Here is a 114,585-nt window from a genome sequence, read left to right as displayed (position 1 = left end):
TTCTGAAACAAAATGCACGAAATCTAATTTAGTCATGTAAATAGAGGTCGGTTTGGCGACATGGTGAAGCGTCACTAATGGAAGAAAGAGATGGATGCCTTATGATAATGAGGGGAAAATAAAGCAGATCCATGACCTTGTAGCGCAATATGAACCCACCGACACAACGCATTCAAGTAGCTCTCTCTAAACAATACTTCCCAACAGAAAATATTTAATAATCTTTTTTACCCTGTGTGAAAAATTTGCAGGGTCTGATGTTTGAAATATATAATAAATAACACGCCACGGGCCTACATCAGACCATTTCTTTAATCAGTTGACAGATCCACTGGATTGTTTGTGGTACTGCTGTATTAACAGCTAAAATTGTTTCCGAATCACAGCAGTCAGGAAAGGGACTTTAACTGATGATAATTCAAGTGCCTCTTGTGAATTCAGTCAATATGTCGAATTCTAGCACATGGAAAAAACACAAGAAGTCCTCCACCAACACACGCAGTCATCATATCTATATTGGGGTTTTAAAAAAAGATAGATATATATATATATATTTTTTTTTTTTCCCCTCCACCTCCTTCATGCATTTAGGTTCATGCGCGCGCTGAGATGTGAGTGGTGACCCCCCTCTACACCACCTCCTCCTCCTCCATTCTCCCCTTGGTCCCATTTCCCTTTCTTCTCCTCCACCACCGTCTCTGTAGCAGTATCTGCCTCTGTTTTATGGCCGCTCATTTGCATCCCAGGAGGGGCTAAAAGGCGTCCCCAGAGACGCGCAGATAAGGGTCACGGGAGATCCCCTCGAGGCAGCATGTTTGCCACGCACCCTCCACGCAGACACGACACGTGCCGTCGACCTCCCTCTCGACACTCACACACACACACACAGAGATCCTCGCAGGCTACTTCTATCTTTGTACACAGTTCTTTTACACAGACCCCGCACTTTCATCCCAAAGAGCAAAAGGATGCTCGCCCGTTGTCGCCTCATATTTTCCTCTCAGGCCTCTCTCTGTTACATTGTGTACTTGTCGTTATGTTGTCCACCACCATCAGTTCCTTACAGCTTTCCAGGCAGTGTGCAAGAAAGAGGAATTGAACTGAAGCAACGACCCCTTCCTTTAAATAAAAGCGTTATGAGGTATATTCTTTTGACAGACTATGGAATCTATATGAAGTCAGTTATGAATGTAACGTGTCGTGTATGGCTGCAAATAAAGAAGTAGTAATAGAGTTTCGCAATTACAGCATACCACATTTTCAGTGTTTGTAAGACTGATGTAAAGCCGCATAAGCTCTAAAAATATTGAACGGCTCTTTGGACGCGTTTTGCATTAAAAACTGACGACTTTCTTTTGCAGTGGTCACATTATCTGTGCAGAAATAGGCTAAATTGTTTAATTTTATCTGCCAGCTTTTCAATTTTAAAGATACATTTGAAATTTTGTAGACTACATATCATCTTTATCCAGCTGTTGGCAGCGTTTAAGGTCTCACAAAAACATAAAATATGAGCACGTGCCATTTCTATTGTCAGTAGCTTTTGGAGGAATTAAAAAAAAAAAAAAAAAAAAAAACTGTCCGGAAGAATAAAACCAACGAACCTATTTCAGAGCAAATAAAGTCGCAGCAGGCCCTGATGCTGAGAGCAGTTTCAGAACGCCATCGAGTCCAGGCTGAAAATCTTCGTCCTTGATCATGTTGAAGCATCAGTAAATAGTCCTGTGTCGCCCTCTTGTGTCTGCTCTGTTCAGTGCAAGCAGCAAAGGAGAGAAAATGGCGGACTGTACGCTAAACAGCTGCACATCACATTTCCTCAACTCTACTTCCGTCATATCAAAAGGTATGAGGAACCAGTTTTTCCGGTTCTTTGCTCACTTTGAATCGAATCGAAACTAAAGATGATCAGGCTCATTTTACAATGAGCTGCAAATCATGTGTTGTGCACTGTACACCTGCAGTCTTTTATGGCAGTAGACCATACAAGTGGTGTCTGGCCCAGCCACAGATGAAACAAAACACTAAAAACAATCTTACTGTGCATCCCAAATGGCATTCGTGCCTGCTATCAGCACAAAGACAATGCAGACAGACAAGTCTGTATAAACAACCTGCGTATCACTAAGTGGGGGGGAAAAGCAAAGCCCAATGAGAAACCACACATGACTTTGTGGAGCATCTTTATTATGCCACAAATAAAAGCCAGTAGTTCTGAAAGAGGACCTTGCGCTTTTTACTCACCAACAATGACATTCTGAAAATGGTCGAAGCTGATTGTGATATAGTATGTATGGTTGGCTGAGCAGAAACGGGAATCCGGGAGTGTGTAGCACAAAGGCGGGTTTGGAAAGTAGAGGTAAGAAATGCAGGGCAGCACAGTGTGGATCGAAGCTTGGATAAAAAGGGGAGGGGGTGTTGGAGGATGAAGAATGGCAGGAAGAAACATTCAGATACTCATATGAGAGGGGGGAGGGGAAAATAAACAAAACAAAAAAACAAAACAAAAAGAAAAGCACAGACATGCTGCATGACAAAACTGCTTTCCAAACAAGGGGAATGCACACCATTCTGCTTAATATACCACATTTATTACTTTTGAACTGATTAATAGAAAGAGTGGGTCAAGGCCACTCGCATCACTGTCTTTAGAAAACGGAGGAAGGAGAGAAACAAAACAAAAAAGCAGCCCATAGCAACAACTAATCAATTTGTCCAAGAGAAAGAAGGAAGGGGGAGGGGGGAAAAAAAAAAAAAAAGGGGGGGGGGGGGGTAAATTAGGTCCAAAGACTGTCAACAGAGGGCCCCATTTTTTTTAAGACCTTAAAAATTATACAGTGGGCAAGGTTTTATTAACTTAACATTTCTTTTCCTTTCAAACTCTTAAACCTCTTCCCTCCCCTTCTACATCCTCCCTACCCCACCACCCCACACACTCCATCCAACACACAGGGAAAACAAAATGAAGGGCCTTCAGAACATTTGCAGTCCTCTCAAACAAAAACATGGCAAGCGTGTAGAGAGATTCTGGAGTGAGCGTAGCTGGCATACGCCTACGATGAAAATCCACAGAGGAGGAAACTCTGCTGGGTCCCGGTTGAACATTTGAGCATCCTCAAAAGACAGATTGGGGTGGGGTGGTGGTGGGGTTACAAAGAAAATGAGACAAACTGCCCATTTTTCCACTTTGGGACACTATTATTAGTCAACACTACAATTTCTATTTGATTTGTGTTTGAGTGAGAATTACAGATCTGCTCTTGGACCATTAAAAAAAAAACCCAAACAAACAAAAAAAAAAAACCAGAAGCTGATCCTTTCATTTCAAAAAGGAAAAAAGCAGCATACAAGGGGAGAAAGCATATGTAGTGGAATGGGGGAGGGCAAAAAAAAGTCACCTAAGGATGCTATGCATTTAGTTGTAGTCCTATGAATAATTGTTTCCTTTTCTTTTTACTACAAGTTCAAAGTAAGTCTTTAAAGTCAAAAGAAATCAAAGTCTTCATTTAGTTTCTGTCCTTTGTTAATTCTTCACCCCTATTAGAATTTCTTTAAGAGATCTGGATGTAATGACGTAATGGGGTAGAGAGGGCTTTAAGGAGGCCATTGCAGTCTTTGACCAAAGCACCAACTGTTACTTGACTCGTCCTTGGCGCTCCTAGAACATGAAAGGACAGCGTGTTACACACAAAGCAGAAATTACATCATACAAAAATATAGGCACATTGCAATAGATCCTTCCAGTTTATCTTGTTAAATGTGAGCATCCACTTAATACACATTTTAATAGTTTCATAAAACCACGGCTCTTGTTTGCAAACGACAACCTAAACAGATGTGGGTTTCAAGGAGGAAAAGCTCGATAACTTAGCAGCGTTACAGGTACATCTAATACAGAAAGTATTAGATGTACCAAAATATCAACTACCTAATGTGAAAAATATCCAAGTGGCACAGACTCAAAGTATGAAAATAGGCTAAATTTCTTCAGAATACAGTTACCTGAAGCCTGTAATGACTTCTGTTGTTTGGGTTGCTGGGATATGGCTCACTGCCTTGGACCTCCACCTGTCACAAAAGAAGCAAAAACTGAGCATAACTGAAGCACTTCTGATTGAAAGAGCCAGGTCTTTGTAGTAAGATCATTCAGTAATTTGACCCAAAGGATTACTTAGAAACAGAGCAGATTCTGAGTGGCCTAGCTCAACAGCTAAATATCGATAACTCTATATACAGATAACAGATTAAAATAGATAAAACCAAATGTTGTCCATCTCATTCTCAAACTGACATATATAAGACAAGGTACCCTAGATGAATCTTCTTCAAATGTGCATTTATCATTTTTTATTTTTCAGTAAGCAATTAATTCAGGTTTACTGTCCTCAATTAAGTAAATTGTCAGTTAGTCAAGTCTGGGTGTAAACATAACTCAAAATGAACAAATCACCACAGACTAAAATGCTTTTTTTAAGATTTTGAACACCTGGGACAAAATTTAAAAGGTTTTCCCTTTCTTACAGAAACCACAAAAGAGCAGTTATGCTCTCAGTTCATTTTTGAACAGATGTATTGCTTGCCATCAAGCGAGGAAGGAGAAAGCCAAAATACCCAATAAAGTTTATATTAAACTACATACTGCAAATTCACCTCCACCAATAGTCGAGCTTACGTATCCGAGCATAAACATTGTGTAGACAAAGATATTTATGAAAAATTGAAGTTTTTGCTTTTTTCCTCTTGTTATTTTAGTTATATTTAAATCTATCCAAGCTCATAGATACTAAGTGGTAACCTCCAGGCAGCACATTTGGGTTTTTAGCAAGCTACACGTGTTTTTCAATCACAGCAGTTCTGAAAAATAAAACGCAAAATCATGTCAAGAGATGCATCTATACAATGCCAGTGCACACCATTAAAAAATAAATAAATTAATTAAGAGGCTAATTTAAATTAGGCTCCAGCTCAACACTGCTATGTGGGTGCTTTGTGGCCCCACAATGGTGACAGATGTTAAGCATTGTGGATCTTTGTTACCAGTATCCGCTTGCCTTTTTGCCATTCATTATTCTTCTGATATACTCTGTCTGAATAATCCACTCACCAGCCAACTGATGGAGAATCCCAAAAGCAACAACCAGTTCAGTATATTTAATTGAAGGCAAACTTAAAGATGACACTGAATAAAACAACTGTCCCTAGATTCGCCCAACAAATAGAAAATCGACAAGCATTTGGAGACGGGTGGGTGTAATTTCCAATACCGAGTATGCTTATGTAAATTTAAATACTGTCTCCACCTTGATACGTCCATATTTTGGATGTAATCCATTTGCCAAAGAGGAAACACACACATAAGATGAAATAAGGGCTGGCAGTATGGAGTCATTTCTTGCTTACTACACCAACAAGTTTTGTGTGCTTGCACCAGTCTGTGGCTTAGCTGTGATCCAGATGAGACTGGTCAAACGAGTTGACATGAGTTGTACCCAACGTGAGTAACATTTTCCTTCACCCGTTTTCTCAACTCGATGCGTGAGGATGGGCTCACAGGAAGAGAAACTAACAGGGGAGGCAAAATAATTATGATTAAAAATGACAAAACACATGTCTCATCTGACGGACATGAAAGCATGCAAATACTTTAAGCACTCATTTCCCTCCTCCCCACCTTTTTATTTTTAGTGGGAGAGGGCAGAGGTCCCATTGACATTTATCCTTCCAATAACGGACAACTGAGTAAATTTTAATCGATACATATTTTACTTTTCATTTAGCTAGAAAAGCAATGTTATGTCATACCTGGTGCTCTTCATAACAGGGCTTATTAAATTAATGCAGGTATTGGATTTAGTAATTGACTAAAGACAAGGTCTCTATTTTGGCATCAAGACTAAGTAACTGATCAATGCACCTGTAGTCCAAAAAAAAAAAAAAAAGTGTAAAACACGAAAGGAAGAAGAAAAACAGAACACACCACTTGCTTGAAAAAGAAAGAAACCCTAGAAAAAACAAACAAACCAAACAAACAAAAAAAACCCCAAACAAACCATTGAAGATCCCAGTATAAACTTAAAAACAAATTTCCCTTTTCGGTTTGACATTTTTCCATTTTTGCTCTGCTACCTTCATGCTCAAATAAGCTAAAGAGATTATCAATATCATAAAGCAGTAAAGGGGACAACATCTCTCATAGTTTTAGCAGCACAGCAGCTTCAGCTGTGAACAAGATAACACTGATAAAGTTGCTATAATTACACAACTATACACCATGCATGTTATCCATTTTATCTTTGTAAATGTTTTCTCTTGCTGTCCACTCTTTAAGCAGAACATTACATGTGACTGATAACAGGTAGAACATAACAAAAGCTAAAGGAAAAAAGAAAAAAGATGACAAATTGTTCTAATCCATATAAGCACATCAAAATCAGCTCTCAGCCCATCTGTAAATGGTTGTATTGTACCGTTTCTTTGTAATGCATAACATCAATGTTGTACAAACACACATACACAGGCTTCAAACACTCCACCTTTTTTGAAGATCACACTTGTTTTTCATTCATTTGTTATGTCATTCACTTTATTCAACAGTGACTTTGTTACCTTTTTCACACACTCTTCTTCTTCCTGACGCTTCTCGTAGTGAGAAAAGTCATCGAAGATGGAAGTGGTGTGTTTATATCCAGCGATGATCTTTAGCACCTGCCTGGCCTTGTCCAGTGGCACCTCCTGTGTGTCCCGAGAGTTGGTCACTGGCTTATTTTCGTTGTTCTCCAGTCGAATGTGCCTCAGTTGACTGTTGGGAACGTCCTTAACAAAGATCCAGCGCACATCAAAACGACCCTTCCACTTGTCCTGCGACCACACGCCAGCAGACGTGTTGTAGTCCACGGGTGAGCGCATTTCTGCTACACCACAGAAGTGACCGCTCCCATTGACACTGAACAGAAGATAAAGTGGTCCTTTACCACCCAGTGAACGGTAAGCTGCATCAAGCCTCTTGTTGCCATGCTCCGTGCTGCACCAGATGTTATACTTGATGGAGCGGTGGATGTCATCCTCGGAGTAGCTCTTGATGATAAACACCCTGCCCTGCTTGGGATTCCAGTCAAAGTCCTTCGGGTTATAGTTGTTGACCATACGCAACTTCTCTAAAACTGGGTGAGGCTCCGAAGGGACCCCTGGAACCACACCCACTCCTGAAGAAGAGGGAGGTGACTGGCCTGTACCACTCCCACTCGTATCCCCAAATCCATTGGCCCTATTCCGTGGTGGGACCCAGCGGGTAGGTTGAGATGGTTGCTGCTGTTGGCTTGGTGGAGGAGGACCACCCTGGGAGAGAGGAGGCTGGGGCATCTGACCCATACCTGGCTGCCCAGTGGGTGGAAGCTGATGCTGACCCATCTGGGAAACAGGCGGAACCAGTTGTCCATTGCTCAGGGGCATTTGTGGATTTCCCACAGCAGTACTTCCAGGCTGCGGGGAAGCCTGATTGGGCGGCTGCCCGTTGCTGGGAATAGGGGGCACCTGCTGAGGAGTGGTGGCTTTAGGCATGGTGCCCTTGTTGTCCCAAGTGCCAATGTCCATGTTGTGTTTAATGGGCGGAGGAGGCAAATTAGCACCAGCCATGCCACCCTTAGTTTTAAGCTTGGGCTGGGGTTTGGCTGGTTTGCTGGCAATATCAGCCCAGGAGGCAGGCTTGGCAGGGGCAATTGAGACAGGAGGCATGCTGGGAGGTCCAACAGATGATACAGGGCCTAGTGGACCCCCACCAGGTAATCCAGAGCCAACTACCTTAGGCGCCAAGTCCCCGGTACCACCAGGAGCAGCACCACCTATCTTAAGTCCCGCCATGCCCTGGTCCAGGCTGTTCATACCAGGTGCCTTGTTAAGGGGCTCGTTGGCAGCAGGTGCAAATGGGGACTGTCCATCAATCATGGCACCTCCAAGTGAGCTGGGAGCATAGGCGTAGCTGCTGCTGTAGCCAGAGCTCTGCGGTGTCCCCGACTGTCCCTGAGAGCTGTTGTTGCCCCATGCTGAGAAGTCGATGCCACTGGGGAAAAAGTTGAAGCCATGCTGACCTAGGAATGGGTTGCTCCCCAGGGGGCCTGGTTGGCCAAACATAGCGTCCGGGAGGTAGTGGGGTTCCCCATTGCTCAGCTGTCCATAGGAGGCCAGGTAAGGCATAGGAGGATCCCCACCTGTGGACCATGCTGCCTCATTCAGGGAGTAGGAAAATCCTATGGAGGGGCTGTAGTAGCTGGGCATGTACGAGTCCGACATGGCCGTATAGGCATTGCTCTAAATGGAATAGAAAAATGTGATTTAGTGACAACATGGGGAAGAAAAAAAAGAATTGTGGAAAAGCACCCTAGCATTTAATTATTAAAGCAACATATTTTGTAACATTAACAGCTGTAAACTCCTCTTAACATGAGCGCAACTTGTTCTTCATCCAGGGAGTGAAACCACAGTAAAAATAAGTAAAGTAATTGAACTGTCACTGCTCACCACGGATTGTGACAACAATGTAAACAATCCTCTCACTATTCCTCCTTTAAACTCATCTATAAATAAACAGAACTAAACAATGAACTGTTCCCCCACCACCATTTAGAGTGTCTTGGAAGAAGATAAGGACAGCTATTCTTCTGAGTGGACCAAAAGACAGGCTCTATTATTTTCCTCTACAGCCCAATTCACAGTGCATGTGTACATGTGTTAGTTACTGCACAGGGAACAACCACATTTAACAAAAATTAAAGCAATAAAATCCAAGGTGAATAAAGAGATGCACATTAATATTCTTCGTAATCAAAACACAAGAATGTGCAAAGTAAACCTTTTTTATAGGTTTACTTACAATTAATAATATGGCTGAAATTGGGTTTAACAGATGTGCTAAGATTCCAGTAACTAGTATATATTCATTCTGATATGCACGGTCATGAAACTTGTCGTGGATGCAAGCTAGAGAATATCAGCTGATCTCTACATCCCCATTTTAACTCCCTTAAACCAGAATTTCAGTTAACCCTAATCAGATTTATCTGAATTTTAGTGCAATAAAACAAATAAAAGATTTGTGTTCAACTAAGAACATTTAAGGATAAGCCAGTAACGGACTGCTTAAAAAAGGAAAAGATTCAGATTTTAAAAAATAAATTGAAAAAACCCCAACAAAAACAACAAAACCTCGCACACTGGGAAAACATTTACCTGTCTGGCCTGAGTATTCAGGTAAGGCTCAAATTCATCGTCATTCAAAGTATCCTTTTGGGTCACAGCTCCGTTTTGCACTGTAAATGAAACAATACTTGTGTTAACAGGCCTGTGCAACCCCAGAGGTACAATGGGTTAGACATTATCAGGCAATTAACATCAGCACCAACGCCACTCGTTACATAACAAAACCACTCCCTGAAATTAGAAAAAGGAAAAAAAAGAAGCAATAATTGCTCAGTATGCTTCAGATTACACAGTATGCTCAATGATTTGAATCAGGCCCAGGGAAAATTAAACGAACTTGGAAGTAGTCAATACTGGCATAAAAGAGCACTAAAGAAATTTAGATTCCCACAGCAATAGACATTAAAATAATAGATAAAACCAATACTGACATCACTTCGAGAGAAAAAAAAAATGCATGTTAAAATGCAGGTAGATGAGTAGTGCGTGTGAGCAAGCACCCCCCCAGTGAGTTAAAGAGCGCTCTCTGTTACAGGTGATGTTCATGTGCTGGAAAACACGAGATTGTCGTAGCTTTTCGGAGAAAGGGACAAAAAGAATTAAATATAAATTTGTTCAATGTGTTTATTCAACATTATAGACTGACAGCATAATGATAATGGGAAAGCGCGAGGGCCTTTCTGACACAGGAAAAGCATGTCGGAAGACGTGTCATTTTGGTTAACCTAGCAACCAGCTAACATTAGCACGCTAGCGTCTCCATGTTAACGAGCGCCAAGAGTCCTTTCAACTTGACGGAGTTGGCTAACATTAGCCAGGTCGCCAGCGTGCTATAGGGTGGCACCTGTAGCCCTAATATTGCAAAAGAAAATTCATAATGTCTGATAATTAAAGACACTGAGCAGTAAGGTGTTTTCCACGCAACTATGGGTGATAAAAGGCATTAAAAGTAGAACCAGGAAAAGGATGCTCATGTGTATCATGTTGCCATTTAAAGTTAGCCACTCTGGAGACAGCTAGCCTGAAGCTACCTGTGGGAACCTGTGCGATTTCTGGGATGTAAAGGACACTCAAAATTGCTTTGTTTAAAGCCTGAAAAATCCCAACCTGAAACACAGTATCATTAAGCGTTTCACTCAAGTGATAAATTATATGAAAACCTTTAAATCGTGTACACAGAGGCCCATTCTACCCGAGCAGCTAGGAAGCCAGCTATCGCGTTCGCGCACGCAAGATTTTCTAAAGCGAAAGGTACATAAAAAGATTCGCACTCTCTCAAACCCAAGTCGACAATGTTAGATAATATTTGTTCTTACCTTTATTAGCTTGGCCTTTCGGTCTCTGGATTGGGTCCAGGTGATTCATGAAGGTTTGATTTATGAGAAGAGAGGAAGGGGAAAAAATAGATGAAGAGATATATTTTCAGCAGTCAGTTCCTTTAGCAGGTGGTCAGGCCTACTGCACTACTGAGCCGCTGCCTCTGAGCTAAGCTATCCTCGCTAGCCCGTCGCGATGCTGAGAAATTTGGCCCCCGTAAATGTTCAGAAAATACCTCTCTTTACCTGTTCAAGAAGACTGCTGGCTGACATGTCTTTCCCCCCCGGAGCCTGTGTAACTGTATTTACTCCTAAATAAAAGCGGCAGGGTGAAATAATTATCAAGCTATTGAAGCGTTTCAGCCAAGCACCCTTATCTCTCTACAGAGCCTGGTTCTACACAATGGCGGGCTGCAGTTTGCTTGACAGACTCCTCAACATGGCTGGGCGGCCCTCGTCAACCCACGATGGTATTTATTTACAAAAAACGTGCGCCCCCCATTGGTGTGGAGGAGCCAGGGTGATGTTAGAGGCTATTATTTTCATTATAAAACATCAACATCTGAAAGATATTTGAGATATAAATTTCTTATAAAACCACTGTAGGATGTAGAATACAACATAACAATATACAATATAACATAAATATGTTATTTATGTTTCATATATATGTGCTTGATGGTTGCTGAATGTGTGCTGCTATGACAACAATTTTCCTCTGGGATTGATAAAGTCTCTCTGATTCTGATTCTGATAAACAAAACCACATCAGGAAATCAGGATTTCTAATCTAAAAATCCTAAAAACGAATCTGTTATATAACTATTACTTACACAGGAATTTATTTTCAAAATTCACTGCTGAAACAGTTGCACCTTTAAATCATTTTCATGCTGTTTTTGCACTGCTTTGCAAATCAGTAGAGCATAAGGGTGCCCCAGAGTGAATGTTGTGTGTTGCAAAATTACGTGTTTCTTCAGAGAACCCCCCAGCCTGCCCCAGGGGAGCTGCTGTGTGAGCTACAAGCTTGTGAAGTCTGTGATTGTACGGGTTGGAGGTATGAATGAATGCAGTGCCAATTCTAGAGTCTATAGTGGCCTTAGGCAAAAATTCACACATTCAACCACCATTCATTAGAATTATGGTTTAAAATATCTGACATCATCAAAAGAAATTGTGCACTCACTGTCACAGCCACCACAGCTGGACGCCCCTGGCTGCTCTGCTAGCTTAGTTAAATAATATTAAATGTCAAAGAGCTCAAAATAAATACTGTGAGTGGGTAGCAAGTATTTCTCACCCAAAAGTTAAGGCTAATCTGGCAGCAGTTTAGTTATTTAATATTGTACAGTACCAATCAAAAGTTTAAGACCACTTAAAAAACTTTTTGGTTGGGTTGTTGAACTGCTTAAACAGGATCTCTCGCCGTGCGCCATTGCTGCTGAGGTGGGACGCAGTAAGACATTTGGAATTTCTTAAATGATCCTGAGAGTTATGGAACAAAAACGTCAAGTGGAAGACCCCCAAAAATTTCACCAACACTCAGCCGGAGGATCCAGTTGCCTGTCTGTCAAGACACTGGACGATCCTCGACCCAAATCAAGGTTGTTACTGGTGCTGACTGCAGCTCCATAACCATCAGACATCAGAGACTGAAGAGCTTCAAAAACAAAAAATGTCTTCAAAGGCCTCATCTCCTTGAAAGCCACAAAACTGACCGTTTGGACTTTGCAAGAGAACACCAGACATGTGACATTGAAAGGTGGAAGAAAGTTTTATTCTCTGATGAGAAAAATTTAATCTTGATGGTTTCCAACGTTACTGCCATGACAAGCAGATCCCACCTGAGATGTTTTCTACGCGCCACAGTGGAGAGGGTGCCATAATGGCCTGGGATGCTTTTTCCTTCAGTGGAACAATGGAGCTTCAGGAGGTGCAGGGGTGTCAAACGGCTGCTGGCTATGTCCAGATGTTGCAGAGAGCATCCCTCATGACTGAGGACCCTCGTCTGTGTGGTAACGACTGGGTTTTTCAACTGGACAATGCTACAGTACACAATGCCATTTTGCCATTTTTCAAGTGATTTTAAACTTTGGATCGGGACTATGTAATTTTTGCTATCTGCTGCACTCACTGCTGTTTTTCTTTCGTCGCTACAAAACTACACTGCTGTTTTGTTGATTTGTGGTAATCTGAATCACACAGGCTACTTGGAACAGAGTGAGTGGAGTCAAGTGTAGCTCCACTATTGTCATTGCAAACTTTGCATACTGCTACTACTGTATTTTAAAGTTTGTTGGTCCTTGGGGACTTCCACAGAACCCTGGGCACCTAGCGATTGCCTAGTTTGCCTGGTTGTAAGCTGAGCCTCTGAATGAATGAATGTACTTTGTGAGTACTGAGTACTGTGTGAATGTACTGTGTGGGGCATGCAAAGACAGCTGAAACTCTTTGGAACTTCCCTAAATAAACCAAAACTTTGATTTCCTCTGACAAAAACCAAATCATCCAGTTGTCCATTGCAGACACTATTTAGTTTTCTAGGTCTTTATCACCCACTAGTGTTGTTTCACAGGATAATACTCCAACACTAGTACTTGCTATTTCATGCTCTTGCCACAAGATGGACACCTAGACACAATCCTGAATTTTCATTTTAACTTGGGCACTAAAATCAAGTTGTTGTTGTTTTTTTTTTCGTGTGTGTGGCAAGGCCAAGAAATCCAATTATCACAAATGATCAGTACCATTCCTCCATTTCTTTTCCCATGAGTTCCATTATAAAGGAACTCTGCTCACTTACACGAGTATAAAAAGCATTTCACAAGAAGATCCTTTTCTTGAAGTTAACTTTTTCTTTATGTGCTTATCATGTGTTTGATTTTGAACATGCAAGACTCAGTGACACTAATTACAAATGTGTCTATATTGATATTGCCTCAGCTTGTAAGTCATCCTTTATAAACTAATTAAGAATATACCCACTCATTCAAAGACCCAGAGTCATTTTCATCTCAAGACCAACTTTTAATAAATTTTTACAAACTGTAATCTTCCAAAACATGTGGTATTACCTACAGTCATTTATGTCACCAGCTTCTAGCCTCTGTAATATTTAGTTTGTAATAGTTAACATCATGCAGGGCACTTGAGTGAAATGGTGACCCCATCCACCCCAATCTACTGTACGTGGCATGTGACTAAATTGCACCTAAGAAGGCACGACACAGGGCCAGGAATAACCCCATCTTTGCAGCTCAGACAACGTCAGCGATGGTCCAAGAGCTATCGTAAAAGCCATTACTCCAGAGATGAAGTAATGCAGATAAGTGTTGAAGAATGGGAAATATAGCAGACTTAACGAAGAACAAATGCAAATAGGGATGACAAACCAGTAGCAATGACAAGACATTTGACTTGTGAAACATGCCTAGGACAGTAGCATGGCATGCATGTATCATATTCCACCTTTCATCTCTCAATCATTTTTGGGTGCTTGACTTTTTTTTCCCTGGGGCTTGTTGACTGCTGTGGATTGGACAGGTGGCATAGCATGGCAAAGAGCTGGCTGCTTACCAGCCAATAAAAATAGCTGTGGTCTCCATGATGTCACCGGTGAGTAAATCATAGCTCCTGAGAGTAGGAAGAGAGAGACATAAAATGATTAAATAACTGCTAATCTCTGTTTTGCATGTTTGCACGAGAATTTTTTTTCCAAGAATTTCTCTTGAAAGTTTGTCTTGTTGTTTTTTGACCTAATTTGTCTAAGTTTGTGTCAGTCTCTGCATGTACTCTTTATGATTTTGTCACGTCTGCATGTTCAGATTCACGTGTAAACACTGAAAACGATGTTAAACCGAGCACAAGGAAAGACTGTTGCATTACTCAAGCCTACCATCCGAAACACTGCCATCTTGAGCCAGTCATACTGGCTGCAGTTGCCAGAAAGGGTGTACAAACTAAAGCCGGAGTCTGATCTCACTCCCATACCTGTCATTCTAAAGCCACAACACTATGCTGCTGATGAGGAACCTGATCTGTCGTAAATCTTCCCTGTTTGACCATGTGACACGACAAATTTCTGATTCTGCCCTCTGTCCACCCTCCGCATCTCTTTCCCCCCACCCCCTTGCCACCAGCATTGCCCTTCTAACTGCAGGCCTTGCTGGCACCCTGAAGCAGGAATGTCAGGCAGTAAGGTGACAATCCCACATGCTCAGATGAGAGGTCCTGTGTGCATCTTTCTTGTGTCTGTATGTTTTCTTTTGGCCTTACTGTATATCTGTGTGTGCTTTTCAACGAGTTTGTAATTTTGTGTGCCTCATTCCGGTGACCAATGCAGTTATGTGGCGGCAAAATTGTCTCAGCAATAGGATGTTAGGAATGTAGCACTTGTCAGGCTCTCTGAGGATGCTGTTAATTCACATTCTACCCATTTAATAAGGTTAGCCTCCAATACAGTGGGAATTGAGTATATTTAGCTAGGGAGCACATTGCATGTTGTATGATTGACTCCCCAGCAATAGTGAAATTTTATTTTCTGTCAGTGTATTACAGATCTGTTTAATAAGTATATTCTAAAAAAGCCTTTTATATCTGTCTGTCTACTTCTAAATAACCAGCGATTTTGCATATTTAAGAGCATTGATTCTAAAAATAAACCAAAACATTATTGCTGACTTCTTTGCAAATCAAACCTTGGTTTTAAATTTGTGAAAGCGTTTTTCCCAGCCCTCAACAGTACTGGTATTATTGCATGGTTGCTTGCTCAAGAAGGTAATTCTTGTAAATTAGTGCTGGAAGGAGCAACAGCTCCCTGATTGTGTTATTACCTGAAAATGGATATCATGAAATACTCATTTGGGGCGTGGCAGTTGTCAGAATTCAGAATAATATGATGATGATTATCTAAGGTACCTTCTAAATTATTTCTTAAATATTTCAAGAAATACAGAAAATTTGCTGTAAACATTGAATTGCAATGTACAACTTAAGACCAAAATTTTTTTGACAGACTGAGATGCATTTAGGCGACAGAATTGATTTTTTTTTTTTTAACTTGTAGGCTCCTGAACCCATAGACTTCCTCAAATAAAATACATTCTATATTCACTGTAAAGACTGCTGTGGAAAATGGCGATTAATGCAAAATGCATGTGATTTCTACTGAAACGGTAAATTTGTGCATGTTTCTTAACTTTCTTTAACTAACTTGTAGATTCAAACTCTGGAAACTTGGGCCTCGGTGGTCTGCGGAGACAAAGCGGAGGTTGTTTGACGAAGAAAATAGCTGCACACATGCACATTCTATCACAGAGGATTTATCACCAACATTTGTGTAGAAGGTTGAATGAGCCAGACCTGTCCATATGTGGCCCTTTGTATGTATGCATGTGTGAGTGTGTGTGTGTGCCTGGGTGTCTGTGTTTCTGATGACACTTGGTGATGATTTTGAACAGCTGAGATGAGTTTGTGAACTGGACAACGGGGCAGCTGTACATCTCTGTCTTGGACATATACACACACACATACACACACGTACGCGCACACACGGGCACACATACTCACTGAAGCATATAAACAACAGTGGAATCCTGAGGGGCCGACCCCCTCGGGACCAAGCCACTCTGAGACCTTAATAAAGGACTTGTTGTTTCAGGAGGTAGGTTATATGGTTTCAGGTTCATATTGCAAGCCCCACTTTACAGACCATCACCATATGCTTACTGATCACATTTTCCTCAGTGGCATTTACATCTTAATAAACTTTATATTCCTTTTGACAGTTTAACTTCAGTGATCTTTGAAAAGACAGTGGTACACGAAGCATTCACAATTATTTCTTTAATGTTCTCAGGTATTTCTAGCACAGAGTATAAACTATTAATGGTGGTGTTGCAATTTGAATAGTGGTCTAAATAAAACCTGGTTGCCATTACTACCTCAGCCGGCCCGCAAATCTCAGCCAATGAAAGACTTTGCCTGGTCAGACCTCTTTTAAGAGAGGCGGGGCTTAAATGTGCTGAGGGGTCACAAGGAGTGATGTAACCTGTGTTTATTTTCAGCCTATACACGTAAATGTAGACACCGCCAAACACATTTCCCCTCAGAAACACACACAAGATAAATTAAAGATGTGTGCACACTGTTCGTCCCATGCATAGAGTTTGGCATACACTATTAAATATCACTGACAAAAACAAATAAAGCAGCTGACTAAATTTTGGACTTTGGGACCAATGCCATGTTCTTGCAGGCTGACTGTCTCTCTCGCTGTCTTCCTAGTTTGGTCACTTGATGACAAATGTGGCCACATGTATGTGTGCACACACACTCAGCAGCACTCTCTTATACACGCAATCGCAAATGTGCACAGGGGTTGGCTATGGCTGGGGAAGACAGGGTGATTAAATAGAGATAAGGTGTGTGTATCACTAGGGAAGACAAGTGGTAATGGGGGGGGGGGGGGGGGGGGGGCAGAGACAGAAAGAGTTACAGAGACAGAGAAATTTAGTCATGGCCATTAATACTAATAGTGGCCTCCCTTCCCTTCCGTCAGCTGCAGCTGTTGATCACGCTGGTGTAACAGTGAGCTTTCTAGCATTGCATCACTCTCTTTCTCCTTGACTCCTGTGCCGTCCTGCATTACATTACCCTGCATGCACATGGATCTGGTAACCCCTATTCCACAACTTACTGCAAGGGCAATGCACTGGAAGCAGGGAAGCAGGGCTAATGCCCAAATAAGGTTATTAAAATACTTACGTGGCTTAGAAAGTGAGATTCTGTTGCTGTCTTGGGATTATATACAATGCTGTGCCGCGCATTATAGAGAATTGTATCACACAGCTTTGAAATAATAATGATTAAAAGCTAATAGAAAAAGAGAAAACTTACATATTTAAGCATATCCACTGCTATTTGAGAGCATGCTTGATTAACTAACATGCCAATAACCTGCTACCAGTTATTCACAGTATGTATGATGTATGCATAGCAAGATGTTGGTCATGTTCTGCATCTAGAGAACGCAGCAAAGGAACGATGTAACTTCCAGAGGAGCTCGTCCACTAGCATACATCAGAGACATTCCACCTCATCTGACACTCATCCATGGAATTCTGCGAACTTTCCACACTATTCTCCCAGGCATTCTGAAGTGCCTGTCAAAAAGACTGGCATGCCTAAACATCAGGCACCTGTAAACACTTAAAACAAGCAAAAGAGGCTGCACTATTGGAAGAAGTGTTCTTCACATTGAATGATTGTTGTTTTGAATTCCGTGTTTCTGTGGTCCTTGTGATTGTCACTGTTTGTGTTAGTGTGTGTGAAAATATCTTTTTATTTGCACTTCTGATAGGTGATAATTTGTCATAGATTTGTGCAGAGTCCCTTTCTCCTTTATGCTGGTATGACCAGTGTATGCAACCTATAGTTGACACCTATGTGTCATTCTTGGAACCCACTAAATACTTCAGATGACTTGAGGGTTTACTTGGCAACCAATAGCTGTTTTAAGACCATGGATACACTTTCGACCTGGACTGAACACAAAGTTTTTAAGTATCCAAAGTACATGGAGATGAATAAAAAGTCACTGAACCACGTGTATCATGTGCTCATTGTTGTGTGGCCAGTTATAAAGCTCAGTGACTTCATCCAAATCTATTTGTGTAACTAGATGACATTCTATTTAACCCTTTTTTTTCTACACCAGGATTACGATGGTCTGGAGTCATAATGATTTACTGTGTGCTTACAGCTTTTCTAGAATACACTCTTGCCCACTCTTTCAATTTTATATTCACAAATATTGACATAATTTACGCCTATATGTTTTAAATGAGCTTTTACATGATTACACCCATCAGGCAGTTAATTTCAGTAGTGTGTCAAATTTGCTCGAAAGCAATCTGTTATAGATGTTATGCGAGTGGGAGTCTTAATGTCGGTGATGTGGGGTGTTGAGAGCTGGTAAAGGTGGGAGGGGTTGACACAAAGATGTACAGGACAGGACACCCTCATGCTTGCTCCATAAACCTCACCACATTTTGCTACCGCAGCTGTGTGGCGCACGCAATGAAAGCGGAGAGGTGCGCTCCTCCTGGAGTGACTATGCCGAGTCTGGAACGGGCTTTTGTGCACTGATCGGCGACTAAGAAGCTCATTTCTCTCCGACATAATCGGAATGTTGACGCTCTCTCTCTCACTAAGGTCGGTTTCAACAGAGCATTGAAGACATCGCTCATTTACCATGAGCTGTTTGGATGTTATGTACCCAGCCTATGGACATTACGCACCGTACGCACCGACTGCTCCCGCTTTTATCAGTAATTTCCAGGTAAGAAATGAGCACATGTGGAAACGTTCTTGTGATAACTCTCATCTCAAGTATTGGAGCCTGTTGTGCTAGTTAACAGATATGCTAATTTATGCAGCTTGTGCGTAAAAGCAAACAACCCGATTCAAAAAGTTATTTATTTGTTTAAGTTTGTGATTTAAGAATTAGTTTGATTTATTGAGATTTTTTCTTTATATCTGTACATGTCACACCAAGCACAGAAGTCACTCTGCACCCACTAATTAGCGCACAGCAGCTCGCACGCACACACAGATTACACATACCAGTGCTGCCTCATACAAAGAAGAGCATCGTGTCAAAATGTCTCATAGTCAGCTCCAGAACTGTCTTCTGCAACACCTGTTTCAACTCTCTCCCTGTTCTTCCTCTCCCTGCCCTCTAACACCGCGCCAGGCTGCCACAGGTCTAAATTGCACTTCATCTCATTGCCGGGATTTTATGGACACTCCCAACGGCCCCGAGGGGATGTCTGGGGGCCCAGGCACTGGAGGATCAACTTCCTCCTCTGCTTCATCCAGCTCCTCTTCCTCCTATACTCCTGCGGCTTCAAGGCCAGAGGAAGGCCCCAAAGAGAAGCAGGAAGCTCCCGAGGCAGAATACCTGACTTCTCGCTGTGTCCTCTTCACCTACTACCAGGGAGACATCAGCAGCGTTGTGGATGAGCACTTCTCCAGAGCCCTCAGCTCCTATATGGATGGTGAGGGCAAACGTCGGGCACCAGAACATCAGGGAACAGGTAAATTTCATTGCGCATGCAGAAAGATTATTTGACTCAAATAAAGGTCCTTGTACCAGCAATACAAAGTCATAGTGCATGTTTGGTGTTCTTAAAGAAACTGAAAACAAAAAACAAAAAAACAAAAGATTTCAAGATGTATTTATAAAAATCTAATTTGTGCAGTATATGCACAAAAATAAAGCAACACCAATCAATTTTATCAAATCTTTAATAGACTAATTCCCCATTTATTCTCGGCGTGTTTACATGACGATTGTTGGGTTTCTCCTTACTAAATCCTTCTCCTCCCATGTATTTAGGGAAGCACAGGTGGCATATTTGTCACAGTTGAGATATATTGCATGAGATTTTGAGGCCACACACGCTGAACTGACGGGGAGCGCAGCAGAGTGTCACACAGGTGATTTGGTCAGTTGAAGGGCTCATTTGTTCAAAAAGTTGTCCCTGGAAAGGTCGGGGCATCGGGTCAGGAAGGTTAGGAGCAGTTGGAAGTCAAATGGGTCTACTTTGACTCTTCCAGGCTAAAAGGTTTAAAAAAGGCACAAGAGAGTCAGCGTGCATTGTTGGTTTTGTCTGTGAAAATCCCAAAATCAGACCTAGCTATAGTCAGATTTCTAATATCTGCCTCCCGGGTCTAAATATGACTCTGTGATTGCAGTATGTTTTGGCAACTTTATCTCCACAAAACGCTATGGATTTATGAGTTTATTGTGGCTTATGTAATTACCAAGTACAGATAATCCATAACTATCATCCAGAGAATCCTATAAAAGCTCAAATTAGTGTTAAGTAAAGATGTTCCTTTCCTCTTTTTACAATTTTAAATCTGATTGCACCAGGATGTAAAGTAAACAAAAATGTCGAAATGAATATTTTAAAGATGCCAATGTTTTTTTTTACTGCCAGCTTGACGATATCATTTGGATATCCATGTAGGGCCTAAAGCGTCTACTCACTCTGTTGCTGTCGGTTTTAGTCTCTTTCCTTGTTGAGTCGGACGTCTTCATTTCAGCACCAGTGCACGCTCCCTGCCTCACAACAGATGCTATGTTTATACATGACCGTAAGCGCACAGCCTCGCTGCGGTATCCCCTTCAAACGTCTCCATGGCTGCCATTCTGTCTCTTGCTCCAGCTCTTGCCCCACAATGGTTGCTCAGTCAGTTGCCCACCTGCCAGTCAGATTTATATAAGTTGCGGTCATTGTGATATAGGCAGTGGGAAACGCTGCCTCTTGGGGGGATGCATAGGGCATTTTTTTTCAAATGACTATCCCGAGGGAAAATTATACTGCTAAAAACATATAATGGCTTGCTGACATTCTGTCAAGGGCGAGGAGGGTGGGGGAGCAGAGAAAACAACAGGTGGGGGTGCAGGAGACAGAAGAGAGGGTTGGCGGGTGCTAGAACGGGACTAGATTTGCTTTTTGAGTGTGTGTGTGTGTGTCTGTGTTGGCTTGAGTGTGTTGTGAGACTTTCAAAAGTAGTGAGCTGACAGGAGAGTGAGAGATGTCACCACAGCAAGTGATTTAAGGCCCTGTGAGTCTTGGGCTCGTTCCAGGTCAGAGCGCCTGCCTTATATAGAATTCCAGGGTATAGGGACATCGCGCTTTCTACCTTTCTCTTTAGCGCTCACTCCCCTCTGTCTGCTCGAACGTGGTTGTGTTTATTTCTGTGTCTTGTTGGGGCTAGGACGGTGTGACAATATGATCCAATGGGGAAGATATCTGGGCCAGAGGGTGTAGCAGTCATGTGAGTGACATCTATGTTTTAGTATGTGTTGCTCCTCCTGCACAGCTCCAGCCTTTCCATTTGCTTCTATAAATCAATTCAATTCACTACGCAGTTGTGCAACAGTTCATGACTTGGCCTAAGTTTGACTGTTGTACCTCCTCCTACCTCTTCTCTCCCATCTCTTCCCTTATTAGATACCCCATCGCCTAGCAGTAGACGAAGCTTCCCCCCATCCTTCTGGGACAGTAACTACTCCTCGCCTCAGAGTCGCTCCCACTGTGAGACCGGTACACCTTCCTATTCCATGGACCCGTACGCATCAGGGCTACACCCCAGCCTGCAGCACCCGCACGCTCATCCTCATCCACACGCTCATCCACACTCCCACCCTCACCCACCAGAAAGCTGGGGATATCCTCAGGCCCAAGCCTACGGCCCCCCACGGCCTCTCCATGAACTTTATTCACCTTCGGCTTTGGAGCCCCACTATGGGCCCCTACTCATGCCTACCGTGAGGCCACCACATCTCCCCACCTTGCCAAGCCACTATGAAGTGAGCAAGCTGGAGCCCACTACCTCATGGCCCAGTTTGCTCCCCCCGGGAGATGTCAGCCAGACACTAGCCCTCAACATGGATGCAGGTAACCACTCAACCATGTGAGGCTTTTGGATGGTACAGTGCAGTTTTAGTGCAAGATTGAACTTTCATCCCTTTAAATTTAGCAACACAACACACCAAGCAACCCTGACTTTAAAATATCAAAGATTCATGAATAATATACAGTCAAATAACCATTTACACAAACACCCACACTCTGTTGCACACTGCTATACCAATTTTCAGCCCCTGTAATGCTCTATATAGGAAACAAATGATCAGATGCAAACATATATACGCTCAGGAAGTTAAATAACTCAGTCACCATTATAGACACTCCCACGCATGCAGACACACACTCACAAATGCACACGACACATCATAATCATCACAGGAGCCCCGCCACCCCACAAAAACAGGATGTTTGGCACAAGTAGACTCCATGACAACCTGTGTTCTGTGTTCACCATTGTCCTCCTCATTGTATCCTTTTCTTTTTTTTCCCCTCAGGTCTCCAGCAGCACAAGAAAGGCAAGGAGCTCTACTGGTTCTAACGAGCCCTTCAGTCACAGTGACCAGCCATTACCAGATCCAATTAGTCCCTGGACCTACTTTGCTATTGTCGCAGCAGGTCCCTTTATCCCCCACCCCCCTCCACCATACACACTTTGCATCCCCATCTACCCACCCCCTTCACTCTGTTTCTAGCCTCCCCTGCCAGTATACAGCCTTGCTCCAGGTCGACGTGTGTGCACCATGGAGATAAAGCAAAGCGAAAGAGGGAGCGAGAGAGGGAGAGTGTCCGAACTGTCTGTAATCTGTGCTGTTGCTCTCTTTTTCTCAGCTCTTTTGGTCTCCCTCTCCTGTCACTGCACAGACCTTGGCAAGGTGGGAGCCACAGTGACCTGTTTGGACTGAGAAAGACAGGATCACAGAGGACAGAGAGATGGAAGGATGAATGGAGGGACAGAGGGATGAATAGCAGAGAGTAGGGATTTCCTCCAATGTCCCTGGTTATCTCTGTCTCATGCTCTGTGTTGGTACAGTGGTTTTCATTATCCACTTATCTGCATTTCACAAATGCAACATTCAGTGATAAACAAGAGCAGCAATTATGGCAGTTTAAGCTCTGTGACTGTTATCATGAGGCCTTTTGTGTTTGTTATTATATAATACTGCTCTCTGAAATAAAGTGTTTATATTTATTGGTGTTTATGTGCATTTCTAAAATATTAGGTTGGCCAGTGTTCTGAATTTTTTTGTGTCAAGCTGATTGTGCTTTATGTATATATATATTTTAAAAGAGGTGATAAAGCTGACCATACCAGATCTATCATCTATCTTATGTGAAGAATATCTCTCGCATCTACCACGATTTGTTTGCTCAGAACTATCAGGTAAAACTGAACTTTCAATTTGATGCTGTTCCATTTGAGTCCTTTTGTTCTCTGTCATTCGTGGAAATTTTGAATTTTGGCTTTCTTAATATTTGTGGGATTATTTTTTCCTTTTTTTCGGTGTGCTCATTTTTTCGTGTCCAAGAATGTGATGTCAATAAATATTTTTATGGTTCATTGTCACATCTCATAAATGTTTACCTTGAACGATATTAGCAACATGAATATAAGAGAGTAATATTTCCAGATAATAAATACTAATATTAGCCTGAAGAAATTTGGCTCCATGGCAAGACTCCAGGTGTCAGGTAACATATCTGTGATGAAGGCTTTTTGGTCTGTTTCTAATTCTGCACACTTGTTGGGTGCCCTGACATTTTCATAGCTGTCTGATTCCCAGATACAGTAGCAGAGCCAGATGTGATCAAGGTTACGCTGTGCACCTCGTCTTATTTAAAAGGCCTTCCATTTGAATTCCTGCTTGCATTCACACTTTGTCACCTATAAAGTGGGAATGAGTGGCAAATGCCAGCCACGTGTAACAAGAGATGAAGCAAGCCATCCCAGCTATGCACCAAATGTTGCTGTGTTATTGATCTGATAATCAGATTATGCCCTAAGGTATGCCAGTCTTGGCCACCGTCACAATTTAGTGGCTGTTATGTGTGACCCCTCGCCCCCCTAAGAGAGCAGCCAACTATGTGATTGGCTTTAATCTGAGGAAACATGTAGAGTAATGAAATTAAAAGACTTTACCAGGGATAGCTTTCCTCTCAGCTTCCCATTCCAACCACCTTACAGCCTTTTCATGCTAGTATTGTTGCTGGCACTAGCGTCTTTTTTTTTACCCTCCAGGATCTAATCCATAGTAAGTATGCAGCCACAGATATTGTCACATTACAGTACATGGCTGTCAATAAAGCCCACATAATGTGAAGCAGCACATTCAAGTGTAGTTTGTATGAGGAAGGCATTGCACAAATTGACTCACTATGGATAACACCAAGATTAAAATTAAAATTGATTTAACCTAAAGTTGTAGCTTAATTTGATTAATTACTGATTCGTTAGTTTTATTACTAACAGAAAGTGGATGTGGTTTGGTGGTTTCCATGTTTGTTAGTAAACTGAAATATTCTACAACCAAATGAAATAGTGACATCTCCTGGTGTGTTTTATAGCACTGCAAAGCCAACAACAAATAAAGGTTTTACAGGGCACACTTACAACAGGTTGAGCTGCTGTAATGCAGCCAAGATACAGTTTATGGTGCTTTTACAGCAACACTAACTAAAACTAGCTATGAAAACACAAAATTAAGAATTAAAAAATAGTATGAGCTTCTTCTTTGAGCGTATAAATTGCTTTGCATATTTATCCATGACTACTGGAGAGCACCTGTCAGATCAACTGTCAAAACCATGAACTGCTTTAGCTCATTTGACCAGTATTATCTCTTAGTACAGAGGTCACTGTTGATTACTTGGTTGATTATATATAGCTTTATCAATAGCTACTAACGAGCCCAATGCAAAAAAAAAAACCCCTTGCATTTGCTCCAGCTATATAATCATTACACTGAAAAGATATTTTCATAAATGTGCACAGACTGTCTGTTAATAAAAATAATACATAATCATGTGTAAAAAACATGGTACAGAAATTTGAGAACAACAACATCTCAACATATGGGAGCAAAGGTTAGTGGCCGACATTACTGAGCACTTTCTGAGAACCACTGATTGCCTCATTGCACTATGCATTGGTTTCAGTAAGAGTTTATAATAAGACAAACCCTATGCTGACCCAGATTAGTCATATAATGGCTCATTGGTGGTAGTCACATGATACAGGTTCCAGAGTCAAATGGGACATTATATACAAATGCAAGTTTACTACATGTTTGTGATCCAAATCTTCAACATTTATTTTGATAATCATATGATTCACTCAGTGATCAACTGTCATCCTCCCTTCTTTAAATAAGCTGGAACCTTATAACCTGATTACTGAGTGTAAAAGACAGTAAACTTGAGTTTTGTGCTTTACTCATCTGAATTTCTTAAACATGTGACTTTCCTGCTGTTTTAACTTTTAATATCTAACTGATACAATCATCATGTGCAGGGTAAAGGAGACAAATAAAAATGAAGCAAGAAACACATGTGATGTAGCATAAACAAGTGGTAGCAGAAATCACAAAACACACACAAAACTTTTTTTCTTCACTTTTAATTTTTCCAGATAAGTCCCTAGACCCATTTACCATAACATGTTCACATGCTTTACTTCCACATTTTTCCCGAAACAAGCAGACAAAAATGTGCAAACTTTGATTTGTGAACTTCCATCCTCGTAATTGCTGTTGTGCTGACTCACGGTGAACCTGTCACTTGTTATGCATCCACGCTATGCTGCACCTGACCACTTCTGCTGGACTTCACAATAAAAACAAATCCTTTTAATACTGTGTGAGATTAATTTATCTAGCTGGGAGACATGCCACCCCTCAGGAAAAAAATAATGACATTTATTGATTAAAATAAAATAAAATAAACACATAAAAATCAATAAAATCAACCTTCCTAATAATAAAAAATATAATAAAAAGATAACTTTATTATCTAAGAGATGCAGATGTTTATCTGTTCTGTATTACAATCTTCATGTATACGATCGTCTATTGTGAATAGTTTTTATGACTCTACACATTTGTCTGGTTCCCATACAAACAGCTGTAGTTAGAGGATTATGACTTTCAGGCTTTAATTTTAAATATATTTTACAGAGTAGTATTACTTTCACTTAAGTGAAAAAACAAACAAAAACAAAACAAAAACTGTGTTCTTCTACCACTAATGAACTGTCCTCTCATGCCTTACATTAGCCACTGCTGAAAATATATAAAGCATTATAATACTACTGCAAAGCTGCACTGTAGCAATAGTTATGCATTTCTATCATAGAAAGAAAACAGCATAATGTTTTTTATTGATCCAGAGGTATTAGAATTCAAACTATTTACACTTTTCTGACAGAAATAACCCCAATCTTGTGAACAAAATACTGATATCTGTGCTTTCAGTTGGGATGTCAGATGCATGACATAAACTAAAATAAGAGTTCCTTGAAATCTGTAAACTTTTTGCTTAGTTCTTAGTTTCCCACCCACTCCACATCTTCTTTATGGCTATCATAACACTGAAAGCCTTGTGACCACTAGTTAGTCAGACAGACAGACGTCAGTTACAGAAGATAAATTGCCAGTAAAAAAAAAGGGTGATACCTTACTTAGAGGGAAGAATTTAAAGACAAAATGCACATGTTTTTATTTGCACTGATAAAGATGGGTGGGATTTGCCCAGAAAATCAGGCCTTACAGTCAAGCTTAAAAACAGGATGTGTTTGTGGAAACAGAAAGTTGAATAACTGTCAGTGGAAACCCGCATGAATCATAAATCAAACAATATCAAACTCAGAATAGAGTTTATCGGAAGTTGTGTGTGGTTGTGTGTGCTTGTTTGCACCGTAGCTCAAAACCTTAAGAAATCTAAGAAAACTTTCAGACAAAAGGGGACAGAAATTCCATATTTGTGGGAAAATTTAGAGATGTTAATCAGTCTGCGAGAGGTTATATGCGTACATATGAAGACAATAAATTATTTCAGCTTCTTAAAGAAGAAAAAAGATGGGGTAACACTTCAAATAAATCCTGATCATTCATGTAACTCATTAAACAACATTCACTGAGTGGGTGTTAGCTGAAGTGCCACCTACAATTTCAAGAAATAAAAGCACCTCTATGAGGACTTTGCATATTTTCCAGAATGATGTAATCTGTTTCTTCTTAAGGTTTCAGCCCGCAGGTGGATGACACATTAGCACACACGCTGTGTTGTTTCTGTAAGTCTGCTTTGTTTTTGTTTGTTTGTTTTTTCTGCTGTTGTTCGTTTTGGAGACTTCCCATCTCTTTGTGGTGGGAAACAGATTACAATAACACATACAGGCATATGGTATTTGTTGAACGTGAATCCATATGACTAAACCACAACTGATCATGCCCTCAAAAAACCCCATAAAACCAAACAAAAAAGCAGTAAACAGGATTCATGACAGTAACGTTCAGTGTTTTTGCTGAGGTTGACTAAAATATTTCCTCAAAAAAATGTCATCGTGTGATCCTCCTCTTAATGTATAACTCCACCTTTGTCTGTTTCAATGACTGACTTTTGTGTGTCATTTTTGGTGACCTGCTGACAGCCACCTGACTGGAATACTGTAGTCATAACTGTAGCTGGCTATATAAGAACTCCTCAGACAGCTCCACAACACCTACAGGTGCTTCTACCTCAGTCTTCAGCACATACACTGACATCGAGCCAGGTGAGTAGCTACAGCACAGACAACTGCACACATAGACTACACTTTTTAGTGACAGAATGATGAAAGATTCATTCATTTGAGAAAGAATAGAAAGTAGAGATGAAACAGAAAGTTAAAGTAACCAGGACGTAGAGTGGATACTGTGGTAGTGTGGAAGTGACATCCAACATCACGATAGAGAGTATTTTAAAGCTGATGTGACAGGCATCAGAAACAAGCTGTCTGGTTTTCTGCACACCACAAAGGATCTGTGTCTTTTTCTGCTTGTGTTCAGTCAAGATGAAGTTGCTGCTTGTTGTTGCTGCTGTTTTGGCTGTGGCCAGCTGTGCCAGCATCTCTCTGGAAGATCTGGAGTTTCATGCCTGGAAACTCAAGTTTGGTGAGACAGCAGACTCTTCCTCTCCTATTTGTTTTAGCTTTTTGTCAAATGATATTCATCATGTTTCGTGGTCTTAAAGGAACCCTTAAATTTGGCCTTGCTCACACTCACATGCTTGTAAAACATTATAAGACTAGAATAAAGGAAAATCTCTTACTGGAAATTAGATCGTTAATATTTAAGGATTCATTCTGGTTCCTTCATTCTCTTTCTGACAATTATTTTTCAAAATGGCAGAAAGATCCTACCACTCTCCATCAGAGGAGGCTCACCGGAGGCAGATCTGGCTCAACAACCGCAAATTTGTGCTTGTACACAACATCTTGGCAGACCAGGGTTTGAAGTCCTACCGCCTTGGCATGACCTACTTTGCTGACATGGTATGTTTGTATGTCTGTTTAGGTTTTTATGTGTAGGTCATCAGCATTTTTCACTGCAATTAGCAGAGAACGACACAGAGAATGGCATTTTGGATAACAACAAAATAAGCCCAGAATTATGTTCTTCTTCATCAGGAAAATGAAGAGTACAAACGAGTGATTTCCCAGGGCTGCCTTCATTCCTTCAATGCTTCTCTGCCTCGCCGGGGCTCTACCTTCTTCACACTGCCTGAAGGTACTGATCTGCCCGACACTGTTGACTGGAGAGATAAGGGATACGTCACTGATGTCAAGGATCAGAAGCAGTGTGGCTCCTGCTGGGCCTTCAGTGCAGTGAGTACATATAACGTAGTCTTCTCTATTATTGTAAAGCAGGAAACTTTGCTCGACTTTTGGCTTCAAACTGACTCATCCTTCTTGCAGACTGGCTCACTGGAGGGTCAGCACTTCAGGAAGACAGGAAAGCTGGTGTCTCTGAGTGAGCAGCAGCTGGTCGACTGCTCGGGAGACTATGGCAACATGGGCTGCATGGGAGGCCTGATGGACCAAGCCTTCCAGTACATCCAAGCAAATGGAGGGATTGACACTGAGGAGTCCTACCCTTATGAGGCCGAGGTAATAAAAGAGGAGAGTGGACAATAATCTGCTTCACAGGTTATCATAATAAATGAAAAAATTATAAATCATAATCGTTGAAAGTACATTTGAAATTGTTCATCATTTGACTGTCATTATCTTGACAAATAACAGAGTCGGAGATGAAAAGACAATTATTCATGATAGACTTGCAAGCAACTGCTGTACTTTACTGCCACCTTGTGTCCAGTTTATTGGCTAGTTTTAAATCTATATTTAAAACTATAGTACTTGGTAAATGCTCTGATCTCTTATATCTTTGCAATATACTTGGAAAATGTGTGAGCAAATAATTTGCATATCTTTTTCTTGACTAGGATGGAAAATGCCGTTATAATCCTGATAATATTGGTGCCACATCCACTGGCTATACTGATGTGAGTCAAGGCAATGAAGACGCCCTGAAGGAGGCTGTGGCCACCATTGGACCAGTTTCTGTGGGCATTGATGCTTCTCAGATGTCATTCCAGCTCTATGAATCAGGTAAAACACTGTGTTGAAAGTGCCAAATAAAAATCTTATATAGAGAAAGAAATGTGAAGATTTACTTATTAATTTTTAAACCTCTCAGTCTAAATGATATGTATTTCTAGGAGTGTATAATGAGCCCCAGTGCAGCAGCTCAGAGTTGGACCATGGTGTGCTGGCTGTGGGTTATGGTACTGAGGACGGAAATGACTACTGGCTGGTCAAGAACAGGTAAATAACTTGATTGATGCTCCTTCTAATAGTTACTGAGAGGTAACACATGTAGATTTATTACGTCACTACATTCAGTTATATGTTTATCTGCAAAATGTTTATTAATTTGTTTCTTTCTGTAGCTGGGGTCTTGAATGGGGAGACAAGGGATACATTAAGATGAGCAGGAACAAATCCAACCAGTGTGGGATTGCTACTGCAGCAAGCTACCCTCTGGTCTGAAGAGGTCAGAAAAAACTTAAACTGCTTTTTCTTTCTAGCTCTACTAAGATTTTTTTTTTTTTTAACAATTTCATTAACAATTCCTTTTAAACATATCAAACCTATGATCATGTGCACAGATTAATACAAAAATATTTGTGCATCCCACAGTTTATTGACAGTTTTATTACATTTGCAGGTTTCCTCAGTGAGGCGGAGATCAGTGGCATGTAATCAACATTAATTTTATTTTTATTATTTCTTTTTTTTTTCAGGGTAAAGAGTCACCCTTATCCCTGGTTTATGTTTAATAGAAACTTATATAAAAATTGTAAATAAATATAAATAAATAAAATATTTCACAGTGATTTAAACATTTGTTTGTGCGTTTCTCTTTGTTGGGGGTGTTTGACTTTGTAACCATTCAGTGGTTTATCCAGACAGAGATATTCAACATCAGTGAGATTTTTTTGTCCCGCCACACAATTTTAAATCATACAGTTAAGATGCGACTGAAGTGCAGACGTTCAATTTTAGTTCAGCAGGTTTAACAAATATAATTGGACAAGTTGTTGAGTATTGCAGCATCGACACCGATCGACTCCAGGAAAAATTACGACGGAGGCAAAAATATCCTTAAGATTTTGGGAATTTTATTCCACATTAACATGCAGTAAAACCTTTCCTCACGGATGCCACTTTTGTTGCGGTACACTCTAGGGCTGTGTCCCAATTCGGGGTCTTAAAGGCCGCATTTTAAGGCCGTTTACGTCACAGCGACGCGACGAAGGCTGTCTCAATGATTAATATAATTACTATAATATTGGCCATATTATATTTACATTACTAAAGTGAGATGACTTTAGTCTCATGAACAACATTAGTTATTTGTTATTTACTATCTAATCTTAAAATGACTGTTCAGTACAGAAATGAAGCCCAACAATCATGTTTTACAGTCCTGTGGTCTCAGTCTCAGATATCAAATTAAACACAGCTCATGTAGAAACAAACAAACAAATGGACAAAATATGTTCTCCTTCATTTCTGCCAAACAATGCTGTATGACACACACATACAGCTAGACCGTCCTATTTCAGAAGCTTACAAGCCTCGCACTTCCGGTCTTTGCGATCTTTGAGTACGCGGCCCTTGAGTACCGTTAAGGCTGCGTACTTTAAGGCTGCAGACCCTGAATTGGGATACAGCCTCTCTCTCAGTCAGGGGCGTGATGACACAGCATACGTTCCCTTGTAGCATGTAGTATACCAGTTAAAAAACAAACAAACAAACAAACAACTTAACTTAACTGAAGTTATGTACCTGACAGAAAGAATACTTGATCATCATCCCAAATTATGTATTTTTTTTTTGTAAAGATTACTGAAAAATAGCGCCTGTTTGCTTCACCTCATTCAGAACTTATGTGTTTAACAATTAATTATGATCTCCTCAAAATATGTGAAAGGGGCTTTTAATGTTATACTGATTCTTGCTTAAGAATCAGTATAACATTCTTAATAACTTGACTTGGGAAGCGTATCTGTAACCGGAAGGTCACCGGTTCGATTCCCGGGCTCTCTGTCCTGGTCGTTGTGTCCTTGGGCAAGACACTTTACCCTACCGCCTACTGGTGTTGGCCAGAGGGGCCGATGGCGCGATATGGCAGCCTCGCTTCTATCAGTCTGCCCCAGGGCAGCTGTGGCTACAACCGTAGCTTGCCTCCACCAGTGTGTGAATGCGAGAGTGAATGAATAATGGCATTGTAAAGCGCTTTGGGTGCCTTGAAAAGCGCTATATAAATCCAATCCATTATTATTATTATTAATTTTATTCATGGTTCTTTGGACACATTAGCTGAGCTTCAGCTGACATAAATTACTTTAAGCCGGACTAAATAATTCAAAACTAACTAGAAAAGTCTGAAATGTGGAATGAGATGCGCCCTCACATACTGGCTGCTTCTTTGACATTTGGCTCGCAAACCTAAGGTGAAAAATAACAGCTGTGGGCAAGAAGTTTCAGAAGTGGAAACTTCATTTTGTAAAGAAATGTCTCGTTTGTGGTTTCCTCTGTGTTTGAACTTATTTTTTTAAAGTAACATTCTTTGGTTAATGTTTCCATTTACAGTTTTACTGTTTTTATTTTTAGTATTTTGTGCCTTTTGAAAGGTTGTGAGTCTGAATCATTCATCAAAAGCACTAAAAAAAAAATAAAGATGCAAAAGTGAAAGATGATTTGACTGGCAAATGTAAACGTATAGGAACACAGTAATGAAGTGTAAGCAAGCAAGAATTTTTAGGTAGTGTGTGAAGTCTGGTAGCCTTAATCTAGCATACAGCTCAGCTAACCAACTGATCACATGCCATCCAACATCAGCTCATGGACACCAGAGCACCAGCTCCTCCTCAGAATCAGTGTGGCTCCTGGTGGGCCTTCAGTGCACTCACACTGTTCTGTAACATACTGTTCAAGTTAATTCAGATATATTTATGTAGTTCCAAATAACCAATTCAGTAAACATCCTGTGGACTTAGAGAGAAAACCATAACAATCAGATCATCCCCTTCATACGGCTGCTGTCTTTGATCTTGTTTTGATCTTTTTTTCTTTAAATAACATTTCTTGCTTTATCTTTTCAGAAACAGTTTTACTTTCTTGGGCATTCTGTAGTTGGTGAAAATTTATCTCCATCCAGCCATCTTCTTCCGCTTATCCGGGGCCGGGTCGCAGGGGCAGCAACCTAAGTAGAGAAGCCCAGACCTCCCTTTCCCCAGCCACCTCCTCCAGCTTGTCCGGGCGCTTTTAAATAAAATGTATTATTATTATTATTATTATTATTATTATTATTATTATTATTATTATTATTATTATTATTATTATTATTATTATTATCATGTGTATGTGTAAGCATGCTGCAAAAAAAAACCCCTCTGCACTCTACATCATCCGGCAATATATCAATCCAGACAGTAACGCTTGAACGAAGCTCTTTACCCTCAAAATACGGAGCGCCAACTCGATTATGAGCACATTTTCATTGTGTGCGTGAAAAAAAAAGAACTTCTGCAGACTCTAAGCTACTTGGCTGACCACAAGTGGTGCTCTCACTCCTTTATGCATTCCAAGGAAGAGGGAGGAAGTTACAAACCGATCATACCACACATCACGAGCCTCGCTATGAAACCTAATGGAACAATAGGTATGCTGTTTTGTGCCCTTGGCGTTATTAGCGCCTGTAAAGGGAGTTGTCTTCTCCAGCTGCTGTAGCTGAAATAAGTTCATTTAGTTTTAGAAACTTTCACTGAACAGTCAGCTACAATGTCACAACTAAGCATATGCATAACCACGTTAACACTTTAAATGCGAATAATAGAAATTTTCTATTACACTCCCTTTTCCCGTCACTCGTGAACAAGACCCCAAGATACTTAAACTCCTCCACTTGGAGCAGAAACTCGTTCCTGACCCAGAGTGGGCACTCCACCCTTTTCTGGCTGAGGACCATGGCCTCAGATATGGAGGTGCTGATTCTCATTCCCACCTCTTCACACTCTGTGAACTGTCCCAGTGCGAGCTGGAGGCCATCGCCTGCTGAAGCCAACAGATCCACATCATCTGCAAAAAGCAGAGATGAGATTCTGAGACCACCCAAGTGAAAGCCTTCCGCCACTTGGATAGGCCTAGAAATTCAGTCCATAAAAATTACAAACAGGATTGGTGACAAAGGGCAGTCCTGGCAGACTCCCTCACCCACCGGAAACGAGTCTGACTTATTGTCAGCTATGTGGACCAAGCTCCTGCAATGGTTGTACAAGAATCGAATGGCCCGTAACAATGGGCAAGACACCCCATACTCCTGAAGCACCTCCCACAGGACACTCCGAGGGACATGGTCGAATGCCTTCTCCAAGTCCAAAAAGCACATGTAGACTGGTTGGGCAAACTCCCATGCACAGGCAAGTATCCTTAAGAGGATAAAGAGCTGGTCCGGCGTTCCACGACCAGGACGAGAACTGTATTGTTCCTCCTGTAGCTGAGGTTCGACTAACAGACTGGACTCTTTCTTAGTCTGGAGTTTATCTCAGATTCATTAATTAAATGAAGTTAAGGACAGAGAAAAGAATGTACCAGTTAAATAAACCTTGATATAGAGCTAAAGTTTTATAAGAATTATAACAACTCAAGTTTATTAATTTAGTGAACTTGGCCTTGCTGGTCGAGTCCAGAGTGGTGTGACGCGTCTAGTATCTGCGTGCTAGTGCACTGCAAAATCTCCAGTGGTCAATTGGAAAATAAATAAAATGCTAGTAATTTTATATGTTAGTCACTGTTAATCTTTAACACTGACTAAGTTACTGTTAAAATATAACACTGTCAGTGTTAATTTAACACTCAAAAGAGTGGACACATATAAACACTTTTCTAGTGTCAATTTAACACTGGAGATTTTGCAGTGGGGTAGTGTATTTGCATTTGTCACCTTTCGCTTTCAGCCACGACACTGCCACATCGCTGCTGAGTACTGATGATTGCAGTTCTGCAAAAAGGAGAACTGACTGAGGGAATGTTTTTTGGCCAGCATATAGCCTTTTCCTATACAATCTAGGGTACTCTACAGTGTGGTGCGATACATACATGTTAAAAAGGTTTAGCCACCCGCTACATGAAGGTGTGTAGACTTCTTGAAACATTTCAGATCTCACAGGAAAAATGAAACACCAGGGAGTACCGAGCTCCAGCTCTCCACTTCTTCACTACAGACCTTTGGACCAGCTCAAGGAGTGCTTGGTTTTGAAGTGTGGTGACTCATTAAATTGACATTTCAACAGCATGTAACACAAAAAATAAAAGTGCCATCAAAACAACAACAGTTGCCTTTTAATATTTGAAAACCTCATCTATTTCTCTCATAAGAAATGCTGACTGATATCAATGTTCCTCCACCAGATCACCCTACCTCAACTCTAGTGAACATTTATGGGAGTTGGAAAAAGCCAAGAATTCTGACAATTCATTTCAAGAGCTCAATACTACCAACACCTGGATAACTGAGAATCTACACAGACACTTAAAGTATAGTTACACATTTATCTGCTTCAGTTCTTTACATTTTTCTCTATGAGCTCCAGTCAACCTCCTGGCCTTATCTGGTTTGTTAAATAAACAACTTTATTATTAAGATTGCAGATTAATTATGTTCCATGTTGTAGATTCTGTTTACATACCCTTGTGTTTAACTATAAATTTGTGAGAGGGGATTTGCTTGCATTGTTTTACTTTATCTTATTCACTGATTTTCAGACACTCGAAGATGGCTGAGAATATTGCTCAATGACAAGCTAACACATTTCATACTGGGCTACTTTCAGCTGCCTTAAATACTTCAAAATCATTTTTGTTGTTAAAAAAGTCTGAAATGTGGACTCAGATATTGGCTGCTTATATGGCTTTTTAGCAATTGAGTGAAAATATTGTTTGTACATAGACCAGCAGGAGAAAGAAACACAGCACAATTTAGGTCTGGGACTGTTTTTTTCCATAATTCCAAACACAGCTAAGAGATTTGCAAAAACTATTGAAGACCAAAGAAGACTAAATGCTGACTTTCATGAATGTTACTCAACCAGTGAACCTCCAGTGAACAACTGTGGGGGCGGGTAAAAAAGTCACACTTCCTCTTTGGAACACTGCCAAACAAATTGTGTTGACTCTTAATGGTAAGCTCCACCTTTTTATGTTTCAGTGCATTTACATTCTTTTGCTTTGTTTGCACACTTCTGTCCTGACTTCACTGGAAAACTGTAGTCGACTATAGAGGAACTCGTCTCTGACACAGACGTACATCAGTCGCAGATGGTTCGTCTTCGTGACAGACACGGACACTGAGACAGGTAAGCAGCTACAGCACTGATAGACACATAGATGAGTGTAAATACACTTTTCAGTAACATGCTGATGGAAAAAAACCTGAGAATCATTCATTTAAGGAAGAATTGGAAGGTGAAATAAAAACTCAAAGAAAATGGGCAGAGTAGATGCCAGAATGACAGATGACAGAAAACATTTTAAAACTGAAAAACATCAGAAACAAGTTGTCTGTTTTTTTGTAAGTAACAAAGAATCTGTGTCTTTTTCTGCTTGTGTTCAGTCAAGATGAAGTTGCTGCTTGTTGTTGCTGCTGTTCTGGCTGTATCCAGCTGTGCCAGCATCTCTCTGGAAGATCTGGAGTTTCACGCCTGGAAACTCAAGTTTGGTGAGACAGCAGACTCTTTTAGTCTTTTTATTGCTGTTGATCCTTGGGAAGATTTGGAAAGAAATGTGAGCTCACCCTAATATGTTAAAATTGTGTAAAAAGGGAAATTTCTTAGCAGATTATTTCTTACATTCATTACCAATGTATTTTCTTTTGTTCTGTTTTCACTATTTCCTTTTCCAATTGGTAGATAAGTCATATGATTCTGAATCAGATGAGGCTCAAAGGAAGCAGATCTGGCTCAACAACCGCAAACATGTGCTAGTGCACAACATCTTGGCAGACCAGGGTTTGAAGTCCTACCGCCTTGGGATGACCCAATTTGCTGATATGGTATGTGTGCAAAATTCAGATTTTACTCCTCACCATTTACAATTTCACAAATACCTTTTTTGTAATGCATATATGCATGTAAGAATGCATAGAAACATTTAAATAAAAATCCCATGAACTCTGTTCCTCTTCTCAGGAAAATGAAGAGTACAAACGGCTGGTTTCCCAGGGCTGCCTTCACTCTTTCAATTCTTCTCTACCTCGCCGCGGCTCTACCTTCTTCCGACTACGTGAAGGTACTGATCTACCCGACACTGTTGACTGGAGAAATAAGGGATATGTCACCGATGTTGAGAATCAAATGCAATGTGGCTCCTGCTGGGCCTTCAGTGCAGTAAGTAGAAATAACTTTCTGTTCTTTGCCTTTGTAGCATGGGGAACTTTGCTCAACTGTTGTCTGGTTTCACATTCACTAATTTTTCTTGCAGACTGGCTCACTGGAGGGTCAGCACTTCAGGAAAACAGGAAAGCTGGTGTCTCTGAGTAAGCAGCAGCTGGTCGACTGCTCTGGAGAGTTTGGCAATGAAGGTTGTGATGGAGGCCTGATGGACTACGCTTTCCAGTACATCCAAGCAAATGGAGGGATTGACACTGAGGAGTCCTACCCTTATGAGGCCGAGGTAAATAGACTGCAATATGTCAAAAACATGTCACACCTGATTCCTTTTAAATCATGATCTTTGAATTTATACAAGCCTCAGCACTTTGCCATCTCACTATCATCAGCTTGATAACTTTATGATAACTTTACTGATGATATTATAATACATTCAGATAAATGTCCTGCTCAACAGCTTTTGATACTGTTGAACATGCTACCCTTATTAGCAGGCTACAAAACTGTGTTGTCCTCTCTGGTACTGCTCTCAAATGGTTTTCATCATACTTATCAAACAGATAATTCAGAATTCATATAAATCAATGTATCAATCAATGTCCTCATCTGCACCTGCCCCAGGGCTTCTTTATATATGTTACCCCTGGGCCAAACTGAGGTTCTAGTGCTCAGCCCACTAAGGACGTTAGTCAGTACATTAGCCCCCATGCCAATCATTTCAAATCATCTGCAAAAAACTTTGGTGTCACTTTTGATCATCACTTTTATTTCAAAACTCATATCTCAAAGGTTACCCAGTTTTGTTTCCTTCATTTGAAAAATATTGTGAAAATCAGACCTTTACCTTTCAATCATCTTGAACTTTTAGTATGCACTTTAATTTACAACTTTAAACCTTGATTATTGCAGTTCACTTTTCACATGCATTTCTCAGTCTTCCATAACCAGTCTCCAATTAGTTAAGAACACAGCTGCAAGGCTGCCAACTAAAACTAGCTGACAGTCACATATTACACCTATCCTTGCATCCCTTCACTGGCTTCGAATAAAATTCGGAATCCACTTTAAAATTCTGTTATTAACATAAAAGGCTCTATGTGGACAGGCTCCTGTGTATTTAGCAGAGCTTCTGACACCTTATCAATGCAGCCAGCCTCTCTGATTGTCTAACCAGGGCCTTCTAATCCCTCCCTCACTCTGGAGAGGTGATTGTGCTTTTGAGGTTTTAGTGCCCAAATTGTGGAATTGCCTTCCTCAATCAATTAGGTTGGTTATTTATTAATCTTATTATTATTATTATTATTATTATTATTATTATTATTATTATTATTAAGCAAATGCTGAAAACTCATTTCTATTGGTTAGTGTTTCCTTAATCCATTCCCCTTCAATTTTGGCCATAGTTTGAAACAATACAAGTATGTATATGTGTATGTGGGAAGAAGATCTGTCGGTATGGCTGACCATGTGACTGTTTATGTGTCTGTATGTTGCACACTTGTCTTCAACGTGCACCTTTTATTTGAACTGTGAAGCCCTTTGTAAATCTGTGTTTTGAAAACTGAATAAATAAATAAAGTTATTATTATTATTTCAATAAGGAGAGATTATTAGACGGAACTGAACATCATTTATTGATATACAGAATTCAGTTATTTGGCTGTTAGACTCTGATGGCCCATCAAAGCAGACCAGAATCCCAGAGGTGATAGGGATTAGAACAATTGGTGGTGGCGATGAAGATCGAGGCTTGAATGAAGCCTGTGACGAGCAAGAGGTGGTGAAGGTGTGGTGCATCTGCAAGGGAAAATGACAGATGCCAGAGAGACTTACAGTATGCGGAGTGAAGGTTGATTGGCTTGAAGAAGGCTGGCAGAAATATGATTGGACCAGACCAGTTATGTCACAATAAGCTTTACAGCAGAAGTTACAGTGGATGTGATGCAAAGCTTAGATTAGATGCCAACACCTGGGAAGCAGACAGATGTGTGACTACAGATCTTCCTTATAGAACATACGCATAAGCTTCATTATTATTCATTATTATTATTGATAAATATATGAATCAGGGGTGCAAATTGGCTCGTTTAGACAGTGTTATTAAGCATGAAAGTGTTTGAAGCAGTTTACAGTACTTCCAAAAATACTATAGGTCCAAGTAATAAACCCCACAATGACTACTTTATTGACTTCTTTCTAAATCCATTTTCAACATCACATTTTTTATATGCTGTGTTGCGATCAACGCAAGAAATTATAACATATTTCCTCTGTATTAGGATGGAGATTGCCGTTACAACCCTAAATCTACTGGTGCTACATGCACCGGCTATGTTGATGTGCAACCAGCTAATGAAGAAACCCTGAAAGAAGCTGTGGCTACCATCGGACCAATATCAGTGGCCATTGATGCTTCTCGTCCGTCTTTTCTGCTCTATGAATCAGGTGCAGTCATTGAAACACAATTGAAAGTACCAAGAAAAATGTCTTAAAATTGAAAAAGAAATGGGAATAGTTTTGTTCTTTACATCTATCAGTTTAATTGGCATGTGTTTGCAGGAGTTTATGATGAGCCCGACTGCAGCAGCACAATGTTGACCCATGGTGTGCTGGCTGTGGGTTATGGTACTGAAAATGGACATGACTACTGGCTGGTCAAGAACAGGTAAATACCCACATGTGATGGTTATATTTAAATTTATATTTGATACACAGATACATAAAGACTTTTTTTTATGGATTAACAATCGGATCATCATGTCTCTACATGCTATTGAACTGTTAGTGTGAACACAGCCCATTTTTTGCTGTTAAATGTTGTTAATTTCTTTCTTCCTGTAGCTTCGGCCTTGGATGGGGAGACAAGGGATACATTAAGATGAGCAGGAACAAATCCAACCAGTGTGGGATTGCTACTGCAGCAAGCTACCCTCTGGTCTGAAGAGGTCGGAAGAAGCCTATCCTCATTTTTTTCTTCTGATTTGACAGAAATTTATTGCAGTGTTTTTAACTGGGTTATGTAACTAAAAATCATTTTATTTGTGGTGTTAAGAAGCTCTCTTTTCCTGCAATTGTGCTCATTTTTACCAAGTTATGTAACTAAATGTCATTTTGTTTGCGGTGTCAACAGGCTCTCGTTTTGTTGCATTAGTGTTTAATGAAATAACATCATAAAGACTGCAAATACATGAAACATAAATAAATAAATAAACAAAATGTTTCACATTGACATTTAATAAAAGTAATTGTGTTTATTTCACTGTGTTGGTAGTGTATGGCTTAATAACCAAGACGTGTTTTTTAGCATTTAAACTTTGGTCTGTTGATCAGTCCACTATGCTCAGCACCAGTGGGATTTCTATTTTTTTATACTTCTGTGTTCCCCAAAGAAAAAAGTTGACTGGTGATCCGTCCCTGGCTTTTCCTGTACAGCCACCATGAGAAATATAATGTATTTGTTTGATCAGAAAATTTGCTCTATAATGAAGCAGTAGCTTGCAAAAAGGCTGAGTAATGCACCTTCATCCATTCCTTTTTGTAACAAAAGTTAGCACAAGTCAGAGATCAATCCTGATAGGATTTGCAATCATGGTTTTAAGTTAGATAGACTATTGTGAGAGGAATGATGGACCCAACCACATACTTGCACTTTCCAGCACGCTTCTTTATTCAGTTGTTGTCTCTTCAACTCACATCTTTTTCATAGCTTTTCAGCTGCGTCCTACACACAACAACAACCTCAGGTCCCGACATGTTTAATATAGGGGAGGCGTGATGAGCTGATTGACCTCAGGTATGTCAGCCTCCCCCGCAGCCAAGTCACGGACCATGCCCCGCCACAACTGCCAATGCTGTTTTCACCATTAGGCAGAAGTACGGTAAGAGCTGAAGTACTGATTTAACTTCTTTACTCAATTAAAAATGATAAAGTACAGGTTCTGAAACTTACTCAAAATAAGAAAGCAAAAAGTATCTTTTGAGTATTTTTTTATGTAATAAAAGAGAATTGTGCTGCTGCAGTTGGGTCAATTGATGCAGTAAAATGATATTAGTGCAAGGAAATATAAATGTTATTTCATTCCATATTTTGATTCTAATGAATGTACTCAGGTTATATCAATTATGTAGAATACAAACACAGAAAAAGAGGTGGAATTAAAAACAAAAACAGCTCTATCTGTTGCCTACACTACACAGCCTAATTTTGCACACATAAACAAGAAAATTAGTACAGTTGGGCGTTAATGTGGGGTTGTAGAGAGATGGAAAGTAATCAGAATTGAGGAGATCCACTGCCAGAAGGCAAAAATCCAGACACTGAGAATAGCTAGAAGTACCTGGAAATCCTACAGTGAACGGGAACCACAAAGAAGTTGCTATTATTAGTCAGTCAACTGAATGGGTAGAACAAGATCTGGGCAATCAAAACCTACGCCCTGCCAGTTGTCAGATAAGCTCTACAGTAATAACCTGGCCAAAGGAGGAGATAGAAGCCACATATGTGAGGACAAGGAAGCTCCTAAACAGAAGGAAGGTGGCTGAGGATTGGTGAGTGTCAGATACACTGTCCAGGATGAAACAACAAAGATCCATGAGATGTACACTGACTGTGTGCTTAGTAAACACCTCAGGCATCAGAAACCTTAGAAAGAAGATTCTCTACACAGATGAAGCAAACTCTATGTCAGAGTAATGTCACATACACGTAATTTTTTGGATAGAGGCACAATTCATCTGGTTTTGTCCATCCATACCATTTTAAATCAAACACTCAAAATGCAACTGAAGTGCAGACTTTTACCTTTAATTCATTGAGTTTAAGAAACATTTGATATTTGACAAGTCATTGACAAACAGTTATGTGGCCAGGTGATGTAGGTCATTTGATGTGTGCAGAAAAATCCCAGATCACAATATTTGACTCTACAGGTCTTCATAACAAATGACTATTGTTATCTTGCCTAATAGCAGTTGGAGATGCAAAACAAATCATTCAGCAAGTGTTGCTGTATACCAACAGATGGTTAACAGGAAGAAATCTTCAGCAGAAGTAACCTCTGGGAGTGATGTCAGACTGCCTCAACCGGTTTGTGGTGATGGGAAATAATCATGAGTCATACACCTGAGGAAGGAATTTCTGCTCACAAAAACAAATCTAAGGTCAAAGTCAGATTGTAACTTGTTAAATAAACAACTTGATTTCAAACTGTGTTTCATGTAGTAGATTCAGTATCTGTCCACTTGCTTGATTTGAGTTGTTTAATTTTATTTGTAGTTTTTCAGACACATCAAGTAAAAATATTTCTCGAAGACAAGCTGAGTTTTTATACATGTTATGTATAAAAACTCAGAGACTTTATACATAAGATATAACACATTTCATCCTGCTTTCAGTTGGCTTAAATCATTTGAAGTAAACCATTTATGTTGTTCAAAAAGTGTGGACACATACTGACTGCTTCTGGGCTTTTAGCAAAGTAGCAGCATGGATTTTGTAAGTAGACCTGCAGGAGAGGGAAACACAGTACAACATATTTAAGTTTGAGTGTTTTTTCAGTAATCCCAAAAACACCTCAGAAATTTTCAAAAGCTACTTGAGAGAAAAAAGACCAAAGAATTCTGTCATTAAGGTTCATCCACATGACTGTGTAACTTCCAGTTAACACTGTGGGGGAAAGCCAAACACTCTGTGACTTCCTCTTTGGAAAATTATTTTCACTCTCAATGTTTAGCTCCACCCTTTTGTACTTAAGTGCTTGACACTTTTTCTTTCTGTGTTGTCCTGACCTGACTGGAGTACTGCAGTCATATTATAGTCGGCTATATAAACAAGCTCCCTCTGACACAGTCGTATATCAGCCACAGGTGGTTATCAGTCAGACGGAGTCAGACGGTACAGGTAAGTAGCTACAGTAGAGTTAACTAGACATGTAGACAATTATGAATACACTTTTCAGCAATGTGTTGATGAAAAAAAGCAGAGAGTCATTAATTTTGGAAAGAATTGGCGAGAGATGTGAAACAAATAGTCGAAGAAAAAATCAAAGTGAATAGTGTGACGCTACGAAAGTGACATCCAACATTATGACACAGTGCGTTTTAAAACTGTCATTAAAAAAACAAAATCGAAACTGCCTGTGTGGTTTCCTGTAAGTCACAAAGGATTTCTGTCTTCTTCTGCTTGTGTTCAGTCAAGATGAAGTTGCTGCTTGTTGTTGCTGCTGTTTTGGCTGTATCCAGCTGTGCCAGCATCTCTCTGGAAGATCTGGAGTTTCATGCCTGGAAACTCAAGTTTGGTAAGACAGCAGACTCTTCATCTCCTTTTTGATGTAAACCTTTTGTTTTTTAATTGTGTTCTGTTGACATTAAGATACTGTACAAGCCTCAAACTTGAAAGACTTTGGAAATAAAGGGAAATATGCCTTTTCCCTAAAATTCATTAATAGATTTTCCTTTATTCTGTTTCTCATAATTCCCTTATATTTCAATATGCAGAAAAGTCATATGACTCTGAGTCAGAGGAGGTTCACCGGAAACAAATCTGGCTCAACAACCGCAAACATGTTTTAGTGCACAACATTTTGGCAGACCAGGGTTTGAAGTCCTACCGACTTGGGATGACCCACTTTGCTGACATGGTATATGCAGAAAAAGATGTGTCATCATTATTTTTAGTTGTAATTGTAAGGATAAAAAAACAAAAACAAAAAACAAACTTTTGAACTAAAAACTGATAAATTTGGTCCCTCTTGACCAGGAAAATGAAGAGTACAAACGACTGGTTTCCCGGGGCTGCCTTGGCTCCTTCAATACTTCTCTGCATCACCGCGGCTCTACCTTCCTTCGGCTACCTGAAGGTACTGATCTACCTGACACTGTTGACTGGAGGGATAAGGGATATGTCACCGATGTCCAGAATCAGATGCAGTGTGGCTCCTGCTGGGCCTTCAGTGCAGTGAGTACATAAGCCCCAGTGTTCTTTAATCCTGTAAAATTGGAAGTTTGTTCAACTATTGTCTGGGTTCAAATAGACTCATCCTTATTGCAGATTGGTGCACTGGAGGGTCAGAACTTCAGGAAGACAGGAAAGCTGGTGTCTCTGAGTAAACAGCAGTTGGTCGACTGCTCTCAGAGCTTTGGCAACCATGGCTGCGGTGGAGGCTGGATGGACTGGGCGTTCAAGTACGTCCAAGCAACTGGAGGAATTGACACTGAAGCATCCTACCCTTATGAGGCCAAGGTAAGCATTATGAAAAAATAATTACCATTACCTGACAATCATAATACTAATATAAGAAGGAGAAGAAGTGTAAATCAGCTCATTCAGACAGTGTTATTAATCATGAAAGTGTATGAAGTTGTGTACTTCCAAAACACATATTAGCTCCAAGCCACATGAAGCCCACAGCATTAGCTACTTTACTGGCTTCTTTCAAAACACATTTTTAAGATCACGGTGTTTTCTAAATGCTCTTTTTGTGAATATAATTATGACAAACACAATAAATTATAGCATCTTTTTTTCTGTATTAGGAAGGAAATTGCCATTACAACCCTGAAACTGTTGGTGCCACGTGTACCGGCTATGTTGATGTAAGTCCGAATGAAGATGCTTTGAAGGAGGCTGTGGCCACCATTGGACCGATATCTATTGCCGTGGATGCTTCTCACGAGTCGTTTCAGTTCTACCAATCAGGTGCACACACTGAAACCTTTAAGTTGAAAACAATCAAATGTGAAGTGCTTCATTTGTCTAACTGACATATATTTCTAGGAGTGTATGACGAGCCTTCATGTAAAACCTCATGGTTCAGTCATGCTATGCTGGCTGTGGGTTATGGTACAGAAAATGGACATGACTACTGGCTGGTCAAGAACAGGTAAATACCCACATGTGATGCTCATATTTGAATTCATGCAGTTCACTTTTTCTAAGAGTGAGTGCTGACACACACACACACACACACACACACACACACACACACACACACACACACACACGCACGCACGCACATGTAAATGCATATTATTTATATAGGTCCTTATGTCTAGTGTGGACGCTATTCATTTTTTGTTGCTAAATGTTGCTCATTTGTTCTTTCCTGTAGCTTCGGCCTTGAATGGGGAGAGAAAGGATACATAAAGATGAGCAGAAACAAATCCAACCAGTGTGGGATTGCTTCTAAAGCAACCTACCCTCTGGTCTGAAGAGGTGGGAAGAAACCTATCCTCATTTTTTTCTTCTGATTTGACAGAAATTTATTTCAGTGTTTTTAACTGGGTTATGTAACTAAAAATCATTTTATTTGTGGTGTTAAGAAGCTCTCTTTTCCTGCAATTGTGCTAATAAATTTATAAATACTGTAAATTCATGCAAAAATAAATCAACTGTGGTCTGTTGATCAATCCATCATCCAGGCAGAAATGTTCAGCACCTGTGGGTAAATTTCTAGCTTTCTGGAGACATTTTGTACACTTTCAGATTATAGACTATCAACACAGATTGACAGATTGTATTTATTTATTTTTACATTTTTTAAAATAAATCAGAAAACGGGTTCCAGAAAAGAAAAATCAGCTAGCAATGGGTTTTTCAAGTAAATAATAATATTCTGAAACAGTTGTGATTTGTATCTGGAGTGGAACGCAAATTTTGTCATGCTGTGTGGTGTGGCTGCCAGGTTGTAGGACCCAAACCCAGGACTCAGAGATGGAATAATTTAAAGCAACAGGTTTATTACTGGGAAAACTTTACATAAAATAAACTCACAAAAAACCAAACCAAAACCTCAAACATAAAAACTAGGACTAAAGTGGACTCAAGACACTAAAAACTAAGCAACATGAACCAGGACAACCAGGAACTATGCACTAGAATTAAGACAGGAACACGAAGGGAGAAAACTCAGCACGGTGAGAGCACAACGCGACCAGAAACAGAGAGAAACACAGGGCATAAAACGCAAGCAGGACAATGAGAGGAAGGAGAACAGGTGGAAACACAGTTACACGGGAAAGACGAGACTATCAAAATAAAACAGGAAGCACATGTCAGGCACAGCAGCACGGACTACACAGTGAACAGAGGGAACACAGAGCACAGGGACAAGAGTAAGAAACTGCAAACCTACACTAAACATGACGGGCACAGGAACCAAAACCTAAGAACTAGCAATCACAAGACAAAAAGGAACTAGAAAGCGAGAAGTACAGAACAGAAACCAAAACACTAGCAGTCATCAACCATGATGACATCAAAGCTCAATAAGAGTACAAAACTGAAAACACTGGGTCACCCTGACAAATTTAAAAGTTGATTCACTTCAATTTAGTTTTATTTTCTATAATCCATTCCTGCAGAAAGAATAAATCAGGAGTTGACATCTCAGATTTGGGAAAGGAATGTTTATTTTACTTGATCAGATTCTAAAACACTTCTAAAATATTTCTCCAGATTCCAGATCCTTTGATGATGAGTCTTTACAATTTCTGCAATTTTCCACAAATTGTACATTTTTGCATATTGATCAACCTTTGTCTATTGTTACTTCTGAGAAACTCTGTCTTTCTAAAATGCTCTTTTTATACCCAATAATCTTGCAGAATTTATATTTTTCAAATTCTAAAAAGCCTTTTAAATAAAGTGAAGTGGAACAATTTTGTGTTTTTCAAAATTTAGATGAAAATCCTGGACAGGTCAGTGTAGGTTAGTAGGGATGTCATGGACCCCCCCCAACCCCAAAACGAAAACCAAAAGCAAAAGCAAAAAACCAAACTGCAAAAAACCAAACTGCACACCATGTAGTTCAGCTGCACACACAATTCAGCTGCACACACAATTCTGTTTTACACGGTGGTTTTACACGGTGGAATAGTTTGTCATAAAGCAGATGGACTTCTCCTGTTGAACAATCCTGCTTCCACTTGAAATGTCATATAAAACTCTGATGGTAAAGAGATTTATCCACATGTTTAAAAGTGATGAAATTCAACTATTCGCCAGAGAATAAGTCAGGGAGAGAAAATGCATCAAAGTCAGAGAGAGAACACTGAATTATCCCAGAAAAAAATGGAAAAGAGACACATGCAGTTGTAAGCAGCATGAAGATTTGGCTCAGTTATAGCTGAATAATGCAAACTGGCCACTGTGGTGAAATAGCCTTAGAAACAAATAACAAAATGGTCACATTCTGTAGTTTATGGTGCAATCTTAAAGGCAATACAAGGGGGCGTCACAAGAGGGCGCTAGAGGTTGTTCATCAAACGTGTTGCTTTATTTTCAAAGCGCAAAAAGAAATGTGACTGTGACACTCTCAGAGATGGAGATTTGATGATTTTTTTAAAAAAAATATTCTAATCTTATAACTGATAAGTGACATTTTATAAAATGGAAATGGAAAGCTTTCTTGTAATTGCTTAATTTACTTTATAGGTAAAATTATTATTATATATTGTACTAGATTATAATTATTATAATGTATATTATATATTATCAACATATTGAGAACGAAATCATAAATAAAATAAAATAAAAATTTAAAAATCAAAACAAAACGCAACACAAGAGAACACACATATCCCCACTTAACTGTAACCCCCCCCCCCCAAAAAAAAGAGATAAGGAAAAAAGATATAAATAACACATGAACAATTTGAAGTGCAATGGTTGCTGGTGTGCAAAAACCTGTGTACTGCTATAGATCTTTATTGCACACAACAAGGGTTTATTACCAGGAAATTGTTATTGCACATAGTGAGTCCCTGGTATGTCTGTATTTGTTCAAGAAAAAGTTTGGCAGAGTTTAAGTCTGACAGTTTCAGAGAAGAAGCTGTTTCTCACATTTGTTATCAGTAGTTGTAGTGGGGGAAGTGGAAGTCACCACCTAAGAGGGGCCCTGGCAACTGTGAAATGAAAGCTTCTTTTTTGTTTGCATCATTCAGAAAAAAAGCCGGAGAAAGCGAAGCAGCAGCAGCACCCTCCCTAAATTATGTGACAGAAGCTCATATTATTGTCAACTAAGAGTTATTCCACTTTCAGTTCAAAGCTTAACAACTCTCACTAAGTAACTCTATCCGTTATTGTTGGACCAGGTGAGGTTAGCTATGCATTTTGAGAAATGTTATTCTGCCTGAGGAAATAGCATTATAAAATACCATATAGACACTCCTACTTAATTAAAACAAGCCATTAAAGGTAGGCCCTTCTATGGTTATGGATCAGCCTACCTGATGTGAACCCGAATAGCAGTCTGTTTATTAGATTTCGGTGCCTATGACAGTTTTCCATAACAAACACCACATTCAGATGCCCACAAGTGACACCAAGACAACCACAGGTTCATCAGCTTTGTAATTGTATTATTAGATACGCCTTATGTTCTGGACACTCAGGAGAAGAGAGGTGGTGTGCTGCCAACTAATTGTTACTTGGTTATGAGCTTGATCAGATGGCATGGGAGGATGCTTGGGTGCCCTTGGAGTGTCTGGAGGAAGCCCTGGTCTGATAGATCTTCAATTCCTACCCCCAGCAAAACTTCAACAGCATTCTGAGGGAGAATGGATAAACTGAGTCTGAATGGAGGCAGCTGCCAAGTGGAACGTGACTCGAGCGATAGTCTCTAAGCGACTCTGGAAAATTGTTAGGCGAATGAGTAAGGGAAAGAATTCCTAAAGGCTCAGGATGTTGTAGAGTTGGCTTGGCATGCTTCTAAGTGGGAAGCAGTGGTGCCTGAGGATGTGTTACATCTATCGCTCCATCACTCTCCTCAGCCTCCATGGGAAGGGTAATGTTGGGAGATTTCACCAAACTCCACTATCTCTAAGGGAGTAGCCAGCCACCCTTCGGAGGAAGCCCATTTCTGCCGCTTGTATCCATGATTTCATTCTTTCGGTCACTACCCACAGCTTGTGACCATAGGTGAGGGAAGAGACGTAATTTGACTGGTAAAAAAAGTTTGCTTTTACACTCGGCTATCTCTTCACCACAACAGACTGGTACAGCGTCTGCATCACTGCAGCCGCAGCACCAATATGTCTGTCAATCTCCTGCTCCCTTCTCCTGTCACTCATGAACAAGACCCCAAAATACTTAAACTCCTCCACTTAGAACAGGAACCCAGATTGGGCACTCCACCCTTTTCCGGCCAAGGACCATGGCCTCAGATTTGGAGGTGCTGATTCTCATTCCCACCTCTTCACACTGTTTGAAATGACTTTTGATGACCATGGTACCTGTTGAGGACTCTTCAACTGTTCCAGTGCGAGCCGGAGGCCATCACCTGTTGAACCCAACAGATCCACATCATCTGCAAAAAGCAGAGATGAGATTTGGAGACCACCCATGTGAAAGCCTTCCGCCACTTGGCTACACATAGAAATTATATCCATAAAAATTACAAACAGAATCAGTGACAAAGGGCAGCCCTTGCAGACTCCATCACTTATTGGAAACAAGTCTGACTTATTGCTGGCTATTCAGACCAAGCAGGGGCAGAGGTACTGCCCCTAATCTCCACGCAGCATTGTTGATCCGTGTCAGTCAAGACAGCCCTACAACATCCAGAGCGTTCAGGAACTCAGGCCAAACCTCATCCACCCCAGGGGCTCTCCCACCAAGGAATTGTTTAACTACCTCAGTGACCTCACCCCCAGAGATAGATGAGTCATCTCCTTCGTCCCCTGACTCTGCTTCCTCCATGGAAGACGTGTCAGTGGGATTAAGGAGGTCCTAGAAGTATTTGAGGTTGCAGATTAATTGTTTAATGAACTAGATTAACTTCCCATCCCCTTGTGTTTGACAATAAATTGTAATCTCCTCAAAATATGTGAAAGGTGTTGTAATGTTATGAAGAGCTTGCTTTATTTTACTTGTAGTTTTTCAGACACATTAAGTTGGCTGAGAATATGGTTTAAAGACAAGCTGAGCTTTTATAGATAACATGAGACAGAGCACATTTCAACCTCATTTCCTGTGGCAATATGTCAGACGTCATTTATATTTTGTCTGACATAAAATACTTCCAGCTGGCTAAATAATTCAAAATAAATTGTTCTTGACATGGGGTCTCGGATAATAATTGTTTCTATGGCTTCTGGCTTGTAAATGTCAAATAAACTCAGTTGATCTTTCTCTCAAATACAAAATAATACTTTAGAGTCTGGGACTGAGATTTGCAAAAACTACTTGAGAGCAAAGAAGAATAATGAATGCTGACTGTCATGAAGGTTCCTCCACCTTATCATCTAACTTCCATTCAACAATGGTGAGAGGTGGAAAAGCCAAAAATTCCTTAACAACCTCTTTTGAAACTTGTCAATATCTGTAACAAATTACAGAAGAGATCATTCACTGTTGCGCTCCTTGTTATTGCTGAGTGAGCATAAATAAAATGTTTCCTTAAGTGAGTGATGTCATGTGATCTTCTGTAAATTCTTGAAATGAAGGCAATTGCATTTCTTTTTGCTTTATGTTTGGTTCTTTTGTTTGGTTTTGTTAACCAAAAAGTTGTTGCCTTCATTTTAAACTACAGTGTCCTGGATGCCTGAGTTAATGTAGACTGAGACTGTAACAGACTGTTAATGTACAGCTCCACCTTTTTCTGTTCCACCGCTTCACGCTCTTTCACTTTCTTTACAAACACCTGTGCTGACCTGGAATACCGCAGTCATGCTAGTAGCCCACTATATAAGAACTCCTCTCAGACGCAGACCTATATCATCCACAGGTGATTATACTGCACGCTGCACAACAGATACGGACACTGAGATAGGTAAGTAACTACATCACAGATAACTAAACATGTAGTTTAGTTGTAAAAGTGTAAATACACTTTTCAGTTATTATGATGAAAAAAAATAATAATTTCAGAAAAACTTTTCTGGAGGAGGTAAGATAGAAACTCCCAAATAAAATGGGACAAAGTGGATATTGTCAAATGAAAGTGACATGCAATATTATGACGAAAACATTTTAAAACAAGAAAGAATAAAAAAAAAATCAGTTTTCATCAGAAACACAAGTTTCCTGTAAGTCACAAAGGATTTCTTTATTTTCTGTTTGTATTCAGTCAAGATGAAGTTGCTGCTTGTTGTTTCTGCTGTTCTGGCTGTAGCCAGCTGTGCCAGCATCTCTCTGGAAGATCTGGAGTTTCACGCTTGGAAACTGAAATTTGGTGAGACAGCAGACTCTTTCTCTCCTCTTTCATTTTTTCTTTTTGTCAGAAGCTTCTGATCATGTTTTATGTTTTTTAAGATACTGTACAAGCCTCACATTTAGAAAGAAAGATGAGCTCACCTGTATTTTTACTTGTGCTAAAGATGATAAAACCGCAAATAAAGGAAATGTGTTAGCGGGTTTAAAATACAAAATGATTCATTTCTTTTGTTCTTTTTTCCCCATAATTTCCTTTTCCAATTGGTAGAAAAGTCATATGACTCTGAGTCAGATGAGGCTCACCGGAAGCAGGTTTGGCTCAACAACCGCAAATTTGTGCTAATGCACAACATCTTGGCAGACCAGGGTTTGAAATCCTACCGCCTTGGGATGACACACTTTGCCGATATGGTATGTGCAGAAAAAGACATATCATTTAGATTTGACCAATTAACCATTTAAGTTGTCAACAATATTTTTCAATATAATTAGCATGTGAGGATGCAAAAAAAACCCCAAAACTTTTTGCATAAAAGCCATGAACTTTGCTGCTTTTTACCAGGACCATGAAGAGTACAAACAGCTGGTTTCCCAGGGTTGCCTTCACACCTTCAATGCTTCTCTGCCTCAGCGTGGCTCTACCTTCTTTGGCCTGCCTGAAGGTACTGATCTGCCCGACACTGTTGACTGGAGGGATAAGGGATATGTCACTGAAGTCAAGGATCAGAAGCAGTGTGGCTCCTGCTGGGCCTTCAGTACAGTGAGTACATACAATTTTGTGTTCTTTGGAAAAACATTGGGGAACAAAAACTGTTGTCTGGTTTGAAATCGACTTGTCCTTACTGCAGACTGGTGTTCTGGAGGGTCAGCACTTCAGGAAGACAGGAAAGCTTGTGTCTCTGAGTGAGCAGCAGTTAATGGACTGCTCTCAGAGCTTTGGCAACAACGGCTGCAACGGAGGATCGGTGAAACAGGCCCTTCAGTACATCCAAGCCAATGGAGGAATTGACACTGAGACATCCTACCCCTATAAGGCTAAGGTAAATAGATAGCAATATATCAAACACACACACACACACCTGATTCTTCTGTGATTTAAATCACGAACCTTGAATATATGCAGTCAGGTCTTTATCACCTGAATATCATCATATCATAAATATCAGAATTATAAATGCAAATCAGCTCATTCAGACAGTGGTGTTAATAATGGCCATGCATGAAGGGCTGTACAGTACTGCCAAAACATATGGTAGCTCCAAACCCTGTAAAACTCACAGCATGAGCTACTTTATTAACTTCTTTCAAAATCTATTTTTAACATCACAGTATTTTGGCAAACTCTCTGTTTGCCATATAAATGTGTTACAACAGTAAAAACTTATGATAGCATATGTTCTCTGTATTAGGGTCAACGATGCTGTTACAAGCCTGATGGTATTGGTGCCAAATGCACTGGCTATGTTCATGTCAAACCCAGTAATGAAGAAACCCTGAAGAAAGCTGTGGCCACTATCGGACCGATATCTGTTGGCATTGATGCTTCTCGTCATTCATTCCAATTCTACCAATCAGGTGCAGATATTGAAAAAATATTTGCAAAGTGCAGAGAAACATTTTTAAATTGGATTTAAATGCTTCATTTGTTCTTTTGTTCAGTCTGATTGACATGTATTTGCAGGAGTGTACAATGAGCCCGACTGCAGCAAGACAGTGTTGGACCATGGTGTGCTGGCTGTGGGTTATGGTACAGAAAATGGACATGACTACTGGCTGATCAAGAACAGGTATTTACTCCCATGTGATGCTCGTATTTTAATTCATGCACTTCACTACTTCTAACATTCACTGAGTGCTGATACAAAAATATGTAAAGGCATCTTATTTATGCAGATCATTATTTCTCCACATGCTTTTGGACTGTTAGTGTGAACACTACTAATTTTCAGCTGCTAAATGTTGTTAAACTGTGTAATTTCTTTTTTTCTGCAGCTGGGGTCACAAATGGGGAGACAAGGGATACATTAAGATGAGCAGGAACAAATCCAACCAGTGTGGGATTGCTTCTCGAGCAAGCTACCCTCTGGTCTGAAGATCGGAAGAAATCCATCCTCAGTTTTTCCTTCTGATTTTACAGAAAATCTGGTTTGCCCAGAATTTATTTCAGTCTTTTTAAGCAAGTTGTTTTTAACTAAACATAATGTGGTGTTAAGAAGCTCTCTTTGCCTGAAAAGGTGTTTGATGGAATAAATGTATAACTACAGCAAATACATGTAAAAAAATAGAAATAAATAAGCTGTGAAACTGTGCTCTGTCGATCAATCCATCATCCAGGCAGAAATGTTCAACACCTGCGGGATGCGTTTCTAGTTTTCTGGAGACTTTTGTGTGAATAAAGCCAATGTTTCCCAAGTTCAGTTTGTTGAGACGTTTGATATCGCATTACTTACAGAATTTGTATGGTTATTAATGAGACATACATACTGATCTCCACTCCATTATTAAAATACAATTATTTTAAGGTCAGAATATCTTTTAGCATTTAGCTAGCTTAAAATTTGTGTGACAAACATCACATTTTTCTAGTTTCTTCAGCTGATGGAGACAAACAGAATAAATTCTTTGGTGACCTCAAAACTTCATAGATAGTCTAACCAAAAACTTTATAAGCTAAGGAAAACCCAAAATAAAGCAAATGATAGTTTGTAACACAATGATTATGACCTTTCTTGAAAAATAACAAACGTCACAGGAGGTCTTCTATACTTTCACAGTGTGTATTAATTATGATGGAATTTGTTCATTAAAAATCTTAGTTACAGATAATAAGCTACCTTTAATTTTGACATTTATGGTATTTTTGTAATAACAGAAAATATTATGTATATACATGCAATCTGTATATATAATTTTCGAACTCTACCGCTGAAGCTTGCACAGACTTCCAGTGACTTTATTCATGAGGAGGTCAATCTGGTGCTTTAAGCCAAGGTGGAAAACTGCATCCATGTTTGGATTCTGATTAACTCTGTTTAACTAGCGATACAGTTCCCAGAGTTGAGTGTCTAATATTGTCCTTTCTCAGTCATCACTGTGCCACAGTGAGGAAAAGCATGGCTCAACACCTGCACCAGCTGGCTGACAAACTTGGAGCAGCTGTCATCCTGAAAGCAGGAAGCTTCACTGAACACTTTCTAATTGCTGATTCTAGAATGGCAGAGGATGCCACACCTGAAGCAAGATGGGTACTTTTAAAAGGGTTTGAAAGTGCATTAATGTGCCGATCTTGTTTTATTTTCTGAGCATTTACACAATTAATGAGAATTAACGAGAACTATAATCCTCAACAGGTACCATGGTCATCAAAAGTCATTCAAATCAATTCAGTCCAATTCAATTTTAAACAGTCGCCTCAATGTTCTTTATATTGTAAGGTAGACCCTACAATAATAGATACAGAGAAAAACTCCTATGAGCAAGCACTTTGGCGACAGTGGGAAGGAAAAACTCCCTTTTAACAGGAAGAAACCTCTGGCAGAACCAGGCTCAGGGAGGGGCGGGGCCATCTGCTGCCATCGGTTGGGGTGAGAGAAGGAAGACAGGATAAAGACATGCTGTGGAAGAGAGACAGAGATTAATAACAAGCACGATTCAATGCAGAGAGGTCTATTAACACATAGTGAGTGAAAAAGGTGACTGAAAAGGAAAAATTCAATGCATCATGGGAGTCCCCCAGCACCCTACGTGTATTGCAGCATAACTAAGGGAGGATTCAGGGTCACCTGATCGAGCCATAACTATATGGTTTCTCAAAAATGAATGTTTAAACCTGATCTTAAAAACCTCTCTGCAGACCAGAGGAGGAAGGCGGGCTCAGTGAGCTATGAAGCCAGTCCGAGTGGACAGAGCTCATCACTCAAACCCTGGACCCTGACCACTGCTCATATTGTGCTTTGAAACCACACTATAAATAACATGTGTACATCACAAAATAAAATCACAGTTTATGAAAAATCATTTTTGTTTTATCCTTTCATACTTTACCGTATTTACCATACATACCATACCAATTTTATGTAATTTATAAAAATACAGAAATACATAATCATCAGTTTCTATAATTATACTTAATAATAGACCTGCTCTTGAACTTTTGCTCATGTTTAGTGATAAATATTAAAGTTGAATCTCTGTAAACACATGTAATGGTTAGCTCGTGGCCTGGTAGTGAAATATCTCTCCATGTGTAAATGTATCCAGTGTTGTCCCAGACATAATGCAGATTTGATTTTAAATACTAAATAAATATGCTGCTTAGATTAAACTAAACTGAAGATAAGGATTTTATGGAACTGAGATTTGCAAAAATTACTTGAAACCAAAGAAAATTATCTGTCTGACTGACTGTCATAAACTTTTCTGCGCCTGACCATCTAGCCTCCTGTGGGAGGTGGAAAAGCCAAACATTCGGTGACTACGTCTTTGGAATATTGTCAAATCCTGCCATGAAAGTGCAGAGAAGCTGGCTATGCCTCTGTCTTTTTCTGCTTCTTCTCAGTCAACATGAAGTTGCTGCTTGTTTTTTCTGTTGTTCTGCTGTAACCTGCTGTGCCAGCATCTCTCTGAAAGATCTGGAGCTTCACGCTTGGAAACTCAAGTTTGGTGAGACAGCAGACTCTTTTTCTTCTCTTTTATTTTCATTTTTTGTCAGAAGCTTCTGATCATGTTTTATGTTCTTAAAGATGCTGTCCAAGCCTCAAACTCAAACAAAGAAATGCTCACCCATGTGTTTACTTGTGTAAACGTTTCTAAGACTCAAATCAAAGGAAACATGTTAGCGGATTAAAAAAAAACAAGGATTAATTTCTTTTTTCTGTTTTTCTTATAATTTCCTTTTCCAATTGGTAGAAAAGTCATACGACTCTGATCTAAGTCAAAGGAGGTTCACTAGAAACAGGTCTGGCTCAACAACCGCAAGCTTGCACTAGAGCACAACATCTTGGCAGACCAGGGTCCAACTTTTGGATAAAATCCCCATAATTTTTCCCTGTTTACCAGGAACATGAAGAGTGCAAATAGCTGGTTTCCCTGGGTTGGGTGTCTCCTTCAATGCTTCTCTGCCTCGCTGAGGCTCGACCTATCTTTGCCTGCCTGAAGGTACTGATCTAACCAACAGTATTGACTGAAGGAATAGTGCCAACTGACACTGAGACACAGAGAATGTGAACTTTTCCAGAAATGCAAAAAAAAAATGTTCAGTCTTAGTCTTACAAAAAAGAAATCCAGAAACTTGTGAACAGAGATGAAAAAATATAATTTGTGTGGTGTAAAAGTTTCTTAGTTTCTGAGATACGTCCTGGAGTAAGAACATATTTTCCAGAGTGTCTCACTTATCAAACCAAGTCTGTAGTTGGGGCCTTGAATGGGGAGAGAAAGGAAACATTAAGATAAGCAGGAACAACCAACCAGTGTGGAATTGCTAATTCCAAAGTAATTCCAATATCTTTGGTCTGAAGTTTTCAGAAGAAACTCATCATCATTTCTTCCTTCTGCTTTGACCAAAATGTATATGAATGTTTTTAACCAAGTTATGTAACCAAACATCATTTGATTTATGGTGTCAAGAAGTGTCAAGACCTGTCATGGATGACATTTTTGTTTCAGTCATATATTTGCATTTATGTGTTTTTTTGTTGGACAGACTGCCAATCCAGTTTCTACGATCAAGTCAAATATGTGTAATCTGTATTTTTGCATATTATTAAATAAAAACCAATAAACCATTTGAGACTACAATACTACATTTAAAAAAAAAATAGGACCAAATCAGCAAATAGATACCAGTTTTTTAAAAAAAGGAAAACTGATCTCTACACACAGAATTCAGGTTTACACAGTGGACTAGCTTGTTTAAAGAGCTTGGCCTGTACGTTGCAGGAAAATTCAAGAGGGTAAAAAACAAAGCCCACTCGCCGTTTTGGGCTATGCAAGAGTTTCAGCTCTAGATCTAACGTCATAATTTTGCTCCGCAGGGAATAGACGACAAGAGAAAAAGGCATAGGGATGCGTTTGACCTTTTTTATGTTGAGACAAGATGGCTCCCACTCCAGAATCTAATGCATCCACATCCACTGTTGTGAGAGGTTTGGTTGAGAAAGGATGGGAGCAGAAGTGAAGTGTTGTTTGAGAAAGTCGAAGGACGACTGAGCTGCTGGGGTTCACTGGAACTGTGATTTGGCAGGTTGGGTTAGAGGAATGGCAACTTTACTGAAGTCCCTAAACACTGCTCCCCGGGCGCCCAATGCTTCACTGAGTGAATGGGTTAAATGCAGAGAGGAATTTCCCCACGGGGATCAATAAAGTACACTTTCTTTTCTTTTTCTTCTAAAGTTAGCAAAACCAAGGAAATGTTGCAACATCTGCAGTTCTCAGGCAATGGCCAGTCCATGACTGCTTGCACCTTTGCTGGGCCTGGTTTGAGATGTCCCTTTGGTAGCCCAGCAAAGAGACACTGTCAACATAAAATTTGCCTTTTAGAAACAACTTTTTGGGCAGCTGCTGCAGGACTAACCTTAAGTGATTTTATGTTCTGAGAGAGATCGTGAGAAAAATAAGATGTCATCCAGGTAGACAAACATGAAACAATTTATGAAATACCAGATAACGTCATTAACTAGGGCCTGAAAAACAGCAGGTGTGTTAGTTAGTCCAAAGGGCATTACCAGGTGTTTGAAGTGTCTGTGATGGGTATTGAAGGCTATCTTCCACTCACCCCCTACCTAATCCTCATCAAGTGACAGACAGATGTGGAGGAAGAGACAAAGTGAGATCCTTTCTGAAAACTTCAGCCAAATCATGATAAACAGTTTGGAACCCTGAACCAAACCCACCTGAGTTTTCAGGTGGGTTTGGTTCAGGGGCTGTAGAATCTGAAGGGAGAGTGGATTTTAAACAGTCCTTATGGAAAGACAGCCTCCATCCAGACTCATTTTGTTTCTCAGTTGGGTTGGGGTTGTAACCAAGGGTGACCACGGACCAACAGGGTGATGGGGGCTTCAAGTCATAGAAACTGATAGCTTTGGTGGGGTTATCCAACAGAGTGAGTGAGATGGGTTTTGTTTTGTAAGTGATATCCTGGATTTAGTTTCCAAACACAGAGACACACAAACGAACACAGACAGAGGAGAAAATGGGAAAAGACAGACAGAAGACCCAATCATAGGGGAGAAGCCAAGGAGGACTGAAGGACCCTGACACCTCCACCTTTTTCTATTTCAGTACTTAACATTCTTTCGCTTTCTTTACTTTACTCCTGTCCTGACCTGACTGGATTACTGCAGTCATACTAGTAGTCTGCTATATAAGACGTTCTCTCTGACGCAGACCTATATCAACCACGGACACTGAGACAGGTAAGTAGCTACAGCACGTAATTAGACACATAGGCGAGTGTGTAAATGCACTTTTCAGTAATGTACTGATGAAAAAACAAAGAAAAACAAAGAATTATTAATTTGCAAAAGGTTTGGAGAGAGAGATGATACTGTCGTACTATGAAAGTGACATCCAACATCTATTTAAAGTGACAGAAAGCATTTTAAAACTGATGTGGTTCCCTACAAGTCACAAAGGATTCGTTTCTTTGTATTCAGTCAAGATGAAGTTGCTGCTTGTGGTTTCTGCTGTTCTGGCTGTAGCCAGCTGTGCCAGCATCTCTCTGGAAGATCTGGAGTTTCGCGCCTGGAAACTCAAGTTTGGTGAGACAGCAGACTCTTTCTCTCCTCTTTTGTTTTTGTGTTTTTTCAGAAGCTTCTGATCATGTTTTGTGTTCTTTAAGACACTGTCCAAACCTCAAACTTGCCTCATCCAGTTATGTAAAAGTTTATTAGATTCAAATCAAAGGAAATATGTTAGCGAATCAAAAAAATGTTCTGTTTCTCATAATTTCCTTTTCCAACTTGCAGAAAAGTCATATGACTCTGAGTCAGAGGAGGCTCACCGGAAGCAGATCTGGCTCAACAACCGCAAACATGTGCTAGTACACAACATCTTGGCAGACCAGGGTTTGAAATCCTACCACCTTGGGATGACCCACTTTGCTGACATGGTATGTGTACAAAAAAGAGATCATTCAGATTTTACCCTTCACCAATTCAGTTGTTATCTGTATTTTTAGATGCAATTAGCATGTGAGGATACAAAAAAACAAACAACAACTTTGTTTGATACAACCCAAATGAATTTCTTCCCTCTTTATCAGGAACATGAAGAGTACAAACAGCTGATTTTCCAAAGCTACCTTGGCTCCTTTAATGCTTCTCTGCCTCAGCGTGGCTCTAGCTTCTTTCGTCTGCCTGAAGGTACTGATCTGCCCGACACTGTTGACTGGAGGGATAAGGGATATGTCACTGAAGTCAAGGATCAGAAGATATGTGGCTCCTGCTGGGCCTTCAGTACAGTGAGTACATAAGCCCCAGTGTTCTTTAATCCTGTAATTAATTAATTAATTTTGTGTTCTTTGGGAAACTTTGGGGAACAAAAACTGTTGTCTGGTTTGAAATTGACTTGTCCTTACTGCAGACTGGTGTACTGGAGAGTCAGCACTTCAGGAAGACAGGAAAGCTTGTGTCTCTGAGTGAGCAGCAGTTAATGGACTGCTCTCACAGCTTTGGCAACAACGGCTGCAATGGAGGATCGGTGAAGCGGGCCTTTCAGTACATCCAAGCCAATGGAGGAATTGACACTGAGACATCCTACCGTTATGAGGCTAAAGTAAATAGATAGCAATGTGTCGAACACAAACACGCACCTGTTTCTTCTGTGATTTAAATCACGAACCTTGAATATATGCAGTCAGATCTTTATCACCTGAATATCATCATATCATAAATATCAGAATTATAAATGCAAATCAGCTCATTCAGACAGTGGTGTTAATAATGGCCATGCATGAAGGGCTGTACAGTACTGCCAAAACATATGGTAGCTCCAAACCCTGTAAAACTCACAGCATGAGCTACTTTATTAACTTCTTTCAAAATGTATTTTTTAACAGTTTTCGGAAAGCCCTCTGTTTTCTAATATAAATGTGTGACAGCAGTAGAAACTTATGATTGCATATGTTCTCTGTATTAGGGTCAACAATGCCGTTACAAGCCTGATGGTATTGGTGCCAAATGCACTGGCTATGTTGAAGTGGAACCCAGTAACGAAGATGCCCTGAAGGAGGCTGTGGCCACTATCGGACCGATATCTGTTGGCATCGATGCTTCTCATAACTCATTCAGATTCTACCAATCAGGTGCAGACATTGAAATATATTTGTAAAGTGCAGAGAAACATTTTTAAATTGGAAAAGAAATGTGAAATGCTTCATTTGTTCTTTTGTTCAGTCTGATTGACATGTATTTGCAGGAGTGTATGATGAGCCCGACTGCAGCAAGACAGTGTTGAACCACGATGTGCTGGCGGTGGGTTATGGTACAGAAGATGGACATGACTACTGGCTGATCAAGAACAGGTATTTACTCCCATGTGATGCTCATATTTTAATGTTTTAGCAGCTAAATGTTGTTAAACTGCAATTTGTTTCTTTCTGCAGCTGGGGTCTCAGATGGGGAGACAAGGGATACATTAAGATGAGCAGGAACAAATCCAACCAGTGTGGGATTGCTTCTGATGCAACGTACCCTCTGGTCTGAAGAGGTCGGAAGAAACCTATCCTCAGTTTTTCTAACTAAACATCTTTTTATTTGTCGGGTCAAGAACCCCTCTTTTCCTGCATCAGTGTTTAATGGAATAAATTCATAAATAAGACAAATACAAGTTAAAATAAATACATAAATTGTGAAACTGTGTTCTGTTCATCAATCCATCATCTAGACATAAATGTTTAGCACCTGTGGAATGCAGCTGCAGACTTTTGTGTTCCCCAGTTATTTTTGTGTTTTGTGACTCTTCATATTATGACGGTTTAAGTTCAAGTTTTTAAAGTTTAGCATCGAGTTTAGTTCTTTCTATGTTTTTAAGTTTTCTTGTGTGTCTGTGAGGTTTCTCTTGTGTCTTCGTCTCACCTCTGTGTCACTTGTGAGAGACTGTTGTGTCCATAGTGCTCTGTGTGACTTAGTCGTGTCGCTGTGCTTCATCTTCCTTCCCCTTTTCCTCTCCTCGTGTTTTATCTTTTGCGCTTCCCCATTTCTGTGTCATGTACTTCCTGTTTTATTTTGACAGTCTTTCATCCCGTGTGCAATGTATTTGATTTTGCTTCCCAGTCTCGTTAGGTCTAATTCATCCTAGCTATGTTCTCATGTGCCTCATCTTCCCTAAAAACTCAAAGAAAATGGAGCAGAGTGGATACTGTGATACTGCTTGTTCATTTTGTAACATGAGAAACTTTGCTCAACTCCTGTCTGGCTTAAAATGACTCATCCTTATTGCAGACTTACACATTGGAGGGTCAGAACGTCAGGAAGATTAGAGAGTTGGTGGCTTTAAGTAAGAAGCAGTTGGTTAATTCGTTAGCAACCATGGAAACAGTGGTGGCAATGATGGTTTGATATACTGGGCCATTCAGTAGTGGTGTGAAATACTGATGCCTCTGATACAAGATATTTATGTTCTAGAATCAATTCTCATATTAAAATATTGATATTTTAGTCATTTGTGATAAATTTGTAATTTATCATGAACTGAAAAACAGTGGAAAAGTAACTTTATTACTGGGATTCTGTAAATGATTGGTAGGAAGTACTTTTTTCCCCACTTGTCATAGTGATACACAAAATATCCTGTATAAATGCATCACAGCTCACGTGTGCTCGCTCACTTAGTTGACAATAATGGGTGAGTATAAGCAGAGCCATGTGTGGAGCTATTTCAGCTCCACACATGGCTCAAACAAAGTGAAAGAATGGCAGAAAGGGAAAAAGGTGGAGCTTTATATTTTTACATGAATCAACTGTTTTAAGAAAATAGTTTATTTAACTTCTGCAAAAACAGTTAATTTAAGGAGTGTCGGGAGTAATTTTGAGGACAATGAATGGTCATTAGTGGAGTCAATAATGGAGTCAATACTGTTTGTATACAACATTTAATAAACATCTATGATACCTTCATTACTGCAAAGTAAGAAATATTTAAATACAATTTAGTTTTATTATACTTTGGCCTAAAATTAATTTTTAGATAAAAGAGCACTTGGAGTTTAAATAAAGTAATCAAAAGCCTGTATAACAATTAGAAATATCGAATGATGTAACATAAAAGCTTTTTTCTGTTAGTCTTCCTGCAGTGTTATCAAAAACTTAAGTCTAATGGTCTTGTAGATATTCTGGGTGAGTTATTAATAGATGAAAATATCTGGGTGACTTTACTTTTTTCTTTTTTCTTGTTTATTATTTTAAATGAAGAACTAATGTCATTCTATTCTGCTATTTAAAATTTTTATTTCATTAGTGAGAAGAACACCAGAAATGCCCGCTTCCTCAAAATGCCAGATGTTTCTGGTGTGTTTCATTTTTTTGTGTATTTTTTTCTTGGTGTTTTTCTGGTTTAAGCAAGTCATTATGAAGAAGCTGATGTTTTTCTGGTATATTTCTACTGATGAAATAGAATTTTAAAATACTTATGGATTTGAAAGGCTGTGGGATAATTCCGTCTCCTGTTGGTCTACTCACAAGCACCGTTTTGTTAATGCCACTAGTTCCACGCTTGTATTTTTAAGTAAAATGGCCTTTCAACCCTTATTTATCCTTCAGAGATGTGGTTTAGAAAGAAACATTAAAAACAGAAAAAAATTGTTCAAAGACAGGAGTAACCAGAGAGAAGACATTACTTTTCCCAAAGATTTTTGCTTTTCTGAAGTTTGCAACTCAATGGAAAGACGCAGCCACTAGAGGATGATCTGACTGTTGGGGTTTGCTCTCTAAACATGTAGGACCTTTAATGTATAGTAAAAATATCCTTATTTGACTATTGTTGTGATTTTAATACTATATAAATAAATCTGAATTGAACTGAATTAAATGTACTCCTTGCTAAACCCAGCATGAACCATGTTGATTTGTATATTTGACATCACTGTTCTCCTTTCAGTCAAAAGATCCGTACCTTCTGGCGACTGGAGGAACACAAAGCCACTTCAGCATAAAGAACACTTAAGGGCCAAAGGTAGCACTGGGAAGTCAGTCATTTGTATACTTCACTTTCCTGGTGAATTTAAGACAAAATTAAAGGGTTTATTATCCAAAATTCCATTTTATGTATTCTTACATGCTAATAGCAACTAAAAACATTAATGACAGTTCAGATGGTGAAGGGTAAAACTTGAATGACACATTTTTATTACCCAAGTGGAATCCCTGATCTGCCACAATGTTTGCGGCTGTTGCGCCAGATTTGCAAGGGGTGAGCCCCCTGTCATCCAAAGTGGTAGGATCTTTCTGTTAGACAGAAAAGGAAATTAATGGAAAGAGAGTAAAGGAATATGTAAAATCCGTGATGGATCATTAATAAATGAAACCTTTAAAAGATTTAGAAATATTTAAAAATAAAACATTGTTTTCCACTCCAGAAGTAGAGACAAACGAACATATTGGAGTCTGTTAGATAAATATGATCCCAGCCACTTGCAGCACAGTACCTTTGGTACCTACAAAATGTTCTAATCTATGTAATAAGATATCATTGGTCAACAGTATTGAATGTTGCTCTGAGGTCTAGCAGGGATTTTTGTTTGTTTGATTTTTGTCAAAAATATTGAATTTCTATGAGTTGTGCCATTTCCACTGCTTATAAAAAGCTTATAAATATTGCTTGCCCCAAAGCTTCAGCTGAACCTTTGTGACAAAGTGTATCCTTGTGATGGAGGAGCACATGGCATCAGAATTAAACAAATATTTTTGAACAAGATCAGCTGGTTTCCAACAACAAGCAGAACAAAAGTTAAAATGTCATTGGAAAATCAAAACATCAAGCTTTGCTAAAATTAGCAGAGGTCTTTAAATTACCTCTTAGGAGAGGAAATAAGCGTTAAATGTCTTTTTCTAACAAAAAAAATACAAGTGTGAGATTAGCACTATTAACAGAATCGTGCCTATAACTAGACCAACAGGAGGCAGAAGAATCCCACAGCCTTTCAAACCCATATGTTTTTTTTAAATCTTATTTCATCATCCACAAACACACCAGCTTTTTCAAAATGCCTTGCTTAAACCAGAAACACACCATAAACACCAGTTTCCCCTAAAACATCTTTCTTAAGCAAGTCTGTGTTTCTTTAAGCAATGTTTTCATGCATTACTAACTCAACGAGTATAACCACAAGACTGTTAGACTGCCTTATATGACATTACTAACTTTAGTGTTTGATAACATCAAAGAACATTGTGAGAAAATGGCTTTTAAGTCCCACCATTTCACAGATAATTAACCTACTTTAGTTTAGTTATTTATCCTGTATAAATAAGCACTTGGTTACTGTGGGAAGGAAAAACTCTCTTTTAACAGGAAGAAACCTCCAGCAGAGCTATGCTCTGGGAAGGGTAGCAATATGGCTAGCTTCTTTCCTTACTGGCTTCCTCACCAGCTTTTCAAAGGAGCCATCTGCCATGACCAGTTGGGGGTAAGGGGAGGATGACAGAACAAAAGACACACTGTGGAAGAGAGCCAGAGATTAATAATAACTAATTATTCATTGCAGAGTAGTGCATAAACACATAGTGAGTGAAACACCCAGTTACACCTAGGCTTCCCATGAAGGAAGCCTAGGTGTAACTGTTGGATATTTCAGAGTCATCTGATCCAGCCCTCACTATAAGCTTTCTCAAAAACAAAGGTTTTAAGACTAATGCTGGAAGGCTCGCAAGAGCTTGGACCAGACTTAAATATTCAGCAGCAAGCCATGGATCATGGGAGAGCATATACACCAATGTTCTCCAGGATGCTTTATGACAAGCATAGTTGGCTAACTGGATATCTGGTGAGAAATGGCTTCTTTTACTTTCCATGTCTGCTGTTTCAAGTTTAACTTGAAAAGAAGGTTTAAGAAATAAAAAGACCACTAGTTGCCACTGCTGTGAGGTCTTTGAAACAAGCTGTGATCTGATTGTTCAAGACCATGTGTGTGAGGAACACAATTTTGTATTTTGTTCTGGATTAAACAGGGAATAGAGACATCATAATTATACACATTTGTTGCACAGGATCAGTTGTGTATAAAGCACAATTAAACAGACCAAAAGTGAACATGTCATTGCAAGATCAATACATCAAACTGAAACAAAGTGTGAAAAGTGTCTTTTACTGAAAAAAGTATCCAATCAGAATGGTGCTTGTAAGTAAAACAACATGAGAGAGAATCTTCCCACAACCTTTCAAACCCATTTTGTTGCATAATCGTGGTTGCATTATGCAAGTCTCTGTGTGGTTACAGTGGCTTACAACAGTATTATCAACAGGAACTACTTCACTTTCTATGTCACATTTCGTTTGTCCAATTTGGGCTGGAAGTTTCGCTTTTCTGCTGGAATACACTACAGTACCATCCCCAAACCGAAATTGTCTGCAGCTAGGGGTTTCTGATTGCAGCAACTTGTTTACTTGGCCTTGGCTGAGGTGACTCATGTAGCTATCTAGCCACATATCACCGCAAACTGTACATGTACATGCAGTATCAATAATGGCTGATCCCAGTGCTTCAGTCAGGAAGATTTCAGAGTCTGTCATTGAGGCTTTAGTGTACCAGGTTTTATTATCACTATGTGAATTGTTTTCAGTTTGTTTAGTTGTAATTGGGAAAAAGGCATTTGAAAAAAAAACAAAAAGGAAGGAACTCTAATGTTCGTTTAACAGGAAAATGAAGAGTTCAAAAGGCTGATTCCCTAGGCTTGCCCTTGGCCTTTCGATGCTTCTGCCTCACTGTCGCTCTACCTTCAATCGGTTGCCTAAAGGTACTAAATTGCCCAACACTGTTGACTGGAGGAAAAGGGGATATGTCACTAAAGTCAAGAATGAGAGGGAGTGTGGCTCCTGCTGGCCTTTCAGTGCAGTAAGTGCATACTGTATAACTTGGTGTTCTCTATTTTTGTAACACCAAAAACATTGCTCGACTGGTTTAAAATGCACTCATCCTTATTGTAGACTAGTGCACTGGAAGGTCAGCACTTCGAGAAAATAAGAAAGTATCTGAGTGAGCAGCAGTTGGTCGACCGCAAGAAACAGTTTCACTGGTTTGGCCCACTTAAGATCAAAGTGGGCTGTATTTGACCTGTGATGTAAAATTAGTTTGACACACCTTTGCTTTGCATACTGTGCCAGGGGGGCCATGTCCACAGGAGAAGATCCACTAGTGACACCAGGACCAAAGACAGTCACCTCTGTCATCTCTTCATTAACATTAGAACATTTGGAGCTACCCAAGATTTTAATATGGAGTAGGCATCCTTCCATTTTAAGGACACATAACCAATTTTATGCTTTCCCATATTATTAGTGGAAAAAATGATGGGTCATGCACCTGGAGGAAGTCCAAGTCAAATTCCAACAGGAAATAAACAAACTGACTTGATCATCTTCCTGAAATATGTATGTGGATGATTTCCAAAGATTGCAGATTAAGGGTGTGTCCTAGATTCAGTTCCTTTACCCTCTTTCAGAGCTTATATGTTTAACAATAAATTTTGCTCTAATCAAATTACATAAATGACCTTTGATGTTACAAATGCTTGCTTTATCTTATTCACACTTAATTTCAGCAGAACTAAACTAGTTTCAGTTTGTATGGCAAGAGGAGTTTACCCGAAGGCAGGCAGTTTGTTTTGCCTGATGACAAATAGTAGAAAAGGCAAAACCTAAATCTTGGGAACTCTGAAACTAAACTCGTCACAGCTGGTATGGGAAGTGGAGTCTATCTGAAAGTGAGGTGTTTATTTTGGCTGATGGCAAATAGTACAAAAGGCAAAATAGAGACAGCTGTGGAGAAAAAAAAGCTCAGCTAAAGAAAACCACAGAAGACAAGACAAGGGAAAACTAAAATAGTGCACATTTAACAATTGAGAAAACTGTAAAGGAAAAATAGAGACACATAAATGACCATTATATGGAAGGCTTGAGAAGACAGGATGGAGGCACGAGGAAGGAATTACAGTAAACTCTAAAGCTAGTAGAAAAACAGAACAAACCTTAATACGCTAAGAATACATAAAAGAAATATACACAATAAACAAACCAGGAATCAAACACAGAATATTTAGGTAAACCAAATGAATAAACAAATTCAAAAATGCTGGGTAGCTGAGCCTCCACTCAGAAAAACGATTCTTTGTCCTCATTATTATTATTATTATTATTATTATTGTTATTATTATTATTGTTGTTGTTGTTATGTGATTATTTTGAGAGAAAAATGCTGGCCAATTATTAGCCAAATAATTAATTCATCCATTTATTTTTAAAGTAAAGACAACAGAAACAACCCTCCATTTGTGTTAATATTTGTCCACCAGAGGGCAGTCTGAAAGTCTAAGCAGAGTCATGTAAGGCGTAAATGAGCAATCAATGTGTTTACTTTAAAATTATTTTTCAGGCTCTTGATGCTCTCCGCTGTACACTTGTAAAAGGCCAGAGCCTCCTCAGTAGGGAGGCATGTAAGGGTGGTAAGTAAGCATATACTTTAGCCTTTGCACACACTGTGCTTCAGCATTTTGCATATTTTTTGTTAAAGAAATAATGACATGGTGCAACATGTTATGTTTTGTAGCTCATATGAGGTTGTGGTTACCTCATTTTAAGAACATTGTAAAATCTTAAAATTTGAAAGGGGTTTACTTCCTGGGTTTTTTTTACTATAAAAAATGTGTTGTCTAATTTATGTTTTTCATATTGTGAAATTCACTGCACAACAAAATTAAGTTAATGGTTTTCTTTTATTCAGAATGCTACTTGGTGTAAGAGTGAGGGTGAAGTTTGAGTCTCATTTGCATATAGGCTTGTTATTAATCACTTTTCAATCCACTGGGATGAATGTGGAGATGTTGGTGTTCCTCTTGTCAGAAATGGCTGCCGTATACAGATTATAGTACAGTCTGACAGCGGTATCACAGGAGGGGGCAGAGTTGGCTCAACAAATGTCCCTAGTATTTTTAAAGAAGCAAAAAGAAATGTGATTTTCTGAAAGGAAGAGATGGAGTGACATGTATGAAACAGAGAAGAAAGGAAGATGACAGATTATTTTCAAAAGTAAGGACTGCTCATACAAGCCAGTGACCTTTGCCAAGATTTCTGCTTTCACTATCACAAAGTAGTTCAATGAAAGAACTGAAACAAAGTCTCCCACTCTGTGATCAGGTAGAGCTGATCTACTTTTAAATTAATTATATATATATGGAAACTGCCAAGCAAAGACTCACAGCCTTGGCCAGCCGCTTGAGGAGGTACACCAGAGAGATAGAAGGCAGGAGAATAAACCAGCTGTTCTCCACAGAACCAGCAAAGGTGTACTCTCAGTGGCAAGGGAACAATAATAAGAGAACAGCACCACCAAGGCTGGAGACGGAGCAATACTGGAAGAGCATATGGGAGAAGGACGCAAGCCATAACGGCAATGCTCAGTGGCTAGTGGATCTGAGGGCAGACCATAGCGACCTCCCTGAACAGGGTCCAGTAACCATCACAGTGGCAGATATCCAAGAAAGGGTCTCCAGTATGAAGAGTTGGACAGCACCAGGCCCCGACATGGTTCACGCCTACTGGCTAAAGAAGCTGACTGCATTCCACGAGCGTCTGGCAGCACAAATGAACCAGCTGCTAGTTAACGAGGGACACCCGGAATGGCTAACCGAAGGTCGGACGGTCCTGATCCCCAAGGACCCCAAGAAGGGACCAGTCCCCTCCAACTACCGACCAATAACCTGCCTCAGTACTACATGGAAGCTCCTGTCAGGCATCATATCGGCTAAGATGAACAGGCACATGGGTCAATACATGAGCGGGACACAGAAAGGAATTGGCAAGAATACCAGAGGCGCAAAACACCAGCTACTGGTAGACAGAACAGTCAGCCGAGACTGCAAGACCAGACTGACCACTGCCTGGATTGATTACAAGAAGGCCTATGACTCAATGCCCCACAGCTGGATACTGGAATGCCTAGAATTGTACAAGATCAATGGGACCCTAAGAACCTTCATCAGGAACTCAATGGGGATGTGGCGTACAACACTAGAGGCCAACTCCAAGCCCATAGCACAAGTCACCATCAAGTGCGGGATCTACCAAGGAGATGCTCTGTCCCCACTGCTGTTCTGCATAGGCCTGAACCCCGTCAGTGAGATCATTAACAAGACTGGCTACGGATACCGACTACGGAACGGAGCAGTTGTCAGCCACCTCCTGTACATGGATGACATCAAGCTGTATGCCAAGAGTGAACGAGACATCGATTCACTGATGCACACTACCAGGCTATACAGCAATGACATTGGAATGTCGTTCGGGCTGGAGAAGTGTAGTTGGATGGTAACAAAGAGAGGGAAGGTAGTCAGAACTGAGGGGATTGAACTACCAGAAGGCAACATTGCAGACGTAGAGGACAGTTACAAGTACCTGGGGATCTCGCAGGCGAATGGGAACCATGAAGAGGCCGCTAGAAAAGCTGCAACCACCAAGTACCTGCAGAGGGTCAGGCAAGTCCTGAGGAGTCAGTTGAACGGTAAGAACAAGATCCGGGCCATCAACACGTACGCCCTGCCCGTGATCAGGTACCCTGCTGGGGTAATAGGCTGGCCAAAGGAGGAGATAGAAGCCACTGACATAAAGACAAGAAAGCTCCTTACCATGCATGGAGGGTTTCACCCCAAGTCCAGCACCCTGAGGCTGTACGCTAAGCGGAAGGAAGGGGGCCGGGGACTGGTGAGTGTCAGCACCACAGTCCAGGATGAGACAACGAACATCCAAGAATACATCACGAAGATGGCCCCAACTGACTGCGTGCTCAGTGAATACCTCAGGCAGCAGAAACCCAAGAAAGAGGAGGGAGACGAGGAACCATCATGGAAGGACAGGCCCCTGCACGGTATGTACCACTGGCAGATAGAGGAGGTGGCTGATATCCAGAAATCCTACCAGTGGCTGGACAAAGCTGGACTGAAAGATAGCACAGAGGCACTAATGGCAGCACAAGAACAAGCTCTGAGTACGAGATCCATAGAGGCTGGGGTCTATCACACCAGGCAAGACCTCAGGTGCAGGCTGTGTAAAGATGCCCCAGAGACAATCCAGCACATAACAGCAGGGTGCAAGATGCTAGCAGCATAGTGTACAGGAACATCTGTGCCGAGTATAACCTGGAAGTCCCGAGGTCAAAATGGGAAATGCCCCCAAGGGTGGTGGAGAATGACCGAGTTAAGATCCTGTGGGACTTCCAGATACAGACGGACAAAATGGTGGTGGCTAACCAACCGGACATAGTGGTGGTAGACAAACAGAAGAAGACGGCCGTAGTGATCGATGTACACAGCAAATCCAGCATGTCCAAATTAACACTGTCAGATTTGATTTCAACACTATTAAAGTGTCTATATGGGTCCACACCAGAGAGTGTTAATTTAACTCTTTTTGGAGAGTTGGTACGTTAACTCTGATTTAGTGTTAAACACCAAATCTGTCTGGAGTTGATAATTTAACACTTGGTGTTAAGAGTTTATATATTAACTCTCAAAGAGTATTTTAGTTTAACTACGTAAGAGTTATCTTCTAATTAATTCTAAAAAGCGGGAATTTTACTGTTAGGAACTTTCTTATTTCTTAATAATTTCTTTTGGAAATAAACATTTACTAAAAAGATGCAATGGTTTTTGAAAAACATTTATTCTGAACTGTGCACCACAATTTCAAAACATTTTCTGAAAGATGTAACAGTGTACATGTTCTCACTTTCATTAGAATTTTGTTTATCAAAAGGTCTGACATAGGTGAGCTGGTAAATGCAAATAACAGCATTCTCATCACTTATTTCTTCAATACAATATGCATGTCCTTCATTCATCACTTTGTAGAACTTCAACGCACTTCTGCTCTCCCCCATATTCCATCTTCACAAGCATATCCTATGTGGAGATTGAATAAAAATTAGCTGACACTAATTAATGGCACAAACAATCCAGTAATCAATGGCAGCACAGTAAAAAAAAGGAATCCTTTTTGAGCCATTACTTGTGTAAAGTATTTTCCCAAAAGACAAGGACACAGACAACAGGTAATACTGAACTAAATGTAAAACCTCAACCTTTTTCATTTTTACCTAAACCGTGTGCACAAAACTCTGGAGGGATCTAAATGCTAACGTAGAACCCAGTCAGGACATCTGCTGCTGCTGTTTGCTCGTTTTTTTATGGGAGATCGCTTTCAGGCTTCAAGTAGCACCATTATACCAACATTTCACATTCTAGACATTGTTTTAGGTGTATTTGACCAAAGATTATACTAAAAATTCACATGCAAGCTTTTTTTCAAGGCTGTGGTATTTGCCCGCAAACAATACCTTACAGCTAGCTAAAACAGAATATTATGCTATCAGCGAGCAACATGGCTAATGCCTTTCACACAGCTTTGTGTGCCACAGAAGTAAAAGCTAATAATAATAATTGGATCAATCTTTGAAAAAATGACTTACCAAGCATGGCAAACAACTCAAATATGTAGAGCAAAATGTTCTGAAACGGCTTCACTTCAGCTTCGATTGGAGCCTATGGTGCTGGGGGCGGAGTCTGTGAATTTACTCTATTGGTGTCATAGCCCCTCTAGGAGTTCAGAGTTAAGAGGTCAATGTTTCCATTGTAACACCTCCAGATTTGACATAGAAACACTCATTTTTAACACTCGGTTTTAACTACTATTATTTTACACCTCAGAGTTACATTAAAAGAATGTGACTCTACTTAGAGTAAAATTAACTCTACATTTGCAAGAAGCCTACTAACACCAAAACATTTAACACTTTTGAATTTGCTGTGTAGCGGTTCCGAATGACAGCAATATCAGGAAGAAGGAACACGAGAAGCTGGAGAAATACCAAGGGCTCAGAGAAGAGCTTGAGAGGATGTGGAGGGTGAAGGTAACGGTGGTCCCCGTGGTAATTGGAGCACTAGGTGCGGTGACTCCCAAGCTAGGCGAGTGGCTCCAGCAGATCCCGGGAATAACATCGGAGATCTCTGTCCAGAAGAGCGCAGTCCTGGGAACAGCTAAGATACTGCGCAGGACCCTCAAGCTCCCGGGCCTCTGGTAGAGGACCTGAGCTTGAAGGATAAAGTGCCCGCAGGGGGCGTGCTGGGTGTTTTGTTTTTTTTATGTGTGTGTGTATATATATATATGTGTGTATATATATGTGTGTGTGTATATAGATAGATAGAGAGAGATAGAGAGAGAGATAGAGAGAGAGAGAATTTAAGTACATAAATCATGACTCACATGAGGGCATTTACCCGATCTTGACTACTCAGTATTCATGTCCATACATGTTGATGGGGTGGAGGGGCATTTATTCCTCCAGGACCTGAAGCTCAGTAAAGCACCCCACCAACAGCCAAACCCACCTGTTCTCTGATTGGATTGTTAAATTTGTGATTGTCATGACATAACTAATAACTAATCAGCTGAAAGGAAGAAGAAATTTGTTAAAAGAGTGACATCATGCATACATCATGTGATCCTCCTCTTAATGTTTAGCTCCACCTTTTACTGCACCTGAAATTCTTACTATGTTTTTGAACTGCTGTGAGTCACCAAACTGGAATACAACTATTGTAGTTAGCCATATAGGAACTCTGTTTCTCTCTGATACAGAACTACAGTACCTCAGCCCGAGCTGGTTTAACCTCAATCTTTGCAACATTGTGTGTGGTTTTCTGCAAGACAAAAGGATCTGTATTTTTCTGATTGTCTTCAATCAAGATGAAGTTGCTTCTAGTTGTTACTGCTTTTTTGGCTGTGCCCAGCTGTGCCAGCATCTCTCTTGGAGATCTGGAGTTTCATGCATGGAAGCTCAAGTTTGGTGAGACAGTAGACTCTTTTCTCCTCTTTAGTTAGCCTTGTGTGAAATGCTGTTCACTGTAAAATCTAATTAGTTCCCAGAACTCAAAAAAATTGAGGAAACTCGTTGCCTCAAAAAAATTGAGTAAAGCTTAGCTAAAAATTACTAAATTAGAACAACTTATTTATTTTGAGTACTCTGTACAAGCTCATTTGTTCCCAGAACTCAAGAAAATTGAGGAAACTCGTTGCCTCAAAAAAATTGAGTAAAGCTTAGCTAAAAATGACTAAATTAGAACAACTTATTTATTTTGAGTACTCTGTACAAGCTCATTTGTTCCCAGAACTCAAGAAAATTGGATCAAGTTTACGTAAGATGACCAAGTTAGGGCAACTTACTCATTTTGAGTACACTGTACAGCCTTGTTACTTCAGAGAACTCAAAAAAATTAAGGAAACTCGTTGGCTCAAAAAAAAAACTAAGTAAAGCTTACTTAAGATGACTGTTAGGACAACTTATACAGTGCAAGTCTACAGTATTAACAATAACTTGATATTTCTGACTGTACAATAATAATTGTTTACCTACTGACAAACATTTCAAGTTCAACTAAATGAAAAAACAATTTGTGGTAACCTGAATATGATTAAAAATAATTAACAACACTTTTTGTAATGATGTTAAAATCAGCCCAACTTTTATTTTCAAACACAACAAAGTATAACAGCCAACATACTGGACACTGTTCTGCTGAACAACAAACAATTATATTGCCATCACTGTTATAATCTTACAATGAAACAAAGTCTCAGATGTAATTATTCTGAAAATAAGTTTAGGCCTACCACAAGTTTGTTTTGTACTTACATTACTTATATAATCAAAATAAAATATTTATTGTTCTGTCACAAGTGCAGTCTCTGATTTAAACAACACATTTGTTTTGCATTCCAACATATGAGCTGGAATGTTGTATTATTTTAAGGATGGCTTGTTTCCAGTCCAGGCATTACTGCCTGAATGACTATCATGGATCGAGGTGATCCAAATGTAGGTGCAGAAGAAAGTCTTTAACTTCCCTTAAGTACAGTGTCAGTGGATGTGGGTTGGAGATGCTATGAGCTTGAACCTGAAGGCGACCATCTTCACTGACCACACCATGTGTGACGGAGGACTCATCTCTCCTGTTGTCCTGCAAGCAAACAATCATATTTTTTGGAACATGAACTTAATTGCTTTCTTAAAACATTTTTTCTGCATTTGGTATAAACAAACTCAAATTTAGACAATCTCAGGCTCCCTCCCCACCGGAGAGGTGACATTCAATGTCCCAATTGTCAGTCTGGATAGCCCTGACCACCACTCAACACACAATAATGTCATGAAAGCATCATTTTAAAAAGGGCTATGCAAACATGGCCAATAACTTTCATTCTAATGATGTGCAAAATGATTTGGGAACATATGTCTGTGAAGGTTCTCAGTCATCCAGGTCATCGTAGTCAAAGGAGCTTGCAAAGAAAAGCGTCTGGACTTCTTTAAGTTACTTGAAGACGTTTCACCTCTCATCCGAGAGGCTTCTTCAGTTCTAAGGTCAAATGGTGGAGAGTCCCAGATATAACCCTAGTGGGAGTGTCCCCCCACAGAGGGACAAAAGGACCCCCTGATGATCCTCTAATCGCCTGAGCCAAGGTGTGGAAATGGGTGTGGATTTGGGAACAAAACAAATTTTGTTGTTAGAAAACTTGCAGACTTCACAATATACAGTGTAGACCCTCTAAACTAAGTTTGGGGGATGTGATCTTTCAAGAAATGCAGACCAAACTGTTGTTGTTTGTTTACTTACACAGCATGTCTTGTAGAATTAACTGGAATCACCAGCAACAGCATCGCGCAGTCATATCTCGCGTCTAATAACAGAAGACAGGAAAAGATCAGTAAAGAAACAACTTCCCCAAACCAAAGCACAAATAAAACAATAAGTAAAACAGGCTGATCTAAAGTGTGATTAAAGTTCAGCCTGATTAATATAAATGTCACTGACAGTTGCTAATATATTGGAAAACCAAAATACTTACTGATGTCTTTCTGTCCAACAGCAGGAGTGCTGGTCCCGAGCCTCAAAGACAGTAAGAAGCAAGCAGAGGGAGAAAAAACAGAACATTTTTCAGAAACTGATTTGATCCTTAATGGCTGTGCAATCATAACATAGAGTTTGCTTATGTTGTTAAATAAAGTCTAGATTTGACATTAATAGATGCCACAGATGTTCAAAAGCTGCCACAAAGCATGAAAAAAATGGACGTCTCCGAAAACGTCTGAGCATTTTTGCAAATATGTGATGTCTTGATAAATCGAACAGATATTTGAACTTTACACAGCTACATTCTCACCTGAAAATATCTTTAAAGTTTATTTTGTGACCCAGAAAAAGTAATAAGTTTTTTAGCCACGCTCCTCCGCCATTGCCGCGCTTACAAGTAAGCACAGGCTCCAACAACAGCAGCTGACAAATGCGATCCTCCTTTTCCCCAGACTACCCTTTCTGGGTCACAAAATAACCTTTTAAGATATTTTCAGGGGGAGTGTAGCTGTGTAATACTCAAATATCTACTTACTTTATCAAAATATCACATATTTGCAAAAGTGCTTCCACGTTTTCGGAGAGCTCTTGTTATCCACCAGCGTGATAGCTGACTGGGAGGTCAAGGCTCGATAGAGTCCGGGAGCACAGCTAACACCTGGCTTATTGTTTTCAACCCCCTGTGGTCTTTTGCTACTCAGGTTAAACATGATATATATAGTTAGTTAGTTAGGGCTATGGATTGAAAATACCCCCCACACCACACCACACCCCTGAAGAATTTTGTCTCACTTTTTTATTTCAAACAATCAACAGAAAATTTCACAGACATAGTGTTATGTAAGGTTTTTAAGGCTGTGGTGTTAATTTTTAAGTAACATGAGCCCAGTGGCAGCAGCAACACTAGGCTAACACTAACTAGCTAGCAAGATTATAAACCTGGTGCTAAACTAAGAGAAGCCACAAAATCAGTTTGAATAAGAGTAAACATTTACTCACCAAGTCAGTGTGTCAGGTAAAGATTAACAGCAATGACAACAATCTCTTGAGCTGACGCTTCTCCAGGTTTGCTCAACATATTGCATAACAAATGCTGGCACCATGAACATGCGGACTGATCCGAGAGGGAGGAGGACGGTAGTCATGTGGCATTTTCAAAACACTTCTTTCATCCTTCCGCACTGAGAAGCAAAACTTCCAGCTTATTTAGTTTTTCTAAGTTAAGACAACTCAAATAAATTGAGTTTATCAGCGTTTTTGCATAAAAAAGTACTGGTAACTTATTTAAATTGAGTTCTAATAACAAATTGATAAAAATTGAGTTCAGCCTATTTAATATTTTTAATTAAACACAATATTACATTTTACAGTGTTGTTCATGTTTTGTGGTCTTTAAAATATGCTTAGTAAACCTCGAATTCTGAGAAAAAATGTGAACTAACCTTTACGTTTACTTGTAGAAAATTTTAAAAGGAATAAAAGGGTATCTCTTACCAGAAATTCAATTTTTATTCTTTATTCATAACTCTTTTGTTCTCTTTATGATTTTTTCATTTTCCAACTGGCAGAAAAATCCTATGATTCTCCATCAGAGGAGGCTCATCGGAAGCAGATCTGGCTCAACAACCGTGAATTTGTTCTAATTCACAACATATTAGCAGACCAGGGTTTCAAGTCATACCACCTTGGTATGACCTACTTTGCAGACATGGTATGTACGGAAAAACATGTGTCAGTTATGTTTCATCCTTTTTAAAAACATTTAAATTTTGATTGCAAAAATGATATTTGAAAAGAAAAAAAATGTCTTTCTTCATTATGTTATGTTATTATGTTGCTTTTATTATTCTACCATGTACAGTGTCCATGAGTGTTCTGAAAGGCGCTTTCAAATAAAATGTATTATTATTATTATTAGGAAAATGAGGAATACAAGCATCTGATTTCCCAGGGCTGCCTTGGTTCCCTCAATGCTTCCCTGCCTCACAATGGTTCTTCGTTTCTCCGGCTACCTGAAGATATTGATCTGCCCGACACTGTTGACTAGAGAGAAAAGGGATATGTCACTGATGTCAAGGATCAGAAGAAGTGTGGCTCCTGCTGGGCCTTCAGTGCAGTCAGTACATATAACTTAGTGTTCTCTATTTGTTGTAATATGGCTTTGCTCAACTTAATTATATTGTATAATCAGTTATATATTCTGGATTAAGATGAACTCATATTTATTGCAGACTGGTGCACTGGAGGGTCAGAACTTCAGGAAGACAAGAAAATTGGTGTCTCTGAGTGAACAGCAGTTGGTGGACTGCTCTCGCAGCTTTGGGAACCACGGCTGCCAAGGAGGCTTTTCATACCAGGCTTTTCACTACATTATATACAATGGAGGAATTGACACTGAGGCGTCCTACCCTTATGAAGCTAAGGTAATTAGACAGCAATGTCTCAAAAACCTGCTGTCACACCAGATCTCCTAAAACAAAATCTTTGAACGTACATTTTCAGGTGTTCATTACCTGACTATGATCATCTTGCTAAATATCAAAGTTGAAACTGCCATGTGCTCATTCAGACAGTGGTAGTCATGATGGTTTCTGGCTAAAATATATAGTAGTTCCAAGACTTGTAAAGTAGTACTACTTACTACTTACTGTACTTCTTTCAAATACAATTCAATCTAGTATAGTAAATTATAGTAAATTATAACATATTTTCTCTCAATTAGGATGGACTATGCCGTTACAACCCCAGTGCTATTGGTGCCAAATGCACTAGCTATGTTCATGTGAGTAACTCTGATGAAGCTGCACTGAAGTCTGCTGTGGCTACCTTTGGACCGATATCTGTGTCCATTGATGCTTCTCATCAATCGTTTCAACTCTACCATTCAGGTGCAGACATTGACACACTTTGTGAAATATCTTCAAATAGAAAAAGAAAGGTGCTTAATTTATTCTTTATACCTGTAAGTCTGATTGACATGTATTTACAGGATTGTATGATGAGCCGGCCTGCAGCAGCACACGTTTGGGCCATGCTGTGCTGGTTGTAGGTTATGGTACTTTGACTGGGCATGACTACTGGCTGGTCAAGAACAGGTAAATACCCACATGTGATGCTCATATTTTAATTCATTCATTTCATTTTTTACAATATTCACTGAGAGGTGATACACAGATACGTATACATGAACATGAAGTGTGAGCTTTACCTGCTAAATGTTGTTCATTTGTTTCTTTCTGTAGCTGGGGACTTGGATGGGGAGAGATGGGATACATTAAGATGAGCAGGAACAAGTACAACCAGTGTGGGATTGCCATTCGAGGAATCTGCCCTTTGGTCTAATGAGGTGGGAGTAAACTCATCCTCATTTTTTCCTTATTTGACAAACAATTACTTAAAATACCATTTAAGCATATGTAATTTCTGATATTCAAACAGTACATCTTACTATAGGATCGTGGTTATGGGTATTAGTTTTTTTAGTTTTATCTAAATTAACTGAGTTATAAGACAGTATCTTTTTTTATGGTGTCAACCAGTCTCTCTTTTCCCAAAACTGCAATTTCACATTGAGATATAAACATTTACATTTGTGTTTTTACTGTAGTGGTGGGTATGACTTAATAACCATCTTGTGATGTTACCATTAGAAATATTGATCTGTTGATCAATCAGCTTTATTCAGAAAGAGATCCTCAGCCCTTGTGGGATGCATTTCTATCCAGTTTTCTGCAGATTTTTGTGTTTAATCCAGAATAAAGCAGATTAACTGAATATCTCCTGGCTTTTTCTGTAGAGTTGTCAGTGACAGTTTTGTTTCATTTAGAAATGTTTAAATACTTCTTCCTTATCAGGTGTGTGAGTGGGTGGATTTACTATGTTAACAATATTAAATCATTGGTAAAATGTATCAGTCAAATCAAATTATGTACTGCTGATACATTTCTCTAAAATCCATGTGGGTTTTCAATATTTATTTGGTATTTCATGAATTCTGATTGAGTTCCCATTGGCTCAACTTTGAGAGTCACCAATATGTATAAACAGCATATCAAAGACATTACACTTAAGCAAATTAATTACATGCTGTTTGTTGTGGAAAAATAAATTGAGCGTCAAAACCAAACTGATTTTCTGGGATTTATTGAAAGAATCCATCACTCCAGCACAAACAGGGCTCATGATTTTAAGTTGTTTTAAGTTGTAAATCAGTCACATTTGACCCAAACACGACAGGAAGGTTAAAGCTTCTGTTAAAATGTTCAGCAATGCTTGATTTAATCTTGCTTGATGTTGAGAAATGCGTGATATATCATGCCATTAACCATTGAAAATGTTTATTAAAAAACTCCTTACCTTCACCTGTCCCTCCCTCAGAATATCCTCAAGTGCTGATGCAATAGCTGATCCTGTCTGGTTTTTACACATCTGACCCACGTAAATTTAGTTAATTAAGTGTTTTGTAAAGTTCTGCTTTGAGACAATACAGCTCAGGGCCGGTGGGGCTAAGGGGACTGCACACAGTTATGCATGGTAGAGCATGTTCCATGTTGTCAAGTTCAAGTTGTTATGTCTACGTCCCATTATGTGTCCTGTTTTTTCACGTGTCTCGTGTTCTTTTTTCAGCGTGTTTAGTTGTATGTCCCCTGTGGTGTTCAGGTCATTTGTGTCAGCGTTTTTTCCCCAGGTATTCTTAGTTCCCTTATTACCCTCCTGTGTAAGAATGAACAAGGATTTGGACGACTCACCAAAATGTTCTATTTTCAATTTTATTTACATAGCGCCAAATCACAACAGTCGCCTCAAGGCACTTTATATCGTACGGTACACCCTACAATAACACATACAGAGAAATACCCAACAATCATATGACCCTCTATGAGCAAGCACTTTGTCGATAGTGGGAAGGAAAAACTCCCTTTTAACATGAAGAAACCTCCAGCAGAACCAGGCTTAGGGAGGGGCGGGGCCATCTGCTGCGACCAGTTGGGGAGAGTGAAGGAAGACAGGATAAAAGACACGTGGAAGAGAGCCAGAGATTAATAACAAGTGTGGGTCTTGATGCATTCGCAATCAACCAGGTAAGTAAATCTCCAATTTTTCTCCAATCTCCAAATTTCACTGTACTTGCCGTGCTCTAATGCAAGACTGTTTTTAGTGGTGGACACAAATTCAACTGCATGCACTTTGACAGTGCATGAGATAAAGATTACAGACAGACACATGTACACACACGATTTTTCTCAGTTTAGTAAATCTGGGTCTTAATGGTGTAACCACTTATTTCAGTTGAGACCTGCTGAACTAAACTTTTATTTTGCAAACTGTTGTGCTTGGCTTCTTCTGGTTGTAATATTCTTACCTCAACTGTTAGCCTTTATTTGGGAGCTAATCTAATATCTGCCCACATACCATTCAACATTAACTCTAAATGCACCTCAGAGCTCTGCATAAATGACTTAATACCAAAGAAGACCTTCCACCTGACCTCCACCTTTCTAGAGATGCAGTCCACTTGTTCAGAACATGGCATCATTTGTATTAAACCATTATGTACTAATTTGAAAATAAATGTTTGTTAGACATTTTGTATCTTGAACTATAGTTTCAGTAAATTGCTTCTGTACACCCCACAGTGGAATTTTAACAAAACAATCAATATGTGATTGCATTTATTAAAACCTGGTTGAAAGGCTTTGTTACATTCCCCAAACCTTGTTCATGAAGCTCAGCAACTTAAGAAGTTCACCTTCTTTGGTGGGAAAATGGGTTTGACTGTGCATGTTTATTATGTCCTGAATCCCTTAATAACTCATATACAGTCCGTCTGGTCAGTTAATGTGTGAGAGTCCAACTTAAACACTGTGCAGTTTCCAGTTATTCGCTACATATGACCATGTCTACAGTTTTTATTATCATTTATTTTCAAAAACCGAACAGACAGAATAGCGCAGGACAGGTTGGTTTCAACCTGAAGTTGACTGAACATGTAATTCTGGAAATTGAGGACAAAAATGTGTGGATGACAGTAACGGCAATAACAGTCTTTACATTAAAACATGTTTGACAGGTTGCACTGGTTTATTCAGAAGTTCAGTTTACGAACTTTGCATAGTTCAGCCATTTCTTTTCTTCCTCTGCTCATCACTCAGTTATACAGGCATAATAAATGATATGAGTAATCAAAGTGATCAAGGTCCAGCCTTTTTTATATTGGTTTGCATATCGTTTTCAGCTGCTAATGTTTTCTTTAGTGTCTAAAACCTTTAATTTGATTCTCTTTACAAATCAATCTGACGTTTTCTCATCATCACTACAGGTACACATAAAATAAAGTGATATAGTTTGTTGTCTTTTGTATTCGTTTTTTTTTTTTTTAAACAGATGAAGAATAGAAATTAAGCCAAAAACTTCTTCTCTTTAACCTTTGTCACACATTCTTAATGAGATTTTCCAAGCTAAGGTGACAAGTTAGTTTAAATTACAAACAGGACCTGTGGATTCAAAAATATGTGATTACTAAAAAATTTTCCATGAAATATTAACTTCATTTGCTTCATCAAAATCTATAGTCTATAATGTTTTATGGATTTTAAATCAAATAAAATGTTGGATGAGTAGTATTCTGTCCAACTAAAAAAATGTAAACTCTGATCCAAATTAGACTGTGACTGAGCAGTCATGGCTTAATGAGAATGTACAGCAGTGGGTTCAAGTACATTTAATTCTCAGCACCTTGCAGAGAAATACACCCTAAAGACTTCTTATGGAAGGAAGCAGTAGCTGTTTCAAAACCCTGTTTCTGCATTGTGGCTGATTTTTTGAGAATTAAATAATGACTTGGTGTAATATGTCATGCTTTGTAGTTTATGCAAAGGTTTAATTTACCTCATTTTAAGCCCTTTTTAAAACCTTAGAATTTAAAATGGGTATTCTTCCTGTTTTAATATGACTGTAAAGAACGAGTTTATGTTTGACATAATGTGAAATGCCTTCAACAACAAGGTGAAGTTCAATGATTTTGTGTTGTTCAAAGGTTACATGAAAATCCCAGGCAGTTAATTGCAGTGGCCCATGATCACTTGGTCACTTTTTAAATCCTGGTGTTGCTCTTGTCAGAAATGATCACAGTCTGTAGAAACAATCTGACAAACAATACAAGGGGACATCACAAGAGGGCGCCAGAGGTGGCTCAACAGACATAACCAGTATTCAGTATTTTTGGAGGAGTGAAAAAAATGTGAATGTGTGACACGCAAGAGATCAAAAGAAGTGTATGAAAGCGAGGAGAGGAGAGACTGTGGTAAGGCTTGCTTGATAAACTGGAAATTTGATGTTTTCTCCGTATGCACTAATAAAATATAACTGATATTAGATGTATTGTGTGACTGGTGATCAATTAATCAAGATTCAAGAGGTTTACTTTTTTTCTAAGACATGATGTAACATCCATCCATCCATTCGCTTCCGCTTATCCTTTTCAGGGTCGCGGGGGGCGCTGGAGCCTATCCCAGCTGTCATAGGGCGAGAGGTGGGGTACACCCTGGATAGGTCGCCAGTCTGTCGCAGGGCTAACACATAGAGACACAGACAACCATTCACACTCACATTCACACCTATGGGCAATTTGGATTAATCAATTAACCTATCCCCACAAACTGCATGTGGGAGGAAGCCGAAATACCCGGAGGGAACCCACGCAAACACGGGGAGAACATGCAAACTCCACACAGAAAGATGGTGGAATTGAACTCAGGACCTTCCTGCTGTGCAGCAACAGTGCTAACTACCGTGCTGCCGTGCTGCCCCATGATGTAACATGAGAAGGAAAAATTAAATAATAAAGTCCACAGTAACACAGCACTACAACAACCTAAACAACTGACAACTAAATCACACAAAAAAAATGTGTATAATGGAATTCAAAATTTAGAAATAATGAACAAAAAGCTACCAGTGATATGAATAAGATAAGAGCCCATGGGACAGATATATGGAGATGTAGACATGTAGACATTCGAGGTTACTGCACATAGTGAGTCCCTGGTGCTTGTGTATTTGTAGGAGAAAGGTCTTTAGTGTGTGGCAGAGTTTGCTTCTGGGAAGACACTTAGACTTGTTGTCAGGAGTTGTAGTGGGGGGAAATGGAACTGCCAACCACAGTCCTCCGTGTCTCTGGCAAGCCTGAAAGGAGAAAAAGCATGTATTTCTAATTAATAAAAAATAACTACATTACCTGAATAAATTGGCAGAGGACCTTGGATGCTGGTTTCGCCACTTACAAGTGATGGGAAAAATGTTTGTCCACCTCTTAGTTGCACTCCTCTTTACAGCACAATTAATTTGTTCAGTGAAGGTGGCTGGTAATGTGAAGTTTGACCTATATATTTCTTTATCTATCATTATGATTCAGGAATGAATGGCATCAAATGTATTTAGGTAAAAGATAGTTACATTCTCAAAATCTCACATCTCAAAAGAGGGAAAGACATTTTCACTGTAAAATTCTAATTTTAGAGTAGTAATATTAAGAGAGTGTTTGTAAGCAGACCAACAGGAGAAATATACCACTGCCTTTCAAGATGTTTGTCACAATATATTTAAGTCTAGGACTGTGTGTGTCACTGAGCCCAGAAACACCTGCAAAAACTACTTCAGACCAAAGAAAACCAAGGAATGCTGACTGTCATGAAGGTTCCTCCACCTAATCACTTCAGTGAACAACTGTGAGAGGTATAAGAAGGCCAGACGTTCTGTGAAATCTTAACACTTTCAAATCCTGCAACAAACTGCTGAGAAGCTGATCATGCTCTCGTGATGATTCACGACACTTAAGTTCCTCGTTCTTGCTGAGGCTGCATAAAACACTTCCTTAAATGAGCGGCTCCTCTTGATGTATAGCTCCACCTTTTTCTATTTCAGTGCCTGGCATTCCTTATCTTCCTTCAAGAGCTGCCCCCCCCACACACACACACACACCTCTGCCGACTGATTTGTATGAAGCAATCATAACAGGTTGGCAGGTAGATAACATGAAGAAGCCCTGAGGGAGGCTGTAGTCATCATTTGACTGGTTTCTGTGGCCATTGGTGCTTCTCATGAGTCCTTCCATTTCTACCAATCAGGTACAATCATTAAAACACTTTTGAAAGTATTTTAAGTATCTTCAAATAAAACAAGAAATATTTTTTCTTGTTATTTTAAACCCATCAGTCACCATCACTCACCCCTAACTAACATGTATTTTAAGGCATGTACGATGAACCTGCGTGCAGCAGCACCGATTTGGACCATGGTGTGCTCGCTGTGGGTTACGGTTCTTACAAAGGACATGACTCCTGGCTGATCAAGAACAGGTAAATACCGACATGTTTTAATTCATGCACTTCATTCCTGCTAACATTCGCACAGATACACAGCTACAAAAGGCATCTTTTGTTAATCAGATTGTTATGACATGAGGTTAAACTATTAATGTGAACACAGCTGAGTTTTAGCTGCTGAATGCTGTTCATTTGTTTCTTTCTGAGGCAGCTGGAGTCTTGTATAGGGAGAGATAGGCTACATTAGGATGAGCAGGAACAATTTCAATTGCTAGTTTTGCAAGTTACCCTTTGATCTGAACAGATGGAAATAAGGGGCAGGGGGCATATAATTTACTTTAAAATCAAATGATCTTTTCTAAGTTTTATTTCTGGTTTGGTTTCTGGTGTGTCGTTTCTGTTTAATGGACTAACCTTATAATGACTGCAAACACATGTAAATAAATAAATGTTTGACACTAAGATGTAAACATTTACTTTTGTGTGTTTTACTTTGTTGGTGGTGCGTGGCTTAATAACCATGCAGTGGAATTTAGATTTAGAATCTGTTGTCTGTCGGTCAATCCAAAGATTTTTACAAATCAGATTAGCTGATTAGCCCCAAGCTTTTAGTGTAGAGTCTGCATGGATTACATTTTAGTTTCATTGAAGAGCAAATTTGGTGGACTCTGTGTCTATCTCTCTCTATTTTTTTAAATGACTAAAGATGCAAAAGAATGCCTGTTAAAAAAAAGCCGGAAAAGCTGTTAATAATAACAAACACTCCAATCTGTGGTTAAAGTAGAAATGCGGAGTACAAGTCATGCGCAAAGCAAACATCGTGACATTATTTTGGGTTCATAAGCTAGTTTCAGTCAACATAAATAATTCTAAATAAACCATTTATGTTGTTCAAAAGTCTGATGTGTCAGAAGCAGTCTCACATACTTCCTGCTTCTATGGCCTTTGGTTTGCAAACATCAGATGAAAGATATAAACTGAAAACTTTTGTAGATGAATGTCTCCTCTCTGGATTCTCCTGTCTGAATTTAACATTTTGTGCTTTTACCCCTCAGTTACAGTTTTACTTCCTTCAGCATGTTGTGGTTTGAATTATTTTTTTTTACGCCTTAACTCGTTCCAGCTGTGTTCCCTGTGTGTTTCCACTTCCCTCATCACCTTCATGTGCATTTATTGTGTGAGTTTCCCTTTGTTCATTGTCAAGATCGTCGGTTAACCTTCCCTGTGTTTCTATGTTCCATGTGTTCAGGGATTTCATGTTTCATGCACTTATTTTCCCAGTTCAAGTTTTACGTTAGTTTCTTCCTTCCTTTTTCCTTTCTTTTGGTTTATGTTTTCATTTTCAGCGACAAGACGTGCTCGCTTTTCGTTAAAGTTTAATTCTGTCTCACTCATCTGCATCTGGTTACACACACCACAACCTCCACACAATCTGCGGCCTGGATTGTGACACTATTAGAGTGTTTTTTATTAACATTTATTTTCAAAAAGTGGAACAGGACAGAGACATTTATTTTCTTTCTTCATACATGTTGGTTGATTAGAAATTCAATGACAGTGTAATTCTGAGAACTGAGAAGGGAAAGAAATGGATGACACTAACGGCAAAAACAGTCAAAACATGTTTGACAAGCTGCACTGGTTTAATCACAAGTTAAATTTTAAAAATCACTCAAGTGCTGAATATCTCTGTGTGGATAAAAGTAGATTAATTAACACAGTTTCTAATGATAAAAACCACTGCATGGTTATTAAGTCACACAACAAAGTGTAACTCACACAATCTCATGAACTGAAAGTTCACCAAGGAGTGGACCCAAATGCAGACACCAAGACGCAGAGGAAACTATTTACAAGAGTATTTATTTGACAGCAGAGTTTGTGAGCCAGATTAGAAATGGCTATGGGGAGTGGCGACTGGAGCTGAGAAGGGAGCTGGATCACAGAGGGGGTCACGGCGAGAGACAGAGCGGCAAAAGGGATCCTGTAACAGACGGAGACGGAGTTATTGTATGGATAATAAGCAGTCAACTCAGAGTCTTTTGCTGGTGAGTTTATTCTGCTTACTTCCAGGTCCAGGCTTTGAAGGCCCTGAGGAGGGGAGGTCCGTGGGAATTTCCAGTGTATTTGAGGTATAATGGCAAGTTATGCCACTACGCTAGTTACCGCCATGGAGAGCATAACGAGCTGCCGAGTAAAAGCAGGTTGCACAGGTTTAAGTAGCTCTCCCACTGATTGCTTGAAGATGAGCACTAGATGAGACACATGAAGCGTCACCCCAGTGGGATGGACAGCAGCTGAACACTGATGACAAAGTATATCCTTATTATCAAGGAACACATTACATTATAACAGGATTGGGCCAAAAGAGGCGAAACTGAATATGCCAATGGGAGATCAAGCAGAGGTATCTATGCCACATTTCAATAGGGGAAAAGACATTTTCAATTAATAAAATCAAATTTCAGAGTAGTGGCATTTAGAGAATAGTGTTTGTAAGTAGACCAACAGGAGAAATATACCACAGCCTTTTTTGTCCATTTGAATAGTCACAATATATATCAGTCTAGGACTGTTTTGTCACTGAGCCCAGAAACACCTGCAAAAACTTTGTGAGACCAAAGAAGACCAAGGAATGCTGATTGTCATGAAGGGTCCTCCACCTAATCACTTCAGTGAACAACTGTGAGAGGTGTAAAAAGCCAGACGTTCTGTGAAATCTTAACATTGTCAAATTCTGCAACAAGCTACTGAAACGCTGATCATGTCCTCCTGATGATTCATGACACTTAAGTTCCTTGTTTTTGCTGAGGCTGCATAAAACGCTTTTTTTTTTTTTTAATTTGTGGCACTGTGCGATCCTCCTCTTAATGTATAGCTCCACCTTTTTCTATTTCAGTGCCTAACATTCCTTCTCTTCTTTGAAGAACTGCTGAAAAACACCTGACTGACTGGTATGAAGCAATCATAACAGGTAGTCAGGTAAATAAAAACACCTCTCTGACACAGAGCTGTATCTCACACAGGTGGTTATTCTTCAGTCTTCACAACAGACAAAGACAACGAGACAGGTAAGTAGCTGCAGCACAGATGACAACACATAGACAGGTCCAAATACACTTTCAGTAATGCAAAGATTCATTATTTCGAGAAAGAATTACAGGAATAGATTAAAAAGAAACTGGAACTGGAACATAGAGCACATAGTATGGTAATATGAAAATGACATCCAGCATCATGAAAGAAAATATTTTAATGTTGATGTGAAAAACATCATAAACTGCATGTGTGATTTCCTGTAAGTCACAAAGGATTTCTGTCTTCTTCTGCTTGTGTTCAGTCAAGATGAAGTTGCTGCTTGCTGTTTCTGCTGTTCTGGCTGTAGCCAGCTGTGCCAGCATCTCTCTGGAAGATCTGGAGTTTCACGCCTGGAAGCTCAAGTTTGGTGAGACAACAGACTCTTTCTCTACTCTTATATTGAAGGTTTTTGTCAGAAGCTGCTGATCATACTTTGTGGTTTTTACAATAATGTCTCAAATGAAAGAAAACCTTTTAGCTTAAATTAAAATTTTATTCATTAATGATCGATTACACGTGATTTTCTTTTATTCTGTTTCTGATATTTCACTTTTCCGACTGACAGGAAAATCCTACGATTCTCCATCAGAGAAGATTCACCGTAAGCAGATCTGGCTCACCAACCGCAAACTTGTGCTAATGCACAACATCTTGGCTGATCAGGGCCTCAAATCCTACCGGCTTGGTATGACCTACTTTGCTGACATGGTATGTGTAGAAACAGAAGGCAGTCAGGTTTCAGAATGACACATCAAAGTTCATTACTAGAATAGCCATCAGTAATTTTGGTTACAATTTGCATACAACGGCTTTAAAAATTACAGTTAAACCCCAATAATTTTGTTCTTCTTCATCAGGAAAATGAAGAGTATAAACAGCTGGTTTCCCGGGGCTGCCTTGGATCTTTCAATGCTTCTCTGCCTCGCCGTGGCTCTACCTTCCTTCGCTTGCCTGAAGGTACTGATCTGCCCGACACTGTTGACTGGAGGGATAAGGGATACGTCACTGGTGTCAAGGATCAGAAGCAGTGTGGCTCCTGCTGGGCTTTCAGTGCAGTGAGTATATTGGAATCAGTCTTCCTACTGTTATAAAGCGGGAAACTTTGCTCGACTGTTGCCTTTTTAAAAACTGACTCATTCTTGTTGCAGACTGGTGCACTGGAGGGTCAGCACTTCAGGAAGACAGGAACGCTGGTGTCTCTGAGTGAGCAGCAGTTGGTCGACTGCTCTGGCACATATGGAAACAAGGGCTGCAATGGAGGCTGGATGGACTCTGCTTTCCGGTACATCGAAGCCAATGGAGGAATTGACACTGAGGCATCCTACCCTTACGAGGCTGAAGTAAATAGACAGCAGTATGTCAAAACCATATCACACCAAATCTCTTGTTGATGTAAATAATTTCTCAATTAGGACTGGTTCTGTCGCTACAACCCTGCAAGTGTTGGTGCCACATGCAGCGGCTATGTTGATGTGAGTAAATTTGATGAAGAAGCCCTGAAGGAGGCTGTGGGCACCATCGGACCGGTTTCTGTAGCAATTGATGCTTCCCATCCATCCTTCCAGTTCTATACATCAGGTGCAGACATTGAAACACTGTTTTGGAAGATTTCTTCAAATAGTACAAGAACTGAGAAGTGTTTTATTTGTTCTTTACACCTGTCAGTCTAATTCACTTGTATTTAAAGGAGTGTATGATGAACCTGGGTGCAGCATCCTAGAATTGGACCATGGTGTGCTGGCTGTGGGTTATGGTACTGAGAATGGACATGATTACTGGCTGGTCAAGAACAGGTAAATACCCACAGGTGATGGTCATATTTGAATTCATGCACTTCATTCCTGCTAACATTCACCCAGTGCTGATGCACAGCTGCATACAAAGGCATCTTATTTGTGGTTTCACAACGTAATACAGATCATTATGTCGCTGCATGCTATTAGTGTGAACATAACTGAGTTTTACCTGCTAAATGTTGTTATTTTCTGTCTTTCTGTAGCTGGGGTCTTGGATGGGGAGAGATGGGATACGTTAAGATGAGCAGGAACAAACAGAACCAGTGTGGGATTGCTAGTGCAGCAAGCTACCCTCTAGTCTGAAGTGGTGGAAACAAACTCAGCTACATTTGTTTTTCCATTTGAACAAAATGTACACATGTTAATCTTAAACATTTGTTTAGATAAACCGAAATATATGTGAACATTTAAGATTTATTCAATCCAGGTTAGTGTTAGTCTAGGATTTTCTTCAATGTGGTCGAAATATATAATTTTACGTACAAAAAGTAAATAAACTGAGATGTAAACATTTACTTTTGTCTGTTTCACTTTGTTGCTCGCGTGTAGCTTAATAAGTGGATCAGTCCACTGTGAGGACAGATTTTATGTTTCCAAGAGAACAAAGATGACTGACTGAGTAACCCCCAGTTTCTCCTCTAGATGGATGATATTTTTGTTTAATTGAGACACATATTGACAATAGTTATTGCATAATTGACATTAAATGATACAATAGTATGCAAAACATTAAGTGATGCACATTTGGCTGTTCCTTTTCAGAACAAAAGTTAGCACATGTTAAAGGTCGGTCATGACAGGCCATTAAGAGATTTAAAAACAAATAAAAGAACTTAAAAAACGATCCTAAAACATACAGGTTGCCAGTGGAGTGAAATTAAAATGGTGGTAATGTGCTCACACTTTTCTGCTCCAGTTAAAAAACGCACTGCAGCATTTTGCACAACCTGCAGACTCCTAATGGATGCATCACATAATTGCCATTAAATGATACAAAACATTAAAATGATTAAATGATGCAAAACATTAAGTAATGCACATTTGGCTCTTCCTTTTCGGAATAAAAGTTAACACGTGTCAAAGGTCAGTCATGACAGGATTTCGATTTTTCTTTGTCATTTGGAGAGATTATTATGACAGTGTTCACTATTGGGTCACATTATATATATCCAATAATTTACTTTAATTAAAATAAACATTATATATACTTATTAATATGTTTTTGTCACTTTATTACATGTGCTAAGACTATGGCTTATAGGCAGGCTAAGGTATTATAGATTATTTCTGTTAGCACATCATAGCATAGTTCGACAAGCCTTGTTAAGCAAAACTGTTTGCCCACATGCCATCTAACAAACTTTCTCTGGTTCCTCCAAACCACCTCAGAGCTCTACAAAAATGATTTGATAGCAAAGAAGACCTTCCACCTGACCTTACTTGTTCACAACATGGCATCATTTGTATGAAACATTGTGTAAATTTGAAAATAAATGTATATTTTAATTGTTGTCTCAGATACTTGACAACACTTATTGACAAAAGAGTTTTGAGAATGCAGTTTGCACTAGGTTAGGTCCATAATTTACTGAAAAACACAGTTTTTGTCATTTTTGTATGTGATTGTATTTAATGAAACATGGTTGAAAGCTTTGCTACATATGCACATGTGTAGTGTGGGGCAGGACAGGATGGTTTCAACCTGAAAACTGAACGTGTATGAATGGGAACTGAGGATGACAGTAACAGCAAAAACACTTTTTACATTAAAACATGTTTGACAGGCTCCACTGGTTTAATAACAAGCTAAAGTTTCACTTTATGAACTTTACATAGTTCATCCAGTTTTCTTCCTCTGCTCATGCTTCATGTTTGAAATTTAACTTGATTCTTTTTACAATTCGGTCTGACCTTTGCTCATCATCACTACAGGTACACATAAAATTGTATTTTATAGATTGTTTTCTTTTTTAAAAGACAGATGAAGACTAGAGCGTGAGACATTAAGACACAAATTTAGACAAAAAAAACTTCTCTTTAACCTTTGTTGCACATTCTTGATGAGATTTTCCAAGATAAGGTAATGAGTTCGTTTTAAGAACAAGCAACGCCTGTGGATTCCTGGTGGTAGTGATTGATGACTGACAGCTTCTTTCTGCTATGCTCTGTTTACACTGAGGACGTCTGAGCAGAAATGAAGATTGAAAAGCCTAAAACCAACTGACACACATAGGTGGTTCAACACTCACGCAGACACTTTGTGTGGCAATCATAGAGTGCTTACTACAATCTCAATAATTCATTGTTATTTGGCATTTGCACAAAAGAAAACGTTACAGATCTTGGCTTAAAATTTTGAAAGCAAGTCTTTGAAATCATAATCATCAATGTCAAGAAGCGTCACTGCATGTGACTACAGGCTTACGTCACAGCAACATTGAATGTGAAAAATGATTCAGATTATACTGTACCTAGTTAATTGTGTTATTTTATTTCTAATCTATTTCTTCACCTACAAGGGTTACTGTTCTCCTGAAGGGAGGGAGTGTATTCGTTTCTGTTTGTTTGTTAGCAGTCGACCCTTCACGGTGTTCAAGCTATCATTTTAGAATATTGTGTGATGGTAGATACAATTAACAGCTCGAGCTGATTTAATTTAGGTAAAAACTGGATCAAGGTTAGATCGAATGTGAAAATCAGGAAATATTTTATGTTACCCACAATTTTTGTTGATTTCTGGTAGACTTCACAACAGAATGCGGACGTCAGCATGCTGCAACAAAAACATCGACATTTTATTATATTGTTATCATTTTAGTGAAGTTAGTTTAAAATAGGATTTCAAAAAACATGACAATAGGATTTTTTTCAGTGTTGCTTAACACAGCAAAGTGCTGCACATCAACAGAAAGAAACAAACATTTAAGCTCATGTCAGCATGCATCAGAGAGATGACACAATGTGCCTTCAGTGTCACCCCCACACATACCTGACTGCTTAGAATTCACTGAATGTATATTCCCGTCACCTGTAGCAGGAAGAATGTTGACAACAAAAACTGTCTTTACGGGATCACATGTTTGACAGGCAACACCGGTTGAAGTTAGAGGTTCACTTTTGTTTTTTTACCTCTCTTATTTGAGGTGCATAATCCCTCACTTTCACTGATAAATACATAATCTGAACAATGATTAATTAAGGTGACACAGTTAAGACTTGCTTATGTTGGTGTGCAGATCCTTTTCTCAAGTTATTTACATCTTCTTTGTGAATAAAACTTAATTTCACTTTGCAGATCAGTCTGACCTTTGCTCCTCATCACTACAGGCACATATAAAATAATGTTACACAGTTTGTTTGTTTTTTTTCCTTTTTTGTTTTTAACCTTTACTTGCAAAACCACTTGCAAAAAGTAGAACAAAACTCAATAAAGACCAGACGTGTTTTGTTTAGATGGATGGATTTTTCACTTTTTCAACATTTGGAGATGGTGGCACTGGTGCAGTGACAGTATGACGATGCAGAGGTTTTCACTGGGAGTGGAGACAAAGTTGGAGAGGCAAGGGTGAGATAGCTTGGACATGAGCAGAAGAGGGATAATTAATATACTGGACAAAGGGTTTTGAAAATGGAGCTGCCAGGCAGGAGGAAAAGAAGAACATCACACAGAAAATTAATGGATGTAGTGAATGAGTCCATGCAGAGGACTAGGTTGACAGAGATGCTTGGGATAGGATGAGATTGAGGCAGATAACCCGCTGTGGTAACCAGCAGAAATAATAACAAGAAGAAGAAGAAGACAAATTCTTCATCATTCCCTTAGTTACACATCCTGGATCCCAGATTGAATCAAGTTAAGCACATTCACACAACAATCCCTCATATATAGTACATACCTCACACAGGCTGTCTGTGTAGGTTCCCAGGTATCACGGTCATGGTAATCTAAAGAGTGACTACACTTCTTTAAATTTCTGGAAGACGTTCACTTATAAAAGAAGCCTTTTCAGCTATAAAACCAAATGGTAGAGAGTCCCAGATTCTTAACTCCCTAGTGGGAGTTGTCCCTTAAGAGGGTCCTTGACCCACTATTGATCATATGACTGATCACATGAGCCAAGGTATGAAAAAGAGTATGGGTCATTATCAGCAGAGGTCTTGGGTAAAACCATTGTGAGACCCTGCCTTACCCTGAGATCAACTTCTGAAACCATCTAGAGAGAAACAGAATGACAAATGGAACAACATGTGATCAGGTGATGGAAAGTGAAACGTCTTTAAGAAACTTACAGAACTCCACTCGACTAGAAAAACATCTAAACATCCATAAAGGGTCTGTTCTGTTACATATTATAAAACATGAGCTCTATCAAATGCCCCCTTTTCTTGAATAAGAAAATGTTTTTGAAATTTTGTCTTGTGTCAGAATATGGGAAATCTTTAGTTAGTGTATATTCACACAGGTCAGCACAAAGTATGAGACCGGGCTGAAGAAAATCATGTTCACTGAAATAAAAACATGGGAAAATTCACGTCCAGAAACACAAATCAATAAAACTCTGATTTTATGGTCCACAAGTCTGTCTCAGCATCTTGTATTTGGGTCTTAACTTCTTTACATCTCGACACATAGAGTTTCTCCTGGGGGCCTCAATCCCTGCACCAACAGACCCTATTTCAGATGATCAAATAGGGATTTGATGGCGCAACTGCATGATAACGACACAATCAGTTGAATCAAATGTATTAGCAGGAAAAAAACTAAAACAAGCAGTACCCCAGGGTTGAACCACTATTTTGCATTATTGGATTTGAAAAAAAAAAAGAGAGAGAGAGAAACTGTGTATTGCTTTGTCCTGAGGCAACGAATTTTAATTAAATGAAAAATCTGTCAAAATCTGTTGTTAAACAATCGGACATAACTTTTAGATATTCATCTACATGGACATTTTATTAATAAAGTTATTTCATTTTAAACTAAACATGATACTTATCTCACCAGATGCTGTTGCTGCTACATGTGACTTTGGTTTCTGCAACGACTGCTGCACAACTGTGTTAAAGATAAAACGCTCTTCTCCTCATCAATATATATGATGGTGACATGTTTAGTGTCAATATTTTTGTTAAAAAACAAAATAAAATGTAAAAGGACAATGTAATTATCAAAAATGTGGTTTCTTGCCTGAGGGCAACAACATGCTATGAAGGGCTAAATCAACACCGTGGTGTCTGCCAACAGGAAGAAACAGTACTCGTCAGCATACGCCAGCGAAGACACAATGCACGCTGCGTGCACAAGTTCTATACATCAAAAGAGTCACAAGCAGTTGTGGCTTAGACTATCGCTCAACTTTGTGAAGTGTAGAGAGAAGAAACATGTTTGACAGGCAGCACTGGTTTAATCACAAGAAAAAGTTTCAGTTTGTGCTACGAGCTAGTCTGTGCAGTTGAACAGCTTCCTGGGTTTTTTGTTCATTTCATTTGTATAAACACACAGTCTCTGTGTGTGATGTAAGATAAGATAAGATAAGATAAGATAAGATAAGATAACCTTTATTAGTCCCACATGTGAGAAATTTGTTTTGTCACAGCAGGAAGTGGACAGTGCAAAAGTTATGTAGCAAAAATTAGAATATAATAAGAATAAAATACAGTACACAACTGTACAGAATAGAATAAAATAAAATACTATATACAGCAGAATAAAATAGAATAAAATATACAATAGGATAAAAATAGAATACAAATTCTATATACAACTGAGTAAAAATACAACGATGCCAGAAAAGAGTATTGCACTTATTGCACATGTGTGGATGTGTGTGTTTGATCAGTTGGAGTCTTTGTTGTACAGTCTGACAGCAGTGGGGAGGAAAGACCTCCGAAATCTCTCTCACTGGTCGGTGAGGTAGTCCAAAATCCAGGTAGTGAGGCGATGGTCCACTCCTGAGTTCTCCAGCTTGTCCTTCAGGACCGTGGGAAGAATGGTGTTGCTCACCTGGAGACCAGCGGTCTCCAGGTGAGCGAGATATGTGGAGCATATTATTTTCCTTTCTTGATGTATAAAACCTTTTACTCGGTTCTGAACTTTGCTTCTCATTGAGGCCCTAAAACTACAGGCTTAGGATAATATCAGTACATAAAAGCTTACATGTGTGTTTTTAAAGTTACCTGCATATATAAATTCCATGAAGCTAGTCCTAAAAACATGTAGACCTTCTTTTCATCCTTAGATTTAAGGCCACAGAGCACTCAAGAAATGTTGATGCTATTTTCCACAGTAATCACTGGGAAGCAGATTTGTTGTGTTATTTCCTTATCTCAAACATAACAGTAACTCCAGGAAAAGGTTAGCTCTGCAGCATAAGCTACGGCCCTGCAACCCTGTGAGGGGTGAACCTTCTTCATAACGATGCAAAATTAAACCTGAAGTTAACTCTCTAAGCCCCAAATCCTGCTTTGGTGCAGGTCTGAGAAAATAAGTCAAATTGCATACACTTTAAATGGCAGGATGGACGTGCATTTACAGGGAACTGCTTGGTTCTCGCCTGTATACGTGCTTGTTATTACTGCCATCTTGTGGCTGCAGTTGGCTATTGATGCTGACTGTTATATGCTCAAGGGTTTTAATTCAGCTGCGTTTTTCCCATTTATATATTTTAACATACTTTTTCAATCAAAATGAACCCCCGTTTTTCTGAGCTTGATAAAAGTGATAAGTGGATCTCACTAGAGAGCCACACTACAAACACACAACTTTAAACAGACTATAAAGTTTTTGAAAATACAACATCTGGAGACTGATCGGGGAACATTTTTCTGTAGAAAAAATGTTTTTACCTTTGATACTTTATGTACTATTTACCAATAACACACAGTTGTATGACAATATTACTGTATGGTATATCCTTTAAAAAGGATAAATCACCAAGGTTAGAAGACATTTTGTCCACACTCACGTGTGGAGTATATTCTTGTCATAGTGTGTAAGGTGCAAGCACTTGGAAGGGAAAGGCATCTTCACCCCTGTGGAGGCATTTTTGACAACCGTCTGGAAATAACAAGACAAAATTTATATCAACAAGTCAAGAGTAAAGCACTGATCCAACAGCTATGATTCAGACCACTCACTCTATTTTGGCTAGTTACATCTACAAGGGTCAAGCCTGCCAGCATGGGGTGCAGAAGAGTTGTAAGCAGCATGGCTTATCTCAACAAAACACTTGAACACTTGGAGGAAAAAAAAACAAAGAACAGCACATCAGAAGTGATACAAGCCTGAAAAAGTCCGAGCTTTTATATCTGGGATAACCAAGAAGGAGCCTAGACTACCCGGTTTGTAGCATTGCAATGTATAGCACCAGTTCATTAATGTCAACTAGCCTGTGTTTCTGTGATCAGTGTTATGCACTGAACACAATAGGGGGTGCATTTAATAGTGCCCTTAAAAGTAACACAACACTGAAAGCGTGTGACTGTTATATAAATAAAGCTTATGATCAGTGTGTGCTTCTACTGTCAGGCCCTCGCTGCCTATAGACCGTGTTGTGGTGTGTGTAACAGACATCATCTATAAAATGTTACATTTAAAATGTGACTTTGTGACGCATGACTTTACAAACACTTCACAGATTGTGAATGAGGGCTTTAACAATACATGTGGTCCAGTATAGAACAATAACACATTTTCAAAGAAAGAATTATTTCAAAATGCTAACACTCTCATGGCAAACTTCCGCCTGGCGCACATACAGCTTCCAGTTCTTCAGCTCACATGCACAGTCTGTCTTGCTAATTGTGTCAGCCATCTGTCACACATTCACTTGAAATCTAATTTACTAATTTTGCTTTGTCGAGTGCATGTCTTGGAGTGTCCTGAGGGGAGTGGTTTGAGGAGATGGGGTATTGGGAGAGTTATTCTGGACTCTAATACGAGTGTGAAGGGTTTGTTGGTCTGCTGGCAAAGTCATGATTGATCCCAGAGGGTGATGGCCTTTGCCAGGGGTGCACTTTGTCACTCATTGATAGATTCAGCTAAGAGGTTGGTTTTAGTAGCTTCTGGATATCTTCTCTGTTTTTTGCAGATGATGTGGTTTTGTTGACTTCATCGAGCAATGACCTCTGGCTGGCACTGTAGTGGTTTTCAGCCAACTGTGAAGCAACTACAATGAAGGTAAGTATCTCCAGTTCTGAGGCCATGATTCTCAGCTGGAAAAGGGATGAGTTTTTCCCCAAATATCTCAGAATTATGCTCACAAGTGAAAGAACAGAAGAGCACAGCAGGAGATTGATGGATTTTACATCCATAACCTCAGCTGTGCCTGCGAGTTGAGGGTAGTAAGCAAAAGAATGAGATAACAGCAGGAGAAATGAGCTTTTGTCCAGACATCATAGGGTATGGGCTCTCCCTCAGCGACAGGGTGAGGAGCTTGGTCATTCTTGAGGGGCTAAGAGGAGTGCTGCTACCACTCCAGCTCAGGTGGTTTGGAGATTTGACTAGGATACTTACATGACTGTACAACTGGAAGGAGGCCCCAGACTCCATGTTGGGAAGATTATGTCTCTCAGCTTGATTGGGAATGCCTCAATGTCCTCCCAAAAGAGCTGGAGGAGGTGGCTGAAGAGAAGGAGGCAATTCTGCTTAGAATTTCTTTTCTGTTCAGCTGCTCTGTTTAGAAAAAATCTTTACTCCCTTCTAGTCTTTTCAATCTTTTTTTCACCATGCATTGTAGTTACAGTAAAATACAGCTATACATATATATATATATACATGTAGTGTTCTTGTTACCTTTTGAGATACTAATCCTGGTTGCGATGGATTTGCAATAACCACATCATATGTGTGAAATAATCCCATAATGGAATGCAGCCTTCTTTCTACAGTAATTTGTAATGCTTAAGGGTTTTGCATGTAATCCAACTAAATAGCAGTACTTAAGTCATTATTCTTACATCTCTGCTGAACCTTGGGCAGTGGAAGGTTGCTTTAGCCCTCTACAAAATATGAAGTCAGCTATAAATACATTTATAGTGCTTGAAATTACTTTGTTAATTTGTCATGGGCTATTCAGCTTAACTGCATTTAAATTTTCTGCATCCAGTGAAGCTAAAAATAAGAGTTCTTTCATAGTGAAAATAGATTTGTCTTAGTTGAACACAAAATCTGATGTGGTTTGAGACATTTTATAATTTCCTGACCAGAACATTAAAAAAAAGAATCTAAAAATGACTTTGATAATAATTATTACTAGTGAGAAATTTAGTTCTCCCTTTTCCCTTGAGGTGCCTGACATCTGTTTTAATCATACACAATAGTTACCCCACTGTAATTAATAATATCATATTAAGTGCCTGTAATCTGCCCATTTTAAATGTCACATTGGGTCAGGCTGTGATAATATCTGATGGGAGAACGAGAAAAACTGAGGCAGCGATACAGAAAAAGGGAGAAATTATTAGGGATTTAATCAGCTTGTGTGACAAAATTTGACCTTGACGTCTTACTTTTTCCACCATCACCTGAAGCAGCAACAGCAGTAACGCACAAGCAAGGTAATTCAAAGAGACTTAAATTTTCTTTTGTCGGGCGAGTCTTTTAACGGCAGACAGTAGAAAAATATCTCTGCCTTTTTATTGGAACCCAGTGTGACAGTATTCATCCAATTAGGCATGAATGATTGTTATCCAGCGACATTATCGTCATCATATTTTTTGGGAGTATGAAAAAGGGCATTAAAAAGTGGAAAACGCAAACGATGAAAAAGCTCCCAGGCTGAGACAAAGGGAGACAGAAGGAGGGCACATAAGAGGTGAGGCTAATTAATTGGTTTTGCTAAATCCTCCTCAAACAGCAGAAGCCAATGTGGTTCCACAAAAGGCCATTACCGGTAATCAATTTAAATCTGTTTTACCCTTCCCAAGGAAACCAATTAGGCAATTTAATTTAGCTTTTTTGATTCACAGCATAACCACTGCACAGGACAGGACATCCAATTCACTTCCTGCAGAGGGGGACAAGTGAAAACACTGGGAGGTGTAACTGGAACAAACAAAGCTATTGATCTGAGTAGGCTAAGAGATTCAGGGAGGAGTGAGAAGGAGACACAGGAAGCATAGCAGCATGAATAAATCTGGATTTTGTTAAGAAGAAGAAAACATCCTGCTGCGTCAATTCAAAACTGCCTCATCAATTAAAGTTTATTGCAAGTTTAGCTCAATTTTCTTGTGCCTAGACTATCATTTTTTATTTAAAGCTGCATTTTTTTGTCACTAGATGGCAGCACTTGACTACTGATGATTATCTCAGCAGTTGTGGGTGTTGTGGCCTGGCTTGACTTATGCAAAGCTTTGGTTCAAAGTCAGGTGTATTCCTTTTATAATTATGGTCTCATTTCCTCGTGATGCACGCGTAGCATGAACACAACCAATGCAAACACGCATGCATACACACCTACACACTGCACCGCTGAACTCACTGTAATAACGCACACACCGCACACTGCTTAATCAACAGTGTAGCTGCACAATTTCATCACACTGGCTGTTGGGTTGGTATAGAGGGAAGTGTCAGTCAGCCGTGTCACCCATCATAGCGAACAAACAGACCCTCCACAGGGGCCGTGTTTCTGCACCGATGTGTTATCAATCTCCCATCATGCATTTCTGTGCAAATGCTAGTGCGCTACCTCTTCCATGGGTGGTACATTTATGTGTGTATGTCAACTGGTTTATCGTGGTAATGGGGAACGTGTGATTGTGACAGACAGGAGTTCTGCGTGACCGCACACAATGCTGTATGTGTGCCTGCTGATGCAGACACACGCAGATAGGCACACACACCCATGTATTTGTGTGGCTGTCTCTGTGGGGACATTAATTTTTATAGTGCATTCCCTGACACTCATATCCTACCCTAATTTGTCTCTTAACCCTTTAGCCCTTTCAAAAAGCCCTTTAAAGAAGTTAAAAAGGTTGTGTGAGAACCAAGGTGTTGAACATTAGTACAGACATGAGTTTATTAGACATAAATGCAGAGCTAATATGGCCAATAACAATACCGGTACTCAAACTTATAAACACAGCTTATGTAGGAGAAAGGAGCGTGTGATGATTTATGAGATGAATTATCATCAATTTGCAAATTCTGAACACATTGTAATGACCACTAAATCACTGTGATTTTTTACTACCCACAATAATTAGTTAACACAACAAAACACACCTTTCAGCTTTTCATCTGTTTTGAAATTGTGGTTTGTTTGTTTTTTTGGGGGATCTGGAATTTAAATGTGCCTGTCTCTACAGCACTTCAACTTCATTCAATTCAATTCAATTCAATTTTATTTATATAGCACCAAATCACAACAAATGTCGCCTCAAGGCGCTTCATAGATACAGAGAAAAGCCCAACAATCATATGACCCCCTATGAGCAAGCACTTTGGCGACAGTGGGAAGGAAAAACTCCCTTTTAACAGGAAGAAACCTCCGGCAGAACCAGGCTCAGGGAGGGGCGGCCATCTGCTGCGACCGGTTGGGGTGAGAGAAGGAAGACAGGATAAAAGACATGCTGTGGAAGAGAGACAGAGATTAATAACAGGTATGATTCAATACAGAGAGGTCTATTAACACATAGTGAGTGAGAAAGGTGACTGGAAAGGAAAAACTCAATGCATCATGGGTATCCCCCGGCAGCCTACATCTATTGCAGCATAACTAAGGGAGGATTCAGGGTCACCTGGTCCAGCCCTAACTATATGCTTTAGCAAAAAGGAAAGTTTTAAGCCTAATCTTAAAAGTAGAGATTCATTTGTTCAAATGTGCTTTGGACTAAAAAATAAAATCGATGTCACAGTCAACACTTTTCATAGTGCTTGTTAGAGGTATATTTGTTCATTTCCCCCCAAAAAACAAACTCTTTAACAAATTTCACTGGGCTACATGCTGAACTGGGATAGAAACAAAGTATCGATCCTATTGCACTAGTAACAACTTGATACCAATATAGTTGGTATCGATGCTACCAATATTTGGATCGATGTATTCATTTCTGTTGGACATCCAACATACGCACACACAAACTGGAAAAAGGAGAACCACGTGGAAAATGTTAAGGGTTTACATGTCTAATAACTCACAGATAAGACCAACAGACCATTAAACTGTTCTGGATTATCCTTATTCAAATCTTTCCTTCTGTATGTTTCTTTTTCTTTATTGTTTCCTCTCTTCCTCCTCCTTTTGCCAGCTGCATTTCTTGGACGAGGCTCTTGGCCAGTGGTCTGAGAGAGGCAACTGCAGCTAACCATTTGAGGAAAAACAGCCCTGGCAAGGCCAATTACACGCAGACAAAACACTTTGCATGTTATTGTGTTAGGGATTCATGCTTGATTGACTGAATGGGTTCTAATGAGGCTGGGGAACAACGCGCAGGAATGGAAGAAACACTCTTCCATTTCCCTGATGGATTGATTCATCCGCGCCCTCATATACACAAACCAGGAACACACACACACTTGCTGGTAATACCCACAGAGCAAAGATGGACAATCTCATTGGCATGCACATGGAGGAGCACATACAGTAGAGACAAAACAACAAAACAGCTAAAGTGTGCCTGTGAGTGTGTGTAGTGGGAGGTAGATTAAGAGGAGATATTATAATAGAAAGCTACCTTGCCGTATTGCCTCTGCAGATGCTTCTATGCAAAAGCTTCACTCCCACTGGCGTCCTTTTATAGTATCACTTGACTAGGCAGAGTTGGATATAGCAACAGATGGATTGGTAAAGCCTTCAGCAGTGATAAAAAAAAATGTCAGCTTGGCCTGTGTAACAGATGTTGGTTTTATTTCTGTGTTGTGCTGCGCGCTGGGCCTCAACTCCACTAAGTTTCACATCTTTGAAGTTTTTTTTTGTTCTCCGTCTCGCTGGAATGAAATTTGAAACGGATAATACTAGCCACGGGGTAGAGAAAATAACAAATGGCAGCTATGATGTTTGCAAGATCACTGTCAACAACTTACAAATTGAAAATGAAATTAGCTAGCACCACAGGTTCAGGCTATGAATTTTAAAAGGCAGGTATGAGCCACATGTATGCAAGATGCAGGGTGAAAGACATGGAGGTACACAAGTACACAAACGACAAATGCTAAACTTGCAAATGTGCATGGCTTACATGCAAACAAGTGAGACACGGAAGTAGTTAATTTATCACAATGTACAGTATGCTTTTCATTTGAGGTCTTGAGAGTCCTCAGAAGAATATTTTATCCTTTCTGCAATTCCTCCTCCAGCTGCCGATTTCTTTCTCCACAGCTTCCACTCATTCATCATTTCTTACTGCCCCTCCTTTTCCTCTCAGCTCTCTCCTCTACCTCGTCCATCTCCCCTGCCATACTGAGGTCAGGGTGAAGGGTCAATTGCCTGGGTGTGCCACAGAGCCTGTTCTTGAAGGAGCAGTCATGTTTCCGAGCTGCGTCTTATCTTTGTCTTTTATTTCACCTGACAACACTTTCCCACCGGAGACCGCCTCATTTTTGCTTGCAGTAACCAACTCTTTGCACAGCTATGTGCATACAAACGTTTTCTGTGTGCTTTATGCGGTCTGACTGTATATTAGTGAGTCCGTATGTGTGGGTTGATGCTTCTTTCTGTGCTCCAATCCTCTCCCTGCCCCTTTTGCCCACCCTTGTTTATTTGCCCTGCTAAGTTTCCTCCTCTCCAGCTGTCTTCCATTCGTGACCTTTTTCTCTCACTGCCTTCCCTCCTCCATCGATAGCCCGAGCTAATAAGGCAATTAAAGCCTAATTAAAGGAGTCTTCAGAGAGAAGCAAGGTCTCAGGCAACTTCATAAGTGTAAGGGAGCAGTGTGCTTATTCAGGCCTCTCGTGAGCTCCCTGTCACTCCCTCCTGTCCACCACAACAAAGCAAAGAAAATGAAAGGCCAGAGAAACTGTATACACAGTCCCATTCCTTTTTTTTATTAGTCTTCAGTTTTGATATTTTTAGGTGTATCCAGAAATGGGTAATGCACATAACTAGCTAATTTGTTCAGCTGTAGTGTATTTATCCAGCGTCAGCCCACTCATTGTTGTCAAATTTGCCAGCGCAGATCAAAGAGTCCTGTGCAGTGTGTCAGCCAGGTTGCCTCTACTTGGCAATCTGAATCTAAAGTCAGGGATTAAGAGGGGAACCAGGAAAGAGGTGGTTCAAGGTTCATTTTAGCTTGCGAGTTTCTTGTCACAACAATCTGCAATGCTGTGTATGTTATTGGGTTTTTTTCCACATTAATACCAAAGCTTCCCTCACATGCCGATGCATACGATCATTGGGTGCACTTGTAGTCTGAAACAAAATCTTTACCCCTGATTTAGAAGGCACTTACAATGCATTAGCCTTGTGGTAATTACTAGAAACTCAATTAGAAGAAACCGCTGAAGACCAAGACCAAACTTGAGGGCTTAAGCTGCAACCCTGGTAAATGGATTTGGAGTTAATTTAGTGAGTCAGAGGGTGAAACAGCCATCAGTGATGTTTTAAGCTGCAGCAAGCATCCTGAGTACTCAAAGCTCTCTACCTTGGGCTGCGCTCTTCTGTAGTTTGCTCTCAGTTAGCAATCAGCTTTACTTTAGCTCAAATCTTGCAATTAAAATGCTGTGGGAATTTATTTTTCCTGTCTGTGCACATAAGCCTTGCATGCTCGTGCTTGTGGGCCCCTGCATTCAACTTGTTGTTTTGCTCCCCTCACCCCATACATTATTTCTCTGTAATGTTTACATGTGTACATGTTACCGGGCTATGTCCCAGATTCTGTTCAGAGTGAGGTGGTATATTTTATTTATGTCTCTGTCAATGTTCTCTAACATGCCTCGGGGCTTTTTTCTGACCGTAAGTACTGCCTGTCTGTTTTCAGTAAAGGTCTGTATTTACACAGTCCTTATATAATTCTCTGTTTTATAAAGAAAAACATGTGAACATTAACATTTTTTATTAAAAAATAAAACATTTTTTATGAGGAACACTTTAATTTTCTTGCAACAACTAAATGATTGGGGATATTTGTGGAATAAAAATTAGCCTTCCAGTGCTCCCTTGTGGACAGTTATTTTAATGGCAAATTGTTTCTAAAAGAATTCAAGCAAATCTTTTCTGTACTGCTAATATCAACATAATATGCAACCGGATGATTCTATCAGCCATTATGATGTATCAGTCAGGCTCTAGCGGTTAATACCTACCTCAGACACCTGGGCCTGGTGGGGCTGTAATATACACCAAGCTGGTAAGTTGTATCACATATTGGACTCTGCCATCTAAATCTATGGAGAGAGCAGATGGACTGCACCTCGGAAAAACTGTGGGTGGAAAATCCTGCCTGTCTCTGTGTGCGTGTGAATGCTCCTATTGGTGCCAGCATGTGTGTTGGCGTGTGTGTGTTCAAGTAGGTGCTGCAGCAAGATCTTGGCTTTGGCCTTGGAGTAAAGTTTGTGTGTGTGTGTGTGTGTGTGTGTGTGCGTGTGTGTGTGTGTGTGTGTGTGTGGGCTTGTGAGTGGGCGTATATCGTGCGACCACTGCTGTGCCTCCTTCTTCTGGGGACCAGATGGTGACGAAGCCGGTTGCTCCACTTGACTGTTTCTAACATCATCGCTCACAAACAAAAGGGGGAAACAGACATTAGACAGAACCTTTGAAAGGAATGTCTGCTTAGATCACTTTTTAAATTAAGCTGACCAATCAATTTTGTCAAAATTTTTAATTTAATAGCCTTTTTTTTCTGATGAAAACTAGATGATGACTATTTAAAAACTAATGATGAAACTAATGAAATATTGGAGGAGTTTGGAAGCGATCCAATCAGAAATAAGCTACATTTGATCTGCCCCCAGGTGAGAGTTCAGCTAGCTAAAGTGTGACAAAATGTTAGGATTAGAAGAGTAGACGAGGAAATAAGATGCTTTGTAAACCAAGGTGAACAACTCTCACTGTTAAAAACACAACAAACGTTTACACTTTATACCTTTAATCAGTGCAATCAACTTCAGATTTACTCTACAATAATCTTATAATATTGAGTCAACTGAATATGGACTAAAACAAAAAAATTAAGACTAAAACCAAATTATATTTTAGTCAAAAGACTATTAGTAAAACAAAATTTAAATTTTCTGTCTGGAATCCACTTTCCTAAACTTTGATCGGTCATCTCAGCTGTGAAATAAGCTACATGCCTGCATTTGTGCAAGATTAGCAGTTCCACATTGTAAAAAATATCTACAACCTGAAGGTAAGTTATAAGTTATAGTGAATACAAATACAACCGATATTCAGTCCAGACAAGTAAACACAAACATGCAAATCATATGCAATAACAGATCATTATGAGAGTGACATTAAAAGTAGTCACACTGACTAAAAGAGCTATTCTTTTGCTACTTTTAATGAACTTGAACTCCCCCACCAGTTCTTACAATTTCAGCTCCTTCTGTAAATTATTCAGGAAATGGGGGCAGTTTATTTAAAAGCCTTTTTTCCTAATTAGAGACAAACATTTGTATAATATTGTGAGAGCGTAGGCTGTACTGGTTGTACACATATAAGCACACAGTTAAGGAGGAACGAGCAGAAACAGAGATTTATACATAAAAAAAAACAATCAATGGGAAAGTCTGCTGGTGTACAGAGATGATCACTTAGTAGCAGCGTACGGAGGACAGTAATGTACCTGATTTCCACAGCCAGTAACAAATGTAAAGCACAAACACAGACAGTGTCCTATTCATAAAGAGAAGCAGTAAAGGCTAAAAAAAAGGTTGCAGAAAATTTCAATTTCAACTGATCTTAGGAAGCAAAAGAGGCAATAATTCAACAATTTTTCAAAAATTACCAGTAAAATAGACCCAAACATGATAGGCTTGATTATCTATAATGAGCATTTTCTTTTGTTTAATGTATCACAGTGAGGTGCTCTTTCAATGTAAAATTTAAAAATTTTGAAGATATAATTTGCAATGCTGTTGAATTATATCAGCCTAAATTCATTCATTAAACCTTCACACTTGAGAGATCACTAAAAAGTAACACTGAGTCAGTTTAATAGTATAGGAAAAGGCTCAGAGGTCTCCTAACATTTAGTCTACCCTAATTGATAAAAATGAGTGGAACCCGAGTAAGTGTGAAAAAGGAAATTAGCATAGACTTTATTTCTTGACAATATTTCTAGACAAAAAGAAGAGGAGGTGAAACACATGCGGCTGTTTGTATTCATTTAAGGGCTGAAAATCGAATAACTCTTGCTGACCCGATCCATCACATATACTAGCAGAAACAAGCTCCAACCAATTATGTTAAATTAGGAATTATAACTCAATATTAAGCATTAACGATTAATTATAGATTACAGCAAATGCTTCTCTTTATTCTCGATGCAGCTAGCTGTTTCATCTCACAAGATTTCCCTTTTATTTATTTTTGGGGGTAAAAACATTTTAAGAAAGTTACGATGCTAGGATGATTTCAGTGGACAAGTGTGTAGTCTGTGACGTGATAAGGGCTGGTGTGCACATTGTGAATGGACAGCTAATCACCAACCACGCTCAGCTGACAGGCTGATGCCGCCTTACGATGCTCTGCCTCCACTTTTTCTCTCAAGAGACTGTCTAATTACGCGTGATAGTGCGAAGGAAATATGCTGAATGACAACACATTATGGACCATGAATTACAGAATGTGTAAGCCCACTCATGCTCATTTTACATCTGACACCATGGTGATTACATGTGATTAATTTGTTAAATGGAATAAAGCAGCCACTTCTTCTTTGGTGGCAGAAAATGAAGCACATCAGGAGACCGCCGGCAGCATTTATGCTGCACCTCTGTGTTTTTATTTGTTCTTTTAAAGGTGTAAAATACACATACTGAGGCTTCTTGTTAATATTTAAGTCTGCAAATGTAGCTCTTGGTGTAGTAACTGAAGGCATTAGAAATACTAAAGTAGTGTCAGTCTCCTATAGTATTCCCAGAATCCCTTAGGTCCAAAATTAAAACCGGCCCTCAGTGGATTGAGGTTTGGCTCATATACATATAAAGGTCATGCGTGACTATTAATGAATATCTTTGTTCCTGTCTTTGTCTCTGGAGCTTGCTAATTGAACCAGCCTCTCTTTCCCTACATCCCTTGGATGTACTACATGACGACACAGGAAGAGGCATTTGACAAAAATTGTGTCTTTTTTTCATCCAGTGCTGCTAACTGTGATGGTGTAGCTAAATGAGGCCTGTGATGAACGCCATGCCAGACAGAGGCGTCCAAGCCCACTACTTCCCCTTCTCTCACTGCCTGGTGCGCAGTGCAACGGCCAATCAACTGCTCACACAAAGGAGGAATTAGCATATTCCCTGGCACAAAATCGCACCCTTAATTGCAGCTGCATTGAGTCCATGTTCTCCACACATCCTCTTCTTTCTCTCTCTCTCTCTCTCTCTCTCTGGTTTTATTTTTTTTTCCACTGGCCTCGTCACCAGCTTCTCAAAAAGTGTTTTGCCTTTTATTTGTGCGTAATTCTTTCACGTTTCACTTCGTTCCTCCTCCAATCATTCAGTCTTCATCAGACGGCTATTGTGTGAGCTCAGGGGGAGAACACAGAAGGAGAAAGATGGGGGCTGGGAATGTGTTTGGCATGCTGTACTATAGCAACAAGGTTGTCAGTCTCAAATGATGCTCTCATAATCAGCACATTGGAGCTGGGCTGCTGCATAGAATGACAATATCACCCTGATGCTATGTACAGTGCTGTGGTCTCCCTTTTGGCTTGTCAATCTTTCTTTATCTCTCTCTGTTTGCGCTGCTCCTCACTGCTTTCCTTTCTGCACCAGCATTTTTGTCTGCTTCTTTTACACTTCTCATCCTTGCATTGTTTTCTGAGATTTTTTTCTCGTGCAACTTTCTTTTGTTTCTTGCTTTGTCTCCAGTGTAACATTTATTGTTGCTGTTTGCATTCCACCCTTGCTTGCCATCTCCTCTGTTTATCCATTTCCTCATCTACCTTTTGTTTAGATTTTCTTTTTGCTTGTGTTTAATTACAAAAACATCAAAAGGTTTCTTAATGTTAGTTATTTTTCTAAGGCGGGTCCTGCTAAAGCAGCATTTGACCACAAGTCATTATTGAGTAAGGTGAAGTTGTAAAACTTTAAAACATCTCCATCTGGACAGATTAAAGTTGCATTAGGTTGGTTAAGTTAGTATACACTATATATGGTAATTATTGTTAGGTGTGATGACTATGCAGTTTAGTACCCCAAGGAAGTTTTCTACAGTCACTTTTCAACTTCCATCCATCAATTTTCTTCTGCTTATCTAATTTAGGGTTACAGGGGAGCTGGAGCCCATCCCTGCTGCAAGGAGGCAAGCAAAGCCTGAAGAGGTCAGCAATCTGATTTAGGGCTAACACAGAGAGACATCTGACACAGAGCTAACTTTACTTTGTACTTCTTGTACATATTTAAAGTTTTTAATTTTGTCCTTAACTATGAGTCTATTTTAATGTGTGCCAAGAGACTTAAGACTTAATGGGATATTAGAAGGATTCATAGAGTTTTAATGCCAAGAAAACATGGTCTGGTATTTGGTTCGAAATGTGAATTAAATAACACACATAATTTAAACCTAAAAACAGGAGATGCTGACATTTAACATGTGTGAAAAGTTGTTTTAAATGACTGCTGAAATTAAAGCAAAAACAAAGAAAAAAACCCCAGCTCATCTTGGCTTTTTGCGGTTGATGGGATTTTGTTGGCTGATGATTTTGTGTGAAGCAGCTGGGATGAGAATTAACACCTCCTCACACTCTAGGTGAGGAACGAGTTGCTGACCCAAGTTGAGGAGTTTAATCTTTTCAGCGTCTTGAATGGACAGTGGAGCAGGAGATTGGCGTGTGGACTGTTGTGGTGACAAGAGAGCAGTTCCTACCCTCACCTGTGGCCACGAGCTTTGGGTAGTGACCAAAAGAATGAGATCATCAATACAAGAGTCGTGGAACAGTTTCCTTTGAAGGGAATCCAGGTCTTGCTTGGAAATGAGGTGAGGAGCTGGTAAGAAGTTCTGGACATGTCTTACTGGAATGTCGCCCGAGGACAGAAGAGATCCTGGCTAGCTTAGGAATGCCTCGGTGTCCATCTAGATGCACTCTGCTTAGACTACTGCCCATGCTCCACAGACCCAGATTAGAAGCAAACGATGGATGGATGGATGGATGAAAGTTTGAAGTACTGACATGGTTGTAGAGCACCACATGATCCATTTTTTTGTTTAGAAAATTTCTATGTAGATATAGCACATGTATTAGACTTTCTTTGATTTGTGTCTAGGCTGTGGTTAAGTTATGTATTAGCTGCTCCTGTGAGAATGAATGTGATGAATGTGTATTGCTTTATTGATGTAAATCCTGGTAATCAAGTATTGTTAAAATATTAATTGATACACTGCTAACGGTGGCCACTGTTACGATACGGTAGCTAATGGGGATCTAAATAAACAAAACAACAGAGCTCTTTGGGCTCTAAACACCATTTAAATATTGTCATTGTGTGCGTCTGCAGATCATTACTCCATCCTCCTTCGCCATTATAATGCTGGGAACAGTACCACAGTATAATACAAACCCTATTATGATTATAGTCCCAGTAAGCCTTTCAGTCACAGTGTCACTGCCTCCACCAACTATCATCTTTCAAAGTCTCTCTGGCCAGATCTTCTCCTATACTGTCATATTCATCTGAATTTTCTCTTATATTATTACACTTGTATATCTGCCTCCTAACTTTGTTATCATTCCTGGGCTCGCACACCAATGTCTGCTTACACTGTCGCAGTTTTATCTTTCCTTCCGTATACTGTCACAGTTGTGGTGTGTCTGTCTACCTCTGTTGTTACTTGTAGTTTGTCTCCCAGCATGGATGTTGTGGTAACAGTGTTTATTCTGCCAGTCAAAGATGAGGCAGAGGCAGCATCGCTCATCCAAGTGCTGTGGAGAGAAGCTGTGGTGAGGAGAGAGAGAGGGGGAGAGTGAGAAAGTGGGGGAGAGAGACAGCAATCAAATTTTAGACTGTAAAGAGTCCCAGGCGGTTTATACACTTGTATGTCTGAGATAAGCTCAGGTCTTGACTGCTGTTATGCAGAATTTCCATACAGTTGGTATACCTGTGTCGTGATGCAGGCAAAGCTCGAGTGGTTTCTCATCCAACAAAAATGGCACAAAGCACATGGCTCGAGCAGACAACAACCTCTTCACAGAGCCTCTTCACCTGCACGTTTTTCCTCTTTGCAATTACTTCTATGGAATATTTGAAAAACTGTATATTTTGACACTAAAGCTCAGATTTTTTTTCTTACACTGGGGTGCAGTAGAAGGACTGATATGTTCTAGAGGAAAAGGCTATTTTATATCAACAGAGCAGTACAATGTAAATTTCTTGAGAAGCTGTTTAAAATAAAGATGTGATTTTGGAAAATGCAGAAAATTAAATATGTGAGAAATTACTTCTATCATTGATCCAGAAAAGCATAAAAATACAGTGGTGCAACAGCAGTCCTGTTCACTGATTTGCCATATTGCTCACAAGGACCAAGTACAGACAGATATATTGAAGAGATACAGCAACCAGCAAACATAATATAAATGCTACATTTTTGTATGTGTAGAAATGTACACCTTTAGAATGCATGACAGGACTGTTGTGCTAAATCTAGACAATTTTAACATCCAAAGTTGTAAGTAAACAGTTGACTCTGCGAATGACTCATGACCTTAAATGGGTAACTAAGTGGAGCAGGAAGTTTAAGCACTGCTGTAGTGAAAGCTACCTCATAGCTTTCAGATACTTTATGGCTGCAGAGACCATGGACACTCTGTACTGTAGCACTCGTCTGGTACTTTTCTGTATGCTTCATGCTATTTATGTTAGCTTAGCAATCAAACAATTTTTTAAACATACATTTAACATACAGTAGATTCCCCCTCTTTACCTGCAAAAGTAGCAAGACTTACATGTATTTTTAATTTGGATGGGTCCGTAGTAGGCCTACTGCCATTTGGGAGATGAAGGACAAGACGTTTATCACTGTAAATGAAAAACTTAGCTAGTGCTAATAAGCTAATACTAGGCCTCAGTCACACAGGTCTAGTATTAGACCTGTGTTTATTTAGGTTTATTTAGGAATAATACACAGCTCCTAACATGTTGGCAATCACTTCTTGCCATTCACTTCATTCTTACTTTGTAGTGGCAGCCCTAAACCTGAGTCATTCAACCCATCACATCAAACTGAATTGTCATTACTGAAAAAGGTGTCACTCGTTTAAGAAAATGCAGCAAAACAACACATGATCAGGGTAGCACAGTGGTAGCATTAGCATTAGCATTGTCACGTCACAGCAACAAAGTCCAAGGTTTGAATCCACCTGCCGGCTGAAGTATTTCTGTGTGGAATTTACAAGTTGTCTCCGTGTACTCTGCACTGTATGCACTGATGATTCTGCAGTTGTCTGTTTGTATGTGTTACCCATGCAATAGTGTTAAGAAATAGAGAGATATTTTTAATGCGTATCTGCTCATTAGATTGTTTTATGTACTTTAATAACGAAGGCTTGTAGAGCAAGGCCACTTGCAAGGCACTTCAGCCAGAGTGAAAAACAGGAAGTTTTAGTGCACAGGCATATTAATAGATAAGACACAGAAAAGAGGAACTTTGCCATATAAGCAATGTTTGAAACTGTGTGATGTGTAAAGTACCAAAATAAAACCTATATGAGGCACAGTTTATGATTCTAATGTTAGAGATCCTGCAACTGGCGTTTGAGCTGTGCAGGGGTCTCTCTCTTCCGGAAGATGATTGAATAAAAAGAAATATAAATGTTTTACCACACTATGAGTCGGTTTTCTCTGTTCTATCACGGGGACAAAAGAATCGGGGTTAATACTGGTGACCTGTCCAGGATGTACCTCGCCTCTTACCCTGCGACAGCTGGGATAGGCTTCAGCCACACAAGGTCCCTAAATTGAATAAGTGGGAAAAAAATGAATGGATAGATGGATGGATAGAGTGAATGATCACTCGCTGCAATTATGATGTGATTTTTGTTTATGTAGAAGAATTTGGGATGGATTACTTGCCAAAGCATTTCAAATACTCTGCATTGAACTTCAACCCAACTCCTCTTGAGTTCAGGAATTGAGATAATTAGGAATTATGAATGTGAATAGGAAGTTGTTTTGTGTCTGAAACTAAGCACAGTTAAGCATAGTAATGTCACATCATAAAACTGTGATTTTAACAGCCTATTTTTGTCATGTCACCTGCTACAGGCACACCTGTTGTGTAAAGTCAGTGTAAATATGAGGTATTGAAGAAATGTCTTTGTTCATTGGAAGCTGCTTTGTTGCATTGTACTGCTATAGTTGGAAATGATACAGCTGCGGTTATCATTGTGAGAGGTTCTTGTGTTTGCCACGTGTTCATTTGTCTTTGTGCGAAGCTGTTAATCTCTAAGTTCATCATAAGAATTATTTTCAGCTCGTCAAATTCTCTGCTGACGTTAAAACTTTTAATAACCAATTCCATACATGGTGAAACTTTTCACTTGAGCACCTGCATTATTCTTAAGATATAATCCCTTAATTAATTAAGACTTTGCCAAGCTACAATGTTGCTGTCATTTCATTGGGGATTTTCAGTTAATCTGTTTTCAGATTGATGTATTAAATTCCTTCTTGCCCTGTTTGTCATCTCTTGAGGTTGCTTGTATGCAATATTCATCATTTAGACATGAGATGATGAGATGAATTCATGAATTCAAAGTTGAGTTACTGACACTTTCACAGGACTGACAAGAACTAGTTCTGTGGTGTCGGTGGTGGTAATACTGGAGTAATGGTATTTTAAATCATTTTCAAAGCTTCCCTTCCGGCACACTGAGGGCAGCCTCTGTGTCTGTATTCATCCACTGTCTCTTTGATCAATTCGGGGCTCAGAGAAATCCACCACCAATTACTGTAAAACTAACCTGTCACAAATTGCTTCTGTTATTAGCATATCAAGACCGTTATGATTACAGTGCAAGACTACAGCACAGAGAATTGAATCCTAAATATATTCTCATCTACGCCACGTAAAGAAGTAATTCCACGTGTCTTTGCTTTTCCTTCTTTCTACTGACAGTTTAATAGTGTGATACAATGGTTTGGGAAAATGTGGGTAATCTGATAGTAATTGGAAAAAAAATAGGCCGGGGGCGTATTTTGAACACATTCTTCTGCTTATTAGAATGTGACAATCTTTGCCTTGAAAACCTTGAAAAAGATACAGAAACAAAATAAAAAAGAGGTTGCATTCATGTTTTTTTTTAAAAGTGACTTTATCCTTTTCCTTTTTCACCTTCCTGTAATCTGATTTTACAATGCAACCTTGTTTATTATCCTTGCAGATAAATCTTAATAAGCATGGTTCTGTGGTATCAACACTGTTTAAAGTCAATGGCCTGCACAAATAACCTCTTTATTAATAATGCTTGACAGCGTAGTCGGAAGCTAAAGGCTCATTACAACGCACTAACTAGTCCCTAGTAGCAGAGACGCATGGCTGCTGCTGGTCTCTAATAAAGAAGAGACTAATTGGCTAATTACATTCAAAGACAAAGCTCGTGAGTACCTCGCTCGTGGACCTCATTTCAAAGGGCCGGTATTTAAAATGCGTGGTGTAAAACTGAGGTCACTCTTTAGGAAACTAGCTGTATAATGAACACCCGACCACAGATTGCAAAGCACTTGTAACGTATGCACATATTCATAGACTCGCACAGACTCTCACACACAAAAATACACCAAGTGTTGACGGGAAAATAGGGAGCAGTGACTTAACATCGTGCAGCTCATTAAGGAAACTGACTTCATTAACATGCTTTGTATTTAACCTCATTGTAGACTGAATATAGAAATAGAGAACTGCTTTGAAAATGTTGCTCTGTGTGATGTCAGAGAACACAGAAGTGGCATAAGATGTCTCTTTGTTCTGCAGCTTCTTGGAAGTTATCAGGTTGACAACCCATACCTGGGAAATTTTACACTTTGCTCCAACTTTTGAAAGAGGTCCCAGCAGTGAGCTAAATAAAGGAGAAATGGAAAAGCTGTGGG

The 114,585-nt window shown here is 39.6% G+C and overlaps 8 protein-coding genes and 1 pseudogene across 10 annotated transcripts; 8 read left to right on the top strand and 1 right to left on the bottom strand.

The window, feature by feature from the left end:
- Nucleotides 1–2,163: 2,163 nt before the first annotated feature.
- On the bottom strand, nucleotides 2,164–10,938 carry ythdf2 (YTH N6-methyladenosine RNA binding protein F2). Its single transcript, XM_006798496.2, has 6 exons — nucleotides 10,752–10,938; nucleotides 10,506–10,530; nucleotides 9,220–9,299; nucleotides 6,604–8,301; nucleotides 4,000–4,065; nucleotides 2,164–3,655 (listed from the first exon to the last, which is right to left on the bottom strand). Exons 1-6 carry the CDS (start codon nucleotides 10,776–10,778, stop codon nucleotides 3,632–3,634), a joined length of 1,920 nt encoding a protein of 639 aa, XP_006798559.1. The 5' UTR covers nucleotides 10,779–10,938; the 3' UTR covers nucleotides 2,164–3,631.
- Nucleotides 10,939–18,458: 7,520 nt separating this feature from the next.
- vgll2b (vestigial-like family member 2b) lies at nucleotides 18,459–23,508 on the top strand. The gene is made up of 4 exons (XM_087832745.1): nucleotides 18,459–18,846; nucleotides 19,261–19,603; nucleotides 21,533–21,979; nucleotides 22,447–23,508. Exons 1-4 carry the CDS (start codon nucleotides 18,760–18,762, stop codon nucleotides 22,488–22,490), a joined length of 921 nt encoding a protein of 306 aa, XP_087688871.1. The 5' UTR covers nucleotides 18,459–18,759; the 3' UTR covers nucleotides 22,491–23,508.
- Nucleotides 23,509–27,616: 4,108 nt separating this feature from the next.
- LOC148097200 (procathepsin L-like) lies at nucleotides 27,617–30,302 on the top strand. The gene is made up of 9 exons (XM_087833143.1): nucleotides 27,617–27,716; nucleotides 27,991–28,095; nucleotides 28,333–28,475; nucleotides 28,611–28,808; nucleotides 28,899–29,090; nucleotides 29,429–29,594; nucleotides 29,705–29,810; nucleotides 29,936–30,039; nucleotides 30,214–30,302. Exons 2-8 carry the CDS (start codon nucleotides 27,996–27,998, stop codon nucleotides 30,033–30,035), a joined length of 1,005 nt encoding a protein of 334 aa, XP_087689269.1. The 5' UTR covers nucleotides 27,617–27,716; nucleotides 27,991–27,995; the 3' UTR covers nucleotides 30,036–30,039; nucleotides 30,214–30,302.
- Nucleotides 30,303–35,789: 5,487 nt separating this feature from the next.
- Nucleotides 35,790–40,162, top strand: LOC102800002 (cathepsin L-like peptidase). Its single transcript, XM_087833174.1, has 8 exons — nucleotides 35,790–35,908; nucleotides 36,166–36,270; nucleotides 36,461–36,603; nucleotides 36,740–36,937; nucleotides 37,032–37,223; nucleotides 39,220–39,385; nucleotides 39,500–39,605; nucleotides 39,782–40,162. The coding sequence occupies exons 2-8, from the start codon at nucleotides 36,171–36,173 to the stop codon at nucleotides 39,879–39,881; spliced, it is 1,005 nt and encodes a 334-aa protein (XP_087689300.1). The 5' UTR covers nucleotides 35,790–35,908; nucleotides 36,166–36,170; the 3' UTR covers nucleotides 39,882–40,162.
- Nucleotides 40,163–42,732: 2,570 nt separating this feature from the next.
- LOC102794604 (cathepsin L-like peptidase) lies at nucleotides 42,733–50,681 on the top strand. Of its 2 annotated transcripts, XM_087833177.1 has the most exons (9): nucleotides 42,733–42,839; nucleotides 43,132–43,236; nucleotides 43,436–43,578; nucleotides 43,698–43,895; nucleotides 43,989–44,180; nucleotides 44,474–44,636; nucleotides 44,715–44,820; nucleotides 45,049–45,152; nucleotides 50,665–50,681. In XM_087833177.1, the coding sequence occupies exons 2-8, from the start codon at nucleotides 43,137–43,139 to the stop codon at nucleotides 45,146–45,148; spliced, it is 1,002 nt and encodes a 333-aa protein (XP_087689303.1). In that variant the 5' UTR covers nucleotides 42,733–42,839; nucleotides 43,132–43,136; the 3' UTR covers nucleotides 45,149–45,152; nucleotides 50,665–50,681. The 2 variants fall into 2 exon arrangements, with proteins under 2 accessions (XP_087689303.1, XP_087689302.1); XM_087833176.1 differs by lacking the exon at nucleotides 50,665–50,681 and having other exon boundaries at nucleotides 45,049–45,327.
- Nucleotides 50,682–51,011: 330 nt separating this feature from the next.
- Nucleotides 51,012–53,184, top strand: LOC102782060 (procathepsin L-like). The gene is made up of 7 exons (XM_006798494.2): nucleotides 51,012–51,111; nucleotides 51,361–51,503; nucleotides 51,655–51,852; nucleotides 51,941–52,132; nucleotides 52,502–52,667; nucleotides 52,774–52,879; nucleotides 53,085–53,184. The coding sequence occupies exons 1-7, from the start codon at nucleotides 51,012–51,014 to the stop codon at nucleotides 53,182–53,184; spliced, it is 1,005 nt and encodes a 334-aa protein (XP_006798557.2).
- Nucleotides 53,185–58,747: 5,563 nt separating this feature from the next.
- LOC148097199 (procathepsin L-like) lies at nucleotides 58,748–60,793 on the top strand. Its single transcript, XM_087833178.1, has 7 exons — nucleotides 58,748–58,849; nucleotides 59,057–59,199; nucleotides 59,353–59,550; nucleotides 59,673–59,864; nucleotides 60,228–60,393; nucleotides 60,507–60,612; nucleotides 60,694–60,793. Exons 1-7 carry the CDS (start codon nucleotides 58,750–58,752, stop codon nucleotides 60,791–60,793), a joined length of 1,005 nt encoding a protein of 334 aa, XP_087689304.1. The 5' UTR covers nucleotides 58,748–58,749.
- A 12,109-nt stretch (nucleotides 60,794–72,902) lies between these two features.
- Nucleotides 72,903–78,633, top strand: LOC102781770 (cathepsin L-like peptidase; annotated as a pseudogene). The gene is made up of 7 exons (XR_015716980.1): nucleotides 72,903–73,137; nucleotides 76,768–76,910; nucleotides 77,118–77,315; nucleotides 77,431–77,622; nucleotides 77,922–78,087; nucleotides 78,189–78,294; nucleotides 78,442–78,633. The product of XR_015716980.1 is annotated as a cathepsin L-like peptidase (transcript).
- Nucleotides 78,634–87,470: 8,837 nt separating this feature from the next.
- Nucleotides 87,471–89,911, top strand: LOC102781480 (cathepsin L-like peptidase). Its single transcript, XM_006798492.3, has 8 exons — nucleotides 87,471–87,593; nucleotides 87,863–87,967; nucleotides 88,166–88,308; nucleotides 88,458–88,655; nucleotides 88,749–88,940; nucleotides 89,013–89,178; nucleotides 89,288–89,393; nucleotides 89,600–89,911. Exons 2-8 carry the CDS (start codon nucleotides 87,868–87,870, stop codon nucleotides 89,697–89,699), a joined length of 1,005 nt encoding a protein of 334 aa, XP_006798555.2. The 5' UTR covers nucleotides 87,471–87,593; nucleotides 87,863–87,867; the 3' UTR covers nucleotides 89,700–89,911.
- Nucleotides 89,912–114,585: the final 24,674 nt, after the last annotated feature.

Source organism: Neolamprologus brichardi, chromosome 19 (assembly GCF_056152115.1).
Source record: "Neolamprologus brichardi isolate AB-2024 chromosome 19, ASM5615211v1, whole genome shotgun sequence".
NCBI lineage: Eukaryota > Metazoa > Chordata > Actinopteri > Cichliformes > Cichlidae > Neolamprologus > Neolamprologus brichardi.
Note: the sequence above shows the minus strand (reverse complement) of the source record. Positions and strands in the feature narration are given on the sequence as shown.

What these genes read in the sequence shown, in the direction of transcription:
- ythdf2 (XM_006798496.2), bottom strand. Translation starts at nt 10,778, where the DNA reads ATGTCAGCCAGCAGTCTTCTTGAACAG. An exon ending in CCAGCAGTCTTCTTGAACAG is followed by an intron (nt 10,531 to 10,751) that starts GTAAAGAGAGGT and finishes GACCCAATCCAG; the next exon opens with AGACCGAAAGGCCAAGCTAA. An exon ending in GAAAGGCCAAGCTAATAAAG is followed by an intron (nt 9,300 to 10,505) that starts GTAAGAACAAAT and finishes TTTCATTTACAG; the next exon opens with TGCAAAACGGAGCTGTGACC.
- vgll2b (XM_087832745.1), top strand. Translation starts at nt 18,760, where the DNA reads ATGAGCTGTTTGGATGTTATGTACCCAGCCTATGGACATTACGCACCG. An exon ending in CTTTTATCAGTAATTTCCAG is followed by an intron (nt 18,847 to 19,260) that starts GTAAGAAATGAG and finishes ACACCGCGCCAG; the next exon opens with GCTGCCACAGGTCTAAATTG. An exon ending in AGCCCTCAACATGGATGCAG is followed by an intron (nt 21,980 to 22,446) that starts GTAACCACTCAA and finishes TTTTCCCCTCAG; the next exon opens with GTCTCCAGCAGCACAAGAAA.
- LOC148097200 (XM_087833143.1), top strand. Translation starts at nt 27,996, where the DNA reads ATGAAGTTGCTGCTTGTTGTTGCTGCTGTTTTGGCTGTGGCCAGCTGT. An exon ending in CCTGCTGGGCCTTCAGTGCA is followed by an intron (nt 28,809 to 28,898) that starts GTGAGTACATAT and finishes TCCTTCTTGCAG; the next exon opens with ACTGGCTCACTGGAGGGTCA. An exon ending in TACTGGCTGGTCAAGAACAG is followed by an intron (nt 29,811 to 29,935) that starts GTAAATAACTTG and finishes TTCTTTCTGTAG; the next exon opens with CTGGGGTCTTGAATGGGGAG.
- LOC102800002 (XM_087833174.1), top strand. Translation starts at nt 36,171, where the DNA reads ATGAAGTTGCTGCTTGTTGTTGCTGCTGTTCTGGCTGTATCCAGCTGT. An exon ending in CCTACCCTTATGAGGCCGAG is followed by an intron (nt 37,224 to 39,219) that starts GTAAATAGACTG and finishes CCTCTGTATTAG; the next exon opens with GATGGAGATTGCCGTTACAA. An exon ending in TACTGGCTGGTCAAGAACAG is followed by an intron (nt 39,606 to 39,781) that starts GTAAATACCCAC and finishes TTCTTCCTGTAG; the next exon opens with CTTCGGCCTTGGATGGGGAG.
- LOC102794604 (XM_087833177.1), top strand. Translation starts at nt 43,137, where the DNA reads ATGAAGTTGCTGCTTGTTGTTGCTGCTGTTTTGGCTGTATCCAGCTGT. An exon ending in CCTACCCTTATGAGGCCAAG is followed by an intron (nt 44,181 to 44,473) that starts GTAAGCATTATG and finishes TTTCTGTATTAG; the next exon opens with GAAGGAAATTGCCATTACAA. An exon ending in TACTGGCTGGTCAAGAACAG is followed by an intron (nt 44,821 to 45,048) that starts GTAAATACCCAC and finishes TCTTTCCTGTAG; the next exon opens with CTTCGGCCTTGAATGGGGAG.
- LOC102782060 (XM_006798494.2), top strand. Translation starts at nt 51,012, where the DNA reads ATGAAGTTGCTGCTTGTTGTTTCTGCTGTTCTGGCTGTAGCCAGCTGT. An exon ending in CCTACCCCTATAAGGCTAAG is followed by an intron (nt 52,133 to 52,501) that starts GTAAATAGATAG and finishes TCTCTGTATTAG; the next exon opens with GGTCAACGATGCTGTTACAA. An exon ending in ATTCCAATTCTACCAATCAG is followed by an intron (nt 52,668 to 52,773) that starts GTGCAGATATTG and finishes ATGTATTTGCAG; the next exon opens with GAGTGTACAATGAGCCCGAC.
- LOC148097199 (XM_087833178.1), top strand. Translation starts at nt 58,750, where the DNA reads ATGAAGTTGCTGCTTGTGGTTTCTGCTGTTCTGGCTGTAGCCAGCTGT. An exon ending in TGACCCACTTTGCTGACATG is followed by an intron (nt 59,200 to 59,352) that starts GTATGTGTACAA and finishes CCTCTTTATCAG; the next exon opens with GAACATGAAGAGTACAAACA. An exon ending in ATTCAGATTCTACCAATCAG is followed by an intron (nt 60,394 to 60,506) that starts GTGCAGACATTG and finishes ATGTATTTGCAG; the next exon opens with GAGTGTATGATGAGCCCGAC.
- LOC102781480 (XM_006798492.3), top strand. Translation starts at nt 87,868, where the DNA reads ATGAAGTTGCTGCTTGCTGTTTCTGCTGTTCTGGCTGTAGCCAGCTGT. An exon ending in CGCCTGGAAGCTCAAGTTTG is followed by an intron (nt 87,968 to 88,165) that starts GTGAGACAACAG and finishes TCCGACTGACAG; the next exon opens with GAAAATCCTACGATTCTCCA. An exon ending in CTTCCAGTTCTATACATCAG is followed by an intron (nt 89,179 to 89,287) that starts GTGCAGACATTG and finishes TTGTATTTAAAG; the next exon opens with GAGTGTATGATGAACCTGGG.